General features: G+C 46.9%; 5 protein-coding genes and 2 long non-coding RNA genes across 25 annotated transcripts; 4 read left to right on the forward strand and 3 right to left on the reverse strand.

Annotated features, from left to right (window-relative positions):
* The first annotated feature begins 13,294 nt into the window (after positions 1 to 13,294).
* On the forward strand, positions 13,295 to 32,319 carry SELENBP1 (selenium binding protein 1). 3 transcript variants are annotated; one of them, XM_040461311.1, is made up of 13 exons: positions 13,295 to 13,522; positions 14,889 to 14,927; positions 26,975 to 27,031; positions 27,215 to 27,327; positions 27,585 to 27,770; positions 28,428 to 28,548; positions 29,703 to 29,885; positions 30,163 to 30,341; positions 30,767 to 30,845; positions 30,940 to 31,061; positions 31,329 to 31,421; positions 31,593 to 31,711; positions 31,917 to 32,319. In XM_040461311.1, the coding sequence occupies exons 2-13, from the start codon at positions 14,897 to 14,899 to the stop codon at positions 32,077 to 32,079; spliced, it is 1,446 nt and encodes a 481-aa protein (XP_040317245.1). In that variant the 5' UTR covers positions 13,295 to 13,522; positions 14,889 to 14,896; the 3' UTR covers positions 32,080 to 32,319. The 3 variants fall into 3 exon arrangements, with proteins under 3 accessions (XP_040317245.1, XP_040317246.1, XP_040317247.1); XM_040461312.1 differs by lacking the exons at positions 13,295 to 13,522; positions 14,889 to 14,927 and adding an exon at positions 24,454 to 24,579; XM_040461313.1 differs by lacking the exons at positions 13,295 to 13,522; positions 14,889 to 14,927 and adding an exon at positions 26,590 to 26,890.
* Positions 22,541 to 56,623, reverse strand: LOC121021094 (uncharacterized). Of its 4 annotated transcripts, none has more exons than XR_005786422.1 (6): positions 56,044 to 56,623; positions 44,102 to 44,158; positions 42,212 to 43,641; positions 41,217 to 41,296; positions 25,552 to 25,664; positions 22,541 to 23,226 (listed from the first exon to the last, which is right to left on the reverse strand). It is a non-coding gene; the product is annotated as an uncharacterized LOC121021094 (long non-coding RNA). The 4 variants fall into 4 exon arrangements; XR_005786421.1 differs by lacking the exons at positions 25,552 to 25,664; positions 56,044 to 56,623 and adding exons at positions 45,008 to 45,102; positions 45,222 to 45,332; XR_005786420.1 differs by lacking the exon at positions 25,552 to 25,664.
* Positions 42,084 to 47,961, forward strand: RFX5 (regulatory factor X5). 5 transcript variants are annotated; one of them, XM_040461306.1, is made up of 10 exons: positions 42,580 to 42,597; positions 43,062 to 43,190; positions 43,421 to 43,454; positions 43,888 to 43,970; positions 44,224 to 44,343; positions 44,551 to 44,670; positions 44,814 to 44,895; positions 45,154 to 45,355; positions 45,596 to 45,696; positions 45,842 to 47,961. In XM_040461306.1, the coding sequence occupies exons 2-10, from the start codon at positions 43,075 to 43,077 to the stop codon at positions 46,832 to 46,834; spliced, it is 1,851 nt and encodes a 616-aa protein (XP_040317240.1). In that variant the 5' UTR covers positions 42,580 to 42,597; positions 43,062 to 43,074; the 3' UTR covers positions 46,835 to 47,961. The 5 variants fall into 5 exon arrangements, with proteins under 5 accessions (XP_040317242.1, XP_040317241.1, XP_040317240.1 ...); XM_040461308.1 differs by lacking the exons at positions 42,580 to 42,597; positions 43,888 to 43,970 and adding an exon at positions 42,084 to 42,189; XM_040461307.1 differs by lacking the exon at positions 43,888 to 43,970 and having other exon boundaries at positions 42,540 to 42,597.
* LOC121021096 (uncharacterized) lies at positions 55,226 to 55,854 on the forward strand. The gene is made up of 2 exons (XR_005786425.1): positions 55,226 to 55,334; positions 55,573 to 55,854. It is a non-coding gene; the product is annotated as an uncharacterized LOC121021096 (long non-coding RNA).
* A 191-nt stretch (positions 56,624 to 56,814) lies between the features above and the next one.
* PI4KB (phosphatidylinositol 4-kinase beta) lies at positions 56,815 to 82,737 on the forward strand. Of its 4 annotated transcripts, XM_040461301.1 has the most exons (13): positions 56,815 to 57,127; positions 64,761 to 65,697; positions 70,247 to 70,291; positions 72,690 to 72,917; positions 73,932 to 74,159; positions 75,807 to 75,916; positions 76,467 to 76,571; positions 76,787 to 76,910; positions 77,571 to 77,836; positions 80,393 to 80,525; positions 80,779 to 80,899; positions 81,586 to 81,648; positions 81,953 to 82,737. In XM_040461301.1, exons 2-13 carry the CDS (start codon positions 64,789 to 64,791, stop codon positions 82,132 to 82,134), a joined length of 2,514 nt encoding a protein of 837 aa, XP_040317235.1. In that variant the 5' UTR covers positions 56,815 to 57,127; positions 64,761 to 64,788; the 3' UTR covers positions 82,135 to 82,737. The 4 variants fall into 4 exon arrangements, with proteins under 4 accessions (XP_040317235.1, XP_040317237.1, XP_040317236.1 ...); XM_040461303.1 differs by lacking the exon at positions 81,586 to 81,648; XM_040461302.1 differs by lacking the exon at positions 70,247 to 70,291.
* Positions 82,738 to 82,990: 253 nt separating this feature from the next.
* Positions 82,991 to 92,536, reverse strand: ZNF687 (zinc finger protein 687). Of its 6 annotated transcripts, none has more exons than XM_040461297.1 (9): positions 92,439 to 92,536; positions 86,470 to 88,592; positions 86,154 to 86,332; positions 85,603 to 85,779; positions 85,352 to 85,514; positions 84,845 to 85,180; positions 84,635 to 84,747; positions 84,230 to 84,371; positions 82,991 to 84,084 (listed from the first exon to the last, which is right to left on the reverse strand). In XM_040461297.1, exons 2-9 carry the CDS (start codon positions 88,573 to 88,575, stop codon positions 83,590 to 83,592), a joined length of 3,711 nt encoding a protein of 1,236 aa, XP_040317231.1. In that variant the 5' UTR covers positions 88,576 to 88,592; positions 92,439 to 92,536; the 3' UTR covers positions 82,991 to 83,589. The 6 variants fall into 6 exon arrangements, with proteins under 6 accessions (XP_040317231.1, XP_040317233.1, XP_040317229.1 ...); XM_040461299.1 differs by lacking the exon at positions 92,439 to 92,536 and adding an exon at positions 92,315 to 92,410; XM_040461295.1 differs by lacking the exon at positions 92,439 to 92,536 and adding an exon at positions 91,643 to 92,262.
* A 30,974-nt stretch (positions 92,537 to 123,510) lies between these two features.
* On the reverse strand, positions 123,511 to 132,756 carry PSMD4 (proteasome 26S subunit ubiquitin receptor, non-ATPase 4). Of its 2 annotated transcripts, none has more exons than XM_040461236.1 (10): positions 132,661 to 132,756; positions 127,586 to 127,726; positions 126,510 to 126,624; positions 126,018 to 126,104; positions 125,720 to 125,788; positions 125,334 to 125,549; positions 124,832 to 124,940; positions 124,532 to 124,663; positions 124,379 to 124,446; positions 123,511 to 123,801 (listed from the first exon to the last, which is right to left on the reverse strand). In XM_040461236.1, the coding sequence occupies exons 1-10, from the start codon at positions 132,684 to 132,686 to the stop codon at positions 123,631 to 123,633; spliced, it is 1,134 nt and encodes a 377-aa protein (XP_040317170.1). In that variant the 5' UTR covers positions 132,687 to 132,756; the 3' UTR covers positions 123,511 to 123,630. The 2 variants fall into 2 exon arrangements, with proteins under 2 accessions (XP_040317170.1, XP_040317169.1); XM_040461235.1 differs by lacking the exon at positions 132,661 to 132,756 and adding an exon at positions 130,704 to 130,744.
* Between the last annotated feature and the right edge of the window lie 4,342 nt (positions 132,757 to 137,098).

Genomic DNA, 137,098 nt, shown 5'->3' on the forward strand with positions numbered 1-137,098 from the left:
CATTCAGTTAAGCATCCAACTCTTAATCTCTGCTCAGGTCATGATCTCACAGTTCATAGGATTGAGCCCCTCATGGGGCTCCATGCTGACATCTTAGAGCCTGCTTGGGATTCTCTCTCTCCCTCTCTTTCTGCCTCTCCCCTATTCATGTGCATGCACTCTTTCTCTCTAAATAAATAAATTAAAAAAAATTTTATGTTTATTTATTTTTTTGAGAGAGATACAGAGAGCAAGTGGCGGAGGGGCAGAGAGAGAGGGAGACACAGAATGGGAAGCAGGGTTCCCGGCTCTGAGCTGTCAGCACAGAGCCTGATACAGGGCTCGAACCTACAAACCAAACCATGAGAGCATGACCTGAGTGGAAGTCAGACACTTAACTGACTGAGCCACCCAGGCTCCCCTAAGTAAAAAATAAAAATTAAAAATCTATCTATCTATCTATCTATATATATATATATTTGCTTTTTAAAAAATTTTTTAACTTTTTTTTTTTTTTTTGAGAGAAAGAAAGTGTGAGTGGGAGAGGGGCAGAGAGACAGGGAAACACAGAATTGGAAGCAGGCTCCAGGTTCTGAGCTGTCAGCATAGAGCCCGACGTGGGGCTTGAACACATGAGCAGTGAAATCATGACCTGAGCTGAAGTCAGATGCACAACTGACTGAGCCACCCAGACGCCCCTGCTTTTCTTTTTCTTTTCTTTTCTTTTCTTCTTTTTTCTTTTCTTTTCTTTTCTTTTCTTTTCTTTTCTCTTTCCTTCTCTTCTCTTTTCTTTTTTCTTTTCTCTTTTCTTTTCTTTTTTAAGTTTATTTACTTATTTTAAGAGAGAGAGCAGAGCCCAGCACAGGGTTCAATCTGACAAATCATGAATTCATGACCTGAGCCGGAATCAGGAGTCGGTCGCTTGACTGACTGAGCCACCCAGGTGCCCCTATTGTAGTGTTTTTATTCACACTCACACATTCACTGTGTTTTAGAGTTCTTAAGTTTCAAAGAGCACGTGGGATCCACAGCACATGCTCTCCCCTGAACCGCTTGGCCTGACCATCCTATTCTGAGTATCTCTCCTGCTCAAAGCCCAGCCAGGAGTGCAGAAGAAAAAAATCAATGATTTACACATCTAGTTCCCTTCCCTCTGTTTATCTGTGTTGAGGGGCTGTAGCTGGTGTATTAAATTAAGAATACGCAGATTATGGGGCATCTGGGTGGCTCAGTGGGTTAAGTGTCTGACTTTGGCTCAGGTCATGATCTTGCAGTTCATGAGTTCTAGCTGACAGCTCAAAGTCTGGAGCCTGACTCAGATTGTGTCTCCCTCTCTCTCTCTCTGCCCCTCCCCCACTCACACAGGCTCACTCTCCCTCCTTCTCCCTCCCTCTCCCTCAAAAAACATGAATAAACATTAAATTTTTTTTAAGATATAGAATATGCAGATTATGACTTGCTGAATGAGAGGGCCCAAGCCACCCACATGGGGTGGGAAGGCACTTCCTCAACATCCAAGCCCCTGATGAGGTTTTGGGGTGATGGTGGGGTGGTTCAGAGCCGACAGCCAGGAAAGAATTCTTGAAGATGTCCTTGGTGCAAAAAGGTAATTTTTATTAAGGCACAGGGACAGGACCCATGGGCAGGAAGAGCTGCGCTGGGGTCTTGTCGGGTAACTCATCATTCTATACCCTCAGGTTGGCAGGGGGTCAGGGATAGAGTAAGTCTCTAAGGAATTTTGGAAGCAAGGTTTCCAGGACCTTGAGGGACTAGCTGTTGCTAGGGAAACACCATTTATTACCATTTAATATAAGTTCAGTCATGAGACCCTTTAGATGTATATCAGGGGGCCATAAACTTGGAGTATGATGGCCAGCATATATCCTGGGGCAGTTGAGATAAAGGAAGTTGAGTTACAGGGTCCTTGATGTTGGGATAATGTTAAGCTAAAGTTCTCTTTTGCCCCCCACAAAGTGCCAGCATCCAGGCAGCTGAGCTCTTAGAGGGAGGTCACTCTGCCAGTTTCAAGGACTTGTCAATGCACTATAGGCAGTAAGGGAATTTAATTTTTCATTTGCCTGAGTTTCCCCCATGACCATGGCAAGCACTTAAACCCCCTTCCTTTGTTCTTGGGTAGCAGGAATGTCCGAGGAGTATCACACATATTCCGCGGTGGGGGGGGGAGGGGGTGCTAGCTTGTGCTTTGCCCCTCAGCCTGCCTCATGTTCCCTCAACACCCCCACTTTGGGGAAGTGAAAACTCCACGTCATTTTGATTGAAGCCGCAGTCTCAGTATAAGCACACAAAGGAAGTAAAGTCACAAGAATTATTGTAAGCGAGGGGAAGAGCAGTCCTCTGTCCCAGGTCATCAGTGAGCAGGAGACAGAAAAGCAGGATAAGAGGCACCTGTTACTTACAAGGTGGTTGGGACGGAGACCACTCACTTTTCGGGGGTTCAGCGCTAATTGGTTATTTTAAAAGGTGCCCCGGGAAAAGCACAGTGGGAACTGGGGTGGAATCTGAAACTCAGGTCCTTATCTAAGTATCCAGACTCTGGGTGTGAGCAGGGTTGTTACACTGTGAAACGCCAAGGCAGCAACTGAAAATGGATTTCCTCATTACACTTTTGTCTAACCTTGAAGCATTTGCTGAACTGCATACTTCCAAGTTCTAGAAAGGGTAGAGGAAATCTCATGCTCAACCCCCACACCCCTTTCAAGCAGATGAACCCTTTCTGGGTATGGGTATTCAGACTTTTCCCAATCCCTCCTAAATCAAACAAACAAAAACAGATTGGAGATGAGAAGGGTAATTCTAACATACTTCCTGCCAAAATTATACTTGAGAGCCATTGTCAATGTGAATAGAGCAGATTAGAGTCAAATTTTATCTCTAGGCAAAAGTCACTGAGGCTTGAGGCATGGAGATTATATTTTAAATTTTTTTTTCCAACGTTTTTTATTTTATTTTTGGGACAGAGAGAGAGCATGAACGGGGGAGGGGCAGAGAGAGAGGGAGACACAGAATCGGAAACAGGCTCCAGGCTCTGAGCCATCAGCCCAGAGCCTGACGCGGGGCTCGAACTCACGGACCGCGAGATCGTGACCTGGCTGAAGTCGGATGCTTAACCGACTGCGCCACCCAGGCGCCCCAGAGGCATGGAGATTATAAGGAAAGTTTAGGCTTTTTAAACATAATTGCAAAACCAATAAAATATTAGCAGATTAAATCTAATAGCATATTAAATAATACAGCATGACTAAGCAGGGTTTATCTCAGATTAAAGGTTAATTCACCATTAGGAAATTTATCAATGTAACTCACCAGATTAAAGAAGAGACACTATATAATTATTTCAATGGAAGCAGAAAGAGAATTTGATAATATTTAACAGCCATCCATGAAAAGAATATAAACAGCTTTTAATGAAGAAAGCAGAGAGGGGAGTTTCTTTAACCTGATTAAGGATATCCACCAAAAATCCTACAATAGACATTAGTTAGTGGTAAAACTTTAGATGTAGTCCCATAATCTCATTAAAGTAAAGAACAAGATAAAGAAGACCATTATCCCTGCATCTGATGGGCTGGCAATCCTCACCTCATAAATAACACAGATGGAAGGAAGGAAGGGAGGAAGAAAGGAAAAAATTGAGATACAGGTGTTGAGAAAGAGAATGGAAAAATTGTGGCTAGGCAATCAATATGATTGCCCATATAGAAAATCCAAGAGATTAAATAAACATGGTATTCAAATGTAATTGAAATATAGAATGCTGTTCAGATGCACATAAAAATAATGAGGAATAGAATTATTATGTGCATTCATGCATTGAGTCTGGATTAAAAGTAACATAAACCATAAATCTAGACGAAATAGTGTAATGAGAGGTGTAAAATATTTAGAGACAAAAGGTTTTTTTCAGTATATAAGTCAGTTAATTACCTTCTTTTATTTTTATTTTTTTAATGTTTATTCTTAGAGAGAGAGAGAAATCGAACATGAGTAGGGGAGGGGCAGAGAGAGAGGGAGACACATAATCCGAAGCAGCTCCAGGATCTGATCTGTTAGCACAGAGCTGGACATGGGGCTCAAATTCACAAGCTGTGAGATCATGACCTGAGCAGAAGTCAGATGCTTAACTGAGCCACTCAGGCACCCAGTTCATTACCTTTAAAAAAAAATGTTTATTTATTTTGAGAGAGAGAGAGAGCAGGGAAGGGGCAGAGAGAGGAGGAGAGAGAGAACGAATCCCAAGAGAGCCTGATACAGAACCCATGAACCATGAGATCATGATCTGAGTTAAAATTAAGCGTCAGATGCTCAATCAACTGAGCCACCCAGGGGCCCCCAGTTCATTACCTTTTCTCAAAAGTTAAAGGTGGGGGCCCCTGGGTGGCGCAGTCGGTTAAGCGTCCGACTTCAGCCAGGTCACGATCTCGCGGTCCGGGAGTTCGAGCCCCGCATCAGGCTCTGGGCTGATGGCTCAGAGCCTGGAGCCTGTTTCTGATTCTGTGTGTCTCCCTCTCTCTCTGCCCCTCCGCCGTTCATGCTCTGTCTCTCTCTGTCCCAAAAATAAATAAACGTTGAAAAAAAAAAAAAAGTTAAAGGTGAAAGTATTCTTTCCGCATATCCTTGCCAGCAGCAGCTGTTAATAGCTCTTTCCCATATTATGCCTGACAAAGTAGAGCATGGCTTCTGATCCTTAAGTTGCATTTCCTGGACTGTCTGTGACTTTAAGCATCTTTTCATATTTCTTTGTAGAGAATTTTCTCCTCTCTGCATTGTCTCTTCATATTGTCTGTCCACTTTTCTGTTAAATTGCATGTCTTTTCCTTAACAATTTAGAAGACCTTTTCATGTAATGTGGATATTAATCTGTTGTCTGTCTTCCTGGGTATTTATCTTCCTTTAGGATCATTTATCGATTTAAAAAATCAACCCAATTGTATTGGGATTCTAATTGAAATTACATTTTGCATATATAATATATGATACAAATGATATGATACCATTTGTAATAATTTAAACACACAAAATAGGGGATGCCTGGGTGGCTCAGTGGGTTGAGTGTCCAGCTTCAGCTCAGGTCATGATCTCACGGTTTGTGAGTTCGAGCCCCGTGTGGGGCTCTGTGCTGTCACCTCGGAGCTTGGAGCCTGCTTCAGATTCTGTGTCTCCTTCTCTCTCTGCCCCTCCCCCACTTGTGCTCTGTCTCTCTCTGTCTCTCAAAAATAAATAAATGTAAAAAAAAATTTTTTTTAACGCACAAAATAATACATAAACATAAGGCTAGTGGGCTTGTGACGGTGGTTGAAAGTGACTTTTATATAATTTTACTTAGGGAAATTTCAAAGAACCTCTGAAAATTTTCCTAACAATAAAAAATCAAGAAAATCTGCCAAATGAAGTGGAATTAAAACAGGAAGTATGTTTTGCTGGGATGAGGGGAATAACTTGGCCCCTGGAGAGGGAAATGGAGTTGGGAGAAGTTATAATGGGATTTTAGCTTTACTATAATTTTTTTTTAAAGAATGGATATAATTGCTTACATAGTTGATTTTTAAGGTATTTATGAGACTTTTGGTTTTAGGATGGTAAAGTAAAGGTGTATGCACACCCTGGCATCTTGAAAAATCTTAGGATTTGGAGGCATTGGGTACCTTGAAAAGCTGGGCTGAGGTGGGGGTGCTGAAAATTCAGACTTTGATGGAAACAGGATCACCAGGGATCACTAGATATTTGAGGAAAGCCTTCAACATAAAGGAGACAGAAACCCTCTTCTGCAAACAGAAAAAGTTCTCTCGCCACTCCTGAGTATACACCCATGAGAGATGAGAACATATATCACAGGAAACCTGATACACACATATTCATAGTACTCCAAAAATGGAAACAGCTATATGTCAACCAACTGATGAATGAGCACACAAAATGTGGTATATCCATACGATTGAATGTTATTTGGCCACGAAATGGAATGAAGTACTGATATGTGCTACAACATGGGTAGACTTTGAACCTATCATGCTAAGTGAAGTAAGCCAGGCACAAAAAGCCACATATTATATGACGCCATTTAAATGAAATGTCCAGAAAAGGCAAATCCATATTGCCTAGGGCTGGGGGTGGGGAATGGAAAGTGGCCTCTAATGAATCCTAGGTGGTTTTGGGTTTTTTTCTGACCTCATGGAGATATTCTAAAATGAGATTGTGTTGATGGTTGCATACCTGTGAATATACTAAAAATCACTGAACTACACCTTTTATATGGGTGAGTTTTTTGGTATGTGAATTATAGCCCAATAAAGCTTTTAAAAAAGTAATCTGAAAAGAAGCAAAGATATTGGAGGGCAAAGAAGAGGATGTCAGCCTTCCTCTCTTCATGTTTGGAACAAGCCCTTCGAAAATCCTACATCAGAGAATGTGTTTCTACACATTTGTCTTTTCTTTTCTTTTTTATATTTAATTATTTATTTTGAGAGAGAGAGAGAGAGAGACAGAATCAGACGCGGGCTCCAGGCTCTGAGCTGTCAGCACAGAGCCCGATGCAAGGCTCGAACTCATGAACCGCAAGATCATGACCTCAGCCAAAGTCAGACGCTCAACCAATTGAACCACCCAGGCGCACCTGGTTTTTTGTTTGTTTGTTTGTTTGTTTGTTTGCTTAAAGAGAACATGTTATACATACAGTTCGGCAGTTGGCACCCTGCTTTTTGCTCAAATATCTTGACTGTCCTTCTGTGCCAGTAATGTATGGTCTGCTTTCCTTGTGTTCTACAGCACAGATATAACCCAAATTATGTAATCATTCTCTTCATGAAATGTCTACTGTTGTCACTATTACAAATAATGCTGTACCGGACAGCTATTTTTGTATACTTATGCACTTGTTAAAGTATTTCCATAAAATTGTATTGGGGTCAAAAACTTGACATCTAACATTTTGAAAGATATTAACAGTGTTGCCCTCCCCAAAACATCATTTTGAGCACAGCATAATGTATAGGATTATCAAACCACAATGTTGTACACTTAAAACTAAGGTAACATTGTTATACTATACTCAAATAAAAATAGTTTAATTTGATTTTTTAAGGCATTTCATTAACGATGAGTGTCATTCTCTCACACCTCTCCATTATAGGATATTATCAGCCTTTCTAACTTTTGCCAAACTAATAGGGCAAAACAGTTTTGCTGGCCTGCACTAGCTTGTGAAATGGACTTGTGCCCCATCTCTTCCCAATTCTGTGTTTAATGATGACTCATTGGCAGCTGGAAATCAGTCGTATTTACACCACAAAATTGGCAAAGATTACAAATTAAAAGCATACACACACATATATACACAAAATAAGGAAGGGAATATGACTAGAGACTACAGTTCTCGTCTTTTTTGTTTTTTTACTGTTCTCTTGTTCTCATGTTTTTGTTTTGTTTTTTGTCTTTTCATTTTATTTAGAGAGAGAGAGAGAGGAATGAGCAGGGGAAGGGGCAGAGGGAGAGAGAGAGAGAGAGAGAGAGAGAGAGAGAGAGTCTTAGGCAGGCTCCACACCCAGCGCAAAGCCTGACTTGGGGCTCTGTCCCTCAACTCTGGGATCATGACCTGAGCCAAAATCAAGAGTCAGACGCTCAACCGACTGAGCCACCCAGGTGCCCCTCAGGTTCTTATTTTTAATTAAACTTCTTCTTTGGAGGTAATTATAGATTCCCATGCAGTCCTAAGAAAAAATACAGGAAGATACTACATACTCTTCCCAGTTTCTCTGGATAGTAACTTCTTGCAAATTATAGTGCAGTTTCGCAACCTGGAAATCATTGATACAGTCAAGGTACAGAGCATTTATTTTACTACAAATTTCCCTCATGTTGCCCTTTTATGGCCACACCCACTTTCTTCACACCTTAACTCCTGGTAAACATTAATCTGTTCTCAATTTCTGTAATTTTATAATTTCAAGAATGTTAATGTAGATTGAATCATACAGTATGTAACCCTTTGTGATTGGCTTTTTTCACTCCACATGATTCTCTGGAGATTCATCGAGGTTACTGTGTGTAAACAATAGTTCATTTTTTTTTAATTGAGATATAATTGACATATGACATTATATTAGCTTCAGGTATACAACATAATGATTTGATATTTGTATATATTGTAAATGATCACCACAATAAGTCTAGTTGACATCATCACCATAGTTACCAATTTTTTTTTAATGTTTATTTTTGAGACAGAGAAAGAGAGAGAGAGAGAGTGCGCATGAGCAGGGGAGGGGCTAGAGAGAGAGGGAGACACAGAATCTGAAGCAGGCTCCAGGCTCTGAGCTGTCAGCACAGAGCCCGATGAGGGGCTCGAACTCACAGACTGCGAGATCATGACCTGAGCTGAAGTCAGATGCTTAACTGACTGAGCTACCCAGGCACCCCACCAAATTTTTCTTTATTGTGATGAGAACTTCTAAGATCTACTGTCTTAGCAACTTTTACATTTGCAACATAATATTATTCTATGATCACCAAGCTGTATATTACATCCCTATGATTTATTTTATAACTGGAAGTTTATATCTTTTGACCCCCTTCACTGATTTTCCCCACCCCCCACACCCCTCTTCTCTGGCAACTATCAATCTGTTTTCCATATCTATATGTTGTTGTTGTTGTTGTTGTTGTTGTTTAATTCTGCATATATGTGAGATTTGTCTTTCTCTAACTTATTTAACGTAACGCCCTCAAGGTCCATCCGTGCTGTTGCAAATGGTAAGATCTTATTTTTATGGCTGAATAATGTTCCTGTGTGTGTGTATGTGTGTATTGTAAATAATACTGCAATAAACATAGGGGTGTGTATATCACTTCAGGTTAGCATTTTCATCTTCTTCGGATATATACACAGAAGTGGAATCGCGGATCATAGGGTGGTTCTTGTTTTAATTTTTTTACAAAACTCCATACTGTTTTCCACAGTGGCTGCACCAATTTACATCCCCACCAACAGAGTACAAGGGTTCCCTTTTCTCCACATCCTTGCCATCACTTAACTATTTCCTGTCTTTTTAATAATAGCCATTGTGACAGGCATGGGGTGATATCTTATTGTGGTTTTGATTCACATTTTCTTGGTGATGAGTGATGCTGAGCACCTTTTCATGTGCCTTTTGGCCTTCTGTGTGTCTTCTTTGGAAAAATGTCTACTTACGTCCTCTGCCCATTTAAAAAAAAAATTTTTTTTAACGTTTATTCATTTTTGAGACAGAGAGAGTTAGAGCACGAATGGGGGAAGGTCAGAGAGAAAGGGAGACACAGAATCTGAAACAGGCTCCAGGCTCTGAGCTGTCAGCACAGAGCCCGACGCGGGGCTCGAACTCACGGACCGCGAGATCATGACCTGAGCCGAAGTCGGACGCCCAACCGACTGAGCCACCCAGGCACCCCTTCTGCCCATTTTTTAAATGGATTGTTTGGAGTTTTTTTCTGTTGAGTTGTGTGTGTCTTTGTATATTTTAGATATCCACTCCTCATTGCATAGAGGATTTGCAAGTATTTTCTCTTATTCTGTAGGTTCCCTTGTCATTGTGTTGATGTTTTTCTTCCTGTGCAATGGTTCATTTCTTTTTGTTGCCAGGGAAACTTACTGTGGTGTGGATATACCTTCGTTTAATCATACCCACATTGAAAGACATCTGGACTGTTTTTATTTTTGGCTAATAATAATAAAACTAACATAAGCATGCCTGTACAAGTTTTTGTGTGTACTGTTCTCATTTTCCCAGCTGGTCCTGAAGCTGTTGCTGGTATATATGACTTCCCTCTGTTACTTCTCATTCCTTTGCCTTAATAATGGCTAACATTTATAGGGTGTTTACTGCATGCCAGACCCTGTCCTAAGTGCTTTAGAAGTATTACTCAATTCTCAAAATAACCACTTGAGGTATGAACTATTATTATCCCTAGTTTATAGGTGTGGAAACTGTGGTAGGGTCCCCTCCCTAAGGAAAGAAAAAAAAAAAAACCCTCAAGGCAACCTTGACAACATCCTTCCCAACGTTGTAACATGAGACCATTTAATCAGACTACGTGTGTGTGTTACCATATATGGGAGACGAAGAAGTAAAAAATATATAAAAAACTATGCCACATGGCATTCGGGACTCCATTCTTTGGGTACGAACCCAACTGAGCAGTGCTGAAACAAATAAAGTTGCTGCCTGAAAAAAAAAGCCTGGGTGTCACGACTCTGTGCGAGAATCCTGCTACAGAAACTAAAGCAGAGATAGACATGCAGCCAGCTTGTGTTAGTGCTTAGATCTGAATCCATGTAGACTGGTTCTAGAGCTCAGCCAGGACTTAAGACAACTGAGGTTCTTTCCTTGTGGAGTGACCTCGGCCTTCACTCCTGGAGGACCTGAACTCTCAGTTCTCTTCTGCTTAGTCTTCTGTTAACATTAACCATTGCACCTGGTGTATGAGGTACCCTGGGGGTGCCCGTGGGTTGCACCCATCTCTCTCCCTGACCCTGTGTGTAACAGCAACCTTATTTTCTCTCAATCATCAGGATCAATCGCCCCAGCTAACATCTTGCCCCCTTTTCTGCCTTTCACTCGATGGCATAAAAAACTAAAATACTCAGGTTACTGTCTCAAGGTCCAGTTCAACGGAACTACTGGTGTCTCCTCTTTGCAGAAGCAAATCTCCTTGGGATACCAAACCCCTAAACGGGCAAAGCTGATAGCCATGGATCTGCATGCAAAAAATGTTGTGAATGGGTTATAACTACCACCCTTCTCTCTGTTTCTGGACTCATCGTGTATTCTGGCTGGAAGAGAAATGGTGCCATAGAATGGTTGCTGGTTCAGAACATAAATTGCACTCTGTGGTCAGCACTCCAATCTTAAAAGGTTTTACCATAAATGAGTCTTCTGGGAGGTCAGCTGCTTCTGAGGGATGGGGTACATGATAAGATCCATGACTCCCATGAATCTTCGTGTGGTGGTTAAAGCATGGACTCTAGACCAAATTGTCTGGATTCAAATACAGGCCTCACCACTCACCTACTTCTGACTTTGAGCAATTTAAGAAACTTCCCTGTGACTCAGTTTCCTTATCTGTAAAATGGAGCTAATAATAATAGTATTTTGCTCAATATGATTGCTGTGAAGATTAGATGAGTTAATGTCTGCTGGACATTGCTAGCACTCCGTCACTGTACATTGAGAGCTTTGGTCAGAAGCCAGGTTATGTGGGCCACCAAGGGAGCCTACAAAGCATCCAGGATGCCCACAGGTGGTGGTGGTGGTGGCAGCAAACATATGGGAGCAGGGAAATAAGTCCAAATATGAAATTGACTTATAGAGAGAACACATTTCTGCCTCCTCTTTGTTGAAGAGACCTAACATAAGCATCCTTCACCAGGTGGTAGGCTGGTTTGGTAGCTTTTGTAGGCCAAGTAATAGCCCTGGTAGGTCAGCCATGGTAAGGGGGTAGTACATCCTGGGAAGGCCACATGCAGCCTGTGTTCTTGCCACCACAGCCACTTCTTTCATGGAATGTCTGGGGAGGAAACAGAATGACATCCACAAAGTAGGTTCCCTTGACCCACTTGGCCACCAGAAGCAACCCTAATTTCTGATGGTGAGGGACCACTGACACAAATATTCTTCACATTCTGGGACCCTCCTGTGTGGTCTATGCACAAGCCTTCTTCTTGAACCCGCTGTCCCCGATCCTCTGTTCTCATTCTGTTTGGATCTGTCCACCCAGCCAAAGCACTGGCCTTGCACGTGGATCAGTAAAGATCCTCAGACTGTGTCTTCCACCAACAGAGCCAGTAACAAATTCTACTTGAAATTTTACCCACTGGAGGATTCTCCTTCTCCACTAACTTCTAGGACTATCTCTCAGAAAGCATTATTATCTTTTTAAATAAAGAGGCATTTATTAATTATCTGCAAGTTAAGAAAAGAATCACTAATTCTCTAGCTTTGAAAGTATCTTGGTTATAAAATTCTATGTGTAAAAACTTCAATTTCACAAGTTTTATAACATTTTTTATTGTGCTGAAGAATCTATAACATTAAATTTACCATCTTAACCATTTATTTTATTTTTTTATCTTTTTTTAAATATTTATTTATTTTTGAGAGGGAGACAAAGCGTGAGTGGGGGAGGGGCACAGAGAGAGAGGGAGGCACAGAATCGGAAGCAGGCTCCAGGCTCTGAGCCATCAGCACAGAGCCCGAGCGGGGCTCGAACCCACAAACCGCGAGATCATGACCTGAGCAGAAGTCAGATGCTAAATCAACGGAGCCACCCAGGCGCCCCTATTTTATTTTTTTAAAATAAGTTTATTTATTTATTTTGAAAGAGAGCACGAGCAGGGGAGGGGCAGAGAGAGAGGGAAAGAGAAGATCCCAAGCAGGCTCCACACTGTCAGCACAGAGACCAATGTGGGACTTGATCCCACAAACTGAGAGATCATGACCTGAGCTGAAATCAAGAGTTGGGCGCTTAACTGATTAAGCCATCCAGGTGCCCCCATTTTTTTTTATTCTAGAAAGAAAGAGAGAGCACATGAGTGGGAGAGAGTGACAGGGGAGAGGGAGAGAGAATCTTAAGCAGGCTCCACACTCAGCATAGAACCTGATGTGGGGCTCAATCCCATGACCTTGGAATCACGACCTGAGCCAAAATCAAGTCGCTTAACTGACTAAGCCACTCAGGTGCCCCCATCTTAACCATTTCAAAAAAACTTTTTTTAATGTTTATTTACTTTTGAGAGAGAGAGAGACAGAGAGACAGAGGGCAAGCAGGGCAGGGGCAGAGAGAGAGGGAGACACAGAAACCAAAGCAGGCTCTGAGCTGCCAGCACAGAGCCTGATGTGGGGCTGGAACCCACGAACAATGAGATCATGGCCTGAGCCGAAGTCTGGCCCTTAACCGACTGAGCCACCCAGTCAACCCTTAACCATTTTTAAATGTACAGTTTGGTTTTGGGTTTGTGCAACAGATCTCTAGAACTTCAGATGGGCTTTATTACTGCGATCATAACATTAGCACTCCAGTGCATGCTCACTGCTACTAGAAGAACTTTACATTTATTAAGTCATTTAATTTTCAGTGCAGCCTATGAGAGTAGGTATTTTTATTATCTCTCTTTTAGAGATGAGGAAACTGAGGTACACAGAGGTTAAATAACTTGCCCAAATTCATTCAGCTAGGAACTTGTAGAACCAGAATTCAAACACAGGAAATCTGGTTCTAGAATTTTTGCTGTTAATCTCCTGATGGGCCACTCCTGCCTGGCAATGGTCTGTTGTGGACAGCCAGCCACCTGTAACCCAAGCTAGAATGTTTTTTCTTCTCAGTATCTTTCCTGATGCCAGCGGCTTTCCTGATGAGCAGGCTTTTGAAGCCAGTAGAGCATACTGAGAAAGATGAGTTTTGGCAAGACAGGGCAAATGAGAGGGCACAGCGGGGCATTTTGTGGTTTCTTTCTGCCTTCAGGATGTTCTCAGGATCCACCCAGCTATACTTGGAGGTAAGAAGCATGGAGCTACTGAAATCCTGGGCCAACTAGGCGAATCAGATAATCCTTAGTTTATGAAGGGGCTTGGGCCACAAAGTCACCCAGTGTCCCATGGTCCCACAGTTTGTTTCTCTTGGGACCCAGAAGCCCACAAGAGTCTATTTATCAAAAGACGAGCCTGCTGAAGGGGGCTAAGCCTCAACACCTCTTTTGGCCTCCGTGGGGACTCTCCTTCTGGGTCTTGCTTGCCACAGCCTCGTGGGTCACCCCAATTTGTCAAGCACTGTTGGATCCTTTGAGTCATACGGCCCCATTGGCAGATGTGTTGAATACAGTCAGGCGTGGCCAGAGAGCCCTTCTTGGTAGGAGACCCCGCAGTCACTGCAGGGGTGGGGGGGGGGTCACTGCCTCCACCCATCATGCTCCAAGTGCAGCCCTGGACCCTGCAGCATCGCTGGTCACCCGCACACTTGCCTGTGTCCACATCCACCAAAGCCCACTCACCACTGTCCTACCTCTTTGTGTCTGAGCCCTCCTGGGCACACCTACATGTCCAGGACTGTCATGTGCTTGATCCTAGCTGCAAAGGATCTGGGACAGTGAGCATGGGGCTTTTTTGGTTCCTAGAGTGGTTGGTGGTGGGTTCCATCTGCCAACAGACATAAAAAGAGCCATACGTGCTGGCCAGCCCCAAACAATGAAACACAAAACAACCCATCTCAAGGAGCTCTTGTGAAAGTTCTATGATTCACTACAGGAGAGTGTAGCCGTTATAGGCACAGAGTCTGAAGCCGACTGCCTAGATTCAAATCCTAGACTCTGCTACCCACTAGCTGTGTGAGTTGGAGCAAGTTACTTCCCTTTTGTATGCTGTCACTTCCTTTTCTGTAAAATGGGCGCAGTAAGAGTCTCCACTTCATAGGTTTGTTGTAAGGATTAATTAAACAAGGTAGAGGGGCACCTGGGTGGCTCAGTCGGTTAAGCATCTGACTTCGGCTCAGGTCATGATCTCGTGGTCCGTGAGTTCGAGCCCCGTGTCGGGCTCTGTGCTGACCGCTCAGAGCCTGGGGCCTGTTTCAGATTCTGTGTCTCCCTCTTTCTCTGACCCTTCCCTGTTCATGCTCTCTCTCTCTGTCTCAAAAATAAATAAACGTTAAAAAATTTTTAAATAAATAAATAAATAAATAAACAAGGTAGAGCATGTAAAGAGCTTACAGAAGTATCTGGCACATAGTAAGCTTTTATGTGGATTGAGGTTCATTTCTTTTTTGTCTTTAAAGTGCTTAGAGCGATACCAAGGGTATGTTAAACATTTAATAAGTGATGTCTGTTTTTGTTGTTGTTGTCATTATGACCTATTTATCGCCTACTTGTCCAGGTGCTTCTATGGACCGTATCCTAGAACTGGAACTCCCAGGTAAAAACGCTGTGCACAATTTAACTTTTGATAGGTATTGACGAATCGCATTTGTTAATAAGGCACCAGTTGGCACTGTCACCCGTCTCCAGTGATGACCTTTTCTTCATGTTCTCACCATGACTGGATTTTAACCTTTTAAATTTTGGCTCAAGACACAAGAGTGTTATCGTATTCTTTCACTATTTCAATTTTTAAATTATGTGTGTATTTCAAGCTTACTTAAAAAAATGTAAAAAATACATAATTGGTACATAATGTGAAAAAGAAATATTGTTCCCTATAATCCAAGTCCTCAGAAGTAACCAGTGTTGGTTACATTTGGTAAGTTTGGTATGAACTTATAAGAACTACAAGAAGTTTTGTCTCTTCAAATGCTTTTCTACAAACATGTAACCTTATTTGTTTGTTTGTTTGTTTGTTTATAGTATACATTTATAGTACATATTAAATTAGAAGTTATGTAATTATATACTACGCAATTATAAATTATAATTTAAATTAATTAGTTTAATATGTAAAGTAGTCAAACTAAATAAAACTATATGGTTTAATTAATTAATTTTATATATCGTTTAAATTGAATGGGTTCATACTATTTTCTGCCTCTTTCCCCCTCGTCCATATTTCTTGGATATCCTTCCACGTCCATGTGTATAAAATTATACATTATGGTATCTTGGTGTTCATGTTATGGATGTTCCATAATATATTGAACTATTCCCCTACTGGTTGTTTCCAACCTGTCACTATTATGAACAAGGTTGCAGTGGACATCTTATTAATAGATTTGAATACTTGTCCATTTCCACAGAGTGGATCATCCAAGGTAGATTCCCACTGAAAATGCTGCCAGGTGCTGCTAAACTGCCTTCTGAAAATGTTCCACCATTTTATACTCTTGCCAAAAAATACAAGAGTGTCCTTGTCCCCACACCTCTTCCAACACTAAATGTTAACAATCTCCTTATTTTTGAAAATCCTGTCATGTTGTTGTTTTAACAAGCATTTCTTTAGTTGCTAATGAGGTTGGGTATCTTTATTCATGTTTATTACCCATTTAACCTTCATTTTCGTATCCTTGGAATATTTTTCTATTGTACCGATTGTCTTTTTCTGATTGATTTGTTGGAGATCTTTGTATTCTTTTTTTCTTTTGTTTTCTAAGTTTATTTATTGTTGAGAGAGACAGTGTGAGTGGGGGAGGGGCAGAGAGAGAGGGAGAGAGAGAGTCCCAAGCAGGCTCCACACTGTCAGCACAGAGCCCAATACGGGGCTTGAACCCACAAACCGTGAGATCATGACCTGAGCCGACATTAAGAGTCAGAGACTTAACCGAATGAGCCACCCAGGTGCCCTGGAGATCTTTCTATATTAAGAGAGATCATCATTTTTCAGTTTAAGCCTTTTTAAACTCTGGTTTCTGAGCAGCCTTTTGATAAGGTGAGACAGGAAATCCCAAAATATCCCCTTTCCAAACAGCACTCTCCATCTTTCTACACTTGTGACCCTGGGGAAATTGCAGTGGAACAGCAGGTTAGATATGGTATATGGAAGACAGAGAGTCCAGGACATGCAGTGAGGCCCTTTCCCAGACCTTCCTCTGATTCCATGTAGAATGAAGACAGGTGTCCCAAAGCCTCAGGATTCCTGTCTCTTTGGGACACTGGAGGGAGTATCCAAGCTGTCTGCCCTTTTCCCAGGCAGCATCTTGGTGGTGAGGTGAGAAAGTGTAGGCCCTGAGAAGGAGGGCAATTTGTTCCTGCCTGTCCTGAGCTTAGTAGAGAAACTGTGACTCAGAGATACGACTCCAGGGGCCAAAGGTCCTTCCAACCTCAAATAGAAGGGCTTTCATTTTCCTTTGGATTTTTTTTATTTACAGTATTATAACATGTCCAAAATGGAAGCTTGATTAGAGGTTTTGATGGCTTAATTTGGGCCATTAACCGAAACTGATGTAATTCTTTCTTCCCAGGGCTCGTAACTGAGAAGGTGCAAGCCAAGTGAGCCTCTGTAAAGGTGGAGACGATTGCATAAAAGCCTTTTTATGGTTCTCGTCTCAGCTCTTCTGGAGCCAGGCTTGGCACAGGAGGAAGGCTGGCACAGGGGGGGCCGGGGAGGAAGTCACAGCAAACTTCCCTGTGTCCCTGGGACTGATGTCGCTGTTACCTCCTCTAGACTACAACACTGGGTTCACACCCACCTCACTTTTTCTTCTTGTAGGTTAGATATGTGACAAGATACATAATTTCTGTTGTAGTGAGATCCTCCTTCACTTAAACTTGAATCTATCTTCAAGGTAGATAGATACCCTTGCTTTCCTACAGATTAAACAGATTTAAGAACAATAGAGGGGCGCCTGGGAGGCTCGGTTAAGTGTCCAACTCTGTTTTGGCTCGGGTCATCATCACACGGTTCGTGAGTTGGAGCCTCACATGGGGCTTGTGCTGACAGTGCAGAGCCTGCTTGAGATTCTCTCTCTCCCCTCTCTCTTGGCCCCTCCCCCTCTCACTCTCTCTGTCTCTCTCTCAAAACTAAATAAATAAACTTTAAAAAATGCATAAGAAAAGGAACAATAGAAAGGTATGGACCCTCTTCAGATCTTGATTCAAATAACCTGTAAAACAAAAACGTGTAAGACAAAAGGGGAAATTTGAATATCTGATAATAGTGAAGACTTACTAATTTGCATAGGTGCGATTATGAGACAGTGGTTTAAAAAAAAAAAAGATGGGAATGCAAGCTGGTGCAGCCACTGTGGAACACAGTGTGAAGGTTCCTCAAAAAACTAAAAATAGAACTACCCTAAGACCCAGCAATTGCACTACTGGCTATATAACCAAGGGATACAGGTGTGCTGTTTCGAAGGGACACATGCACCCCAATATTCACAGCAGCACTATTAACAATAGCCAAAGTATGGAAAAAGCCCAAATTTCCATCGATGGATGAATGGATAAAGATGTGGTATATATATATATATATATATATATATGTGTGTGTGTGTGTGTATATATATATATATGTGTGTGTGTGTATATATATATATATACAATGGAGTATTACTCGGCAATCAAAAAGAATGAAATCTTGCCATTTGCAACTACGTGGATGGAACTGGAGGTATTATGCTAAGTGAAATTAGTCAGTCAGAGAAAGACAAATATTTTATGACTTCACTCACATGAAGACTTTAAGAGACAAAAGAGATGAACATAAGGGAAGGGAAACAAAAATAATATAAAAACAGAGAGGGGGACAAACATAAGAAACTCATAAATATGGAGAACAAACTGAGGGTTCCTGGAGGGGTTATGGGAGGGGGGATGGGCTAAATGGGTAAGGGGCATTAAGGAATCTACTCTTGAAATCATTGTTGCACTATATGCTAACTATGATGTAAATTTTAAAAAAATAAAATTAGGGGCGCCTGGGTGGCTCAGTCGGTTAAGCGACTGACTTTGGCTCAGGTCATGATCTCATGGTCTGTGAGTTCAAGCCCCGCGTCGGGCTCTGTGCCTGACAGCTCAGAGCCTGGAGGCTGCTTCGGATTCTGTGTCTCCCTTTCTCTCTGACCCTCCCCTGTTCATGCTCTGCCTCTCTCTGTCTCAAAAATAAATAAACATTAAAAAAAATTTTTTTTAATAAAAAATAAAATTAAAAAAAAGAATTCTAATCTTGAAAGGATGCTTATAGAAATATTAATGCAAGGAATAATACAGTGTCTCGTGTTGGCTTCAAGAAAATCTGAGGTAGAGGAGGGCTAGGAAGAAGAGTTGAAGCAGGTAGGGTTGTGAGCAGAGTTTTAGGGAAGATGGTGGTGTAACTGCAGGTTCATCATACTCTTCTATTTTTGTAAAAATTGACATTTTTTGCTGAGAGAGAGACCTAGAGAGAGAAAGAGATCTCCCTCTCTCATTTGCCTTTCTTTTCTTCTGTCCCAAGAGACGGCTTTTTAAACACTTCCCTCTCCTTCGCATCTCCCTTGCTCTTAAATTTTTTTTTTTAACATTTATTTGTTATTGAGAAACAGAGAGACAGAGCCCGAGCAGAGGCGGGGCAGAGAGAAGAGTAGACACAGAATCTGAAGTAGGCTCCGAGCTGTTAGCACAGAGCCAGACGTGGGCTCGAACTCACAAACCGCAAGATCATGACCTGAGCCGAAGTCTCAGCTCAACTGACTGAGCCACCCAGGTGCTCCAAGTCTTCCTTGCTCTTATTATCAGAGGCATGCCTCTGATAAAACCAAGCCATGCTTAGCACCTCAAGGGTAACCTCTGAGGCTGGAAGGTGAGAAGAGGACATCCCATTCCACAGAAATAAACTGTTAGTGGTGATCTTTCCAGCATCCGTGACAGGCCAGAAGGCGGCTATTTCTGAGTGCACTGAGGGTGGGCCGGAAGCCCTCCAAGTGCCTCTCAGATCACCCCCAGCCCTGGCAGAGGGCTTTTTTCCTCTCTCTGAGCTCTGTTATTCTGAGTGGCAGGCTTTGAACTCAGCATTGTTCAGAGATAGGGAGGTGCTGTGAAATTAGCGTGAGCAGCTGGTTGAATTTGTAAAACTCTGTTTCCTCTGATGTAATATGAAGAAAAAGCTGTTTACCTGTCCAGTTTGCTGTGGGCAGTCCCTGAACTAACTGCTAGTGTGCAGGGCCTGGCCTGGCACCAGCCACACCTGCTAACAGGTCCTCAGTAAATGCTACTCCCTCCTGCACAGGGCGTGTCGTTGGTCTGTTAAAACCAGGAGAAATGAGCAGGACGTGGCTCAGGAACTGCTTAGCTGCGAAAAACCTCCACCTGTCCAGCCAGTCCCACATGAGGCCTCCGCAGGCTGCTGCCTTGGGTGCCACAGGCACCTTGGGTTGTGTGTTGGGTGTGTTCGTTCTGTTCGCGCTGCTTGTTTGCACACAAACCTGCATGTGTATAGACCAGACCACCCTGTCCAATCCCCGTTTACTCTCGGCCACCCACATTACCCCATGTCCTTCATTGCACTTTATTGGTAATGATGCTATTGCCTTGATTAGTGGCCATTTCCCTCCGCAAATCATCTCTATGACGGCAGAAACTGCCTTGTTTCCCACTCTGCCTACCAAACCTGGTGGAGGCCAAGACGGAATGAATGAATGACCACGCACGCGTGTGTCTCCCAAAGGAGAGGGCAGGCAGGCAAAAAAATAAATAAAATAAATTAGTACCTTTATTTGGGGTTTTGATTACAAAAGTAATACACGCTTATTATTTTTTAAAATGTACAAGTGTCGGGGCGCCTGGGTGGCTCAGTCGGTTGAGAGTCTGACTTTGGCCCAGGTCATGATCTTGTGGTTTGTGAGTTCGAGCCCCACGTCAGGCTCTGTGCTTGGAGCCTGGAGCCTGCTTCTGATTCTGTGTCTCCCTATCTCTCTGCTCCTTCCCTGTTCATGCTCTCTCTCTCAAAAATAAACATTAAAAAAAAAAATTTTTTTTTTAAATGTACAAGTGTCTGGGGGTGCCTGGGTGGCTCAGTCAGTTAAGCATCTGACTTCAGCTCAGGTCATGATCTCACGGTTCATGAGTTCAAGCCCCGCGTCGGGCTCTGGGTTGACAGCTCAGAGCCTGGAGCCTGCTCTGGATTCTGTCTCCCTCTCTCTCTGCCCCTCCTCCGCCTACTCTTGTCTCTCTCTCTCTCTCTCTCAAAAATAAAAAAATAAGCATTAAAAAATAGATATATACAAGTGTCTGAAACAAAAGTAAAAAAATTATCCCCTTCCTTCCGTTGCCTCTCTCCAAAGGTAACCATGGTTACACATGGACGTAGTACCTTTCCTGTAGCAGGGGGCATCCCCCACTCCCTCCGCACCAGGAAGACCCCACTGTTCAGTTCAGGAGACACCTGCTTCTTCTCTCCCCATTCCCAAGAAAGTGTCCCTGAGAGTCCCCAGAAACAAAACAGCACAGCTTTCCACATTCCTTCTGGAGCTTCTTCCTCCCCACCACCCACACCCCTCCCAAGCCAAACAGAGCCAAACAAAACACCAAATGGCCTGGAGTGATTAGAAAAACTGTGAGCTCCAGAACCCAGGAACCTGAGAGGGGTTCCTGCTCGGCACCTACCTTGCTTGGCCTTGGCCCCTCTGAGCCTCAGCTTCTTCCTAAGTCAAAGGAGGATGATTTACCTACAAGTTTGGGGTGTGGCAAGGGTTAAGTGGGGGTGCTGTGGGCAAGGGCGAGTGTGACCAGGTGGTTCATTCAGTTTAGTTCTGCTTGATCCCTGATATCCTCCCCTCCACCCCCCCCACCCCTCACCGGCCGGACTGGGATTGCTTCCCCATTGCTTTTGTTTTGCGAGAGATGAAGAACAACACTTTTTTTCCTGTCTCTCTCTTTTTTTTAATTTTTTCAAATGTTTATTTACATTTTGAGAGAGACAGAGCATGAGTGGGGGAGGGGCAGAGAAGGAGACACAGAATCCAAAGCAGGCTCCAGGCTCCAAGCTGTCAGCACAGCTGTCGAAGCTCAAATCCATGAACTGAGAGATCATGACCTGAGCTGAAGTCGGACTCTTACCAGACTGAGCCCCCCAGGCGCCCCTCTTTTTGTCTCTTTTCTTTTTTAAATGTTAAATTATTCTTGGAGACTCTGACGTCACCTCCTGTCCTTTCCCTTCTCTGGGTTTAATCTTTCTTTCCTCACTTCGCCATCTTGCCAAACAGTGGTCTGTTTAAAGAGGCCCAAAGAAGTCTGGCAGAGACTGGAAGGAAAGGGGGGAACCAGCAGAGGGGCTCCATACCCCCTACACCACAAGAATCTGCTGTCTGTAGATGATGGAGCAAAGCCAAAGTTCGGGCAGCGGTTACATAACCGCCTGGCTGTTCAGCTGCTGGCCTGATAACCTACCTCCTCTAATATTTACTGTGCTTTTTTGGAGCTTGAACCAGCAGGAAGGAACATGGGCCGCACCCACCCTCCTTTGGGGTGGGGGTGCCCAGTGTCAGGCATATGGCCTCCTGGGATTAGCAGACCTGGGCTGGGGTCTCACCCTCCCTGGGACTGCCCAGGGCAGGAAGCTTGTGGCCCTCCTCATATGCCTTCATATCAATCTGGGAGTCAGCCAGCTCCAGTTGGACTCTGGTTGGCTAGGGAAGGGCAGATCAGAGAGAGGAGAGAATGCATAAGTTCCTGAGAAGCAACATTAGGGATGCCTGAGCCACAATGAGGCTGACTGGGGTGGCCCATCATGGAAGCAAAGACGCCATGGGCCGTGGACCCTTCTACGACCAGCCTGAGCCCTCTCCCTGGGCTGCTTCCACCTGTAGCCCTGATTTGAACGAATTTTCCCAACCACCTTGCAGGCTGTGGAGGAAGCAGTAGGTAGGGGCTAGGGGTGCCATTCAGGAGCCACAGAGAACACCAGGTCAGGGTTCAGAGCATGGAAGAACCTACAGTCTGTGACAGAATGGTGCTTTGCGGTTCTTGTCTAGAATAAGCAAAATCACAGTTTCTTTGGGGGTGATGACTCAAGAACCTTTTTTTTTAAATGTTTATTTATTTACTTTAAGAGCACATATGCAAAAGGGGGAGGGGCAGAGAGAGAGAGGGAGACAGAGGATCTGAGGTGGGCTCAGCACGGAGAGCAGAGGGCCCGACGCGGGGCTCAATCCCACGAACCACAAGATCGTGACCTGAGCCGAAGTCAGACGGTTAACCGACTGAGCCCCCCAGGTGCCCCAGAACTTTTGACAAGGGGGTGAGGATGGGCTTTCTTTCTCTTTCAGATCTTGGCTGTAAGGCTACTTCAAGCCCCAAAGCAGGAAAGTAGAGGAGGTATGAGATGGGGTCCGAGGAGGAGGAGGAGGAGGCCAGAGGCGCAGGCTGGAGGCAGGGTGAGGAGAGACAGCCAGCAGATGGGGAGGCCAGCCCAGGCGAAGAAGCAGCCCCCTGGGCCACCCCCTGGGGTACAGCTGCACCCACAGGGCTGACTGCGGCACATGCCTGGCTGATGGCGTGATGGTGAGGACCCAGATGTAGGAAAGAGTCAGGGGAGTTGAGTGATATTGAGGAGAAGGGGGTAAGGGCAGCCACAGAGCATCTCCCTCTGGGTGCTCCCTTACCCACGGGAACCAGGAGGACAGATGCCCATCATCTGTCATACTGCAGCCCAGCTTTGTTCTTCCTTTCACTCCAGTTTGGAAACACCATGGATCTTTCCGCCGGCAGTCTCGAGACCAAACTTCGTCCCTTTCACTATCCAATAAAAACTTCACCCCATAGCTTTCATCCAAGATGAAAGTGGCTTCTGTAGACGCCGAGTCAGCAGGTTCCTAGAAGAAGCACATGTTACCCCTGTCAGGCAGCCAGGTTTCAGGAAAGAGGGCCCCTTGACTTCACGATGAAAAACAAGTTCCCTTGCCCAGCCCTTCGAACACGGGCCTCTCTGGATTGGGGCAGCCCCAGAGAGAGTTAACAGATCAGGCCTCAACCTTGCCTTGGCTCTTCAGCAAGCACCTGTCATTTGCTTGACGGCTGTGTGGCATGTCCCTGGGACCCTGTACTAGCAGGCTAGGCAGCCCTGGTGGCATTGAATCCTCCAGCTGGGGGACTCCTTCCTTCCTGGATGAATGGAACCCTGAGAGTCTTCTGACTTGTCACAGGCCAGTTAGGGACAGTGACATCATGCTGGACTGCTCTGGGGCCCTGCTACCCACCTAGGGAGCTGTATGAGGTACCCAGCCCAGAGATGGGGGGGGGCACTACACTTCCACCTGCCGGGATTTATGAGAGTAATGAGCGTGATAATGAGTGCTGCCAATTTTCCTCCCACTTCAAAGTTCAACAGGAATACACAAGTCAGGAGAAAGTGAAACCTGGACATGGGTCCTAGTTAACCCTGGTTCCTGTCAGGGCGGCCATGGCAGGAGGACAGGGTGGGCAGTTTGGGGGTGGGTAGGACTGTGCCTTTTGGAGCCTGGACATCTGGAGTCAGAGGGCAATCTTAGGAGAGAGCTGACCCTGACTGTGAATAGGAGCAGATGGGCCCACGGCCCTGCGTGGAAACAGACCCAAGTACAGAGATGAGCACTGACACAGGAACATGTGCACTCATACGCCCGCGCAAACACACACACTCACGCACACAGGCACATATGCATAGGCCCACACAAGCAACACTCCGGCAGGCACAAACTCACTTAAGTACACACAGACATGCACAAGTCCAGACACACAGGAACACTCACACGAGCACGTATGCACACACAAAAACACACACACACACACATACACACGGGCACACAGGACTGTGCACATACACAGAGCCACAAAGTATTCCCAGGCACCCACAAGAGATACACAGGTACAGTGCATATCTGCAAATGCACAGGCTCCTAGCACACACGCACGCGCACACACAGATACACACACACCCTGCAACTCAAACAGCAGCCTCCCAGGCCATTTGAGAACGTCCTGGCCAGCTGCCCTTGTTGGTTCACCCTGGGCTGCAGCCGGGGCCTTCCCCCTGCCCCGCCCCGCCCCCCAATTGGTTGTATAAATTCCTTCCCTTTGCCCCTTCCCGGGCACAGCGGCACAGTGTGCCTCGGACACCAGCCCGACCTCTGTTTCTGCTCCCTCCTGACAGGCCAGTCAGGATCAAAGCATACCAGCAAGCAGCATGGGTAAGGAGGGGGCTTTCTGACAACCAAGTGCCACCCACCCTGCCACAGGAAGTGGCAGAAAAGCTAGGTCGGGAGAGCTGGGTGGGGGAGCAGGCGCTGGACTCTGCTCCACTGGCGCCACCCCACCCCCACCCCTGCATCTCCCAGCTCAGCCAAAGTTTCTAGAGGGTGCCAGAAGAGGAGGGTGGAGGGGCTGCGGAGATGGGTGGCCCTGGACCCCCACCTGGCTTCTCAGCTGCAGCCCAGGCGCCTTTCTGCAGCTGGGAATATCTGGCGGGGCGGGAATACACTGGGAGAACCTTTTGTCCCCGGCCTATCACCATAGGTGAATGACACTCCTGATTTCAGCCCTGGGCTAGCTTCTTACTCCAGGAAGTAGGGAGCCCAGGCCTTTGGGGACAGATGGCTCTCCAGCCACCTGGAACCTGATCACTCTGGGACGGAAAGCGGAGCCCACACTCGGTCGCTGGGCGCCTATTCCAGTGCCTCCCACCCCTCAACCCACCCCCTAGTCCCCAAGCCCTCCTGTTCCTCACTCTCAGGCTCCTAGAAGCTCCAGTGAGCTACCCTGTGTTCATCCTAAACCCACAGATGTTCAGAGATCTTGCTTAAGATGCTTAAGACAGGGCATTGTTTCCCAGAAAGAACACTGATGCTCCTGGGGGCCTGGTGGGTGCATGGGCCTGACTGATTCTAAGAACTGCTGGGAGGGGGTGGGGACAGGGACAGGAAGACAACACAGCCAGCAACACCTCCCTCACACCTTTATTTCTCTCTCCGTTCAGCTTTGCGGGTTTTGTGTCTCTGTCTTGAGGTCTTGGGAGTTTTGAATCTCCTTCTGTTCTGTGTTGGGCAACCTCCCTCCCCTCTCCCTCCCCTCCTGTGCCAAGCCCTGGCACAAGTCCCCTTAATTCCTTTGGACTGGACCTCTCACCCTGCCACACCCACCCAGCCCTCTCTATGAGCACCAACCACTGCCTGGGATTTCTGTCCCCAGCTTCTGGCACAGTCCTTCCCATATTTATACAACACTTCTCCTTTAAAGTACTTCTGAATACATTGGCTTATTTGACCTTCATGGGCACCTAGAAAAGAAGGTAAGATATTATTACCCGCTTTTAGCCAAAGCAGGGGAGAGAACAAGAGAGAACAGACATCAGACCTGGAGCTTGAAACCAGGTTTCCGCACTCAACAATGCTGTTGCTGCCACCTGGGCCTCCTAAGTCACTTGGCTGCCATGAGTAGGGGACCTGGCTTCTCGGCTGAGGCCCAGCTGAGGGCCTCCAGGTACCATGGAGGCTCAACTCTGGCTACTCCTGCCTCCCTACTGGTGGCCCCCCAGCTGTCAGGGCAGTGGCCAGACCGGCCATGGGCTGCAGCAAGGAGGCAATGCCCCATCCTGTGATCTCCACTCCGGGATTTCTTTCCTCCTACAGCTCCCTTTGTGCTAGTCCTCCTTCTCCTTCCTGGTCAGGCTCCAAACCCTGATGCCTGACACCTGGTCCTGGCAGCCCTCCTCAGAGACTGATGTTGGTCCGGTAGATCCATGTGGCTTCTCTTGCCAGACTTCAGGGACAAGGAGGGCCACACCCTATAGCTCTGGTAGGTGGGCCTCTGAGCCCTCCAGAGCAGGACCAAACACCTAACGTTACAGATGCAGGAAGTGGGTGACACCCGGGGGTAGAAACTGGTCTCTGCACATCCAGGTGGTAACAGCTCTGTGGCCCCAAACTTCAGCCTCCGATCCTTACCAGACCTTCGGAGAAGTAACCCAGGCTTTGGACAGCAGCCTGGGGTCAGGACGCAGAGGGGAGAAAGGCAGGAAGTGTCCCAGACCCTGGCAGAGACAGCTTTCTGGGAAGGGAGGTGAACAGGCACCACCCTCACTCGCTGAGGAACAGCCAGGCTTTGATGGGCTCCTGTCAGGCAAGCACGAGCTGCATACTTCACTCATGCACCTTCTTGTTTCCTTCTAATAAAAGCCAATCGTGGTACTCTTATTACTTTCTTTTTACAGATGGTGTGGATGTTGAGGCTGGGGAGGTTAAGTAACTTGTCCCAAAGCTCCCATGGCTTGGAGCAAGTCCCAGTGAGCAGCCGGGACTGGGATGCAAGTCAATGTCATAGCCATTGTACCGCACAGCCTCTCCTGCCCCTCTCCTGGGTCCTGCTTGAGTGTCTGTCCACCTTCAGGTCATACCTGTGAAGGCTCTTCCTGCCACATGCACACATGCATCAGGGCTCTGAGGGCCGGGGAGGATGGTGGTGGTGACAGGGCCAGAGTCAGGACAGGACCTGGGCCAGCACGTGGTGAGATATGTGTTGCCACAGGTAGGGAAGGAGCCTTGACCCTGCAGCGAGTGACAGAGCCAACCTGCCTCATTGTTTTCACAGCTACAAAGTGTGAGAAGTGTGGACCGGGCTACCCTACCCCTCTGGAGGCCATGAAAGGTAAGTGTGCAGCATCTGCCAGCCTGTGCCCCCAGAAGGGAATTGTGCAAAGCCATCACCCTCTACTGATCCCACTGCCGGTGAGGGCAGGAGACCTGAGGCCTCAGCCTCGGGCATGCCCAGCTCCGTGCCCGTCATTCCTCTCCACCCTGCCATCCCCACTAACTGCTTTCTACCCTTTAGGACCCAGGGAAGAGATTATCTACCTGCCCTGTATTTACCGAAACACAGGCATTGAGGCCCCGGATTATTTGGCCACCGTGGACGTTGACCCCAAGTCTCCCCACTATTGCCAGGTGAGGTGCAGCTTGGGCACTGGAGTACCCTGAGTCCCCTCTCTAGCCCTGGCCCCGGCAATGCCCTTCCCCAGCCGCATCCTTCTTCACCCTCCTTGGGTACGGTTGTACAATCTGTTCCCTGCACAAGGGCACCCCCAAGGTACAGGACAACGATGAACACCAGCCTGTGCTGTGCTGCCCAGCCCAAGTGGGTCCAGGGATCCCAGTGGCATGGTCTGGGTGAGCACCACCTCCTGCCCCCTCTCCCATCCTAGGTCATCCACCGGCTGCCCATGCCCAACCTGAAGGACGAACTGCATCACTCAGGATGGAACACCTGCAGCAGCTGCTTCGGGGACAGCACCAAGTCCCGCACCAAGCTGATGCTGCCCTGTCTCATGTCCTCCCGCATCTATGTGGTGGATGTGGGCTCCGAGCCCCGTGCCCCAAAGCTACACAAGGCATGTTGCCTGCCTTTGTTGCTCAAGGATCTAACGGACACGCCACTCTGGGCACCCTCCAGGCCACAGGCCACCCCCCAGCCAGCTGCCTTCAGCTCTTGCACAGTGTCAGGGCTCAGCAGCAGGGGGAGGGGGCGGGACTTCAGAGGAGGGTTACCAAGGCCTGCGGGTGGTCACCATATAGAATCATGGGGGTGGGCACCAGAGGGGTTGGGAGGAGCTTTTTGTTTTGACTCTGAGAGAGTGAAGGAGCCCTTTTTTCCCCCAGCCAATTATGAGCCCAGGACTTCCCTCAGGCAGGAGCCTCTAACCACCCCTCCCAACACGTGGTTGAGTGCCATCTTTGTGCCTTGATGCTGGCGATGGCCCAGCAGGGGAGGAGCTTCTGGTCTCACGGACTCATGGTGCCTTCAAGACAGACAATGGGAGAGAAGTCAGTGCTTTCTGCCTGCGGAGTTAGTCTCTCAGACTCTCCCTTGCTGCTCTGCAGAAGCTACCAGACTGAATCTCTGCCATATTCCCCCTGGGAAAATTGTGTTCATGTCTTAAAGGAAAAAATATGATGGTGTCAGCAGATAGGAATGGGGGGATGGGGGAGTCACAGGTGGGTCCCCCCAGCCCTATAACATTCCGATGCCATTCCTTACCCATATCCAGGTCATTGAGGCTGAAGACATCCATGCCAAGTGTGACCTGGGCTACGTCCATACCAGCCACTGCCTGGCTAGCGGGGAGGTGATGGTCAGCTCCCTGGGAGACCCCAAGGGCAATGGCAAAGGTACCTGTTGGCACTGTAGGCACATCTGTGGGGAGAACAGCTCCCAAGCTGAGACAGAGGGATAGAATGACCTTCCAGGGAGAACCAGAGGGCTGGGTCTTATCCAAAATTTAAACTATAGTCAAGGAACTTCAGTCGTTTCAATGATTTCTATAAAGATGAAACTTGAATGACAAATTCACTTAGAAATTACAGTCAGAACAGTGCACTATGTTCTGGGGGACTATGACATGACCCCGGAAAACACAGACATTTAATATCAGCCTTTACGAATTCATGGGCAAGTCTCACAGTCCGTGGGGTCCTTAACCTTCACATCGGCACTCTCATTTATGGTGCTGTCTTAGCTAATACTTACACAATGTCTCCCGTGCGCCAGGTACAACCTATGAGGTAGGTGTACCTAGCATCTCTGTTTTCCAGATGAGAAAGCCGGGGCACAGGCTGGGTAAATAACTTAGCCAAAGTCATACAGCTAATAAGCTGTAGAGGCAGAACTCAAACCCAGCAGTGTGGTTCCAGAATCTATGACCTAATCACCACACTGAGCTGTTTCTCTCTGAACCTTACCTATTCCATCTGAGGGCTTGGAGTGGGACACCAATTCCTTCTCAGAGGTAGGAGGAATGTGACCCTCCTAGGTTTAATACCACTGAGGAGTTGACATCTAGTTGTATTTGCAAAGGACTATCAAGGCGTCATAACACACTAAGCAAGGGAGGAGGACATGTTAGGCATTCACAGTGAATAACGAGTATATGCAATTTGTCTGCTCTAAAAAAAATACAACTTAGTGAGCAGAATGGAGCCTAGCCTCTGGAAGGGAGTCCACACTGAGAGAGAGGCTGGGCAAGAGAGCCACAGCCTTCTGAGTCCCAGACTCTCGGCTCAAGGGGACAGAAATGTCCCCTGTGGTCTAGGACCGGGATTAAGTTGACGGGAGGTAGGGGCACCAGAATGAGTCCCCACCTCCCACCTGGTCCCCTGGATGGAACCCTTTGGGCACCTGAATTGAAGGAGCTAGCAAATCCAGGGGGAGGAAGGGGCACCATGAAATGGACTTGCAGCCCCTTGGACGTGCCTGGGGGCAAGGGTTGGATAAGGCTGGCATCTCCACTGTCGCTACCTGCCACTTTACTTCCTTCACTGTTCAGGGGGTTTCGTGCTGCTGGATGGAGAGACATTCGAGGTGAAGGGAACATGGGAACGGCCTGGGGGCGCTGCACCCATGGGCTATGACTTCTGGTACCAGCCTCGACACAATGTCATGATCAGCAGTGAATGGGCGGCTCCCAATGTCTTTCGAGATGGCTTCAACCCCGCTGATGTAGAGGCAGGTGAGACTTGTTCCCCATAGGCCAGTAGGAGCCTGGGCACACACACCCCTACTTTCTGCTTGAAAACCCCTCTTCAGGTCTCCTACTTCTCTCCTGTGAACCCGACTCTTGGGGTAATTGATGGTATAGGACTCGCTGAGTACTCCGGCTTGCTCAAGCATCCTTCTTATCCCTCCAACCGGTTTTTCAACCTATGCCCTGGGTTGTGCCCCAGCCTTCACTCATGCTGCCCTGCCCTGATCCTGAGCCCATCCTCTGGCCCCATCCCTTCCCCCAGGGCTGTATGGAAGCCATTTACACGTGTGGGACTGGCAGCGCCATGAGATCGTGCAGACCCTGCCCCTGCAGGACGGGCTCATCCCCCTGGAGGTCCGCTTCCTGCACAACCCAGACGCGGCCCAGGGCTTCGTGGGCTGTGCCCTCAGCTCCACCATCCAGCGCTTCTACAAGAATCAGGTGCCTCTGTGTCCTCTGGCCCTCTCCTCCCAGCCGTCCATAGCCATGAGGCACCCCTCTCTCTAGGGCTGACCCAAGCCCCTCTGCCTGGCTCTGCTAGCCCTATTTCTCCAGGAACAAAAACCAAGGCCACTTGTCCCATCTCTCTTCTCCCCTGAATCCTAAATTCCTACTCATTCATTCAAAAAACGTCTGTGGGTTTCTATGTTAGGCACTGTGCTAAGTGCTAGGAATGTAGTGGTGAAGGAGACATCATCCCTACCTTAAGGGTCTTGCACAGGAGTTAGACCCAAGTGGCAAGAGGGCCCTCCATCTGCTGTCTCACTGCAGACAGCAGGTGCTGGGGAGACCCAGATGCAACCCCAAGTCCCCAATCTAACAGGCTCACCTCTCTGCCTAACCCCACCGTCCACCTCCCGACGCAGGGAGGTACTTGGTCAGTGGAGAAGGTCATCCAGGTGCCCCCCAAGAAAGTGAAGGGCTGGATGCTGCCCGAAATGCCCGGTGAGTGTCCAGGGGACGTTGGGAGTCAGAAGGCTGATTCCTGGCCCCGGGGAACAAAAGTCCTTACAGCCTCTGAATGGCACCCCTGCCCCAGGCCTGATCACCGACATCCTGCTGTCTCTGGATGACCGCTTCCTCTACTTCAGCAACTGGCTGCATGGGGACCTGCGGCAGTATGACATCTCTGACCCTCAGAGGCCCCGCCTCACAGGACAGGTGGGGTGCTAACACGATGGGGGAGAGAGAAGGGGGAGGAAGAAGAAGGCTGGGGATGAGGTGGACGGTAGGAAGTGGCTGGGGGATGATCAGGGAGGTTCAGGAATAGCAAAAATGCAGACTGAGGGGTGGCACAGGCCAGGACTGTGGGCAGCCGTGGCCACAAGTGAGGGAGTATGGGCACACTGACTGAGGCACCCTGCTCTTCCTGGGATGTCCTCACCTTCCACCACCGTCCTCCTTTCTGCTCTGTATCCCCCCACCCAGCTCTTCCTTGGGGGCAGCATTGTTAAGGGAGGGCCCGTGCAAGTGCTGGAGGACCAGGAGCTAAAATCCCAGCCAGAGCCCCTGGTGGTCAAGGTGAGGATCTACCCCCAACATCCACCCCTCACCCGCACACCCCCACCCTCCACTCCAGCTCATGGGTACCCTCATATCCATGCTGGAGAAGTATGGGGTGGGGGCATGCTCCATGATCCCTCTCCCAGGACCCATGTGTTATCACGGGCCCTGACCCCTGATTTTCCCAAGGGGAAACGGGTACCCGGAGGCCCTCAGATGATCCAGCTGAGCCTAGACGGGAAACGTCTGTACGTCACCACATCTCTGTACAGTGCCTGGGACAAGCAGTTTTACCCTGATCTCATCAGGTGAGAAGCAGACAGCCTGGGTTCCCCTCCCCAAGTCCTCCTTTCCCAGAAGAGTCTGGTTTCCTGAACACTCCTTGGGCACCCCACCCGCCTCCGCCATATAGGCCCTGCTCCTTTCTTAGGACCCACCCCTGTATCACAAACTCTTGGGGGAAAGGGATGGCCACCCCTGACCTCTTTCTTACCCCCTCCCTCTTTCTGCCAGGGAAGGCTCTGTGATGCTGCAGATCGATGTAGACACAGTAAAGGGAGGCCTGAAGTTGAACCCCAACTTCCTGGTGGACTTTGGGAAGGAGCCCCTAGGTCCGGCCCTGGCCCATGAGCTCCGCTACCCCGGGGGTGACTGCAGCTCTGACATTTGGGTCTGAAGTCCACCCCAGGTAGCCCCATCCCACATCTGAGCCCTCACTTCCTCAGACACCTGGCTTCATGCTGCTCCCTCTCGGCCCCCACGCCTTGGCAGATAGTCCCACCAAAGCCAAACAGAGGCTATTGGGACGTATTGAGTGGTGTCTCCATTTACTGACTACCTGTTGCAGGTTGCTCACTGGCTGTTTTTACACAAACTCTTGGAAATTGCTTTACCAAGAAATAAACTATTGAACCTATTTCTTAGATCACCTTGTCTTTGGGGGCACAGTCTGTGACCCCGCTTCTGCCGATCCTTTGTATCTTGTATGGGAAAGTCCTGACGAGGACTCTGGGGGACTGACTAGTTCACACCAGGGATTACAACATGATACTGAAGGTGCCCAAATCTCACTTCTATGGCCAGACAGAATGTGAAGACTTGAGGTGGTTGTCACAAGGAGACCTGAGGGGACAGAGTGTCTACTGGTGTTCCTAAACTTCACTATTTTTTTCAATCCATCCTCCACAGCCTGGAGGCTTTTAGGCCCCCTCTCCAGGATGGGGCCTCCTGCACTTAACCTCAGCATGAACATATGTCACATTACATTGAGACTACCTGCTTATTCCCAGCACCTGGCTTGTGCCTTAGCACAAAGAATGCTTTACTGAACAAATGAAAGTAAGGAGGCATGTGTGACGCGTGACTTATGGGGGCCTTGGGATCTAGTGTGTCTTACTAGACGTTTCTCTCCTAAGTTTCTCCCCTGTCCTTTTCAATGACCAAACTGCTTCAGAAAGAAAAAGGATCATATCGTTCTACATCGTATTTAAATATTTCTAAAGGTCTGGGGCACCTGGGTGACTCAGTCAGTTAAGCATCTGACTCTTGACTTCAGCTCAGGTCATGATCTCATAGTTTGTGAGTTTGAGGCCCACGTCGGGCTCTGTGCTGACTGCGGAGCCTGCTTGGGATTTTCTCTCTCCCTCTCTCTCTCTCTGCTCCTCCCCTGCTCTCTCTCTCAAAATAAATAAATAAACATTAAGAAAATTTCTAATACTTTTAAAGGCTTAAAATTCCATTCAACAAAATGAGCCTCAAACACTTACCATGCCAGAATCTATGAAGACTACAGGGGTTATATCTAAAGGACATGGGACACATCTGACCAAAGACTTGTATCTAGAATACAAAGCTCTCAAAATTCAACAGTTAAAAAAAAACCCCAAATTCCAGTTTGAAAATGGACAAAAGACGTGAACAGACATTTCACCAAAAAGGATATAAAGATGGCAAGAAAGCACATGAAAAGATAATCAACATTACCAGACATTAGGGAAATACAAATTAAAGCCATGTGATATCACTACACACCTATCATGATGGCTAAAATAGAAAATAGTGATAATACAAAAATGTTGGCCAGGATGGGGAAAACTGAATCATTCAGACATTGCTGGTGGAAGTGTAAAACTGTACAGCTACTCTGGAAAATACTTTGTCAATTCCTTATAAAGATCAAACATGGGGCACCTGGGTGGCACGGAACCTGCTTGGGATTCTCTTTCCCTCTCTCTCTGACCCTCCCCAGCTGGCACTGTCTCTCTTTTTCTGTCTCAAAAAACAAATAAATAAACTTAAAAAGGGGCGCCTGGGTGGTTCAGTCGGTTGAGCAGCCGACTTTGGCTCAGGTCATGATCTCCCGGTCTCTGAGTTCAAGCCCTGTGTCGGTCTCTGTGCTGACAGCTCAGAGCCTGGAGCCTGCTTTGGATCCTGTGTCTCCCTCTCTCTCTGCCCCTCCCCCACTCATGCTCTGTCTCTCTCTCTCTGTCAAAAATACATAAACATTTAAAAAAGAAATTAAAAATAAATAAATAAACTTAAAAAAAAAAAAAAAGACCAAACATGAGTGGGGGGAGCTAAGATGGAGGTATAGTAGGAAGACCCTAGGCTTGCTTCATTCCTTGAACACGGCTACGTAACTGCCAAATCATTCTGAATACCCAAGAAATCGACCTGAGGACTGAGAGAACAAACTGTACAACTAGAGGGAGAGAAAAGGCCACGTTGAGGAAGAAGGAAGCAAAGTCACCGTAAAAGACAAAATAATTCTCAGTCTGAAGCAAAACAACAACAACAACAAAACTGAACTTTTGGGCATATATACCAGAAAACTGAAAATGTATGTTCACACAAAAATCTGTACACAGTTGTTCATAGCAGCTTTACTCGTGACAGCCAAAAACTGGAAACTATCCAAATGTCTTTCAGTGGATTAATGGTTAAACTGCTATATCCATGCCATGGACTATAATACTCAGCAATAAAAAAGGAATAAACTATTAGTACACGCAACGGTCTGGATGGATCTCAAGAGAATTATACTGAGTAAAAAAAAAAAAAAAAAAAAATCTTAAAAGGTTATAGATATTATGATTCAATTTATATAACATTCATGAAATAACAAAAGTATAGAACTGGAGAAAAGATTAGTGGTTTCCAGGGGTTAGGGATGGGACTGGGTGTGTGTTGGGGGGGGATGGCTATCAAAGAGTAGCACAGAGGATTCTTTTAGTGATGGAACTGTTGTGTATCTTGACTGTTGTGATGGTTACACAAATCTACAATGTGATAAAATCGCAGAGAACTAAATATGCATATACGTACATATAAGTGAGTGTATGTAAAACTGGTGAAACCTGAGGAAATTTGGTGAGTTGTATCAATGTCAGTCAGTTTCCTGGTTATGATATGGCACTATGGTTATGCAAAGTGCATCATCAAGGAAACTGGGTGAAGGAAGGGTACATGAGATCTCTCTCTATCTGTATTATTTCTTACAATTATATGTGAATCTACAATTATCTCAAAAGAAAAAATAACACAGAAGTCAACATGAAGGAGCTTCCACTGGCCAAAGATGGGACAATTAGAGTTTCAAAGAGAACAATAATTGAAATAGATTGAAATACACTATGTTAAAATCCAGAAGTTCATGAAAACACACATAGGAAAACTCTAATTGGTCATGTTTGAAAGATACTAGAAAACCATCTTGTTATTCTGAAAACTGGAGAACAGAGGGAAAGAATCAAGTATTTATCTTGCTTTTCCTCAGGAATCCACCTTAGGACAACCAAATAGTTGATGAGGAAAAGATCTTTAAGGAATTTCAGCTAGTACATTAAGAAGGAATGATAGAATTTGGATAACACCAATTTGTAACTTCTAGTGACAAATGAGCCTAACCAGTGGTCAACAGTAGCTGCTAAAACCATTAAATGAAACACCAAAATGAAATTTTATAATGGATAGAGCTGACCGGCAAAACCAGAACTCACTAATCAATCTGCATCACAAAAAGAGTAATGACCAGGCATTATGTGCTACCTATGAAGTATTCTTGCCAAAACATCAAAATGAATCTGAACAAGTCTCTAGATCTCACAGTCGGTTTACAGGAAATATAGGAGACAGAAGAACTAGTTTCAAAAGCTTAAAAACATTACAAAGATGCAATTGTAAAAATGAAGAATGCGGGAAATTCTACAAAGCAAATGACTTGTTTCCTCAATGAATAAGTTGAAAGAGGGAGGATATAGTTTAGAAAGATTTAAGAAACACATCAACCAAAACTAAATGCAACGTTTGGATCTTATTGATACTGATTTGAACATAACAGGAAATACATTTTTGAGAAAATTAGAGAAATTTGGACACTGGCTGTTCAATGATAATAACTTATGTTTAAGTTTTTTAGGCATTATAATGGCATTGGGACTATGTTTAAAAAAAGTCCCTTTTTTTAAGTTATACTGAAGTATTTACGTGAATACTAAGTTACTTACAGATGTACTGATATAATGAGCACCTCTATTAAAATGACCGGGAGCAGGTAAGTTGGAGAGTGGAGGAGGTACAGATAAAACAAGATTGACCAGATGTTGTTAATAATTCTTTTTTTTAATTTTTTTCTAACATTTATTTACTTTTGAGAGAGAGCACAAGTGGGAGAGAGGCAGAGAGAGAGGGAGACACGGAATCCAAAGCAGACTCCAGGCTCACACAGGGCTCAAGCTCACAAACCATGAGATCATGACCTGAGCCAAAGTTGAACGCTTAACCAACTGAGCCGCCCAAGCGCCCCTCTTGTTAAAATTCTTAAAGTAGGGTGATAGGTATAGGTATGCAGGAGATTATATACTTCCTTCTTCTTTTGTATGTTTGAAAATTTTTCATAATAAAAACTTTTTAAAAATTCACCTGTATCCTAGATCTGTACTTCTGATCCTATATCACTAAAACAGAAACTCCAAAAAGAAGATAGTACTTCCTGTCACAGATGACCCAGTCACCAGCAGTATGTGACCCAAATCTTCCCTAATCCCTGCTGTACCCACCCTGACAGGACCTTTGTCTGTTGTACTCACAAAGATACCACCCCATGCCCCTACACCAGACTAAGGGAGCAAGAATACCAAAACTGAGCTTAGCATGTCTTGAGTCCAATGTATCATCTAGGGGCTCCTGCTAGCACCACGGTCAGCTCCACAAGTTGGTTTATGACACCATCTGGAAAGTTCTAGAGAGTTTGCTGAGCTCAAGGATATGCCCAAAAAAGCTGTAGTCCCAGGCCACCATGTCAAAGAGTATGACAGAGTTCTGGAAGGTGTCCACTCATCATTGGTCCCTTTAGACGGATTAGACCTCCTACCCATTGTAATTTGGGTAAGTCTTTCAGGACAACCTCAGGTAATTGAATTTATCTTAGTGAGGATCACCCTCCTTCTTGCATCTTCCAAAGTTGATTGCCTGGCTGCATGTTCTAAATATCTGCTCCTGGCCATTCTCTGGCACCCTACTGGGAGTCTCTTTCCTGACTTACTGATTTTTGAGGCCTAGCAAACTCTCCGCTCTAAACACTACCTGACTTAGAGGAATATGTACAACATTATGTTAAGTAAACAAATTAAGTCGCAGAGTTATATATATAAGAGAATAGTATAACCCCATTAAAAAAATTTTTTAATGTTTATTTATTTTTGAGAGAGAGAGAGAGAGAGGGTGAGCAGGGGCAGGGCAGGGGCAGAGAGAGAGGGAGACAAAGAACTCGAAGTGGGCTCTAGGCTCCATGCTGTCAGCACAGAGTCCGACGTGGGGCTCAAACTCATGAACTGTGAGATCACGACCTGAGCTGAAGCTGGATGCTTAACCGACTGAGCCACCCAGGCGTCCCTATATTCCCCATTTTTAGGAAAAAATTGAACAAAAACCTTGGATTGGGTGGACCTGGGTTTGTAAGAACATGAAATGGGTATGGAGCATACTTACCAGAATGTGTTGTCCTAGAGGGATGAGGGTTATGTACGAAATTTCTAAGCTGTTTCTAGAACTAAGCGGGAAATATAAAGGCATAGTGCTCCAGTCATCTATCGCTGGATAACAAACCACCCCAACACATAATGACTTAAACCAATGGCAACACTACTTTTTCTCACAAATTTGTAATTTGGACAGGTCTCTATGGGGACTCCATTCAGTGTCAGCTGGAGCAGTTTATTTTTTATTTTTTTTTTTTAATTTTTATTTTTATTTTTATTTTTTTTAATTTTTTTTTCAACGTTTATTTATTTTTGGGACAGAGAGAGACAGAGCATGAACGGGGGAGGGGCAGAGAGAGAGGGAGACACAGAATTGGAAACAGGCTCCAGGCTCCGAGCCATCAGCCCAGAGCCTGACACGGGGCTCGAACTCACGGACCGCGAGATCGTGACCTGGCTGAAGTCGGACGCTTAACCGACTGCGCCACCCAGACGCCCCATGGAGCAGTTTAAAGACTAGAGGCTAGAATCATCCAGTGGCTCACTCACTCCATGTCCAATGATTGACGCTGGCTGTCACCCAGGACATTGGCTGGGGTTATGAGCTACACATGGCCTTTCCATGTGGCTGCTTGGCTTCCTCACAACATGGTGTCTGGGTCCCAAGGGTGAGTGTCCCAAGAGACAGCAAAGAGGAAACTGTACCAGCTATTCTGACCTAGACTTGGAGGTCACACAGCATCACTTTCACTGCATTCCATTCACTGAGATAGTCACAAAGGCCTTCCCAGATTCAGGAGACAGGAAATAGATTCCATCTCTTGATGGGGAAGTGGCAAGGTCCTGGAATAGTCTGTGAAACCAGCAATACTGTTGTGGCTGCATTTGGAAAATATAATCTTCCATATGTAGACACAACTATTTTAATTAATGAAACTTAGGGTGGAAAATGTTCAGCATTAGATAGGAAAACATACTACATAATTACATTAAAACAGTGTATTATTTGGGGCACCTGGGGGCTCAGTCGGTTGAAGTGTCTGACTCTTGATCTCAGCTCAGGTCTTAATCTCAGGGTTGTGAGCTCAAGCCCTGCGTTGGGCTTCACGCTGGGTGTGAAGCCTACTTAAAAACAAACAAACAAAAACCCAGTGTGTTACGGGTGGAGGAATAGACAAACAGAGTCAATAGAAAAGAAGAAGGTCCAGAAACAGACCCAACTAAAAAAGGGAACTTAGCAGGCACCTGGTGGCCCAATTGGTTGAGTGTCCGACTCTTGATTTTAGCTCAGGTCATGATCCCAGTGGAGCCTGCTTGAAATTCTCTCTCTCTTCCTCTGCCCCTCTTCCCTGCTCATGCGCGCTCTCTCTCTCTCTCTCTCAAAGATAAAAATAAATAAATAAAATAAAAATAAACATAAAAAAAGGGAACTTAGTACCTGATAAGAGTATGAAAGGAAAGCTATAACAAGAAGGAAATGAGGGGCGCCTGGCTGGGTCAGTTGGTGGAGCACGCAACTCTTGATCTCTGGGTTGTGAGCTCTAATCCCACATTGGGTATAGAGATTGCTTAAAAAAATTAAGTCTTTAAAAAAAAGAAGAAGAAGAAGTAAATGATAAATATTTTGAAAAGACTGTCCGTCTATTTGGAAAACAAACAAATTAAATTAGATCCTATGGAAGACATTGTCGATTGGCTCTTGAAGAAACATTCCCAAAACTCTTTTCCGTTGCTCACTGAAGGTAAGTTATATCTTTACTTTTATGGTAATAATTCTATTACTCTTACTCTTTACCACATATGTATTTATCCATAAACAATATATTAATGCAGTTTTGCCTGCCATCAAATTTTGCAAATTGCATCGTACTGTATTGTTCTCTTCCGTGTTATAGTTCTTTCACGGTTTCTAAAGATTCGTCCTTGTAGATGCATGTGGCTGTGGCTCATTCATTCCCACTGCCCTATGACATTCCATCGTATGAATATACCACAACTTTTCACTCTACTGTTGATGGACATTGGGGTTCCCAGGTTTTGCTAATGCAAACAGTGAAACTATAAATCCTACTGCCTCTGTCTTCAAGGCATGTTTGTAGGAGTAGGATTGTTGAATTTAAAATATTTCCATATTCGACATTATCAAGTAATTCCAAACTCTTTCAAAATGATTACAGCAAACCACGTCCCCACCAGCAGTGGGTGAGGGCTCGTCTGGGCCCACAGCCGTGTCAGCTCTCAGCATTGGCAGACTTTGGAATTGTTGCCAATTTAGTGGGTATGAAATGGCATCTTATCGTGGTTTTAATTTGGAATTTCTTGATTACTATAGAGAGTGAACACCTTTTCATATGTCTATGAACCATTTCTGCTTCTTTCTTGAAATTCCTGTTGATCTTCTCTGCCCATTTTTTGATTTGGCTATTTATCTTTTTATTTGTAGAAGGCCTTTATAAATTCCAGATAATAATCCTTTGTCAGTTATATGTCTTGAAAGTATCTTCTCCCAACGTGTGGCTTGATTTTATATACTTTTCATAGTGGTTTTAAAAATAAATTTAAGTTTTTAATATTAATGTATCTAAATTTATCCATCTTTTCTTTTATGGTTTGCTTTCTAATGTTCAACAAATTCACTCCCAATATTAGTAGGCATTGTACAATAGTGTTTAGAGCAAATTCTGAATCCAGATAGCCTAGGTTCAGATCTTGGCTCTCTCACTTACTGTGTGACATTGGGCAAATTATTAACCTCTCAATGCCTCAGTCTTCTCATCTGTAAAATAGGGATAATCACAGTACCTATCGGCTAGAGTTGCTATGAGATAAAGTGGCAACATCTGGGAGGCCCTTAAAGGAATCCTCGGCACATATTAAACTCTATATAAGTTCTTGCTATTACTGTGGTGATGCTTACCAGATAATTTTTATTGTTACTTCTCAGGGCAAGGTACATCATACCTCATTCAGCTTTATATCCCTAGCCCTTAGCACAATGCCTGGCATAAATGAATACCTGCCTTTTTTCCCCATCTCAAGTCTCTCCCCCTACACAACCTCACCTTCTACAGTGCTGTCAAAATAATCTCCTTTACAGAGCTATGATACTTTTTCTCTCTTTCCTGAAATTTCCATTTATTCCCCACCACCTGCGAATTCCTAAGCTGGCATAATTTATCCCAAACTCTTTTTCCAATCAAGTGCTCTATATTTCCCTTCATACCAAACCGTGGTGTTTGGGGGTACCTTTCCATCAGTCTATATCCATATTTGTATATGAATATCTACGAATATGTATCTACACGGCCTAGGACAGTGTTCAAGAGAATGCGCTCTGAAGGCAGACTGCTTGCCTTTGGATTCTGATTCCAGCACTTAACTACATATGTAACTGTGGACAAGTCCCTTCACTTCTCCAAATCCCAGTTTCTTTGCCTGGAAAACGGAGGCGGTAAGTACCTTCCTCAAAGAGCTGCCAGGAGCATTAAATGAGGTGTTTAGCATTTGGTATGGTGTCTAGCACACAGTAAACATCAGACACATTTTTGCTGTTACTAGAAAACCGTCTTGCCACTATATCTTTATTCCCCCAAACTCTGCAATTCCCTGGGTTCTCCCAGTACCCACAGAAGCTAGTAGTAGATAAATGGAGGCTAAAAAGGGCAAAGGTGACAAGATCAGGCATCATTGCTGTCCTCCTTACAAAAGTACACTGATGATGAGACTAGAGAATGTATTAGAAGTCAGGACTCCAAATACAGTTTTAGGTGTAACGTATCTGTTGTGCCAAACAAAATACATCCATTCAAAAAATCGTTAACCTGCAGTCCCTTACCTTTGAAATTAGATGCAAAACTTAGTCCTCACGTGCATTTTTCATAGCAGAGGGTCCACTGCTTTCATTTGACTCGCGATCTAAACAAAGCCGTAACCGAAAGGTTAACAACCCATGGCCTATTCAGCACAATGTTCTCTTCAAGAGTTCATGTGGGCATCCAGCACCCCCTGGGGGTGTCAGTCAAAATTCCAGTGTTCACCGAGTGCAGAACTACAGGTATGCAAATACATTAGCAACTCTTCGGAAGGAAATAAAATACCCACGGGAAACCAAGAAACGCTTGGCATTTTAACTTAATGTGGTACAGCTGCTGAGATTTTGAGGCCTCCATCAGAGAGCAACATGAGCCCGTGTTTGCAGATTTGCTGTGAATGCCTGTAGGCTGTGTTGAGGGCGGGGGTCGGAGGGTGGGGTGTTCAACTTATTTTTCATCAAAAGGAGGTGGTGTGAACTTTCAGCGAACCTCCATCACTACTACCCATAATTTTCCAGTTATTTTATCAGCCACTGATTCTTTTCTTCCAGTTGCTCTGACAACCGAAGGCAAAACTGAAACCCTGAAGACGAGGGCAAAGGAAAAGAAAGCTCCAAAGGGAGCCCAGCGCCCGGCCTTTCGTCCTGCGGTCCCTTTAAGAGAAGAACCTCTCGGGACCGGCAGTCCCAACCGACCCCAGTTTTAACCGAAACCTAACCCGGACTTCCCCCTCTTCACTCAAATAAGACCAACTTTGGATTTTCCCTCCCCTATTGACCAATCAGAATCTGTTACCAGGCAGACTTTAGCAGCCGCCGGTGCGAGCCCGGCGCCTTCTGTCTCCGGGTGGCCGCAACGACCAATGAGAGAACAGGCCGCGCGAGTCTCTAGGCAGATCGGGACTGCTCCAGCCACTCAGAAAAAAGAAAATAAAGCAACGCACGAGCCCGCTGGGCCAGGACCGTGGGGCTGGGCTGGAGTGAAGGTGGCTACGAGGTAGTTTCTCTTTCTCCCTTACCTTTATTGTTGCTTGTGTTGGAAGGCGACTGTTCAAAGGTAGGGAGGGGACAGTATGAGTTGGGAGGAGAGCAGAAAAAGATTGTGGCCGTATTTTCAACAGCTCCTTCGCCCATGTGCACGTGCCCCGAATCCGGGACCCCGTTCCCCCAACCGGGTTTCCTACGCCCAGCCCAGGAGTTCGCCCCTCTGAAGCCTCCCACCTTGCAGCAACGCGGGATTGAATGCAGGGGGAAGGGAGGGAGGTGGGGGTGCGCCTCAGGATGGGAGGTTGAGGGAGATGACGTAGGGACCGGCGACGTGGGGAGGGGGAGCCGCGGGGGAAGCCGTGGCGAGATTAAGTAATGAGAACTTGGGCCCAGTTTTTTCCAAGCCTGCAAGGGCAGAGTATGTTCGTATCCTTTCTGACCTCCCAGGAAAATTCAGGCGTGAGGAGAATCGGAGAACTTTGTTTTGTGGTGGTTCTTGTTTTTGGTTTTTTAAGGGGGTGAGGGCGGGACGGGGCCAGAGGCAGAAATGGACATTTCTAACGTGGATTCCCAACCCGCCTATCTCTTCCTGTACAGTTTTCCACACTCAGGAGACTGCAGGAAGCGGGGGGGGGGGGGGGGGCAGATAGAATGGGGGTGGCAGAGATCTCTTTGGGTATATATGGGCCTGGAGAAGTAATGGGATCATTTCTAATTTGGGGAGAAGGCAAGTGGTGAGAAAAAAAGACCACTGAGGACATTCAGAGGCTTTCTGTTTCTCTGTGTTTCTGGGTAGGGAGACGAGGAGCGCCTGGGGAGCGGCGGGGTGGCTCCAGGGGAAGGGAGGTTGAATCTTCCTGTCGTGTCTCCTCTCAACTCTAGCCCTCATGCCGGGATGGCAGAAGATGAACCCGACGCTAAGAGCCCCAAGACTGGGGGACGGCCCCCCTCAGGTAGTGCTGAGGCGGGAGAACCCACCACCCTTCTTCAGAGGCTCCGAGGTACCATTTCGTAAGTACTCCTCACCACCTCCAAGTCTTGCTCCAGAACCGTAGCACTTCACTTCCTCTGTAGATGAACTGGCTCTCCCTGAGCAAGTGCCTGTGAGCACTGGGAGATTCTCCATCATGGTAGCCGTTGCTGAGCACCTGTCAGGCCTCTCAGCCCTCTTCCTCTCCCTAACAGTTAGACACCAGGGAAAATCTTGTGTGTGACCTCCAGCTTTCTCCTCTCCTCCACAGCAAGGCCGTGCAGAACAAAGTCGAGGGGATCCTGGTGAGTGTTTTCGGGAAGAGGGCAGTAGAGAGATGGAGTTGGTGCAGCGGGGAGGAGGAGGAAGAGGGTATGCCTAAGTGAAAGGTTTCTGTGGGACAAGCAGTGTTGTCTTCCCCGTCAGAAGATAATTGGCTTTGCAACTTGCTGCCAGTTTGACCTTGAGCATCTTAGTTCATCTCTCTGTGACCTGTGGTATAGACACTCAGTAGGAATAAAATCAAAGCCATTCCCCTCCACTCCCCTCTCACCATGGTAGCTCACCTAGGTGCCTCTCAGATAGAGTGAGAACCCAGCGCCAGATCATTTCTAAGGTCCTTTTTCACTCTGACAGTCTCTAAGGCAGCCCAATTTGGGGGGAAGGATCAGAAGATCCTACCTTGGGTCCTTCTTGGCCTTATTTTTTTTCCCTTGCCTCTGTTCCTCCCAACCTCAGCAAGATGTACAGAAATTCTCAGACAACGACAAGCTGTATCTCTACCTTCAGCTCCCCTCAGGACCCAGTACTGGAGACAAAAGGTAGGTTTGGTGCTACAGTTGAAGGCGTCAGAGGTTCTGGTTCTTAAAGGAAGGCTCACTGAGATGGGGCTGGGTGACTAGGAATACTCATAACCGCTTGATAAAGAAGGAAATGTGCTGTCCTGGTTTACCTGGAAAAGGTGGATTCCGGGCCGAGTGATTTGGTCCAGCACTGCTGAAGTGGTAGTCTGTTGAGAACCACAGCCAACTATTAGGATCTTAGTAAGGTGTGTCCCTTTTACTTCTCTTGCAGCTCAGAGCCAAGTACACTTAGCAATGAGGAGTACATGTATGCCTATCGATGGATCCGCAACCATCTAGAAGAGCATACTGACACCTGTTTGCCAAAGCAAAGTGTTTATGATGCCTATCGGTGGGTGAATGGGGGGCTGGGGTGTGGGTTGGTGGGCTAGGACTACTCCCTCACTCCTGGAGAGCTCCCTGCCTTGATAGAGCCCCACTGACTTGTTAAGGGGTTTCCCATACTTGATGCCAGGGACCCTCCGAATCTACCCATGATTCAGATACTCACTGGTGTCTAAGTATCTTCCCTCTTTGCCCCCTCCCCCCACTTACTCAGGAAGTACTGTGAGAGTCTTGCCTGTTGCCGCCCACTCAGCACCGCCAACTTTGGCAAAATCATCAGAGAGATCTTCCCTGACATCAAGGCCCGAAGGCTTGGTGGCCGAGGCCAGTCCAAGTATCCTTGAGTGGAGAGGTTGGGGCTGGAGGATGGACCTGGGGAGGAAAACTTAGGGTGTGGAGGGCCAGGAGTAGAAACAGCCTAACCTTCCCACGGGGCTTGGAGATCCCCATTGTTGGCTGCTCTTTAACTTGTCTCAGATATTGCTACAGTGGCATACGAAGGAAGACCTTGGTGTCTATGCCACCCTTACCTGGACTTGACCTGAAGGGCTCTGAGAGTGTAAGTAACAAACAACCCTCCGATTGCATTCTTCTCTCCGAAGTGGAGGGTGACACAGCCTAGGTCATTCTGCATATAGCTTCTGGGTGTATAGGATATTCCCTTTACCTACCCGATGGCTCAGGCAGACGGTGAAGAGAATTTGTGGGTTCCTGGGGCGAGTTACTCCCATTTGCAGTCTGGTCTTGCTGTGGTTGACACTGGTGTCTGAGAGGGGCCAAGGTGGGGTGTGACTGGGCATGTCCTTCCCCACTACAGCCAGAAATGGGCCCAGAAGTAACCCCAGCACCCCGGGACGAATTGGTTGAGGCAGCCTGTGCTCTGACCTGTGACTGGGCAGAACGAATCCTGAAACGATCCTTCAGTTCCATCGTTGAAGTCGCCCGCTTCCTCCTGCAGCAGCACCTCATCTCTGCCCGGTCTGCCCCTGCCCACGTACTCAAGGCAGTGGGGCTCGCTGGTGGGTGGACCATCATCTCTCAAGTCCTGAGAAACTCTCTGCCACTTTCAACTTCATAGGCCCTCCCAGCTGCTAGGGTAGAGACACCTTGCATTTGCTTTCTATTTCTAGTGGCCCTTATAGGACATTAGGTCATGCCTTAGACCGCCTTCTTCCTCCTTCTCCACCAGTCAGAGTTGCCTCACTTGTCCATTGTTTCCTCCTCACCCTCGCCTTACTACCTTTCCTGCACCTCCACAGATGACGATGAACATGCCCCTCGGGAGCGGTCCTCTAAATCCAAGAATGGTGTTGAGAGCCTAGAGGGTGGAGCCCATAAGAAACCAGAGAGACCAGCCCAGGTAAGGAAGTTGATGCCCCTGACCTTGCTGCCCTGGGCTGGGGGCTTTTGGTATCCCTTTCCCCATATTTTCTCACCCTTCTATGCCTGTGTTGACTCCAGTGTCCAGTCTTCCCACTTAACTGTGTCCTCTCTTTACCTTTTAGCCACCTAAGGAGCCGGAACCCCGTGCTGGGGCTGGCCCTCCTGCACGTGGAGAGCGGAAGAAGAGTGTAGTGGAGAGCCCAGCCCCAGCAGCCAGTAACCCACAGGTTAATGCCCTGGTGGCCCGGCTGCCTCTGCTCCTTCCCCGGGCCCCTCGCTCACTTATTCCACCACTCCAAGTCTCTCCACCCATCCTGGCCCCCAAGCTTTCTTCAGGCCCTCTGAAAGTGGCTCTGCCCAGTAGGGCTGGGGGACCCCAGGCAGCTGTGCCCATCATTAACATGATCTTACCAGCTGTTCCTGCTTTGCCTGGACCCGGGCCTGGGCCTGGGCCTGGGCCTGGGCCTGGGCAAGCCCTACCTGGGGTGCTCGCTCAGCCACGGGGCACAGAGAACAGGGAGGTAGGCATAGGTGGTGACCCAGGACCCCATGACAAAGGTGTCAAGAGATCAGCAGAAGTACCTGTGAGTGAGGCCATTGGGCAGGATCCACCAGCTAAAGCAGCAAAGCAGGATATAGAGGATACAGGAAGTGATGCCAAAAGAAAACGGGGGCGCCCTCGAAAAAAATCAGGTGGAAGTAGGGAAAGGAACTCTACCCCTGACAAGTCAGCAGCTGCCGTGGACTCTGCCCAGCCCTGCCGGTTACCACGGGAGACATGGGCCTCTGCAGGGGAGAGCAACTCTGCCAGAGGGTCAGGGAGACCAGGGCCAGTGGGAGGGGCTGAGAAGGGGATGGTGCTTGCCCGGGATCAGGAAGATGGTGTTTCCAGAGGAGGAAAGGGCCCCAGTTCCCGGCATGCCAAAGAAGCAGAAGATAAAATTCCTCTGGTCACCTCAAAAGTGAGTGTCATCAAGGGCAGTAGAAGCCAAAAGGAGGCTCTTCCAAAGGGAGAGGTAGACACCGCAGCACAGGGTAATAAAGACTTAAAAGGGCACGTGCTTCAGAATTCCTTATCCCATGAAGGGAAAGACCCCCAAGCAACACCCCCTTGATAGGTACGTGGGGAAAAGTGTTTATATTCACATTAACTCTACCTGCCTAGTAGAGGCCCTTCTCTGCACTTGCTTCTCATTTGGCTCTTCTTTTCCTAAGGCAGTTCATTCTCCTGTAGAGACTGCTGAGGCCCCCTTGTCTTACACAGTGTCTGGCTCCTGCCTCTGATGTTTCCAGCTCAATACCCTTGGCTTTAGAGTCCTTGATAAATGTAGTGACTGTCTTACCTGGATCTCTGCTATCCTGTGGGAGGATAGGGATGGAGTAAGTATGATGAATGTATCGGCTAGGAATCTTTCGGTTTTAAATCAAAGAAAACCTTACAAACTGGCTTAAAAATTAAGACTTCCTGGCTCACGTAACCGTGAAGTCCAGAGGTAGTACTGGCTCCAGGGAGAGCTGATGTGGTGGCTCAACCCGTTTCTAAATACCTGATCTCCCCCCCTGCTGCTGCCTTCTATAGGATCGTTTTAAACCTGGGCCACCTCATGGCTGCCAGCACTCCTGGGATTACACGTTTTCTCATTTATATCCAACCTGAAAAGGGAACATCTTTGTGCCAGGAATCTTAGCAGAAGCATCAAGATTGACTCTGATTAAGCCATCCTGGGTCACATGCCCACCCCTAACCAATCACTGTGGCCAGAAGGATGGTATATGCTAATTTGTTCATTCTACATCGGGGAAAGCCTGGGATCAGCCTCCTTAGAATCACAAAGGTCTCCAAACGGGCAGTTCCTGGGGAGGCAGCTGACGCGGGCCACACTATAAAGTACATGTGGTTTTAGCTTGCTAGGTTAGGATCGGCTACACCTGTTTCCTTTTTCCCCTCCCTGTCTTGCATTTTCCTTACTGCAGCTATAATAATAGTCTCTTTCCTCTGGTAGGCTCAGAAGGAATGAGAGGGAAGTCCCTCTCCTTTAAGGACTCTCTTTGGTCTCGTTTAGATGATACTTCCTACATTTCAGAGATGGAGATCCTTCCCTTTCCTGTTTCTGAATGTTTGTTTTTTCCTCATTCTGCTTCCCTACTCATTCTGCTTTCCCGACCCTACTGCCAGCTTTCACCAAGTGGAGTGAAAGATGAACTTCTTAGCCATTTTATTAAATCCATTCTGTATCCACCAGGTGTCAGTCTCTTGTCATACATGTGTCAGGACTTAGCCAGGATTGTGGGGTTTAGGCTAGGTGTGTGGAAGGAGGTAGCTCTGCAGATCAGCACCAATAGGAAGGGAACCCAGACCTTATGTTCTCCTTTGGAAAAGCAGTAAACCAATATTTACTGAGGACCTACTTTGTCTTCTGCGTAGGGTAGCTTCTGTCAGGGAATCTGGTTCTGCCCAGGAAATAAATTTTCTTTCAGGGAGACTTCATTTCCACCACAGCATATTTTTTAAAATTATAATATGTAATATTTGATATATATAAAGAATATATTTAACATGAATAAATTATGAAACATAATTAAGTGAATACCTTTGACCCATCACTCAAATTATGCATTAAAACATTAGAAATACCGTTGAGTTTCTTGTGTTCCTACCCTGGCCTATTCTGCTGCCTCTCCCCAGACAATAACCACTGTCCTTAACTTTGTGTTTATTAGTTACCTACATACACACACACACACACACACACACACACACACACACACACAAATATATGTGTATATGTGTATCTCTATATTTAACCATATACATACAATATTCTTTTAAAATATTCAGTTTTGCCTTTTTAGCTTTACAAAAATTTTGTACTCTAATAGTCCCCTGCAGTTTTTCACCTAACACTATTTTTAAGATTCATCTATGTTGTAAGTAGCTATAATGCTCATTTTTCACCTGTAGAGTATTCTACACATTCACCTATTACTGGACATTTGGGTTGTTTCCATTTTTTTGCTATTACAAACAGTGTTGCTATGAACATTCTTGTACCTGTTAGTGCCTTTTTTTTTTAAGATTTCGAAAAAAAGGTTTCTAAGATGGTTCATTTGATCTGTGCATCCTCTGAGTTGGGAACTGTTCCCTCTCATTCTCTGGAAGAGTTGACATCAGATCAGTAAAACTCAACTGTTGAACCATTTTTGCCTGGCATTCCTTTTTGGGAAAAATTTTAACCATTGATTGGACTTTCTATTTTTTGTTGAGTCAATTTAGGTTAAGTGTTTTTTTTAGGATTTTGTAATTTCATGTCTTTTTTTTTAATTAAAATTTTTTCCTTTTTTTTTTCCCCTCTGTGCTCTCTGGGTAGTCATGTACTTTGTTTTTCATTTCTACTATTTACTTTTACCTTCTTTTGCACCAGAAATTTGTTATTTTACTTATTCAGCTACTACTTTTGGTTTTGTTGATCCTCTCCCTTATGTATTGTTTTCCATTTCATTAATTATGGATATTATCTATAGTATTTCCTTTTTTCTGCTTTCTTTAGATTTAATTTTATGTTCTTCCATAACATCTTAATTTTGACACCTAACCTAATTTTCAAGCTGTTATTTTTTTCTACTGTAAGTTTTTGAGGACCTGTTTCCCTACATCCCCCCAATTTTTCTGTTGTAAATTAATTATAACTTAGTCCTAAGATATTTAAATTACCTTTATGATTTGTGATTTATGAATTATTTAGAACAATTTTTTGAACTTCCAAACATCTGAATATTTAAAGTTTTACCATTTTGATACCCACTTTCAACTTTAATCATTTGTACTCAGAGATGTGGTACCCTATGATGCTAAATTTTTGAAACTCGTTGGGTTTGTTATTTTGTATTTCTGTAACTTTCCTGGATATCTAAATCTGTTTTGTTTTCTGCTCACTCTTGCCTGTGGTAGCTTGTTTCTTTGTATATTTTCAATCTTGGGGTTTTGAGCTCAAATTTTGTTAAACTTAATCTATGGGAATCCAGAGAGCCTAAATTGGGGGCACTTTCCTGCAGAGAAGATTTGCATTTGCTTCTGCCAGGAGCCAAATGATGCTCCTGACCTGGGACTGTGTTAGCCCCTTCATGGGGCTCAGTTTCTTTCAGGAGTCCCAGGTTTTCTCCCCTTCCTTGGCTAGGCCCGGGGTTTAGCCTCTGTTCACAATACTGTTCACTCCTTCATACAGGTTTCAGCTTAATGTTATTTTTTTCTTCCTTTAGTGATTTCTCTTACTTTCTAGTGAGCCCAGCAATATGCTGACCATTATGTTTGTTGTAATGTATCCAGGATCTACTTGTATTTTAATGGGAGAGCCCTTTCTTTTATCCAGGCTGTCAGAAATCGGCCTTACTGTGGTTTTGGCAATTTCCTTTTTGTTTTTTAGGTGCCAGGCACTTTTTAGAAGCCAACTGACTTAAGCTGTCTTCAAGTCAATAATGATCATAGCGTAGTGGCAACATAACAGTTATGTTAGCAGTAAGCATAGAGCTATGGGGGCCCAGAGGAATAGCATATAGATCAGACAGGGATCCGGATGACTTCCCAGTTGAGGTAAGTAGGAGTCACCTGGGCAAGTCTAACTCCTAAAACAAGGACAGAACAACATAAGACCTATAGAAAAAAAGCTAAATCATGGTACTCATTCTGCATAAGAGCTATAAATTTAGAGAGATCACTTGGGCTGAATAATTTTGGAAGACTTCATGGAAAAGATAGGGTAAGTAGAGCGTAGATAGGTGGAAAAGAGAGGACATTCCAGGGAAAGCAGAGGTTTGGGGATGTGAGATGTGACTAAAGACCTAGGAGAACCATCCCCTGATAGAGACCTGTCAGGTAGAAGGGGGGTGTACGAACAATAGTGAGAAGTCAACTAGAAGGACATGCAACCATCATAGTTCTCTGTTGACTGAATGAGTGGATAAAGGTATGAAGTTTGCATTAAAGGATGGAGGAACTGGAGTCATAAGGAAACAGCCAAGCAACTGGTTCCATGTGGAAGGAGAAGAGGGACTGGACTGGGCTGCTGATACATTAAAAGTGACAGGCAGGGGCACCTGGGTAGCTCAGTTGGTTGAGCATCAGACTTCGGCTCAGGTCATGATCTCACAGTTCGTGAGTTCGAGCCCCGTGTCAGGCTGTGTGCTGATAGCTTGGAGCCTGGAGCCTGCTTCGGATTCTGTGTCTCCCTCTCTCTGCAACCTCCCACTCTTGTGCTCGGTCTCTCTCAAAAATAAATAAACATTAAAAAATTAAAAAAAAAAAGTGACAGGCATATGGGAAAATAAACCACTTATGTTAGAATAGATGAAAGCATCCAAGAAAACCTTGTCCTCACCATGGTTGGCTTTGGGGATGTATCCATTCACTCTGGGAGACCAGCCCACCTGAGGATTTTGAGATTTATGGTTTTTTTTTTCCAAGTTTGTTTGTTTATTTATTAGTAAACTTTACACCTAATGTGGGGCTCAAACTCACAACTCCAAGATCAAGAGTTGCATGCTTTTCTAACCAAGCTAACCAGGCATGCGCCACTCCCTCCCCAACCCCTAATCCCTGCCATAGGATTTTTAAGTAGCCTATTTTATTTATTTGTTTATGTTTTATGGTTGTTGTTGTTTTTTAAGTAGGCTCCACATTCAACTAATGACCCTGAGATCCAAGATCTGAGCTGAGATCAAGAGTCAGACGCTCAACAAACTGAGCCACCCAGGCGCCCCAGTAGCCTATTTTTAAAACTTACCTATTAAAAAAATTTAACGTAAGGGGTGCCTGGCTGGCCCAGTTTGAAGAGTGCAACTCTTGATCTTGGGGTCTAGAGTTCAAGGCCCACGTTGGGTGTAGAGATTACTTAAATCACTTAAATAAGTAAAACTTTTTTTAAAATGTAACATGGGGGGGGTGGGGACCTGGGTGGCTCAGTTGTTTAAGTGTCCAACTTTGGCTTGGGTCATGATCTCAGTTTGTTGAGTTCAAGCCTCACATCAGGCTCTCTGCTGTCAGCACAGAGCTGGCTTCAGATCCTCTGCCCCCACCCCAAATAAATAAATATTAAAAATAATAATAATAATAATCTAACATGGGGTACCTGGGTGGCTCAGTAGATTAAGCATCTGAGTCTTGATTTTGGCTCAGGTCATGATCTCACAGTTTGTGGGTTTGAGCCCTGTGTTGGGCTCTGCACTGTTGGTGCTTGGGATTCTCTGTCTCCCTTTCTGCCCCCTTCAAAAATAAATAAACATTTAAAAATAAAAATAATCTGGGGCACCTGGGTGGCTCAGTCGGTTGAGCGTCCGACTTCAGCTCAGGTCATGATCTCGTGGTCCGTGAGTTCAAGCCCCGCATCAGGCTCTGTGCTGACAGCTCAGAGTCTGGAGCCTACTTTGGATTCTGTGTCTCCCTCTCTCTGCCCCTCCCCCACTCATTCTCTCTCTCTCTCTCTCTCTCTCTCTCTCTCTCTCTCTTTCAAAAATAAACTTTTAAAAAAATTAAAAATAATCTAACATGAAACAAATTATTCTATAGTTTAGGCAATCTTCAGTTTACTAGATGAAGGGTTAAACTAAGATTTTGGGGATTGCCTACTGCTTCCTCTACCATTTTTATTCTTTCCCCAACACCCTACTCTGTACTCACATGACCTCACCCCCCAAGTGTCATGTTTTTTCATTTTAACCCTATCATAAATTAAGTTAAAGATAATTTATAATTTACTAAGATTTGAAATAACTGTTTACTATGAAGCCAAGATAAACTCTACATGTCTAGTCGATGGCCCCAAATAAGTGTACTTATTATTTTTGTGGACAATTAACTTTCTTTAGAAATCAAAGCAAATGCCACATTTACTCACATACTAAATGAAAGGACTAATGTCATCACATGTTTGTCTAAGTATTTCATCTTATGGTATGGTTCCTCAGTAGGTCTATCCCTTCTTTGCCTAGGATTGTCCAGGTAGCTCTGTCCTATGAGATAAAACTAAGCACAACATATAGGTAATGCATTATTTAAGAGATGTTCATGAGAAGGTATCTGTTTGCTGAAAAGAGCATGAATTCAGTTCATATCTTAGCCCATTCATGGGTTGTAAAACTGATTTAGCAGGGTGCAAAACAGTGTTTTCAAAAGTGAAGTAAAACAGAAACTATCAGAGTTATTTGCATATAGTAAGGGTAAGTATTAGTTCCTGAAACCTTTATTTCAGCGAAGGTACGTCTGTGTATTCTTGATCATGATATAAAATGTACTTCTTATTGTGGGTTGAAGTAAAACAACCTTGAAAAAGTGACTTAACCGTTCTGAAGTTTAGCTTCCATAAAATGGGATAAAATCTCTTTCACAGGGTTGTAATGAGGAACAAAGGAGGTAATATTTGTATTCATACACAGTAGGGGCTTGGCCAACAACTGCTGGCTTCTTTATCTTTTCTCTGGAGGAAAAAAAAAAACCCCTAATTTCTGTGGCTCAGGGAGAAAAAGTTGTTCTTTATAATTTCTTTAACCACAGGGGTATTTAAAATATAACAGGAGTTACATTATGAACTGGGTCCGCTAGTTATACCAACTTTTGATGACTAAGCCAACTTCTTTACCTGATTTGGTTAAACTTAAATAAATAAACGACATGGGGTGGATCAGTCAGTTGAGCATCCAACTCTTGATTTTAGCTCAGGTCACAATCTCAGGGTGATGGGATCGAGCCCCACATTGGGCTCCATGCAATCAGTACTGAGCCTGCTTGGGATTCTCTTTCTCTCTCTCTCTCTCTCTCTCTCTCTCTCTCTCTGCCTCTGCCCCTCTCGCCTGCTCACACTCTGTCTCTAAAAAACAAAATAAAATAAATGACATTACCTGACCTTGGTACTTTCCTGCCCTCCCTATACTCCAAGGTGCCACACACACATATACTTTTCCATCAAAACAAGAGGTGTCCCACACACATAGGACAGTACAGTTTCCCATAGGGTCACATCATCCATGTGCAACCATCTACACCTGCAGTGGCTCCCTGGGACCTAGGAAGGAGGCAAATGGTACTTTTTCTAGCAAAAGAAAATTTTCAAAAATAGGTTCAATGTGGTGGGGAATTTTAGAATTCCTAAGTGTTATGCTTTTAATTTAATATGGGAAACAGAATAGCATTCAGCTTTATAATTTGACAACTGAAAGCAAATAGGATGAGAGAAGAAAACTAGTCAATATTTACTTGTTAACATTTTTAATTTATTCATTTATGAAAAATAACTTTTTCCAAACCAAAAAGAAAAAAAATCGGTAAGACAGTTGGTATTGTTTTACATTTTTGGAAATCCCTTTATTTTTTTTTTTCAACGTTTATTTATTTTTGGGACAGAGAGAGACAGAGCATGAACGGGGGAGGGGCAGAGAGAGAGGGAGACACAGAATCGGAAACAGGCTCCAGGCTCTGAGCCATCAGCCCAGAGCCTGACGCGGGGCTCGAACTCACGGACCGCGAGATCGTGACCTGGCTGAAGTCGGACACTTAACCGACTGTGCCACCCAGGCGCCCCTGGAAATCCCTTTAATGCCTAACTAGATTCTTGTATCTGCTTCTGCATTCCATCTGTTGCTGTATCAACAAATATAATTTCTGCCCCTGTGGTAGAAACTAAAGATACAGCTAGAATACAAAGGTGAATCCCTTCCTGCCTTGGGTTCGGACTAGAGGGGTTTGGAGACTCACAGAAACAGGAGAGTAACAACAACAACCACCCCAGAGAAAGAAAGACCAAGTCATACAGAGATGCAAAGAAGTTCACATGTGAGCCCTTAGAGTCATAAACACAGAAAATCAACATACTTCTGCTTAATATTGTTTGTAGGGGAGGAAAAAAGTGGGGATCTCACTTGGTTAATAAAGGACTTAATAACTGCCTATGGCTATAAAAAGTTCCACTTAAAGTTTGAACAGAGATGTTCCTGAAATCTTGTTTTGTTGTTGTTATTGGAAAATAAAAAACTTCCTACTATAAAAAGTAGGGCTTTCACATCTGTTTTCACACTGTTTCAAAAGCTGGTCTGAGGCCCTTTGGAATCCTATCCACTGGAAGGGAGGGATGTATGACATTTTAAACTCTAGGCTAAAGCAGGATCATCACCTCTGACCCTTGCATGACAGCTGATTGGGAGCTGGCCAAGAGTTGCAGGACCTAACAGGTGGGTTGGTGATTCTCTCCTCCAGACCAGTGGTGACAAATTTAAACTATCTATGGCTCTATGGCACTCTTGTCCTCTTTCTCCGCTCATCTTTCATAACTGTACTCCTGCTTTAACCAAGTTTATCAGCTTGCCCTCAAGCAAATTCCCATCTCTATTCTTCATACAATTTTTTAGTCTTCAGAATGCTCTCTCCTTTTTTGTTCTGCTGGATCATGTCCAATATCTCTTCTAAGACCTGACTTATAGTATTTTTTGAGAAGTCTTCCATTCATTTGTTCACCATAATACTGAGTGGCTAGGCCTTCCATATTAATTCATCAGACTCCTCTATGTTCCTTCAGCAATTGGATAGCCCATTTGTTCTACTTTTGTACATACTGCATTGCATGTTTTACATAGGTATTTTATTTTTTTTTTTTAATTTTTTTTTAACGTTTATTTTTGAGACAGAGAGAGACAGAGCATGAACAGGGGAGGGGCAGAGAGAGAGGGAGACACAGAATCAGAAGCAGGCTCCAGGCTCCAAGCCATCAGCCCAGAGCCCGACGTGGGGCTCGAACTCACGGACTGCGAGATCGTGACCTGAGTCGAAGTCGGACACTTAACCGACTGAGCCACCCAGGCGCCCCTTACATAGGTATTTTAAAGCGACTACTCTTTATTCTGCTTCCCTATTAAACACAGAAGCAATGCCCCTCTTTTCTTTCATTATCCTATATAGTTGTCCAAATAACAGTAATATATAGTACCATGGTAGTAATCTATACCTCTTTTAATCCTCACAAAGCCTGTGAAGTGTTAAAATTCCTGTATCCACTTTACAGACCTAGAAACAGGTTCAAAGCGGTTACTTCAGTCCCCCCAAATCAAACAGCCTTTAAGTGGCAGGGAAGGTGGCATCCAAGATCAGGGCTAGCTTCAGAAATCTAGCCTCAACGTCGAATGTCCCAGCGAGACTGGGACTGAGGTTCTGAGAGAAAGGGCTCCCAGTCAAATCAATCAATATTGACAATATACAAAACCAACACCAGAGGTCCATTGCAGGGCGCGTTTTTATTTGTTTAGCTGCATATGGTTTGGTTTGGAAAGAGGGGTTATGATCACTCACCTCTCCCAATTTAGGCCCGTCCAGCCCCTCCCTGGAGAGATCAACGTCCGGAGGCTGGAGGCCAAAGGACCCAGGCAGGTGGTGACCTCGGAGGCAGAATCGCGGCCTCGAGTCGCGCCGGTAACGGCGAAAAGATTGACGCGGTTGGACCGCGCCATTTCCGAAGCGACAAGGGGCGTAACCTTGGAAGCTTCCTTAAAGATGAATTGGAAAAGGGTGTTGAGGGTGACTATCTTCCCCGCCCGCCCTTTCTCTTTCTCCTCTCCCGGCTGGGTCCCCTGCGTGTATCCCACGGTCTGATTTACTAAGAGAGTCATGTGGAACAGGGGAGGGGGAAAAGCCACTGAGAGCAATTACGGTAACTCGGTGGCTAACGCAAAAGGACTTATTTACATATAATTTGCATGCTCAGATACTTATGGAAATACCCGATATGTCTGTACTTCCTTTCTAACAGGTCATCCGCACCCGCCTGCTTGCCTGCTCTTCTCTCCTCTAGGGCGGGAGCCCGGTCCCTTATCCAGTAACTTTTACGACCTTTTCGGTTACCCAGCCTGGCACACGCTACCTCCTAGCCTTCGGAAGATTGACCCCTCCTCCCACCCGTAGGCTCCTCCCTTCGTCTTCTCCCTCTCCTGCTTTCAAAGGCCTCTTCCCCGCCCCCTTTTCTATTTCTGAACAGGCATGTTGCAGGCAGCTCAGCCGACTCCTTAGATTGCTATGGGATTGGTAGGGTCCTGAGCATCGAAGAAGCAGGAAGGCACATCCCACGAAGAGCTGCTGGGACTCACGAGAAGACTCGAGCCCTTCTGGGATTTTATTATCTGTCTGTTATTTTTGGTCTTGCTTTTGTGGAGGGAGGGAGAGGAGGCTGTGCGGCTCGGTCGAACTTGAGGCAGCGCGAAGGCCCCCTCAGGCGGCGCCGAGGGCAGCCCCGAAGCCGGGGCCTGGCTCAGCCGCCGCGGCCGCTGTCAGGGAAGCGCAGGCGGCCAATGGAACCCGGGAGCGGCCGCTGCTGCTGAGGCGGCGGTGTCGGCAGCCCGACCCCGACCGCCCGCACCCCCTCTGCGGGGTTCTCCCGGAGGTAAGCGACTCCTACCCCGAGAGTCCCCCTGGCCCTTGTGAGTGGGGGTGGGGGGGCCCTCTCCCACCCTGTCCCGCACAGCCTCTCCCCGCCCCCACACCTGGGTTCAACTACAAAACTGACGTCCTGGTGGCAGCTGCACCCCGAGTATCTTCTCCACTCTTTTCCCTCAAGCCTAGGGTCCTCTTATGCTTTTTTGGCTTCCTCTTCTGTTTAGCTCCTCCCTCTGCCCCGGGGACCCCCCCCCCCCCGGTCCCTGTTGCCTCTGTCCCGAATTATTTTCTATTAAATCATGAACCCTTTCCACATCAGGACACCTCTTGTAATGCCCACCCTTGTTTGCCCTTCCTCGTCATCTGTGTTCCCGCCCCAAACCTTTCCCACAGCCACCGCCTTCATCCCCTTTCCTATTTTGCCCCTTTTCTCCGATGTGTTCGTGCAGCCCCAGCACTGGGTTCCACTTCCCCGTGGCCCTCTTCCTCTGTTTCTGATTCCATTACCTCACTGCCACCCACCCAGCTCCTGGCTTTCAAGAATTGTCTCTTCCTCTCTCCTTAAGGAATCTCAGGCCCTCATCGGCATTCCCAAAGTACCATTTGCATTGTACTTTGACCTTAATTCTTACCCTTCTTCTCTAGAGTGCTTTATGAGCCCTGTAACTTTCTTTAGCTTCCCTTTCATCCCTCCTCAAACCCCCCAACCTCTGGAGGTTTGTTCCTATAGAAGAGAAAAGATCTGACAGTGCCCCTTTCCATTCGGGATTTCCAACTTTGACACCTTCTGCCTCGAATTTCAAGGATTTTTCTGATCCTTGTGACACTTGATTTTGTTTTCCATGTGGTCTTCATGTGCTCTCTGTCACATTCTTCATCTTTACATACCACTTATTTCAGGATCAGCTAAACCTTGAACTGAGATAAAATGTGTTGGGAGGAGGGGGAGCCTCAGCTGTCTCACTCAGGCTTTTCTGGACAGAAGGGTGTTTCTGAAGGATGGAGCAAGTTTTGAAGAAGTCCCTATCAGATTACACTTTGTTGACTACTCAGGATCAGCCACTAGGAGGGATGAACAGGCCTGCATGGAGACTGAATGAGGTTGTGAGAAATTTTGTTTTGGATTACTTAATTTTAGGCTTGTCTTTTTTTTTTTTTTTTTTTTTTAAAATTTTTTTTTTTAACGTTTATTTATTTTTGGGACAGAGAGAGACAGAGCATGAACGGGGGAGGGGCAGAGAGAGAGGGAGACACAGAATCGGAAACAGGCTCCAGGCTCTGAGCCATCAGCCCAGAGCCCGACGCGGGGCTCGAACTCACGGACTGCGAGATCGTGACCTGGCTGAAGTCGGACGCTTAACCGACTGCGCCACCCAGGCGCCCCTAGGCTTGTCTTTAAGGCATCACAGAGTAGAGTGTCTTCCCACCCCTGTCCAGATCCAGGAATCAGTTTACTGTCTGTGGCTTACTGGAATAGTTTTGGTTGATTCTATAAGAGCTTAGGCCTGGGGTGGGGTTGGGAGGTAACTGGGAAAAGGAACATGAGACATTAGAAAAAGGTTGTACATTCGGAATCAGGATTCCTGGGTTCAGCATATGACTTCCTCACTTGACCTCTAGAGTGATCTTTTGGGGAGAATGGCCCACTCTGTGGGCATTGGTGTGTAATAGGCTATTTGTAGGATGTGGGTTAGGGGAAAATTAGACTTTGTTTGTTTACAGAACATTATGGGTTTCTCAGACAAAAGGCACTTATTAGTAGTGGCTTAGCTGACCTGAGACTTTTCCTTCATTGTGGTCTCTCTGTTGGGTCTTTCTAGTTGCCAGCTGTGGTGATAAGTCCGTTTGAAAGACAAGCTCCAGGCCTGCCTCCTCTGTTTGCCTTGCTTTTTTGCCCCACTGCATGAAATTACTGACCACCTCTGCTGTTCCTCATGGACTTGGTCCATAATCCAAATTTTATAGGTGGGAAGTATGTTTGTGGGAAAGCCCTTGGAGGGAGATGGCTGGAGAAGAACTTGGAAACGTGCTCCCTGTGTCCATGTCTCCCGGCCTATGACAGTGAAAGGGCTGGTGAAGTTCCATTCATCTTCCGACTCTAGGCTGTCTGAAAGTAATCATGCTTCCTCCTCCCCCTTCTTCCTGGTCTCCCTCCTTGCTCCTGAGCCAGAGCACAGCCTCCTCATCTCCCCTTTTAGGAGGACTGTCACTCTTTTCAAATACTCCCAAAGAGAAATCCTGTTTCCCCTAGCTTCCCTGCTTCATTCTCAGAGCTGGGTCCACGCCTCATGAGAACATGTTTGCCAAACGCCATCCAAAGCAGCAGATTGAAATTCTTTGATTTGGGGAAGAAGTTTGGGTAGAACCTTTCAGCAATTGGCAGGAGACAAGACAGGGCCTAGTCCAAGCACATTTGGGGCTTGCAACAGGGAGTAACAGTTCAGAGAGAGGTGAGTGCACAGGTTACTTTCTTTGCCATCTGTCTCTTTCAGCAGGGGCTCCCAGAGCTGGCTTGGACTGTCTGGCTGGAATCTGCCTACACCAGCTCCCATGGCCCTGCACAGAGACTTCTCAGCCTGATTCAATATTGACTTAACTACCCTGCCCTCCCTACCCTCCTGCTGCCCACTGCCCTCCCTACCCTCCTGCTGGTAGCTTGAGAATGCCCTCTTCCCTGATACCAACTCCCCACTGGGGCCTTGGGGAAGCACTTACCTGGTTCCTGCTAGGGCCTGAGCCTGCTTGACTGTTCAGCCCGGAGTTTCTAGAGGGGAAAAATAGTACTCAGTCTCTACCTTATCCATTGAGGTCAAGGGGGAAAGATGAGCAGAGACCTTCTTCAAGGAAGGTTTGAGTTAGACTTTAAGATATAAGAAGAAACTTCTCAACAGCACAACAGGCAGCCTAGGGTGATGTGGAGTCTCTTTGGAAGAGCAACCTCTTTTTAAAAATTACTATCAAAGGTGGGGCGCCTGGCTGGCTCAGCTGGTGGAACACACCTCTTGACCTCGTGCTTGTAAGTTCAAGCCCCACGTTGGGTATAGAGATTACTTAAAATTATAAAATCTTAGGGGCGCCTGAGTGGCTCAGTTGATTAAGCGTCTGACTCTTAATTTTGGCTCAGCTCATGATCTCATGGTTTGTGGGATCAAGGCCTGCACTAACAGTGTGGAGCCTGCTTGGGATTCTTTCTCTCTGCCCCTCCCCCCACACTCATGAGCTCCCTCTCTAAATAAACATTTAAATAAATATGTAAATAAATAAATGTTTGAAAAATTATTATCAAAGGCAAACATATACTGGGTAACAAATCCAGTGGCACTTTTATGATGAGATCAACAGTTCCTTTCCATTCATCCCTACTCCTATTCCTTTAATGTCTTCATTATCACAATATTTGTTTCTGAAGGTTAGCACTGTAGCATTGGATAAAATGCTTGTGCCTCTATTTCTTGATTTATTAATTGTAACAAAAGAGGATTGAACTTTAGAGGATTTGCACTTCTCGTTTATATAATTGTCACTTTTATTTATTAGAAGCCTGTGTAACTATAAATAACATATGTGACCCTCCCTTTCTTTTCCATGAACTTGTAAAGGTCTCTACTTTTTTAATGTTTTATTTATTTTTGAGAGAGAGTACGGGCAAGGGAGGGACAGAGAGGTGGGGGGGGGGGGACACAATACGAAGCAGGCTTCAGGCTCTGAGCTGTTAGCACAGAGCCTGACGCAGGGTTCAAGCCCACGAACCGCGAGATCATGACCTGAGCTGAAGTTGGATGCTTAACCGACTGAGCCCCCCAGGCGCCCCTGTAACAGTCCCTTTCAGCTACTCACCTTGTAGGATTAAGATAGTGGCTTCACTACCTTTTTTTCTAACTCACATGATCCATCTCAAAGGGAGGGAAATTGAGCTTGCCAACCTGCTTGGAAATTCAGATGTTCTCTTAAGACTATTCTTTGAAAATACAGGAACGTGTAAAAACATGAGGTTTGGTTTGAACCAATCCATATTTATCTATTCCCCCAAGAAGGGAATGGTGGTTAAGTGGGTGAGAGGATTGATTTGGGGCTTTTTACCTCCTATCCTAGCAGAGGCCAATCCAGGAAGGCCTTTAATGGAGACCAGTACAGGGGTGGAAGGTTGTTGCTTGGAATCTTTTGAGAAGTGGGAAACCAGGTTAAACATCCCCTCCCCCTAGAGGTTTTGCAGACATTTACTTAAATCCTAGGTCACATAGAACACATGCATGTATAGCTTTTCTGTCTGCCCCTGCTGCGCTCTGCCCTGAACGGTCGCCTGATGCTCAGATGAGGATTCCCTACATTGCCCAGACAGTAAGCTGTGGAGCCCAGTCAGTTTTTAACACCCCCCACTCCCATCGCAGTGCCTAGAAGCCAGCTGCTAGACTGCGGCAGGGGAGGCATTTTCAGTCCCCTTTATCTAATTGGAAGGACAGTTTAGATTCCCAGTGTGAAATGTGGGGCTCAGTTGTTTGAACATCTTTGAGAGCATAGGGGCCATTTGATACTAAAGATTTGGATTTTGTTCTCTTTTTGCTTATTCTCTCTCTCTCTTTTGAGAGAGAGAGAGCATGCAAGTGAGAGGGGAAGAGGGAGAGAGAACCTTAAGAGGCCATTCTCAGCATGGAGTCTGACTCAGCGCTCGATCCCATGACCCTGGGATCGTGACCTGAGCTGAAATCAAGTCAGATGCTCAGCAGACTGAATCACCCAGGCACCCCTCTTTTTTCTAATTCTCTTACAAGGGGAAGGGTGATGAATACAGGACCTGTTTCTTCGTTTCTTCTTTAGCTTTCTAGTCCTTTCCCTTTCTTTAGAATAGTTACTTACCAAAGCTATATTGTCTTTGCTTTTGAAAAGGAATGAATTGATGTTGAAGACCATATCAAGATTTAGGTTTTAGAAAATCCTTTTCCTGTTTCTTATTGTCTAAATTGGCAACTCAACACCTCCTTCCCCCCATGACTTGCTTCAGATGCAGGCAATCCCTGAGGCTCAAAGAGGCCAGGGAGGTCCACCTCCAGTTTGGTAGTTTCTAGTGGCAAAGCCTCCTACATAGGAGAAGAATCCAGTTTTCCTGCACCTCATGACACTGTCTGGTTCCCTAGGGAATAAAGACTGCTAGATGGGGGATCTGTTCAGTGAGGAGTCCCCTGAGTACTGTGATGTGGGATTCCTGGCTAAGCCCTGGGATTAAAAAAAATAATAATGGCAGGCTTACCTCCCTTGCTGGTGCCAGTAACAATCCCAATTGTGATCAATGTGGGCAGGCATCTGCTGCAGATCCTGGTGAGGTCTGTGGTGCTAAATGTGGGAGATTGTCTGAACTTCACATCTCTCAGAAGTTTTGAAAAGTGGATTTTAGGAGCTTTTGGTGACTTGGAAGTCTCTGGAATACAGGGAAGGGGAAAGATGTGCCACGCATAGACAGATTGAGGAAACAAAGTTAGTTGCATAAAACAGTTGAAGCTGTCACGTGAGTTTTTCAGCAGACCTAAAAGGTAGTGGTCTCAGTTGAGTTAGAATGACCCTCTGCTCAGAGAACCCTGCAAAGGTGTGGCAAGGGGAGATGAAACTTCCTTATGACTCCTGTGTCACCTAAAGTTGTGAGTAGGGACAGATACACCTAGGCAGCCATGCTGGTTCTGCTGTTCAGAGGATGCTGCCCAATTTTAGGAGAGATAATGAACAAGTTGCCAAATTTTTACTGATTCCGAGCTCAAGCTGCATCGGAGAAATTAAATTCAGGGATGGGAACTTCTTGTTTGACAGAGTTGGGAGAAAGATAAACCGAAGAAGCCTTTTTTGGTGATCTCTGAGAACAGAAGAGTTCCTCATCTGTCTTCCAGCAAAACTTCAGTGGGGACTGCTGGGAGGCAGGGAGCTGGGCTATAATAGTATTGGCAGAGCAGAATAGCTTTGACTTTTAATGTTTTAGAGGTTCAAGAAGAGGCCCTGGGAGGGTGGCAGTGGAAAATGGGGCTTCTCAGTGTGATCAGAGAATTTGTATCTTGAGCCTCTTTTCACCTACCCAAAGTCCTATGTCCCCAGATTCACAAGCATCCAAGGTGATGTCACTAATAGTTGGAAATTACCTGCATTCCAGCTCTACAGTAGATTCTGCCTTCCTCTTGCTCATGCTCTTGAGTTTATCTTAGATTCACTCTGTGTTTTCATGAAGAGGCCTCTGAGCCCATTGCTTACTACCGTCAGACTCTGGAGCTGGGTTGAGCTGACATTAACAATGTGCCTCTCCCAGTCCCCGTTTTGAAATTTCCTTCAGTTGTGTACTAACTCTTCTGATGTGGATTTGGTGAGGCTCTGAAGAACCGTTCTAGGAGAGCAGTGGCTTTTGTCACTCCAGAGAGGGCTTCTTGGTGATGTGATTCCTGTTCCTCCCTGTAGTTTGCATGTTATAGACCCATGAGCTCTGGCCCGAGTTCTTTTTTTTCTCTCAGCCCTTCCAGTTCTTGAAGTGTGTGTGTGATAATGGGGAAAGTAGTGTCGGGGTAGGAGAGAGTTGTCATAAATGTTTTGGAGGATTCTCAGACAACGAGTGTAACTCAAGTTCACTTTCCTTACAAACAGTATATGCGTGCGCACACACACACTTGCATGCGTGTACACTGTTTACTAGCCTGTTAGGTGATTGGGAGTCACCTAATATTTATTGACTGCTAATGTGTGCCAGGGACTGTGCTAGATCCTTCTACACACTTGAAGTTATTCCACACAGTAACAATGAGAAATAGATGTTTTTCCCATTTTCCAGTTGAGGAAACTGAAACTCAGAAAATAGATGGTTTGCATAAGATTACACATTTCATAATGGCAGAGCCAGGATCTTGAATCCCATCCCAGCCTATTTGACTCCAAGTTCAGGAGTCTTTCCACTTTACTTCAGCTACCACAGCACTAGAGAAAGAGAGAATGGTGTCATGAAATCAGACAAGCAGAGAAATGACACACTTCTGCAGAGTTGATGATGGTTGTTTTAGAGCTGTTTTCTTCTAAGTGAAGCCTGGATATTATTTGCTGGCCCTATTCCTTGGAACTTTGAGTCTAAAGAGAAGGTAAAGTATCTGTGATTAGAAAAATATATGAAGACTTTGATACTAAATAAAGATGAGATGCTTAGGACCTGTGTATGGAGTGTTATATGAGTAAGGAAATAACAGATTAAAGAAGAAAAGAAAAAGGTTATGGGCAGGCATGTCAGGGAAGACCCAGAAAGAGCACAAAGATAGAAAAACATTTGAAGAGTTAGAGACAAGGGAGTAAGACGAGAATTGCTTCCCAGTCTATCTGCAGAATGTATACACCTATACAAACATAACATGTAAAGCAACATTTTGCAAATACAAGGTAGGAACAGAGGCTAAGCCAAGTAGCTAAGTGTAGAAGGAAGGAAGAGTAATGTGATCAGCCATAGAGGTAGGAAGGGGAGGCTCCATGGGAGATGGCTTGTCGTCTGATTTTGAAGAAGTCCAGGAAGACAAAAAGAGGAGGGGCCTGGGTAGGTTTCATGGTGGGCAAAGGAAGACCCAAGGATGCCACCACTAACTGGTGTGTATGTGTCTCCCTTTCTGTTCCTTTCTCTCTCCTTCCTCCTCCAGCTTGGAAGCTCTAAGTCTGGCTGTGGCCATGGGAGACATGGTGGTGGAACCTGCCCCTCTGAAGCCAATTTCTGAGCCCACTCCTGGCCCACCAGGGAATAACGGGGGCTCCTTGCTAGGCGTCATCACGGAGGGGGTTGGGGAACTATCGGTGATTGACCGCGAGGTGGCTCAGAAGGCCTGCCAGGAGGTGCTGGAGCAAGTCAAGCTTTTGCGTGGAGGCGTGGCCGTCTCTAGCACAGGCACCCCACTGGAGCTGGTCAATGGAGATATTTTGGACAGTGCGATCCGTTGCCTGGATGATCCACCTTCCCAGATAAGGGAGGAAGAAGATGAAATGGGGGCCACTGTGGCCTCAGGCACAGCCAAGGGAGCAAGGAAGCGGCGGCAGAACAACTCAGCCAGACAATCCTGGCTCCTGAGGCTGTTTGAGTCCAAACTGTTCGACATCTCCATGGCCATTTCCTACCTGTACAACTCCAAGGAGCCTGGAGTACAAGCCTACATTGGCAACCGGCTCTTCTGCTTTCGCAATGAGGATGTGGATTTCTATCTGCCTCAGTTGCTTAACATGTACATCCACATGGATGAGGATGTGGGTGATGCCATCAAGCCCTACATCGTCCACCGTTGCCGCCAGAGCATTAACTTTTCCCTCCAGTGCGCCCTGCTGCTTGGTGCCTACTCTTCAGACATGCACATTTCCACTCAGCGACACTCCCGTGGGACCAAGCTCCGGAAGCTGATCCTCTCAGATGAGCTGAAGCCAGCTCACCGGAAGAGGGAGCTGCCCTCTCTGAGCCCAGCACCTGACATGGGGCTATCTCCCTCTAAAAGGACTCACCAGCGCTCTAAGTCTGATGCCACCGCCAGCATAAGCCTCAGCAGCAACCTGAAACGAACAGCCAGCAACCCCAAAGTGGAGAATGAGGATGAGGTAAAATGCCTGGAAGGGGCAGTGGGGCAAGGTGGCATGGAGACAGGATGTCTGACATACAGTTCCTCTGTCCTTTTCTCTCCTTCCCTCTGTTTCATTTCACTGATAAAAGCATGGGATGTCAGAGTGGAAAAAGACCTTAGGATTCATGTATTCCAACTGCCTCATTTTACAAAGGAAGAACTCAGAGACCCAGAGAGATAAAGTGACCTCCCTCAGGTCATATAGCTAATAGCAAGACTGACACTCCTGACTCTGCCCGGGTGTTTTTACTCAACTTCCCTGCCTTTCCATTAACTGTTTACTGAGAACTGTGGCAGAGACCCCTCCCACCCTGACTTGATAGATACCTGGGGATCTACCAGAACCTCTCAGAGCAGCAGCCATAGGGGAGGAAAAGGGATGGTGTGTGTGCTGGAGGGAAGGCGTGTTAAATACAGCCTTAGCTTCATTCTCCTGGTCCCTCCTCCTCATAATCCCTCTGCCCCACTCCCAGTGATCCTGCTTTTTGTCGACTTAAGAGTAAGGTTTATTCCCTGTCACTGAGGCATCTGCAGAATGCCCTTGTGCCTGCCTTTCCTCCAGAGAAGGGATGTCTTGCTGGGATCTTTCACTTTGCATTTGGGAGAAGCACAAAGGGAAGAGGGAAGCAGTCTTGGTGTGAAGTAAATCTTGGGCATGCCCAGAGGCTTGTCAGAGACTTGAAGGCTGGAAAGAGGAGAAGGCTGCAGGAACAGCTGGGGGTGTCCAGTTTAGGACCCAGAGCAGGGAGGAGATAAGCACATCAGTAGGTTATGCCCAACTGCCATCCCATGTCTGGACAGATAGCTTGGGAAGTTGCCAGGGGACAACCAAGTGTCAGTGACCTGGTGTCCCAGCCAGACAATGGTGCTCCAGTACCCCCTTCTGACTCACCACCATCCCGGCTCTCATCCTGGCTGCCAGCCCAGCCTACGAAAGAAGGGAGAAAAGAACAAGGAATTTGCACTTGTTGGAAAATGCATATAGCCATGGTGCTGGCATGTGCCCCTGTGGGGCACATAACCCACCCACGGTTTTGATACAATGAGACTTCTTTCAGCTTCTTTGAATCAGAGTGACTAAGGAAGGGAGAAAGCAGGAGGGACAGAGACTACAGAGCCTGCTTTCTGGAATTTTGGGATTTTGTTACGATAGTTTAATAATCGTGAAGCCAACAGAGCTAACATTTATTGAGCATCTATTATGTGCCAAGCATCGTGCCAGGTACTTTACGTTTCATCCTCACAAAGTCCCAAGAGATGGGGATTATTTTACCATTGGGGAGACAGGTTTAGAGAGGCGAGGTGATTTGCCCAGGGCTGCTCAGCCAGGCCTCAGTTCACAGCTGGTACTCCTCCATCATTCAGCCAGGCCATCTTGCTTACTTCTCAGCATCCGTTTTCCTAGGCCCTCAGCTGTCAGAGTCCACCTGGGGAAGAATGGCCTAGGCCTTAGCCATCTAGGTTTCCACAGTTCCGTGCACAGGCAGAAGAGCTCAACTGTTCTCAGAACCAAAATGGACCATTTCCTTTTCTGGTTGAGCTTGGCAGGGAAGTTCAGAATCATGAAGGGAGGTTGTTACAGAACAAGAAGAATCATTTCGATCTGGTGGGACTACGGTCATGAAGGGTTTGGGAGCTCCTCCTCTTGGGCTCAGGCCCGTAGCAATGTGTGTGTGAGCAGCTAGAAGTGAGCCCCTTGGTGCCTCCTGTCAGGCGTGGCTTTTCTCTGTGTGCATTTGATGGTCCTCATCTTAGGGTCAGAAAAGCTGAGGCCTCAGGGCTACTCTGTGCTGGTCCTTGATCTCTCTTCCTTGGTTCTAACTCCTTCCCAAGATGCAATCACGAATGACTCTGAGACCTAGGTATTCTGTTAAATCCTCTGGGATGGCTTCTCTGGCTGCCATTCTTTCCAACCTGGCACCTTATCGTGGGTCACTAGATCCAGGAAAGGAAGGAGATACCCCATCCCTAGGCATTCCTGGGTTATCTGATGCTGGCAGAATGAGATACCTGAACCCACTGTGCGTTCTTAGGAAACGTGAGAGCAGGAGTGAGAGAATAAACATGAATATCTCTACGGGTCCAAGCACTGGCGTCTGGCACAGAGGTCTCTCCAAACCCCCTTTGTCAATTTGAGGATACATCTGTCAAGGCCCAATACCAAGGGAATGGGTTTGCCTCCTCCTCCTCCTCCCCTGTTATGCAGCATTCATTCACTCAACAAATGAGGTTGTACAGTGTGCAGAGTGTCCAGTGCCAGGAGGCAGTGGGGGCTGGAGGATAAAGTACGGCCTGTCCCTCCAGGAACTTGGAATGTTGAGACCCCATTATCCGAGAGACCATTTAGTGTGGGACTCCCGATTTTGTTTCATGAAACTTCACTGAATTCATCAGTTCTAACAGTTTTTTGGTGGAGGTCGTGACTCTCTTGAAAAGCTGTCTCCTGCGTATAAGGAGGAAGTCACCAGCTTACTAAACAAAGCACAAAATTACCTAAAGAGAAGCTCTGGAGAGTAAAGTGAGGCCGCACAAGAGGCGGCCCTGGGGCTGCTGGTCTAGCTGTCCCCCTGCCCAGAGTCTCCCTGCAGTCTTCCCCTCCCCAGATGTCCCACAGGGTTCTGTTTTCCTCTAATGATGGGTCTTTTCCACTCTGGACCACAGCAGCCAAGGGCTCTAGCGCGGATTTCTCCCACCCCTCACCATTTCAGCCCCTAGGACGCACCGCTTCAAAGCAGTTTTTGTCAGCCTAACCAGAGGACTCTGCTCAGGTGGTTTTCCTTCCCGTTTGTAACCAAAATGCTGGACATTCTGACCTAGAGTAGGGGCCCAGGGAGCAGAGATGATTTAGGTACCACCCCCACTCCACACCCCGTCCCCACACAATGACAGTCCTAGTAGATGAGCTTTGTCTTTTCAGGACTGCAACCTTTGTACAGAGAAATCTGCTGCGTGTCACACTGGAAACCCCGGTGGGCCTTCCAGCCTGATGCGGTGTGATGTCAGCTTCTTGGCCTCAGCTTTTGTCCTGGAGCTGACTCAGTATGAGTGACTCAAGCCTACAGAGTAGGACAGATATACCTCCCTTCCCCCAGGGCTGTTAATGAGTCAGACAGGGCCTGTCTGTGGAAGACTCAGCTGGAGCGTTGCTCACTGAGCCAATATCCTGCCTGCTGTTTCTTCCCCAGCCAGCTCATAGGTAGAAATTGAGCCACTAAGTCAGAACAGACTCTGGCATCCTCCTCACTGCCTCAGCTCTCCCTCCCACCTCTGCCTACCTACCCAAGGCAGAGGAGTTGTTGCCTTGGGAGAGTGTTTGGCTTGCCTTTTCCCTCAAAGTGCCCTTCTCCCCAGATCCTTCAAGGAATGATCTGCCTGTAGGACCTCCAGCTAGAAGAGAATGTAAACCATGGAATGGAATTAAGTAGATGCTTGACATCCTGATTGCAAAGTAGAAGCTCAGTGACCACTGCCCTCCTGCCCTGGGACCTCCCAGGGCTTTGTCTCCTAAGGCCAGGCCCCTGCCCTCCTGCAGGTTGGTGCACAGGTATTGCCCCTTTGTCCCTGCCCTGGGAGACCTTGGCGGACAGAACTCAGGATGGGTCTGTGCGTGAGCTGCAACAGAGCCGCTGGAGGAGAGTTTGACCACTAGCCCTTTCCCCTGATTTGCTCTAGACACCAGTAAGACACAGGGTGAGATTTAGACAAATCCCCTCACCTGGGACCTGGATGGCTGCTACCCAGCTGCTCAGCTTTCTCAGGTGGATGCAGCTAGGGCCAGCTCCCCAACTTGGGTCCAAGAATTGTAATTTATTGAGTGGGGCATGAAATAACCTGATAGGAAGCCTGCGGAGGTTTGGTAGATAGAGTCATCCCCTCCTTTATGCCCAGCAGCATCTAGCCCTGAGGTGTCATGCTCATGGCTCTGGAGTGTCCCTTGTCACCTGCTTCAGTGTTGGGACTGGTCTTCCCAGGGTGATAATGAGGCTGATTGGAGAGGAGACACCCTTGACACTGAAAATTTAGCTTTTCTCCTTCCTCCTTGCTGTTTCCAAGAAGCTGGAGGAATGCGGGCTTTCCAGTATGGGGGCCACACAGCTTGTTACATTCAGTCCCTTTGTGGTGGTTTCCACAGAGAAGACTCTGGGTGGGAGCGCATGAGTGGACTGAGTGGACTAAGAGAAAGCAGGCAGCTTGCCAGGGCAGTTACCGCCCTGAGGCACCCAGATGTTAGAGGGAGAGCTGGGTTCAGGCAAGGAGAGAAGGGCAGAAAGTGAAAAGCACAGGCCCTCTGTCTCTTCAACCCTTCTTTTACGAAGGTCTGAGCTAGCAGCCTTCCAGTGTCTCCCACAAGTGTCAAGAATTGGGGCAAGTGGTGTTTCTGGGTTGACTTTCTCCTGTTAAAGCAGCAAGGTAGAGATCACAAGAGAAGCTGTTATGATCCAGGTTGGAGCTAAATTCTTTGCCTTTGTCTCTCTCCCCTCCCTCCCTGCCCCTCCTCCTCCCTTTGCCCTCTGGCCCTTTCCCAGGAGCTCTCCTCCAGCACCGAGAGTATTGATAATTCATTCAGTTCCGTAAGTGGGGCCAGGCTGGGACTGGGTGGCAGGCTCCCCCTGTGGCCGCATTTCCTCTCCGTCCCCAGGTCTTCTGAGTCCCCAGGCCAAGGCTGGAGTTAAAAGGTGCCTTTTTTTCCTGGGAGAACCGCCCCTCCCACCCGGCCTCCCCAGCCTGGAGGAATCCCCCGTCCTTTGCCTCTAGTACCCTGAGTCCAGGTGGGGCCTTCTCCCAGATGCACCTGGGATGCAACATGACTCAGCCCCTGTTCCTGGGTCTCTAGAGAAAACAGCTGGGAGAGAGGTAGAATTTACCCCTGGATTCACGCCAAGAACTGTTTGGCAGAAACCCCCAGAATCCTGTTTCCCCCACCCAGAACCCTTTCCCTATGGCTTCTGCCATCAGACCATCAAATATTTATTCAGCCCTTCTAAATGCTAGCCCCTGTGCTGGGGGAGCAGACTCCAAAAGCAAACAGGATTTGGCCTGAAGGAAAGTTTTACCTCCCCACAGCTGGTTTTCTTTTTTAGCTTCAACCACCTTTCTTCCAGGTCTGAGTTCTTCCCTTTCCCAGCTCACTGCCAGGAGGTTCCTTAATCTGCATTCTCCTTTCTTGTTCCCTCTGGACTAACCCCGTGACCCTCTGATCCCACAGGGTCTTGGACCTTGTTGTTGGGCAGAGACGTGAGAGGAAATGCTGGACCCTCTGGGAGTTTGGATGATTTTTTTACATTTTCTTTTTGATTTATCTACCCAGTCAATTTTCTCCGTTCTGTGCTGATTTCCTTTCAATCATGATTCCTATCTCCTCCCATGTGGCAGAGCCTCTTTCGAGGCCTGGGGTCACATCTCCAACATACTCAAGGAATGTAGGGGCCCCCGACCCAAATGCTGATTGGAGGATGGGAAGGAATTCTGCCTTTTCTAATCTAAGATGACTCTGAATTGGTTGGGGTGGAGAGTCCTTGGAACAGTGACCATTTGCCACCTGAGTGGATGGATTAGGGGATCAGGATGAATGAAGGAGTGAGTCTCCAAATTTCCTCGTCCTTTCTTTTGCTTTCTCCATGGGCCCCTGTGATATTTCCAGGGGCCACAGAAGCCCAGTTCTGCTCTCTTCCTGTCTTTATCTCTTTTCAACCCTGTTTCCCAGAGCAACCCTGATTGATTCTCATACCCTGTTTCATTATTGTGTGGAGCCCTGAGCCAGCCCCTCTGTGGGGCAGAGGCTGAGAGATGAGCTGTTCCTTTGAACCCTGGCCCTTTGCACATGCAGAGATGGGCCTGGTACTGCCCAGCTTTCAAAAGAAGCTCTTCTTTGCAGTGTAAGGGAGTGAGGGTAGAAATTCTCAATTCTCAGGAAACTAAACAGGACCCACAGAGAGGGAGAAAAAGGCCTGGTGAGTGAAATACTGTTTCTACCAGAAGAGGAGATACTGTTCTTACATAGCTGAGGGGAGCTGGGATGGGGCTGCTGGTTGGCTACCTTGATAAAGTGCCCTTATGATAGAAGGACTTGGACTGGGAAAAGAGCCCTTCTTTGTGTCCATCTTTCCTCCTACTCCCACCTCCCTCCCCAGGCAGACTTTGCCCTTTCTGAGAATGACGAAGTACCCAGCCTGCAGAGCCAGGCCCACAGCAGGGAGCAATAAGGGGACGCTAGTCCCTGAGAAGGGGGAAGAGGACCTAAGGAAGAACCACTGAAAGAGACAGGCCTTCAGGGCCCTTGGCAAGGGCTGAAAGGAGCTATTGCTTTCTTCACCCACCTCCCTGCACCTCCCTCCCTCCATCTCCTTTTTCTGTCCCCATAGATTGTTCCTTCATTAATGCAAAGTCTACTCCCATCTCCTCCTCATCCCCTGCATGTGCAATGACCCCTTGTAAGAGACCGTGGGGTGGACCAGGGGGATGCCATGGAAGGTAACAGAAATCATTTGAATGGTGTAAGTCCTCCTTCTTTGCAAGGGGACATAGTGACTCAGAGCTCCCCTCCCCAGCCGTGTGGGCTCTGGCAGAGCCCTGCAGCAGAGACTCAGCCCAAGAACCTTGAGCCGAGGGAAGCATGTCAGGTGTAATCAGCTCTTCTCTCCGTCCGCTCCACCCATCTTGAAACCTTGGGACAGTTCCTAAGGAACTCAGGGCCAAGAGAAGAGGGGTGCCTCCCAGTGACCCACATTCATGCCCTCCTCCCACCCAAGAATCAGCCTGTGGAGGAGTGGGCTGGCTTTTCTACATACTCCCAGCTCAGGTTGTCTGGGGTGGAGTGGTGGGATCTGCTACCAGTGCTGAAAGGTAGCTCTTTCCCTAGGGTTCAGACATGGGGATCCCTGGCCTGCACGGCCAGGAGTGACTGAGTGGGTGGCCCACTTTTTTCTATGGTCTCTTCACTGTCTTTTACTTCACCCCAACCCCCTGTAGCCCGTCAGACTGGCTCCTGAGCGAGAATTTATCAAGTCCCTGATGGCAATTGGCAAGCGGCTGGCCACACTCCCCACCAAAGAGCAGAAAACACAGCGGCTGATCTCAGAGCTCTCCCTGCTCAACCATAAGCTCCCTGCTCGAGTCTGGCTGCCCACTGCTGGCTTTGACCACCACGTGGTCCGAGTGCCCCACACCCAGGCTGTTGTCCTCAACTCCAAGGACAAGGTAGGTGGACTCTGGCCCAAACCCATCCCTACATTTGACTCGTCTCCCATGGTTGTCCAGGTTTGTGTATATGCCCAGATATGCTGCACCAACATCCTGGACTCCTTCACGGTTCATGTGCGCCTGTCAATCTTGACTTCACCTCAGTGCTGTTGTGATCCTGGGGCCATCTTGTCCCCCTTCTTGGGCCTTTTTTCTGGTCCCAGAGAGGCCTAATCTTTCTAGTCCTCCTCTTCCCATGGTCAGGAGAGAGTTGCTCTCCAACCTCCTTCCAGCCCATCTTTAACTCTTAGGCTTTCCAGGCACAGTGACAGTGGGAGTAGAGAAATCTCTTGTTTCTAAGACCTTCTCTCATCAGAGTGGGCAGGGAGGAGAGAGAAGGATGCCAGACACACGTTGGAGAGAATTAGCTGAACTTGTGTGCTGATTGGAGCGAGTACTAAGGTTCGGCTTTTTCGGAAGAAGTATTGAGGATTAGAACCCTGCTTGGAACAGCACCCAGCTTTTCCCCAGTCTCTTTGTCTATCTTTAGGACAAACCCCCAGAGGCTTCCAGGCCTCTTTGATGGTGATAATCAATAGTTTTGCCTAAGTGCATCATCTGTACAAGTGGGAGCTCAGCTGAAACATTCATTCATTCATTCATTTATTTATTTTTAAAAATTTTATTTTGAAGTAATCTCTACACCCAACATGGAGCTCAAACCCCCAACCCTAAGATCCAAGAGTCACATGCTCTTCCAACTGAGCCAGCAGGCGCCCCTCAGCTAAAACATTAAAAAAAAAAAAAACCAAAACCTGTGCATGCTCTCACGCAAATTCTTGAAATGCGTGTTCGCAGGACAAGTTCCTGCCCTGAATGTCGTGTTCACAGTGTCAAGGGACTGACAGGCAAGGGTTGGAGCTAGGAGAGGGCAGCTAGAAGCACAGTGTTAGCAGAAGGGAGATTTGGCAGACGACGGTGGAGCTAAGTGGCAAATACTGGTCTCACACCCACTGCACCCCACCCTGCCAGGCTCCCTACCTGATCTATGTGGAAGTCCTCGAATGTGAAAACTTTGACACCACCAACGTCCCCGCCCGGATACCTGAGAACCGAATTCGGAGCACACGGTCCGTGGAGAACCTGCCCGAATGCGGTATCACCCATGAGCAGCGGGCAGGCAGCTTCAGCACTGTGCCCAACTATGACAACGATGACGAGGCCTGGTCGGTGGATGACATCGGCGAGCTGCAGGTGGAGGTGAGGGAGCTCCCAGGAGGTGGTACTGGGGCCCAGCACCCGTTCTCCAGGAGCTTTCGTTATATTTGAGACAGGACCACACACCCTGAGAGGCAGGCTGAGGCAAGTGCCCATACGAATGAGCTAGGTAGTAACGGGGATGAGGGGAAAGGCTCTGGACAGAGCTAGTCTGGAATATTCAGGTGGAGCTCGTTTTCCTGCTGAAGGAATTTAGGTTAAATATAAGGACGAATTCCTAAGCCCAAGGGAGTGAGGGAAACTTAGAGTATTTATTGAACATTTGCTATATAAAGCTGTCTTATGGAAGCAGAGAATGATAAGTCATACATTCATTCATTCAAGAAATATTTATGGGCCTTCTTTGTGCCAACCTTGAGTGCTGTGTGCTAGTGAGCACAATGGCCCCTGCCTGCAAGGAGTTATGACCTGAAAAGACAGATGACAAGACCAGTCAGCAGGTAGCTGTAGTCCGGCGAGACTCCAGTTGTGCTGTAGAGGGCAGGGCGTTAACGGGAGCACCTGAGGGTAGAGGTAGGACTTACTACAGACTTGGGCCTGGGCACACCTCAGATGATTTCCTAAGGAAGTAATAGGTCAATGGGGGCCTGAAGATGGGTAGGAATTTACTGGACGGAGCACTCCTGGCAGAGGGAGTAGCAAATGTGCAAAGGCTGGAGGACAAGAGAGCTCGGCCCGGTTGAGGAACTGAAGGACATTGTGTGTGACTGTGATGTGTGGTGTGGGTGAGAAGTGGTGAAGAAGGAGGCTGGAGAGGTTGGCATGGGCCCGGTTGTAGGAAGGATCCTATCAACCATGGAAAGAAACTTGGACTCTCGTGCGGAGCCAGAGCCACATTTTATGGAGGACTGTGACACAACCACATTTCATTTTGTGAAGACAGACTCTCTGTCCTTGAGCTTACAGTCCAATTAGGGAGACTGGACACAGACATCTAAGGGGAAAATTTTTGTTTAGGATATACAACAGGGCAGTGTGCAGTAAGTGCCGAGTGGAGTTGAGGAGAAGGGATCCACTGCGAAGGAAGGAGAAGGGAAGGACCTTGCTGTGGACCCTGGGGTCTGGTAGAATAATTTGTATTTGAGAGAGATGGGGAAATAAGACTGAATGGCTGAGACTGAAGAAATGGTCAGAGGCGACTAGTCGGGAGAGGCTCTGTTCTCTCCTAAGGGAGAATGAGGCCGAAGCTGTGGACAACACCTAGTAGAAGGCCCGAAGTCCAGCTTTCTGTGGCCGTTGTGGTGGGGCTGTGCAAACTTGAGCACACTTGGGGTCTTCTGAGAACTTGTTAAAAGTTCAGACTTCCAGATCCCATTCCCAGTAATTCTACTTCAGACTGATGGCAGGAAATAGGAGTCTGTGTTTTAGCAGCGTTCCAGGCAATTCTGATGCAGGTAGAGTCCACGCCTGGAGAAACGCTGCTGTAAGGCCTGTGTGAGTGCCTAGGCATTTGGGGTCCAGGTGGCGAGGATGGCATGGAACCAGGGCAGTCTTTTTGGAACAGCATCCATAAGGTGGTGGGGTGATTGTGACACAGAGGCAGCAAGCAGGCAGAGTGGCTGGAGGAGTAGATGACAGAAGCGAGGCCTGTGCTTGGCACTTCTGACTTGTGGTCCCCTCCTCTCTCAGCTCCCTGAAGTGCACACCAACAGCTGTGATAACATCTCCCAGTTCTCTGTGGACAGCATCACCAGCCAGGAGAGCAAGGAGCCTGTGTTTATAGCAGCAGGGGACATCCGGTATGGCCAGGCCACCACCCTGCCCCTTGTTCTTCCTCCCTCTCAGGCACTGCCTGTCTCTGTCCCCTTCCTGTGTGTCAGCCTGTCTTTCCCTCTTCTCTCTCCTTACTCTATCCTTGTCCTGAGACCACAAAACTTGAGGCAGTGAAGGTGCAGGTTGAGAAATTATTGGGCTACCGCAGAAGGACGTTACATTTTAAGAGGACTCCAAAGGGGTGAAAGCACCAGAGGAAGGAATTAGAACAGCGTTTCTCGGACCCAGTCTGAGGACTACACGTGTCAGAATCAAGGGAGAGGGGAGGAGAGCTTGCTGGAAACACAGATGCCAGAGCCACACCTGATCTGACTCAGAGTCTCGGTGGAGGAATGGGGCCTGGTAACCTGCATTGCAACGTGATTAGAAACCACCAGGTTAGCAACACTCTCAGCCCAGGTTTCTAGCTCTGTGTGCCCGGAGTCAAGGAAAGAGTACAGGAAATTCCGGCATTGACAGGGACGTGAGGCTCTGGGGTGTCTCCTCCAAGCAAATGATATAGTTTCTTCCTGCTAGACGGCGGCTCTCGGAGCAGCTGGCTCATACCCCCACAGCCTTCAGACGAGACCCAGAAGACCCTTCTGCAGTTGCTCTCAAAGAGCCCTGGCAGGAGAAAGTAAGGTGAGTCAGGTGGGAGTGATCTCTAGGCCCTCCCAGAGCTTGCAGGTGACCCGGGACTCACCGTACCCCCTGTCTTGTCCATCAGCCTCTCCCAAACCATCAGGCTCCCAGGCTTCTGAGTCCTTGCCTTGTGGGGAGTTTGATCTGGACTTCGGGCAGAAGCAATGTCTGTCCTCTCCTGGCATCACCTTTTGCTTTTGCCTCTTTCTTCACAGGCGGATCAGAGAAGGCTCCCCCTATGGCCACCTCCCCAATTGGCGGCTCCTGTCAGTCATTGTCAAGTGTGGGGATGATCTTCGGCAGGAGCTCCTGGCCTTCCAGGTGTTGAAGCAATTGCAGGTAAGAAGGGGCAGGGGGGACAAAGGTGAAGAGCCAGCTGAGGTGAGCGTGCAGGTTGTCCCACGGGGCGCTTGCTGGGGCCCAGCTTTCTGCCCCGGGGCTAACTTGGATGCAGACACAACTTGAGCCGGTGCTCCTTCCCCAGTGCACTTCCCCAGGAAGTACAACCATGGGAACAGCTCCACAATGACCCCTCGTGGCCTTTTCGTGGCCCGTGTCTCCTGTGATCCCTGAACTTTGGGGGCTGGGTTTGTCCTTTAGTCTCCGAACTGGCCTGTGGCAGGTGGTTTGCAGTGTGCTGTCGATCCCCTGAACCTTTGAATTGGTCGCCTGCAAGCAGCTTCGCCTATTTCATCCAGTTCTTTCTGAAAATATTGTCATTTTCTAGGGAGGGCTTTTCTGCACCTAAATCCTTTCTTTGCCTTTTTGGGGCTTTCTATCTATCCGATGCTTTTCTCACATACCTCCCTGTGTATTGTCGGGCCCTGGACTTCTTTCAAACCTCCCTGGTCCTCAGTGGGATCAGTGGGTTTTTTACTCACTTGATGATCCAGAATCCAAAACCATGGGGACTGTCTAAGGTTGAGGTCAGAGGGGGATTTTAACCTCCTCCCCCAGTTTGGAAAGATGATAGTCGCATGCCTCTGTGTCTCCTCACAGTCCATTTGGGAACAGGAGCGAGTGCCCCTGTGGATCAAGCCATACAAGATCCTTGTGATTTCGGCCGACAGCGGCATGATTGAACCAGTGGTCAACGCTGTGTCCATTCACCAGGTGAAGAAGCAGTCACAGCTCTCCTTGCTCGATTACTTCCTGCAGGAGCATGGCAGTTATACCACTGAGGCATTCCTCAGTGCCCAGCGCAATTTTGTGCAAAGTTGTGCTGGCTACTGCTTGGTCTGCTACCTGCTACAAGTGAAGGACAGGTGGGTGAACTCCTCATCCTAACCTCGGCCCTTCATGCGTGTTCTCACTCTTCCCCGCCTCCTGTTGCCTAGATGTCAAAGTGGAACGAACAGCACAGTTGAAGCAGCGACATGTTTGCGGGCGGGTTCAGCAGGGAGGCAGACTGACAAGTACTAGGATACAGAGGCGGAGACCTGAAGGACCTAGGGGAGGAGCAAGGGATTGAGCAGGCAGTGTCTTGAAGGATGAGGAGGACGAGGCTAGAGGGCACTGTGGGGCAGGGACTCTCCAGGAGAGGGACCAGCCCAGTGTGCTGAAAGCCGGGGCCACGCTGCCTGGCAGAGGGAGCAGGAGGCACCGCAGGTAAGCCGAGGCCAGGTCGGAGGGCCTCCCTTGTGAGGCCCAGGAACCTCAGTCTGCAGGCGCAGGAGTGACAGGGTCCAGTCTGTGTTCAGTGACCGTTTGGTGATCGCCCCTGTGGCTCTGAGGGTGAGGCTGGACTCATCCGGGTCTTCAGCAACAAAGCAAGAGGTACTGAGGCCCGGCCTGAGGGTGGTGGCGACGGTGACCGAGAGCAGGAGACAAGATGCATGTGAGGGACATGGTGGACACAAAGTTTTACCTCCCAGCCCCATACTCCCTTTCTTGTTCCAACACATGACTTCCAAAGCTTTTAAGTGTCTGTTGTTTCCCCCAGAGTGGTCATTTCTTTCAATATCACATTGAACTTTGTGAGGTCCGACTTCACGTATAGGTGAACAACGTGTTGTACAGAGATAGTTACCCCTAAGAAAGTCTGTCTTAGAGAGTCTGTCTCCGGACAGTGAGTGACTCAAGGTCAGCACCCTGAATGTTCCTGTGAATTGCACCTCTCACTAGATAGAGGGCAGCCTCCTGGAAAGACAGGTGTGCAGTGGCCTGAGCTCCTAGGGCTCCCGGTAACATGGCAGTGTGTGAAGATCTGACTAACGGGATGTTTAACAGAAATCTCACATCCGTTAAGTACCTGTCATGGCCTGGCATTCTCGTATTAAAAGCCAACGAAAACCTTGTGAGGCAGGCGCTTCCCCCAAGGGAAATGAGGGTCCAGGAGCTTTCAGGACCTCTGCCTATTCTACCCAGCCAGCCCTACAAAGGAACCCAGCAGAGACTCTGCATGCACAGGCCAACGGGAAATGTGATTATTTGTAAGGATTTTGGTTGCAAGCTTTAGACTATCCCTGAAGAAGTAGGATTTTGAACCCAAGGCCCAGAGAGCCTGGAGCTGAGCCCCGGATTAAGTGGGGGTGGCAGCGGGCAGGTGCTAGTCAGGCCTTTGAGCTTTCCTGTAGGAAACTAGTGTGTTTGGAAGAGTAGAGATCATCCTTTAAAGAGGGTGAGGGGTCAGGCAGCTGATAAGCCTTGTAAAATAAAGAGCAGATGTCATCAATCTGTGAATGGATCAGCCACTAGAGAGAAGTGGTGACAGTGAACCATGTAGAATCAGGTGTAAGATCTCAACTGCTGCGGAGAGCCCCGGACCACCTTGCAGCGGAGTGGATTCCAGCATTTGAGAGAAGCCTCCCCTCCATAGCCATGGGGCCGTGGGCATGAAAGTCCCTTCTCTTGGAGCCTCTGTTTCCTCACCTGTACAATGAAAGTTTGGACTAGGACATCTAAAACCCTTCTCACTCCCAAGACTGCCTTTATTGCTAAATTTGTAATGCTTTCCCCAAGGGGGAAGGACTGAGGTGGGACTGGCTCCCCCTCTCTCCCCTTTTTTAGCCAGTCACACCAGACCTAGAGAAGGGGGCTCCAGACTAGGAGCTCTTAGCCTGCCAAAGCCTCTGTTGACACTGAGAGAGAGGGTCAGTTAGGTTGAATGGGCCGGGCTCACATGCTTGGCATGCTAACTGTTCCTCCTTCTGCTGGCCATTTTGGGGGGATCACGGAGATCTGGGATTTCTCTCCCTCTAACTCTTCTTCCTGCAGCTAGCTTGTAATAATTGTCTCCGGAGATTTTTTTCTTTTAACGTTAGTGATCTTACCATGTAGTTAGAATCTCCTGCTCAGAGCCCCACGCTATTTTACTCGTACACTCTGCTCAGCCTGTGCTCTTATAGTGGGGCTCTGCTCTGCAAGGGGCTGACAGGAATTACCATGAAAATACAGGTAAAGTATGTTCTGACTAGAGGCCTCCCACTGAGCAGAGGGCTTGGCCTCTGAGACAGCTGGCTGGAGCTAGAGACCTTTCCTTGCCTCCAGGTGCTCTATTTGGGATCAGTTTGGGTGCCAGAAGCATGATTTTTGGAAAATGGGGATATTCTTAAACTGTTTTCAGTTGTTAATGCAATTTCAAAAATAATCATAATACAATTTCAGATTCCACGGCCTTTGATAGCAGTTTACTTTTCTGATTTCCCTTCTTTCCGCTGTTAGCTTTAGGTCCTAGGAGGTTGGGCCCAGAGTTCTAAGCAGCAACAAACGTGGCAGGAGGTGCCCCTGCCTGGTATCACGTGGCCAGTGTGTTGCATCTTGAGGCTCCCACCTCAGTCAGACTTACTACTGCCTCTTTCTCTCCTCTGCCCCCTCCTCAGACACAATGGAAACATCCTTTTGGATGCAGAAGGCCACATCATCCACATCGACTTTGGCTTCATCCTGTCCAGCTCACCCCGAAACCTGGGCTTTGAGACGTCAGCCTTTAAGCTGACCACAGAGTTTGTGGACGTGAGTCAGGAAGGAGAGGTGCCTCACTGTGTCCTTTCTCTGTCTTGGGAGAGGGAGCTATGGGCTCCCCCCAAATTAGGGACAAATAACAGAAATGGCAGCAAGTCAGGGTGAGGCTGGATGTCCTGGGAGGCTTCCTGCCTGATAAGAGAGCGGGGAAGTCATGGAGTTTGGCGTGTCTGCCCCGACGGAGGGGGTCCTGGCTGGCTTATAGGACACTGAGCCCTGTGCACACACAAGTGTCCCTTCACAGGTGATGGGGGGCCTGGATGGCGACATGTTCAACTACTACAAGATGCTGATGCTGCAGGGGCTGATTGCTGCTCGAAAGCACATGGACAAAGTGGTACAGATCGTCGAGATCATGCAGCAAGGTGGGCTGGGAAGAGGCCATGTGTTTGGGGACAGGGCAGTGCCCATAGTGCCTCAGGGTTCCCACTCATATTGGGGCCCTGGAGCATGGAACTTCCAAAAAGTGGATTCCACCTCAAGACGGGGGCGGGGGGGGGGGGTGGGGCGCGGTACTCCCAGAGGGTTTCCAGCTCCCATTATCTAGTGCCATTCTTCCTTTGGGACATTCCTCCTGATTCCTGATAGAGCTGGAGGGGAGGTGGGAGGGTATGCGGGGGGGTGGTGCACAGGCCACAGAAACCACCCTCTAGGCACACTCAGGGAAAGAACAGTGTCCCTCCCTGTCTCCTGTCCCTTGTCTGCCTGAGCTTGTTTCCTTCCATGTCTCTGGCTCTTCTCTTTGCCACCCCATGTGTTTCTGGTCACCACTTCCCCCCCCTGCTGGCCCTTGACCACACACTGCCCTGTCCCTAGGCCCCTTCCCTGTCCCAACACTGCCCTCTCCTGCTGAGCTGGAAGTATTCCCTTGGCTCTCCTCTTGATCCGCTCCCACGGAGCCATCTCCTGGCCACCTCACCCTCCTGTCCCAGATCCCTCCTCTCCCAGCTCTTCTGGGCCCTGTCTCCCATCTCCCTTCTCAAGGCTGCAGTGCACACTGGGCTAAGCTGCCAGTGTCCTCCTCCTCCCCGCCCCTGCCCCCACCCCACAGGTTGTCGCCGTTGCTCAGGAGCGTCCCCGTCTGGCCCCGTGATGACGGTGGCCCAGATCATCTGTGAGTGTCAGACGTAGCATAGGCATTGGCCTGCGACCAGATAAGTGCCCAGCTCAGGGCCCGTTCCCCAGACCCTCTCCCCAGCCTTCCCTCTGGGTCCCGCCCTTGGCGAGATGGTGCTGGTCCTCTCCCCTTCTGCCCTCATGCAGCACCTGGAGGGCCTGAGGAGTGTGGGGTGCAGATGGGCTCAAGACGGAACTCCCCTTCCCAGGCAGAACTGTGTCTGCAGCCAGGGAAGGTGCTGAAGTGGGAGGGGAGGGCCTCGGCAGACAGCCCATGACCCGCGCCCTCGCCACTCCCCCAGGCTCTCAGCTGCCTTGCTTCCACGGCTCCAGCACCATCCGCAACCTGAAAGAGCGCTTCCACATGAGCATGACCGAGGAGCAGCTTCAGCTGCTGGTGGAGCAGATGGTGGATGGCAGCATGCGGTCCATCACCACCAAGCTCTACGATGGCTTCCAGTACCTCACCAATGGCATCATGTGAACCGGGCCGGCAGGGGTGGGGGACCCTCGTGGGAGGAAGCCCCGCCTGCCCATGGGAAATGGAAGGCAAGAAATACAGAGGATCATGTGGTAACTGTAGAGCTTGCTGGGAGTGGGAGTGCCAGCAGCGGCAGGGCCCAGACCTGCCAGGACCTCCCCTCCCGACAAACTGCAGGAAACTGCAGGACTCGATGCCCTCCCCCTCTGGAGGAGAGGCGACCGATGGGAGGGACACTGGGGCCTTTCTGCTCCTCACCAGGGTCCACAAGGTTCTTCCCTTAGGCCATCCTTGCTGTGTTCTGGGCCCCAGGAAGGGGGGAGGGTGGGGACAGTAGGTTCTTGGTACTTAGGACTCCTGTGGTTGCCCTTTGGCTGTGCTGCTGCCTGCCTCTGTCCCCTCCTAGCGGCTGGCTCTGACGTAGGGTCCTGCACGTGTGGTGGTTCCCAGTCCCGGGGTCAAGGGCGGGAAGGACTGGGACCCCTCCTGTGGATGAGGGGATCAGCCTAGCCACAGGGGATTCCTTGGCCTGATCCCTCCCCCACATCCGGGGAAAGAACTCTCAACTTTTTAATTTTTGTTTGAAATAAAGTCCTTAGTTAGCCATCTGTGTCATTACTGGGTTGTGTTTTTTTCAGGGGTTGGGGGGGAGGGGGATAGGTGAGGAAGTGTTGAGCAGATGCCTCAGTGTCCCTGATGCAGAAGGCACCACACAGAGCCAGGTGGAAGAGGACTGCTCCTTCCCTGCCTTGGCTCAATCAGTGCCTCCTTGTCCCTGGAAGGGCCTCCCCGGTTTTGACTCTCACCAGCTCCCTGTCAAGTCCCCAGTGTCTAGGTCACATAAAAAGAGGAGCCTGAATGGGGATTAAACCATGAGCAGTTTTAATGGTCTGGTTTTCTCCCTCCCGTTTCCCCACTGTTAGTATTATTACTACAAGAATAAAGGATTCCTGAGAGCCTGTCCACTCCTCTCCCTTGGGCCCTCCCTTGACAACACTCGTCCCCACCAACCCCCTCTGGATTTCTGGATTAAAAAAAAAAAAAAAGTGAAAGGCACTGCAGGGGTGGGGGGCTCAAGTGCCAGGGAGTCTGAGGGGTGGTACAGGGGCAGGGCCAGGCCCTTGAGGGTGGGAAGCATCCTGAGGGCCCCAGTGGCCTAGGAAAGTCCCTCCTCCCACCCCCAGGCCCACCTCGGGGGTCTGCAGCAGGAGAGTAATTAGTGTTGGGCTCAGAAAGGAGGAATGGAGGGCCCATTCTACTAGGACCCACGGGCCAAACCCAAAGGGGACTGCAAACCACTATAATCCTCAAAAGCCTGTTGTGTTCGGGGGATGGGGGTGAGGAGCTGAACAAAATGTGTATTAGGATGAAATCCCTAGTCCAGGGACCACACAGCAGCAGTGACCCAGGCTCCCGGCAAAAAGGGAGGGGAGAGGGCTGGTCAACTCAGGCCCAGGCCTAGTTGTCCCCACTGCCCCCTTGCCGAGCCCTGATGAACGCCATGCCGTGTGTGCGAAAATGGGTCTTGAGGTTGAGGGGGCTGTCGCAGCTCTTGCCACAGACCTTACAGGTCAGCGGGCCCCCAGAGGCAGGCAAGGGGGACTCTCCACCCTCTGGATCAGACCTCAGTGGAGGAGGGACCTCTTCCCCATCACCCAGGCCCAGGGCACTGGCACCACCCACACCCCGTTTCTTTTTGTGGCTGATGAAACGGTGCCGGCTCAGCGAGCCCGGGGAGGCGAAGCACAAGCCACAGTCGAGGCACTGCTGGGCACCGCCGTCCACCCTCAACCCCACCATAAGGCTCTGCTCCACTGAGCCACCACTCCGGTAACGCAGGGGCCCATGGCCTCCTGAGCTGGGCCCACCCCTGGGGGACTTGGCCGGGGGTGTTGTGCTGTCAGGCTCCTCACTACAAGAGTCAGAGGACTGGCGGCGTTTCCGTCCTGGCCCCTGGAGGAGAGAGTACAGAAACTAGGCCTCCCCATCACCCTGCATGGTCCCGGGCACACCCACCTAGCTTCCCGAGGCCAAGGCCTAGAATCCTGCGGCGTTCCAGCCCCAGGGCCCCGACACAGTGGGCCGGGCCTCTGCCTACCTGGGCTCTGGCACCGGGGCCCCGAGCCAGGGTGCTACCCCGGCCAGGGGACTGGGACCCAAGTGGCAAGCCATGCCGAACCTGGACGTGTTTCTCCAGGATCAGGCGGCTGCTGAAGGTGCGTTTTCCCTCTGTGCAATACCTAGAGGGGGAGAGTGCGGAGCGTGGGCACCAGGGGAACAGCCCAGAAACCAAGGCCTAGGACTCAAGGTTGGGTGGGGTGGGGTGGGGCGGGGCGGGGCGGGGCGGGGGGGGGTCTCCCAGAGAGGAGACCCTCAACCTTCAGTCCACTCAAGACAAGACTCGGGTTGGCAGGTACTTAGTGGGGGTGGGGGCATGGGGTGGGCGGGTCACTTGCTGGGCAGAACGAGGAGGGGGACGAGGCGGCAAGCAGCCAAGGGTTACCTGCATGGGTAAACTCGCTTGATCCCCTCATGATTGACCCTGACGTGGCGCCTCAGGCTGGGGGCGGAACAGAAGGAGCGCTCACACAGGCGACAGGGAAACTTTTTCACAGACTGAGAGAGCAGAGGGCGGGGCAGCTCAGAGCCAGGCTCCAGGCCACTGCCCCTCCAAGGCCACACAGACCAATGCCCGAGGGGGAGCCCCACTCACCTTGCCATGCTCCTTCTTCATGTGAGCCACATACTCATCTCGCTCGGGGAACCAGGAGTGACAAAGGCCACAGGTCCAGCCTCCAGGGCCCCCGCCCCCACCACCCTTGATGCCTTTGCTCCCTAGCTCCCGCCGGGGCCGTTTGGTTGGGCGAGGGGGTGAGGGGGAGCTGGGTAGTTCTTCCTCTTCTGAGGATGAAGACGACTCCTCAGTAGGGACGGTTGTTCCTCCCCGAGACACGGCCAGCTCCTCGGGCTCAGCCTTGGGGGTCGTTAGGGCACCCGCGGCCCCTTTCCCAGCAGTGTCCTCCCCCTGGCGCCCGGACTGATGGGTGTTCTGAGAGAGGGAGACAAGGGTGCAGCCGTTGCAGGGGAGGGCCTGGCTCAGCCAGTGGCATTTGCTCCCACACCCCCACTTCCTGAAGGTCATGTGACCCCAGCCCCAGGTCACCACAGCTGAGCACACCACCCCACCTCCACCCCCACCTCTGTCCCTTAACTTCTATACCTTGAGATGATCCAGCATGGTCCTTTTTTGGGCAAAAAGCAGAGGACAAGACGGGCACTTGAAGACGCTGACACGCTGGGGCAGCAGGTGCTGGTCGAAGTGTGAGGAGAGGAGGGGTTTGTGAGTGAAGACCGTGTCACACATGGCGCACTTGTAGATCATCCTGTGTGGGCGGAGAGGACAGTGCAGACACCCTGGCCAGCAGGGCCCCAAGCCCACTCCGGCCCGCCCCACCCCCTCCCAGGTCTCACTTGGCCTGCTGCGCATGGAAGCTGGGGTGCTGGGTGTACAGGTGGGCGTGGGCGCTGGGTGCAGACTTGAAGGCCATGGGGCAGATGGGGCACTTGTGGAAAACCTCACAGTGCGACGTCTGGATGTGGGACTTGATGGAGTTCACACCCCCAAACACCACTGCGCAGCTAGGGCACCTGGGGGGCACGGAGCGTGGAGGTAAGGTGGGGCAGCTCCAGCCTGTCCCCCAGCCCTCTCATCCCCGGAGCCGCTGGACTTAGAAGCTCATCAGCGATGGAGCATGAGCAAGGTGGGGACGGGAGGGGTGAACAGACCCTGCTCCTTGAGGGAGGCGTGTGGAGAGTGATCTGGGGCTTTCTCTGCTCTCCATGGGGGCAGGGCAAAGGCAGACAGATCCCAGGAGGAGGAGTTCAGCAGGGGAGATGGGGCGCTCCCTCAAAGACCGGCTAAAAGGCTGGTACTGGGCCACAAAGTGCCGAGCTGCACAACGGTGGGCTTGGGGGCAGGGATAGATGGTCTCAAGACAACGGGGCAGGAAGGCAGGAGGCACCTGTATCCCACACGGCGAGACAAATGCAAACAGGCCTCCCGGAGATGGGTCTGGAAATTGGCTTGCAGGAAGTTGCCCCCACACTCAGGGCAGACGTGGGGAGGCCGGTTCTTATGCATACGCTGGTGGGCGCTGAAGCTGCAGCGATTGGGGAGCATCATGGGACAGGTGGGGCACACCTTTCGAGGGGGTGGAAACAAGACAGTGAGCAGTGGCCTGTCCCCTGTGACCTCCCCTAAGCTCCCAACCCCCTCCCAGGTCCTACTCCCCGGGCATCGGGCTCTACCCCGGGGAAGGGCAGTGAAAGGCAACTCACAGTGCTGTTGGCCCCAGGGGCGGGGGGCCCAAGCTGCTGGAAGTGGGCAGCCATGCCCGCCTTGTCCCGGCACTGTTCCTTACACTCCAGGCAGCGAAAACACGTGTAAGCCGAGGTGGCAGGGGCAGCAGGGGGCTCGGAGGAGAGCGGCAGCACAGGGGCCTCGGCAGGAACTGCGGTAATGGCAGCAGTGATGGCCCCGTCCCCCTTGCCCAGGGCAGGCAAGGCTGGAGGTCCGAGGGCAGGAGGGACAGCCAGCAGGGGCGTGATATCCGGCTGCCCCACCATCTGGTCCAGAGCAACGGGCCTCATGACCAGGTGTGAGCACTGCATGACGAGTCCTTTGTCCTTGTGCTCTCGGGCATGCAGCAGCAGGCTGCACTTGTTGAAGAAGACCAGGCGGCGGGCGCAGTGGTTGCAGGTGACCTCGATGCGCATGCTCCGGCGGTCATAGTGCCTTGCCAGGCTCTTTTCCAGTGAGAAGGCATCCCCACACTCAAGGCAGCGGTAGCCGGTTGGAGGCAGGGCCAGCCCGGCCTCGGCCGGAGGACTCAGGTTGGGCCGGTAGGCAGGCAGCAGGTTCTTGCTATTGAGGACCTTGTTGAAGGCCTCCACCAGGCTAGACTGAGTCCGCGAGATCACCGTGCCACCGCCCACCCCGGGCCCGGGGGCCGGCTTGGAGGGCTGCACCATCACCACCGAGGCACCGTTCACCTTCTGCCCCCCAGCCCCCAGCCCCACCCGCCCCTCGGCCTTGGGCAAGGTTTGGGGCACCAGACCTAGCACATTCTTAGCCATCGTCTTAGGGCTGGTGGCAGCACCTCCAGGCAGAACCACGGCCTTGCGGGCCACGCTGGCCGCCATCAGCATGGCCGTACTTGCGTTCTGGATGGTGGCCACAGGAAGCACGGTGCCTTTTAGCCGTGTACCGTCACCCAGCTGGACGCTCACCACCTTTGGACCCTCAGGGGTCGGGGGCGCGGGGGATAGCTTCAGGAGGCCAGCCTCAGCTAGGAGGGTCCCTTCGGCCAAGGGGGCAGGGGGTTCGGGATCTGACGGGACCCGGGTTACCGTCCTTGTGATATTCCCGCAGGACGTTTTAATGGTCTTGATCCGCACCTTGAGAGGCCTTGAGGAGCTGGAAGAGGCAGGGGAGTCGTTGCTGTCCTCATCTGCAGCCTCGGCTCCACTAGAGGGACTCTGGGGACTTCTGGGGGAAGACTTGGCCACCGGCCCCTCCTCCTCCTCTTCCTTCAGGGGCTGACAGCGGGGCACTCTGGGGGAGGCAGGAGGGCTCTGATGCCCTGGAGACTGCTTGAAGAAGGGCACCCCTGCAACCTGGGGAGGTGAGGCGCCGGCAGGAATGTCCATGGCCTCAGGGCTAGAGCCAGAGCCTAGCCTGGCTAGGCCCGGAGGATGAATGGGGCTGCAGCTGTCTTGCTTCAAGGTCCCCAGCGGTGGGGGAGAACCAGACGACAGCAAGGCTGGGCCATTCTCCCGGGAAAGCTCAAAGGGAGAAGAGAAAGGAGGTGGGGTCATGGCCCCTTCCTGAGGCGGGGAGGGTGCAGCGGGAGGGAGGGGATCAGGGTGCTCCCCTGGCTCAGGCCCAAAATGAGCAAAAAGGTCCAAAGGAGCTTTGCCTTCCATGGCTTTTTCTTTCCAGGTACCCCCACTGGGAGGAGCTGGAGAGTGGGGTGTACCTGGAAGGGATGACTCAGGGCCCCCAAAACCATTCTGCATCAGACGATGTCCCACAGGCCCTTCCTTAGTCACCCCCACAGCCCGGGTCCCGTCCCCTCCTGAACTTCCAGCCGGGGACTCAGGCTGCTCGGGACACACAGTGTTCTTGACAATGACGCTGACTGCTGAGATGTCTGGGGGTGGCAGGCCATGATCAGAGGCCTGGGCTGGAATCTCGGGGCCATCCCGGGCAGCTGCTGCTGTTGCCTCTCCAGATTCACCCCCTACGCTGGGTTCTGGCTTCCCTGAGTCTCCGGGCCCCTCATTTTCTTCTGGCCCAGAGTGGATGGCTTCATTCGCATCAATGTCAGGGATGTCAAAGGCAGCAAGGAGGTCGTCGAAATCAGGGGTCTTCATGTCCCCCATGGCAGCGGGTCCCCAACCTGATGAAAACAGAAGAAAGGAGGAGAAACTGAGGCCTCTGGAGGCAGGGACCCCGGCCCTCCTCCCTGGAGAGTTCCAGCTTCACCTGCTCAGGACCTGCGCACAACGTGACCTGGGCACACCTTTACCGCTGCGCAAATCCTAGGGAGCTGGTGCAGCTCTGCCAAACCCTAAAACTGAAAGAGAGGTAGTGTGCACATTCCAGGGAAGACACCAAGATCCAGAAAAAGCCGAGGAAAAGGCACTTCTCAGAAACACAGCTGAGAGACAAGGGCAACAGAGACAGACGAGTTCAGTGAACATCTTGGTTAAAACTGCCTCAGCCCCTCCTGGGCCCTGCACAGAACCAATCAATTAATCAATAAAGGAGCAAAATGTACACAATGCTCTGGGGCTAAGGGCTCATTCAAGGCAGCACGGGACCCATTCACAATTTCTTCAGGGATCTTCTGGGGGTCCACAGAGATCTGAAAGGTCAGTGTACAAAGAGACAGTGACTTAGACCAAGATGTAAGAAATGATTCTAGTTCCAGCTTTATCAATGGCCTGCTGTCCACTGCCTTACTTTTGAAAAGGAGGGCCAAGAAATCCATACATTACAGGGTGAGTCTGAGCATGATAGGAATCGTAACCCTGAGAGTCAGAACCCAGAAGATTTGTTATTACAGCTGGGACAAACAAGGACTAGTCAGGTCAAGGAGGAACCAGGAAGGAATAAGCACTGAAAATCCAGGACTGGGGTCAGAGAGAAGAATCAGGGGTTAAGTCTGGAGACTTGGGGTCATCACTGGCACCTGGAGATCTAGCTTGGTTACCAAGGAGAAGTGGACTGAGGGAAACCACCCAAGAGACCAAGATGGAAAGAATAAGACACAGGAACAGAAAGAGACAAAGAGACAGAGGGGAAAACCGTGACGGCACCCTGGTCACAAGGGCCCCAGCCTAGGCCTCTCCTGTCACAAACACCTGCTGCTAGCTCACCTACCTTCCCCAGAGTGCCTCTGCCCTCCCGTGGCCCTCCCTGGGCCAGCCCCTCCTCCCTTCCACTCTCCCTGGATCCTGCTCTCTCAGGGCCAAAACTCCAGGGTAACTTACCCAGCACAGCCGCCACAAAGGGGAAAAGCCAATCCCCCTCACTCCTGTCACTTCTGCTCCGAACTCATACTCCTCCCCTTTTCATTTTCCCTTGGCAACACCAGTCCAGGAAGTCTCGCCCAACCCCAACCTGGCCCAGTGTACGCGCCCGCACGTGCACGCGTGCACACACACGCACGCGCACGCACACGCGCGCGCGCGCTCACACACACACACACACACACACACACACACACACACATCCCACAAGACTCATGTGGCACTAAACCAACAAGAAGGATAGCCTAGGGCTTGTGGGGAACCCGGGTCTGTTCCTCACCAGTTTCTCCCCAAAAGTGTTTCCATATCTAAGAGGAAGAAACTGAAGAAGTCTCTGTCCTTACACATTCTCTGCTCAGGATGCAAGCCACTTCCCAGGGCCAATTCTCTCACCTCCTGCCAGCCTTTAGACCGAAACTGGAGAGAGTCCCAGCAGGTGGCAGCTGGCAATGCTGGGAGGAAGGTAGGGTAGAGGAAGAGGGTACCAACTAGAGAAAGAAAGGGAAGTTTCCCCTCATCACCCCCTACTTAATTCTGCAGTTTCTGGGTTTAAACACAGCCCTCCATCCTTTTCCTCTGCCCTGATGGAGAGCCAGGGCCCTCCTCTGCCTGGCTGTCTCCCCAACAGGAGAAACCCGAGCTACCTTCCACCCTGGCCACCAGAAAAGCGGGTTGGTGAAGCACAGATCACTGGGGACTACAAGGAAACATATGCCCACTCACCCTCCCCAAGCAACTCCCCCTTTGGCGTCCAAGTGACTTAGAGGTCATGCGATAGCCAGGAGCGGACAGTCCAGCAAGCAGCGGGAGCTCAAGGCCAAAGAGGCTCCCCCCCACCCCACGGCTGAGGCCTTTTCTGCGGCCGTTGTGCCCGAACTCTTGGGCTCCGGCCCTCCCCCCACCCCTTTCCTTCTGTTCTTCCCCAAACACCAAAGGAAGGGGCTGAACAGGAAGAGGGTGAACTGGCCTGGGTCGGGAGGGGGCTCCACTGCCCTTTCCCCTGGCCCGGGGCCTGCAGCGCAGAGGAGGGCGAGGGGCCGGCGGCCGGGGGCGATTAGGCTGCCGCCAAGCTGGGCAGCGGGTGGAATTAAGTCCCTGCCATCTGCCGAGGGCCGGCGCGGGGAGATGTCCGGGGTTTCGAGGAGGGGGCGGGGTGTACAGAGGAAAAGCCGCTGGGGAAACTGAGGCGCACCGCGCTTCTCTCGCTCCCACCGGCGTGCGGAGGGAAGGACGGGCGCCGGCCAGGCCAGGCCCCACGGGATCTGCCGCGCAGCACCTCCCGGCCCAGGACTTCACAGGAGTAGGGAAGGCGCGTGGAAAGAGAGGAGTGGGGAGGGGACGGTCTTTGCGTGACTCGCAGCTCTCCGACCGGGGTCCGTCCCAACTCCGACCTCCTCCCCTCGTCCCGGCGCAGCACAGCCTCCTCCTCCCGCAGACTCCCGAGGATCCCTCGAGACGCGAGTGAGCCGAAGGCGCGCAGCGGACCGAGGCGCGAGCCTGAGTCCCGCCCGGGCCCGGACGCTGACCCGCACCCAGTCGGGGTGCAGGCTCCGTTCCGGCCAGGCCCAGCTCCCCCGCCCCCGCCCCCGGACACGGACACCATTTTAGGTCGCGACATCCCGCAGCCTCCAGTCACCGGGCCGCGCTTCGGACGCCTCTTGGGCTCGGGGCGCCTAGACTTGGGGACCCTGACCCTCCCTCCACGTTTACCCGGCAGGGGGCTGTGCTTTCAACAGGCTGGGAGTTTCGCCCATCCGCCTCAAGGGATGGAGGCGCCGGCGGGGCCTTCCTAGAAGCCGCCCCAGGGGGGCGGCGCGGAGAAGGGGGTAGTTGACCAAGTGGGGGAGGGGCGGGGGTATTTACCCGCCCCCCCGGGGGCGGGGCCAAGGGCGGGTATTACCCCAGGTATGCTTACTTGTTCCGCTCCAAGTGCGGGCCGAGACCCGGCGGTCTCTCGCCTGCTCCCACCGCCACCGCCACCGCCGCCGCCCTCCCCGCGGCCGCCGCTACTTCCTGCTTCTCTCCCGTTCAGCCTCCCCCTCCTTCAGCTCCCTCCGCGTTCCAGGTCTGGGCTGCCCGCTTCCGCACTCGCCATTGGCCCACGCTCCCGTCGTTCAGCACTGCGCCCCTCCCGGCCCCGCACTGGGTTGGCCTTAAGTACTGCCGCTCGGAACTAGCCCCTCACAGTCCTCCCAGCCTCATTGGGCAAGGAACCTAGTCCTTCTGAAGATGCCTCTCCCCATTGGCTGCACCGGGCCCACCTGCCCCATCTGGGCATCTCAAAAATGACTGGCTTCCGCTACAGTCGCTTAGAAAGAAGCCAATCTGATCCCCTGCTTTCCCTCTAGAGGCGGTGACTATCCCAGGTGCGTCTCCGCCCCCTCACTCCCTATTGGCCACAATCCTTGAAGCCTGCAGTTCACTTATGCAAATTAAAAGAACTCTCAGCTTCTATTTGGTGGGCACTTTGAGGAGCGCCTCGTTGACTCCTAACGAAGCCCGGATGCGTAGATCCGCTTGCATTGTCTTCTCAAGCTAAACCCCAATGTCAGTCATGCCGTGCAGAAGTCACAAAATGGGACGTTACCCAAAACATTACGTCATCTGGTTGACCAGTTCCTTGCAGTCTTCCTACTGTCTAAATCGTCATATAACCTGCACGGATGGGGTTCTCGCGCGGGCCAGCTCCTGGGAGATGGCGTTACCCCTACCTTCTCCCTCTGCAGGAGCGCTTGCAGTGGGGGCGGGATTAGTTATGAGTGTGGAAGGAACCGGCACCAGGAGCTCGGGACGGCTTTGCAGACCGGAAGTGGAGGAGAGGTGACGTTAGAGTGCTGGCGTGGCCTGAGCCATGTCGAAAGGGATCTTAAAGCGGCATGCTGGTAGGCTTCCTGAGCACGGGAACTGGATGGGACCGACCCTCGCTTCCATTTCCCATTTTAGGGCTCTCCTTTCCCCGCCCCCAGCACGGGGTGGGGGTGGAGTCGAAGCCGGTTTTCCCGCGCTTTGTTGCCACGCCCCCTGGAGGCGGGAGAAGGGGTGGGGATCCTCCGTAAATGAGTTGCTTTGATATTCATAATACAGATGCTAGCACTGGCTGCCCCCTCGCGCGCGGGCTGCCCTGTCCGCGAACCTCCACAGCCGGTCGCGTACGCAGCAGCTCAGCACCGGGACGCGATTACTAAAAGCGGTTCTGTTATCCTGCACAGGAGTCACTGGACCTCTGGACCTAGGACTCTCCTACGCGCCCCGAGACTTCACACGGGTAATAGCGACTGTATTGAGATGTCAATCAGAGTCTCTGAGTGGAAATCTTCGGGCCACCACCATGGAAATCTATGGTTCCATCGGGCAAGGCGCTCGACCTCCCTGCACCGATTTTTCTCATGGATAAAATAGGGACTATAATACCCACCGACATGATTGTTTTTGTGAGGATTACACCCGTTCAGAACCTAAAAGTGCTTTGTAAAGTGATGGGCAAATGGAATCAGTGCTCCCCAGTCGGCCGCCTTCTTTGTGGAGGTTTGCCTGCAGTTAGTTACCCCGGCTCACAGTGTTCTTCCATGTCTGAACCACTAGCTAGAGTAGCTTCCTGGATGTGGCCAGACTGCATTCCATTCCCACCTCCTTCCCTGCGTCTTCCTGCATGGAATAATAATTACCACTGATGCACACGTACTATGTGTGGGACCTATTATAAGCACTTTATATGTATTAACTTATATAATCCTTGCCACAACAGCGTGAGGGAAGTACTATTATTATCTCCATTTTACAGGGGAAGAAATTGCGGCACAGACAGGTTAGATTAGGTACCTTAACCAAGGTCAAAGGCAGTGGAGTTGAAAGTCCTAAAGGTCTGGAAAGCTGAACACTTTCGCAGATTCCTTTGTCAGGAGGACTGTGAATAGAAGTTTGTTCTTCAATTAGATGCACTATTCACTCAATTAAGAAATACTCGGGGCGCCTGGGTGGCTCAGTCGGTTAAGCGTCCGACTTTCAGCTCAGGTCATGATCTCGCGGTCTGTGAGTTCGAGCCCCGCGTCGGGCTCTGGGCTGATGGCTCAGAGCCTAGAGCCTGCTTCTGACTCTGTGTCTCCCTCTCTCTCTGCCCCTCCCCCGTTCATGCTCTGTCTGTCTCTGTGTCTCAAAAATAAATAAATGTTAAAAAAAAAAAAAAAGAAAGAAATACTCTAATTCAGGGGCACCTGGGTGGCTCAGTCAGTTGAGTGTCAGACTTTGGCTCAGGTCATGATCTCCTGGTGGGTTGGGTTTGAGCCCTTCGCTGTGGAAGACAGGCTCTGACAGCTCAGAGCCTGTGAGCCCAGAGCCTGGTTCGGATTCTGTCTCCTTCTCTCTCTGCCCCACCCCTGCTTGCTCTCTGTCTCTCTCTCAAAAATGAATAGATTAAAAAAAATTTTTTTATAAAAAAATATGTTATTGTTATTATTTTTTTTAATTAATGTTTATTTTTGAGAGAGAGTGCCCAGCTGGGGAGGGGCAGAGAGAGAGAGAGAGAAGGAGACACAAAATCCAAAACAGGCTCCAGGCTCCGAGCTGTCAGCACAGAGCCGGATGTGGGGCTCAAATCCATGAACCGTGAGATCATGACCTGAGCTGATGTTGCACCTAACCAACTGAGCTATCCAGGCGCCCCAGAAATATTTTAATTCAACCAATACCTGAGCACCATCTAGGAGTAAAATAATGTAGACACTGAGGATACAGCAGTGAACAAAGCAGACAAGAATTGCTGGCCTTATGAAACATACTGAGAAGACAAACAATAAATATGGTAAATAAGTAAGATAAATAGAAGCATGTTAGAATCTAACTGCCGGGAGAAAAATTAAGCAAGGCTATTAAGCCATAAAAAGAAATGCGAGGAGCTTAACTGCATATTGCTAAGTGAAAGAAGCCAACTGGAAAGTCTATATACTGTATGATTCCAACTATATGGCATTCTGGAAAAGGCAAAACTGTGGAAGCAGTAAAAAGATCAGTGGTTGCCAAGTGTTCAGATAGAGGGAGGAATGAACTGGTGGAACACAGTGGATTTTTAGGCAGTGAAACTATTCTCTGTGATACTGTCATAGTAGATACATGACATCATACATTTGTCAGAAACCCTATTGTAAACTATGGACTTTAGTTAATAATAATGTATCAATATTAGTTCATTAGTTGTCACAAATGTACCACACTAACACAAGATGTTAATTAGAGGAAAAACTAGGGGGAAGGAAGTATATGGTAACTCTAATTTCTGCTCAATTTTTCTATAAACCTAAAACTGCTCTAAGAAATACTCTATTAATCTTTTTTTAATGTAAAAAATAAAGCAGGAGGGGGGTACCTGGGTGGCTCAGTCGGCTAAGCATCTGACTCTTGATCTCAGCTCATCTTGATTTCAGGGTCGTGAGTTCAAGCCCCACACTGGACTCTGCACTGTGTGTGAAGCCTACTTAAAAACAAACAAATAAATAAATAAATAAATAAAGCATGGAAGGAGTACAGGAAGTGTGGGAGGATTGTGATGGCCTTTCTGAGAAGGTGGCATTCAAGTAAAGGCAGAAAATTGGTGACTGAGCCATGCAGCTATCTGCATTGCTATCTGTGAGAACATTCCAGAAAGAGGGAACAAATACAAGGTCTTGAGATGGGAGCATGTTTCAGAGGGATAAGGGGTGAGATGAGTGGGTCAGGCCACCAGATGCTTTCGGAAGGACTTTGGTGTTTTCTCAGAATGGGATGGGAAGGAAACATGATGTAGTGGCCTGACTTAACTTTTAAAAGGGTTGAATGTGCAGGGAAGTGCAAATCAAAACCACAATAAGATATCACCTTATGCTTGTCAGAATGACTAAAATAAAAAACAAGAAATGGCAAGTGTTCGCACAGATGTGGAGAAATGGGAACCTTCATGCACTGTTGGTGGGAATGCAAACTGGTGCAGCCGCTGTGGAAGACAGTATGCAGGTTCCTCAAAAAATTAGAACTACCCTATGGTCCAGTAATTGCACTACTGGGTATTTACTCAAAGAATACAAAAACACTAATTCAAAGGAATACACATGCCCCAATGTTTATTGCAACATTATTTACAATAACCAAACAGGAAGCAACCTAAATATCCATTGATACATGAATGGGTAAAGATGTGTGTGTGTGTGTGTGTGTGTGTGTGTGTGTGTGTGTGTATACACACAATGGAATATTACTCAGCCATAAAAAAGAATGAAATCTTGCCATTTACCACAACATGGATGGAACTAGAAAGTATGCTAACTGGGATAAGTCAGTCAGAGAAAGACAAATACCATATGATTTTACTCGTGTAGAATTTAGGAAACAAAACAAGAAAAGAAGAGAGAGAAGCCAAAAAACAGACTCTTAACTATAGAGAACAAACTGATGGTTACCAGGGGTGTCTGGGGGTCTCAGTCAGTTAAGCGTCCAACTCTTGGTCTCGGCTCAGGTCATGATCACACTGTTCATAAGATTGAACCCCACATGGCTGGCTCAGTCAGTGGAGGCCACAACTCTTAATCTTGGGGCTGTAAATTCAAGCCCCACAATGGGTGTACAGATTACTTAAAAATAAATCTGGGGGGGGGAAGGCGGGGGGAGAACCAGGAGAATATCGTATCCTTAAAGTCACCAAAAAAAAAAAAAAGCGTTTCAAGGAGGAGGAGAAAAGAATGATCAACTGTCAGATGCCACTGAGAGATCAAATAAAATGAAGCCTGAGAACTGACCAATGGAATGGGTTAAGCAAAATTGAGGTTATGGGTGAGCACGATAAGGACAGATTAGATGGATTAGTGGCAACAAGAGCTTGCACATAGTGGTTTCAAAAGAATGATAAGGGGGTAGGGGAGACAGTGACTGTGGACAGTCCTTTCCAAGGAGGGAGGGAGAGGAAGGGGATGATAACTGGAGGGGAAACAGAGGTGAGGAAAGGACTACTTCAAGATGAAGGAATTTCACTATGTTAGTACACTGAGGGGAAAGATCCTGGAGAGAGGAAAATCTGAGGTTGCAGCAGAGATAGAAAAAAGTTCTGGAGCCAAATGGTTAAAAAGATGAGGGGCGCAGTCTAGTTCCCGAGTGGAGGGACATGTAGAGTTCACCCATAAGGACAGGAGGGAAGGCAGAGCGAGTCGGCTTGGCAAGGAAGCTGTAAAAATCTCTCCAGTTGCTTTTGTTGCTGCTTCAGTGTAAGAAGCAAAATCGTCCCTGAAAGTGAGAATGGTGGAGGAGCTGGAGGTTTGAGGAGAGGGTGGGTAAGCTATAGGCATTCAGGAGCCAATCAAGGGGCTGAGAGGCCAGAGGGTTGGAAAGCTCATTGACAAGAATACTGAAATTAAGAATTAAGATAGCTGTAGTGTGGGAAAGAGGGAAGGGAGCGGGGGCGCAGATGGCTGCAACCGAGAGAGGTGGTGGTAGTTTAATCACAAGGTACTACTACGTGTGTGTGTGTGTGTGTGTGTGTGTGTGTGTGTACGTTACTAGTTCCCTCTTAGCCCTTCCCAGGGAATAATTATTACTATCTGCTTCTATCACCATCGATTCATTCCATGTGTTCTTGAACTTCATATAAAATGAAATTATAGAGGGGCGCCTGGGTGGCTCAGTCGGTTAAGCGACTGACTTTGGTTCAGGTCATGCTCTCATAGTTTGTGAGTTGAAGCCCCTGCATCAGATTCTGGGCTGACAGCTCAGAGCCTGAAGCCTGCTTCAGATTCTGTGTCTCTGTCTCTCTCTGCCCCTCCCCTGCTCACAATCTCTCTGTATCTGTCTCTGTATGTTTAAATAAACATTAAAAATTGCTTAAAAAAATAAATAAACTGAACAATTGACTGGCATTAGTATAACCATGATGTTATATAACCACCACATCTAACTCCAGCCATTTTCATCTCCCCAGAAGAGAACCCTGTATGCATTAATTGTTCCATTCCCCATCCCCCAAGCAATCTGTGTTGTTTCTGTGAATTTACCTATCTGGTTATTTAATATAAAGGGAATCATACAAGATATGACCTTTTATACCTGGCTTCTTTCACTTAGAATGTTTTCAAAATTCATCCAAGAAGTTCTTAATTTTAATAAAGTCTAATTGATCAACCTTTTATTTACAGTGAGTGTTTTTGTGTCCTGGTTAAGGTCAAGAAGTTTTTGTGTTTTTTCTTCTAGAAGCTTTATTTGTTTTACTTTTCACATTTAGGTTCAATGATCTATTGTGAATGGATGTATATGGTGTAGGTTAGGGATCATAGTTCCCCCCGCCCCATATGGATATTCACCATTTATTGAAAAGACCATCCATGGGGCACCTGGGTGGTTCAGTGGATTAAGCGTCCATCTTTTGATTTCTGCTCAGGTCATGATTCCTGGGTCATGGGTTAGAGCCCCATGTTGGTCTCTGTGCTGAGTGTGGAACCTGCTTAAGATTCTCTCTCTCCCTGGGGCGCCTGGGTGGCGCAGTCGGTTAAGCGTACGACTTCAGCCAGGTCACGATCTCGCGGTCCGTGGGTTTGAGCCCCGCATCAGGCTCTGGGCTGATGGCTCAGAGCCTGGAGCCTGTTTCCGATTCTGTGTCTCCCTCTCTCTCTGCCCCTCCCCCGTTCATGCTCTGTCTCTCTCTGCCCCCAAAATAAATAAACGTTGGAAAAAAAAAAAAAAAAGATTCTCTCTCTCCCTTCCCTCTCTTGCCTTCTCCCCTTCTCCCAAGCATGTGTGTACATGTGCGTGGGTGCTGTCTCTCTCTTTAAAAAAAATAAAAAGAAGAAAGAAAAGAAGAAAAGACCATCCTCTCCTCCCACCAAATTGCAGTGTAGTAGCATTGTGTTCTTGAAATGAATAGTTCCAGTAGTAACCAGTAACTTCCTGATATCCTCCCAACTTCCTAATCATGACAAAGATAGCAGTTTCCCTGGCAGACTGGTTCCGCCATTTTCTGAGAATCATTCCTGGAAACCCGGACTAGAGCCTGCCCCTGTAACCTTTCCAAGTACTTTGCAAACACCTGATTCAATACATTGAATTTCTTTCTTAAGATTGGATTTTTATTTTTGCACTGAACACTGACCAATCAAGCCCTCACACTTACGTGTGCTACTCATCAGGCTTGTCCCCAGTGTTGTTGGTGCATATATTGTTGCCTGGAGCTTAAATTTGTCTAATTTTCCCAGCAGCTGCCTTGTTACCAGGTAGGTGGAACTATGGTGACAAAGAAGGGAAAAGCCTTCTTGTGGTTTATTTTAGACTGTTGCTCCCAAGGGAAAAGTGAGCCACTGAAGTGGCCATAAGTGAGTGTGCAGAGTGTAGCCCAAGTCTGCTCAGTCTCATCCTACACACCACAGTACTCACCCAGGTAGACTCAGCCTTCAGACACTAGAAGTCCTCACACTCCCTGACGCCAACACACCCTCTTCAATCCACATCCTCCCCCTACGTACCTCATCCACAAGCATCAGCACCTTGGCCCCATGGCTCTGTGTGTGTGTCACTCATTCCAATCTCCCACCTGAGTTCCGGAGTGCCGCCCAGAAATGCCACAGACCCCACTCCCGAGACCCCACGATAAAAACCAAATTCACCTCTTTCTACCAAACGTCTCATCCCTGGTTTTACATTTTAGGGAAAGTTAACACTACTAACCCACACACGGAAATCTGGGAGGCATCTTTTACTCATCCCTCTTCCTTATCTATCACCCATGATGACCAAGCCCTGCCAATTCTACCTCCTTAATATTCTCATACCCACCTCTCAGGCCCATAATCACAACCCTTGTTCCAGCCAGCATCATGCTCAACCTGGTTGTTTGCAACAGATTCCTTATCCTTGCCCTACCCTAACTGAGGATTTTCTTCTATAAAACAAAGCTAATCATATTCAGAAGCTTAAAACCCTTCATCCTCTCCACATGCCTGCACATTGGAGGGTGCACATGTGAGGGTGAAGTAAAGACATTTTTACACCAACAGAAACAGAGAATTGAAAACCAGCATATCGCCACCACAAGAACTCTCATGGGATTGGCAGCTCTTTTTTGCTCATGGGTCTTGTCCCTCTGCTTTAATAAAATCACCTGAAGAAGAAGAAGAAGAAGAAGAAGAAGAAGAAGAAAGACATTACAGGATTGCCTTCTGGGAGAATACAAACTATCTCAGAAAGAAGGTCTATGAAGCAAAAATCAGCGAGAAAAAATAAACTTGTGGGTTAAGCTAATGACTATATCTGACTTATGTGGTTTAAAAGCAGGACAGACTTCTGGGTGTAGAGGATATGTTATATATACTCATTTGTTTTTGCTCCTTCCTGAAATCTACTGCAATGATAATAAAGGAATTTAAAAAAAATTTTTAATGTTATTTATTTTTGAGAGAGAGAGAGAGCAGGGGAAGGGCAGAGAGCGAGGGAGACACAGAATCTGAAGCAGGATCCAGGCTCCGAGCTGTCACACAAAGCCCGACGCGGGGCTCGAATCCACAAGCCACGAGATCATGACCCGAGCCAAAGTCAGCCGCCCAACTGACTGAGCCACCCAGGCCCCCCAATAATAAAAGAATATTTAAGAACACATAAGCTCACAAAGACAAAGAGAATGGAAAGTGAAATTCTGGGAGCTAGAAAGCAGACTGATATACATAACTGACTGCACAGACCAAAGAAAACTGAATTCTACGTCAGAGGCCAAAGCTGCAAGAAAAGTTGGTTAGATTGCAGGTACCGAATCCCATGATTATCAGGAATCAGCAACACCAGGTATTTCTGAAGGGGATGCTAAAGGCGGGGTGGAAAATAGGAAAACTATTTGAAACTCTAAGGAGGGTTGTATCCGAGGTCCCCTGCTCCATTCCATGCCCTTCTGTGACTGTCCCTCCTCCACCATGGCAGAAAGGTGGAGTTTAATGCTCCAGAGAGGGCAGGAATATCATCATTAAAAAAAAAAAAAAAAAAAAGGAGGACCAAAAGAACATTTACATCCTGAATTCTGAGAACCCCAGCCCTTTCCCCAAACTCAGTACCCAGAATGCTAGCAATCAGAACCATACTTTTCAAGTAGGAGACTGGAATATGCTTGCTTGGAAGGATCTGATCTAAAGATCCTGACATCAGGGATTCCCCCAGGAAAAGGCCTGGCCAGATCATGCTAGAAAGAACCTTACAGCTAACAGCTCCCCACCAAGGCTCAAAAATATCATCTCCCACACACCCCGAGACAGTAAAACTTAGAGGAGGTAAAACCTGCCCTGCCATTCATGAGGCTGAGATAAGAGACACAGAGAGCCCCTGAGGTGAACAAGAAACACTATTTCTCCCAAGGTACATAGCGATGAAGTTCGTAAAACTCCCTTTCTGTGACTATTGCTTTCTCACACACTGAGAAACTCTGTTCTCTAAACTCAGAGGCTAAAGAAACACTGCTGCTTGAAAGCATATCAGTGAGGGGCGCCTGGGTGGCGCAGTCGGTTAAGCGTCTGACTTCAGCCAGGTCACGATCTCGCGGTCTGTGAGTTCGAGCCCCGTGTCAGGCTCTGGGCTGATGGCTCGGAGCCTGGAGCCTGTTTCCAATTCTGTGTCTCCTTCTCTCTCTGCCCCTCCCCCGTTCATGCTCTGTCTCTCTCTGTCCCAAAAATAAATAAACGTTGAAAAAAAAATTAAAAAAAAAAAAAAAGAAAGCATATCAGTGAGAGTGAATCATTCTTTCTTTGCCTGAAGGATTCAAGTCACCTTGAGACAGAGAAGCAGTTTTGATTTACAGCCCAGGTGCAGAGCCTCAGATAAGGGGTTTCTGGACACAGTATTCCACATCAATGTTTACTTCACAGTCCAGCCCTGATATTGACCTCTTTACACGGATCCCTATTTACCTTGAGCCTATTAGAACACTGTTTCTTTCAAATTTCACCCAAGCCTGGGGTGCCTGGGTGGCTCAGTCAGTTAAGTGTCCGACTTCAGCTCAGGTCATGATCTCCAGGTTTGTGGGTTCGAGCCCCGCATTGAGCTCTGTGCTGACAGCTCAGAGCCTGGAACCTGCTTCGGATTCTGTGTCTCCCTATATCTGCTCCTCCCTTGCTCACGCTCTGTCTCTGTCTCTGTCTCTCTCTCAAAAATAAATAAATGTTTAAAAAAATTAATTTCACCTAAGCCTTATCCTTGCCATAAGTCCTGTCGTACATGGATCTCTTCCTCTGGGGAGGTACCTGACAGTTCCTCTGGTCTGTGTTCTCCCTCACTGCACCACAGGCCAATCCGCCCATGTTGGCTGTTGGGTTGGTTGGGCTAGGACAACTCTTTCAAAGAAAACTAGAGGCTTTGGCTCAAAGCAAGAAGTAAACCAAAAATGAAGTCCAGTGGCATATGAGAAATGGGATCCGACACAGGCAAGAAGTAAGGAGAATCTCAGGATGAGAGTGAAGGGAAGTCACGGGGGGGAGAGAGCAAAGAAGTCAGAGAGGATCAGGTCAGGAGCCTCCAGGAAAGACTTCAGGGGGAAGGTGAGATTGATTGGGTGCTTTCAGAGGAAATGAAGACAGTTGGAGAAGAGTTTGGGGTCAGTCAGCAACAACAAGAAGAAAGGCACTTCAAGGAAGGAAAAGTATCATAGGGACACATCTATGAATAGCGTTTACATAGTCAAAATAATGTAAATTCTGAATAGTCCTTTAACCAAAGTTGTTATATAATTATATGGAGGAAGTGGGGAGGGAGGGTGAGAAAATGGAACAGGTGAGTCTTCCTCTTCCAGTTTAGAAATCCATGCATAATATTATAAAGTAAAAAATCAAGTATTCACAATGTAAGATGCTATTCAGAGATGCGGAGATAATTGATAAACTTTGAGGTACAATATTTGAAAGTGGTTGCTTCTAGGTAGGGGAAAATGGGGAGAGTGGGCTGGGATGTGTTGTTTATGACAAGTATTGTAACTGTTTAACTCCAAATTATGCACGTGTATAACTTAAAAGAAAATGAAAACAAGAAAAGGTAGAACTGGGCGCCTCAGTGGCTCACTCAGTTAAGCCTCCAGCTCAGGTCATGATCTCACGGTTTGTGGGTTGGAGCCCTGTGTTGGGCTCTGTGCTGACAGTATGGAGCCTGCTTGGGATTCTCTCTCTCCCTCTCTCTCTGCCCCTCCCCTGCTCATGCGCATGCTCTCTCTCCCTCTCAATAAATAAATTTAAAAAAAGAAAAGACAGAACTAAAATCTTGAGCATAACTGCATATTAGTTGGGATGGATTGATTAAGGTTATTCTAGGGTTTTAATATTGATTGTTAATGGAGTGCCTGGGTGGCTCAGTCGGTTAACCATCCGACTTTGGCTCAGGTCATGATCTCGCAGTTTGTGAGTTGGAGCCCCTAGTCAGACTGTGCTGACAGCTCAGAGCCTGGAGCCTGCTTCGGATTCTGTGTCTCCTTCTCCCTCTGCCCCTCCCCTGCTCACGCTCTGACTCTCTCTCTTTCAATAATAAACGTTAAAAAAAATTTTTTTTTAATTTTTTTGATTGTTAAATTAAATGTTCAAGTTAAATTTTTTCATTTTAATATTAGTAAAATAGAAGCAGAGTACATCATTTCCAAGAAGGTAGGTAGGGAGAAAAAAAGGAATGGAAGAGAACTCAAATAGTCCGAAAGAAGACAAGAAAAGAGAAAAATAAGTAAAAGACTTAAAACATTCTGGACAGATTAAAACCACAAAAAACAGGAGCACCTGGGCGGCTCAGTTGGGTAAGCATCTGAGTCTTGATTTTGGCTCAGGTCATGATCCCAGGGTCATAGAATCGAGCCTTGAGTTGGGCTCAACATGGAGCATGGAGCCTGCTTAAGATTCTCTCTCTCTCCCTCTGCCCCTCCCTTGCTCTCTGTCTCAAAAAATAAAAATAAATTTAAAAGAATAAATAAATAAAACCACCAAAAAACATTTGCTAGAATGAATGCAATGATATCGTAATCATAACCAACTTAAATAAATTCTTCAATTAAAGGCAATTTTTAATTATTAGGCTAAATCATAAAAAGTAATATCCAGCTATATATTGATTACAAGAGACATACCTAAAACATAAAAAATATAAAGGTTAAAAGTAGAAGAATAGAAAATATATTATTTTCTATTATAATATTATTCTATTTTCTATTATATATTATACTATTTAGGCAAATACTAACCAAAAGAAAGTTAGTGTAGATGTATTAATATCAGATAAAATAAAATAAAATTTGTAACAAAAATTACTTACAGATAAAGAGCTACTATATTGATTTGTTTCAATTCACCACAGACATGATAATTATAAATCTATATGTTCTTTTTTATTTTTTTTTTAATTTTTTAATGTTTTATTTATTTTTGAGAGAGACAGAGACAGAGTGTGAGAGAGGGAGGGGTAGAGAGGGAGACTCAGAATCCAAAGCAGGCTCCAACACGGGGCTCAAACTCATGAACTCTGAGATCATGACCTGCGCCGAAGTCGGATGCTTAACTGACTGAGCCACCCAGGCACCCTTATATGTTCTTTTGTAATAAAAAAAAAAAAAATTAGGTTTACGTATTTATTTTGAGAGAAAGAGAGAGTGAGAGAGCAGGAAAGGGGCAGAGAAAGAAAGGGAGAGACAGAATCCGAACCAGGCTCCATGCTGTCAGCACAGAGCCCGATGCGGGGTTCAAACCCACAAACTGTGAGACCATGACCTGAGCCGTAACCAAGAGTCAGATGCTTGACCGACTGAGACACCCAGGCGCCCCGTATTCTTAATAATATAGTGTCAACTTTATCAAGAAAAAATTGACAGAACCTTCCAGGAGAAATTGATAAACCCACCACACTTGTGGGAAATCTTAACATACATCCCTCAGTTAATGGATGGATCAAGAAAACAGAACAAGTATATATAAATATATGTTTTTCATTAAGAATATGGAAGATTCAGGGGCGCCTGGGTGGCGCAGTCGGTTAAGCGTCCGACTTCAGCCAGGTCACGATCTCGCGGTCCGTGAGTTCGAGCCCCGCGTCGGGCTCTGGGCTGATGGCTCAGAGCCTGGAGCCTGTTTCCGATTCTGTGTCTCCCTCTCTCTCTGCCCCTCCCCCGTTCATGCTCTGTCTCTCTCTGTCCCAAAAATAAATAAACGTTGAAAAAAAATTTTTTAAAAAGAATATGGAAGATTCAAACAACACAATTAAAGTTTTGACCTAATGAACTTATATAAAACCCTGCAGTCAATCACTAGAGAATACATTTTCTTTTCTCATATGCATACAACACTTTAAAAGATTTACTGAGGGGCTCCTGGGTGTCTCAGTTGGTTAAATGTCCAACTTCAGGTCATGATCTTGTGGTTCGTGGGTTTGAGCCCCGCATCAGGCTCTGTGCTGACAGCTCAGAGCCTGGAGCCTTCTTCGGATTCTGTGTCTCCCTCTCTCTCTACCCCTCCCCTGCTCTCTCGCTCTCTCTCTCGAAAATGAATAAACATTTAAAAAAATTTATTAAAAAAATTAAAAAAAAAGATTTACTGAGACATAACTGACATACAATGAGCTGCACATATTTAAAATGTACAATTTGATAAGTTTCTTTTTTTTAATTTAAGTATTAGATAAGTTTCAACAGCATACATCCATAGGACCATCACCATCATCAAGATAATGAACATATATTCATCAATCCCAGAAGTTTACCCGTGCATCTGTTACCTTGGGTGGCAATGGAACTGGTTTAAAGATGCCATTTTCCACCTCTTACAGCCGCTTGTGACTATGTGACTACAGTCCATGCATATAAGCGTGAAAAAGAGTGCTGTTTACTGGATGGATCCTCCCAGAACGCTCCTTCAAGAAGGAACAGACAGCTGGCATATACCCTTTTTAGTCCTTTTGATCTTTTTCCCCTTTCCCCACTTTCTGTTTCCTGTTTGGAGCACAGACCTGACGATGGAAGGATCTTGTGATCTGGAGCCACACTGAGGATGGAAGACATGGAGAACTGCAAGGAACCTGGAAAGCTGAGGAAGCCCTGACACTATGTTGGCCCCGGGCTGTCTACGTCCAGACTTCATTCCCTTGAGAGAAAAGTTAACTTCCATCTTGTTTAAGTCTCTATTTCCAGTCTCAGTTACAGACATAGACGTAGTTCCAATTTGATGCAAGTTGGAGTAGTGTCAGTGACAGTACCTGAAATGTGGCGTTTGCTTAGGGGAAGTATGTTGGGCAATTGTTTAGGGGAGGATTGGTTCTACTGCCATATGGAAAGCTGGAAACGCCTGGTATTTGCAAACCACTTGATCAAATGGCCGCTCATTGTACCTTAGAAATCTACTAAGCAAGGGTTTTGTGTTCCGGTTTGTTGGTGCTGCTGCAAAATTCTGCATGAGACACAAAATTATGCTTGAACCAGTCTGTAAGCAGAAAAGAACAGAAAGAGAAGAGAAAAGAAAAGAAAGGAAAGAAAGGAAAGGAAAGGAAAGGAAAGGAAAAGAAAACAGAAATAACACCACTAAGGAAAGCACTCTCTCTCCCTACACACACACACACACACACACACACACACACACACACATACAGGAATATAAAAGTTGACAGAGAGTCTCATTATATGGATGCTTTTGGATTGAAAAAGCCAATTGCGAGGCGCCTGGGTGGCTCAGTCGGTTGAGCGTCCGACTTCAGCTCAGGTCATGATCTCATAGCTCGTGAGTTAGAGCCCCGCGTCGGGCTCTGTGCTGACAGCTCAGAGCCTGGAGCCTGCTTCTGCTTCTGTGTCTCCCTCTCTCTCTGCCCCTAACCCACTCACATTCTGTCTCTGTCTCTGTCAAAAATAAACATTAAAAAAAAAATTTTTTTTTAAAAAGAAAGAAAAAGCCAATTGCTTCTCTACCCCAAACTGAAGCAGTTGAGAATGGCAAGTGCTAAACAGTCACTCACTAGGAGATAACACTGTGGCCCCCAAGCCTTTTTCAAGCACCTTTCGTTAAGAGTTCTGTGCTTGCCAACAGTGCAAGACCTGCAAAGATCAGCTTAGCCGGGTTACCTTCCCCTTCAAGCCTTAACGAATTCGGGGAATGGTCAGGGCACAGAGGACAATATGCAAATCATGAGTTTCTAGCCTCAGTATGATATCTTTGGCCACAGTAACTCATGTTTAAGAATGGACTGGAAGCTATAATTATTTCATGAAACTATGTTAACAAAACAAAAACAAACAAACAAAAATCCATACCTGGCAACAGTTTGGCAAAACATCCTGGACCCACTACACATTAGTGGCTCCCTCTAGAGGCAGCTGCCAGAGATGTATAGCACTCAAGAAGAGAGAGCATCACTAGGGGGTACCTAGGTGGCTCAGTGGGTTGAGCGTCCCACTTCGGCTCAGGTCATGATCTCACTGTTCATGAGTTTGAACCCTGCATCGGGCTCTGTGCTGACAGCTCAGAGCCTGGAGCCTGCTTCGGATTCTGTGTCTCCCTCTCTCTCTCTCTGTCCCTTACCTGCTCTCTCTCTTTCTTATCTCAAAGATGAATAAATATTTAAAAATTTAAAAAAAAGAAGATATCTATCACCCACACAGGACTCTGCAGATGGTCAAGAGTGGGGATTTTCCCAGGAGCAGAACGAAAGTGAGCCAGACAGACCAACTAAGGCATGTACTCTCCTGTCAGGGCAGGTTGTCCTTGCCCCCTCCCAGACTTGATATACACTGTTGTTCTGGTTGTGTATTTCCATGTAACACAGCCCTCCAAAACTTCAAAATAGCAGTCATTTATTATCCCCACAGCGTCTGTGGCTCCCAAGGGTTTGGCTGGGTCCTCTGGCACAGGGCGTTTCGCGTGGCCGGAGTCACACCGCTGGCACTGGAGCAGCGGAGGGCTGACTAGGCATCATACCCTCTCCGTACATTCTCAGGGCTTCTCAGTGGCTCTCTGTAGAGGCTACTTTGGGCTTCCTCACAAGATGCTTAGCTTCAAGAAGGAAAACCATAGGCTGAGGACGGTGACACAGAGAGAAGGAGCCTGGGCCCTGATGAGGATGGGGCTTCTGTGAACGACCTACCTATGGACTTTTTACACGATAGAAAAATAAAACTTCAATCTAATTTAAGTCACTGTTATTTCTGGCTTCCATTATTGGCAGCCAAGTGGAGTTTCCACCTTAAAGAGTAAGCCTTTGGTACTTGACTATCCATAGGGGCAGGGATCCCTTTGGTTTTGGTCATTTTTATTCCCTGAAACTCATATACAATCTGGCACAGAAGAGGCATTCAGTAAATACTTGTTGAATGAATGCATGGCACTTTATGTTATAACTGGTTTACTGAACTGTCTGGATTCAATAAGTTGCGAAGCATCACCACCCCACCGCATGCCATCAGCCACTATTCTCATCCCTGCCCTGTCAGCAACCTTCCCTATCCCTGGGACACATTTCTCAAATATACTCCATGGCTTTCTGGTCATTGTCATGGATTTCAAGTCTCGAACCACCCATTTTTAAAACTCATGAGGTGTGGAGTGGGAACCCTTAGAACTTGTAAAGACTTAAAAAATTAGAAATTCTTAGTCCTTTGAAAGCGGGGTCAGGAGGTTTGAAAATTCCTTTTGGGGGACAATGACCAAGGAGAAAAAGCTTACGGGAACTCAAAGACTGGCTCCTCCCTCATCCACCACACAGCAAGACCCACCAGCTGACTTTTTCTGGACCCTCTATGAGCTTTCAATTGCTCTTTGGACCTCACACTTAAGTCAGAACAGATAGCCAAGGATCAACTGAGAGTTGAAGGCAGCCTCAGACATGAAAGACAAGAAAAGGAACCAAGAGAGCAATTGAAAATGAAGGGATCAGAAGAAAATTCCAGGGGCACCTAAGTTGGCTCAGTTGGTTGAGCATCCAACTCTTGATTTCGGCTCAGGTCATAATCCCAGAATTGTCGGATTGGGCCTTGAATTGGGCTCTTTGCTGTCAGCATAGAACCTACTTTGGATCCCCCTCACTCTCTGCCTCTCCCCTGCTCATTCTCTCTCTCGCTCTCTTTCTCAAAAATTAATAAACATTAAAAAAAATCTCTCTCACTGGGGTGCTCGGTAGCTCAGTTAAGCATCCGACTTTGGTTTGGTCACGATCTCATGGCTCGTGAGTTCGAGCCCTACATCAGGCTCTGTGCTGACAGCTCAGAGCCTGGAGCCTGCCTTGGATTCTGTGTCTTTCTCTCCCTCTGCCCCTCCCCCACTTGTGCTCTGTCTCTTTCTCTCTCTCTCTCAAAAATAAACAAACATTAAAAAATTTCTCTCTCTCTTCCTCTGCCCTTCTCCTCCACCCATGCATCCTCTCTCTCTAAAATAAATAAATAAATAAATAAATAAGTTCCAAAAAACTGAATATCCTCAGAAAGATAAGAGAAGATAATGCACCCATCATATAAGAAGAGGATACTATTTTTCAAAGGAACATTCAGACAATAAAAGACTTCTCAGACATTAAAAGTATGAAAATGGAAGTAAATAAATTAGTAACAGGATTCTAAGATAAGTTTAGGAAATACCCTGGAATATAGAGTAAAAATACAAATAATGGAAAATAAGAGATAAATACAAGAAAATTAGAGGTTCAATCTAGGGGAAAGAATATTTGATTAAGAGGAGTTTTGGAAAGAGAGAACAAATAGAGTGGTTGGTAGGAAATTATTAAATAAATATCTGGGTAACATTTTCCTGAACTGAACTTTCCAGATTGAAAGGGCCTAACACAATAAATTTTAAAAAATAAAGAAACGGGGGGCACCTGGGTGGCTCAGTCGGTTAAACATCCAACTTCAGCTCAGGTCATGATGTCATGATGTCATGGTTCATGAGTTTGAGTCCTGCACTGGGCTCTTCGTTGGTGGTACAGAGCCTTGGGATTCTCTCCCCCCACCCCTGCCCTTGCTCTCTCTCTCTCTCTCTCAAAATTAAAAAACAAAGAAAGAAAAGAAAAGAAAAGAAAAGAAAAGAAAAGATTTTTGAAAATCAAAAACCCAAGGGTTTTTCACTATGAAATTTCAAAGTAAATATTAAGAGAAACTTCTAAAGGCTTCCAGAGAGAAACTTAGGTTGAATACACGGAATAGTCAGTTGCATACACAGAATGGTACTGGATTTAGTAATACCCCAAAAACTAGAAAACAATAGGGGCAATGCCTTCAAAATTCTAAACAAATATTATTTTTAATCTGGAATTCTATACTCCTCTAAGCTGTTTCCAGGCATGCAAAGACAGGAAATTTACTTTCTGTGCTCCCTTCATCACAAAGCTGTTAAGATGGTAAAGTATTAAAACAGAGCAGTGGGGTGCCTGGGTGGCTCAGTCAGTTAAGCATCTGACTCTTCATTTCGGCTCAGGTCATGATCTCACAGTTCATGATCTCAAGCCCCAAAATCAGGCTCTGCACTGACAGCAGGGAGCTTGCTTGGGATTCTCTATCCCTCTCTCTCTGACCCTCCCCCACTTGCAAGCACTCTCTTTCAGTCAAAATAAATAAGTAAACTTAAAAACAAAAACAAAAACAAAAAAAAAAAAAACAGGAGGCACCTTGGTGGCTCAGGTGGTTGAGCATCTAACTCTTGATCTCAGCTCAGGTCATGAACTCATGGTTGATGAGTTCCAGCCCCACATGGGGCTCTGCATTGGCAGTGCGGAACCTGCTTGGGATTTTGTCTCTCCCTCTCTCTGCCCTTCTCTTTCGCATACTCTCTCGTTCTCTCTCTCAAAATAAATAAATAAACTTAAAAAAAAAAAGCATGAAATGAGGGAAAATCAAAACATGGTATCCAGGAAATAAAGGATTGACCCACACAGAAGAGAAACAAAGAAATTCCCTGGATGAAGATATAGGAAAGCCAAGACAGCTTTGCAGCAGGCCTCCTGCCACCAGATCAGCTAGACATCACATGAGGTCAATAGGCTACCTACTGTGTTTGACCAACTTGAGAGGTTTACACTTCTAAAAGAGGGAATGAAAAGGAAACCAACAACAAAAAACCCAACGCAATTGTAAATTCCAGGAAAAACAAAAATGTGCGTAAGAGGCAAATTAATCTTAATATTCATGTGGCTTCATTGTAAACCAAATTTACATAGTCATAACTATATAAAAATAAATACTTATTTATCCTAAAACGCACCAAAACAAACAAACGAAACCAAAAACCCAATAACTATGATCTACTATTGGAAAAGGTGATGAGTGCTGCATGTGGAGTATTTAAAGAATGAAATCCTAATCTTCTATCACAGAAAGTGTACTAAGTAAACTAAAGATTTTATTGATTTTTTTACCAAAATCTGTGATAAAGTCTTTTTATTTTATTTTTTTAATGTTTATTTATTCTTAAAAGAGAGAGACAGAGAGAGATCATGAATGGGGGAGGGGCAGAGCAGGACACAGAATCTGAAGTAGGCTTCCGGCTCTAAGCTGTCAGCATAGAGCCTGACGTGGGGCTCACAAGCTGAAGATCATGACCTCAGCCAAAGTCAGATGTTTAACCAACTGAGCCACCCAGGCACCCCTGTGATAAAATTTTAAAGTGACATTTATTCAAAGCAGTAAGGCAAAATTTTATTTTGTTTCTGATGAGCTATGGGTCTAGTTTTTGTTTTTTTAAAGAATGTTTAAAGAATGCAGCAATTATAAGAACAGGGATGGGCCTATAAGGTATAACGTTAAGCAAGATAAACCAGTAAGAGAAAGGCAAATATCATATGATTTCACTAATATGTGGAATTTAAGAAACAAAACAAAGAAAAAAAGAGAAAAACAAAAACTAGACTTTTTTGTTTGTTTGTTTGTTATATTGGTGGGAGGGGGTAGGCAGAGACAGAGGGAGAGAGCCCAAGGAGGCTCCACAGCATCAGTGCAGAGCCCAACGCAGGGCTCAACCCACATTTGTGAGATCATGACCTAAGCGGCAATCAAGAGTCAGACGCTTAACCAACTGAGCCACCCAGGCACCCCAAAACCAGACTCTTAAATACAGAGAACTGATAGTTGTTAGAGGAGCAGTAGGTGAAGAGATGGGTGAAATAGATAAAGGGGATTAAGAGTACACTTATTGTGATGAGCACTGAAAAATGTATAGAATTGTTGAATCTGAGATTTTGTGTCTCCCTCTCTCTCTGCCCCTCTCCTGCTCATCCTCTGTCTATCTCTAAATAAATAAATAAATAAATAAATAAATAAACTTTAGGGGTGCCTGGGTCGCTCAGTCGGTTAAGCATCCGACTTAGTCTCAGGTCATGACATCACAGTACATGGGTTCGAGCCCTGAGTCAGGATCTGTGCTGACAGCTCAGAGCCTGGAGCCTGCTTTGGATTCTGTGTCTCCCTCTCACTCTGCCCCTCCCCCCTGCTTGCGCTCTCTCTCTCTCTCTCTCTCTCAAAACTAAATTGCTTATTAAACAATTGTTAATTGTTAATTTAAAAATAAATTTAAAAGTGTATATATATTGTCCATTCCTCTCTCATATAATATGAAAATAGTGTAATCTTTGAATCATCTTATGTCAGTTTTACCAGAGATGCTGATTTAAAATGCAGATTCATTACCCTGCCCAAGATGTACTGAACCAGTATGTCTCTGAGATCTGGCAGTGACATTTAGCTGCATGACCCAGTGATTTTTATAATGGAATCTATTAGGAAAACACATCTTGAATTATCCTAAGGTATTTTCAATTACAATAATTTATTTTTTATTAAATGTATCCTCTCAGGATAGGAAGTTAATTTTCTCTCACAGCTCTGAGATATAGTGTTGATTCTATCAGTCTTTAACCACAAGATCTCATTCTGTTGTTTCATCATTATAGTCTTAATTTATTTGTCATATTGCTCTGATTTCTCTATCCTTACTCATCAGATAATGGTCTTGTATTTTATACATATATTAATTCCATTGCATTCTCAGGAAGTCCAGTACAAGAATACCTCACAAGTATTGTTCAAAAGGGGTGCCTGGGTGGCTCAGTCAGTTAAGCATCCGACTCTTAATTTCGCCTCAGGTCATGATCTCACAGTTCATCAGATGGAGCCCCACGTCAGACTCTGACCTGACAGTGTGAAGCCTGCTTGGGATTCTCTCTCTCCCTCTCTCTCTATCCCTATTCTACCGGCCTTCTCCCTCAGAATAAATAAATAAACTTAAAAAATGTGCCTTTCAAAAGAACCAAATAAGTATTGGTCAAAATATGACAGTGGAGTATAAAATGAAATCTGAGGAAAAAATATACTTTAAAAAGCTGTGAAGATTGACCCAAAAAAGGAAACAATAAACAGTAAAAAGTGAAGAGCTATGTGTTGTTCAATTCAAGAAATTAAAAACAAAATAGAATAAATCCAAAGAAAATGGAAGCACATAATAGAATTCCAGGCTGACATTTATTTTCCCTCAAGACTTTAGATATAATTCCAACATGTTTTTATATCTATTGTTGCTGATTAGAAGCTTGATGTCAGTCTGATTTTCTTTTCTTTTTTTCTTTCTTTGGTAGATACTCCACTGATATTTTCTTGCACACTAATATGTGTGATAGGAGAGGATAAATTCGGGGTATTTTAAGGAGGTAAGAGAAGCAGAACTTGACCACTCCTTGATAAGGAGGATGGAAGAAAAGAGAAAAACCAAAGATGATTCATTCCATTGGGAAAAACAAAAATACAAGCAGATACGGGGCAAAGATGAGATGGGTTAAGTCATTCCAAGAGAAGATTCTTGTGTCTGGAAGCCTCTCTGGGTTTGAAACTCTGGAAGGGGTTTCCATTTATAGGTTGAAGCTACAGATGCAGGAGTTAGCATATAAAAATGTGATAGATGTTGGAGCACCCCACAAATGACATGTTGAGGATGTGGAGGGCAAGAGGGTACAGAGTGAGAAGAAAACCCAGGACGGGATCCTGAGGAATACTAACGCTTTAGGAAAGAGCAGTGAAAGAGAAGCCTGGGAAGTGTGTTGAAATGGGGGAGCCAGAAAGATGGGGGTGGAAATAGTGGAGAGTGCCATCAGAGAAGCCAGCAGAAACAAGTTCAAGGAAGCGATGTTTAACCAGGTCAAGTGCAGCCGAGAGGGCAAGCAAGAGAAGGGATCAGTTTTGTAAGGAGGATGTCACTGGCCACCTCGGCCAGAGAGACATCTTCAGAAATGCGGAGCCAAGGAAGGTTTGGAAGGAAAGCAGGGAGAGAAGACTCTGGAACAGCTGAAGTGTGGCAAAGAAAGAGACGGGGTGGTGGCTAAAAGAGGAAGAGGCATTTTATTTTGGTTTAGAAACATTTGAGTTTTTCTGAGAACAAAACTAGTTACATATTCTTGTCATAAAACCTGTGGAAAGCAAAACAAAGTGTAAAGAATAGAGAATTCTATAAACTCAGCTGACAGGGGTAGGTGACAACTATCCATCCCTAGGTGATGGTCCTTTCACCCACGTATGTTTAAATAAAAAATGGCTACTTTGAAGGATGCTTGTTTCATTTCATACATCATGAGCATTTTCCATTTCAATAAATAACCCATGGTTTTTATGATGAAGGAAATGATGTTCATTGTAAGATAAAATGTCAAACAGTAAGGTCTCAGATAAGGTTATTGGTGATGTGGGCTTGATGTGTGTCCACTGAGAGGAAAGCAGGGGCAGAGCAGGTGTTGAGGACAAAAGAGACTCTGCAGTGAGGTGGTGGCTGATGCCAGGAGGTGGAGGAGGAGGCTGGAGAGAAGGGACTCAGAAGCAAAAAGGTGGTATCTTCTGCTGAGGATGGGGGCGTACACCAAAGTATGACATGATTGATGCAGGGAAATGGTGACAGGGCTGACCACGAGGGCTGCTGAGAAGGGGAAAGAGCTGTTTCCTGGTGACGCACCTTCCAGGGAGAGAGACCTGGGTTTTGATCCTGGTTCTGCCCCTTCATCAGCTAAATCCTTGGCCAAATTACCTAATCTCTCCGAACCTCAGAAGTTGAGATAAAAAGGTTGAAAAATAGATGGTTCGAGGATCAGTTCAGGCTTGGGGTTCAGCTCAGCTTGGGTGGAGTGAAAAGGAACTTGGGAGATGAAGTTACTGCCAAGACAGTGGTTTAAATGATAGATTACGAGATCTTTGCTCTTGACAGATGGGAGCAAAGCAAGGAAGAAACTAACAGTAAAAGAAAGGAAAAGGAAATTCTTTTCTTTTCTTTTCCTTTTTTCTTTTCTTTTCCTTTCCTTTCCTTTCCTTTCCTTTCCTTTCCTTTCCTTTCCTTTCCTTTTTTTTGCGAAGGGGCATGAACAGGGGAGAGAGACAGGAGGAGAGAAAGAGAGAGAGAGAATGTCTTAAGCAGCCTCCACATTCAGAATGGAGCACAACACAGGGTTTGATCCCATGACCCGAGACAAAATCAAGAGTCAGACATTCAATCAACTGAGCCACTCAGGTGCCCCAAGGAAGTTATTTTCAATCTAGTGAAGTTATTTTTACATGTTTTACTGCACTGCAAATTTCTATCCCCCAGAAATAAATACTATGACATTTTCACTTATGTTTTGCCAGTGCTTATAGAAAGAAGGAAATGATTGATACAATGAAACATGTAAGAGTATGGACCCTTCAGGGGCACTTGTCTGGCTCAGTCAGTAGAGCACGCAGCTTCTGATCTAGAGGTCATGAGTTTCAGCCCCACACTGGGCCTAGAGCCTACCTTAAAAAAAAAAAAAAAAAAAAAAAAAAAAAAAAAGCAGGGACTCTACAACCAAATTTCCTGGGGTCTGTCCTCTGTTCCATCACTTCTGAGCTGTAGAACAGTGGTTCTCAGGATCTCTTTCCACTCTTAAAAATGGAAGCTTCCCAAAAGGCTTCTGTGTATGTAGATTACACAGAGAGATATTTATTATATTAGGAATTAAAAAACTGAGAAAGATTTTAAATACTAATTTATTTAAAATCACAACAAACCCATTATATGTTAATATTCCTTAGTTTTTATGAAAAAATAACTGTATTTTCCAAAACAAACATTTAACAAGATGGGTATGCTATTTTACATTTTTGCAAATCTCTTTAATGTCTCATTAATGGAAGAAGACAACTGGGTTCTCAACTTGTTGCAATATGTTGTTTTGGTTTAAGGATATAAAGAAAATCTGATCTCACAAATATGTTGTTGGAAAAAATGGAAACATCTTTCCCTTCCTTCCTTCCTTCCTTCCTTCCTTCCTTCCTTCCTTCCTTTCCTTCCTCCCTCCTTTTCTTTCTTTCTTTCTTTCTTTCTTTCTTTCTTTCTTTCTTCTTTCTTTCTTTCTTTCTTTCTTTCTTTCTTTCTTTCTTTCTTTTCTCTTCCTTTCTTTCTCTTTTGTTTTAGTTTTTAATTCCAGTTAGTTCATATATAGTGTTGTATTAGTTGCACGTGTAGAATATAGTGATTCAAAGTAGGCATATTTCAATAGCTTTTTCAGATAGCAGTGGGTATTTTTTTATAGTATACCAAAACTTGACAAATAGTAGTTTCTTAAACGTTAGTTGCAACATAGAATCTGAAACCATATCAATGAACTTTTTGTAACCTGTTACATTTGAATCCATTTCTTTTCTTGTATTTGGAACAGATCATTTGGAGGCTATTGGTTCGATGTGTAATGCAGATCTTCCAAATGCTGGCACATTACCATATACAATATGATACAGATGAAAAAAATAATATCATCATCCATCTCATTTATCCAAAGGATGCTGATTCAAAAGGGCACATGCACCCCAATGTTTACAGCACTATCGACAATAGCCAAATTATGGAAAGAGCCCAAATGTCCATCCACTGATGAATGGATTAAGAAGATGTGGTTTATGTATGCAATGGAATTCTACTCAGTGATGAAAAAGAATGAAATCTTGCCATTTGCAATGATGTGGATGGAACTGGAGGGCATTATGCTAAGCGAAATTTGTCAGTCAGTGAAAGGCATATATGATACAATTTCACTCATGTGGAATTTGAGAAATTCAACAGATGAACATAGAGGAAGGGAAGGAAAAATCAAAACAGAGAGGAGGCAAACAAGACTCTTAAATACAGAGAACAGAGGGTTGTTGGATGTGGCTGCGGGGTTGGTGGGGGGTTAAGTGGGTGACGGGCGTTAAGGAGGGCACTTTTAGGGATGAGCACAGGGTATCATATTTAAGAGATGAATCACTGGGTTGTACTCCTGAAGCCAAGACTTGTGGCACTTGGAAGAGCATGCGGCTCTTGATCTTGGAGTTGTAAGTTCGAGCCCCACGTTGGGTGTAGAGATTACTTAAAAATAAAATATTGGGTTGCTCAGTCAGTTAAGCATCCGACTCTCGATTTTGGCTCAGGTCATGATCTCACGGTTAGCAGGTTCGAGCCCCGCATTGGGCTCCACACTGACAGTGCAGAGCCTGCTTGGGGTATTTTCTCTCTCCCTCTCTCTCTCTCTCAAAATAAATGAACTTTAAAAAAAAAGAAAATATGAAAGATGTGCACTCAAGGGTTGAGATGTAATAAAATTAATATGTTTTACTGCTTCATCAAGAACAGTATTTTTGTCTGTTTTTTAAATTATTTTTTTTAATGTTTATTTATTTTTGAGAGAGGGAGAGAGACAGAGTGTGAGCAAGGGAGGAGCAGAGAGAGACGGAGACACAGAATCCAAAGCAGGCTCCAGGCTCTGAGCTGTCAGCACACAGCCCGATGTGGGGCTCGAACCCACAAAGCGTGAGATCATGCCCTGAGCCGAAGTCAGATGCTCAACCGACTGAGCCACTCAGGCGCCCCTTGTCTGTTTTTTTAAGCCATGAGGATGTGGGGGTGAAGAATACCATGACTAGCGGTATAATTTGGTGCTGGTGTCTTGGATTTGTACTAAGGCACCAGCAGTTTCCCCTCACTGCCTTTGCATTGATGTAAATCCCAGCACAGCGGAGAGTCAAATGACACCTTCGTGTCATTATGAAAATAGTTTTGACCTCACAACCCCCTTGAAAGTGTCTTGGGGATGCCCAGGGGTTTGTGGATCCCACTGTGAGAATCATCGTTTGCAGAGGAAGTTACCTGGCTTCACAGGGTTTCGATTTCCTCATTTATCAAACAGGATTAATAATGCTACACCTACCTCATAGGATTGTCATGAAAACTAAATAATTTAAAACACGTAAAACATTTAAAAATAGTCTCTGGCACATTATGTTATGCAAGCATTTACTAATATTATAGTCATATATCCAATGTCATCAAATGGTCTTCCAAAATAAGTTTATTGATAACTTTGGTCCATACTAATGTAACATAATTGTTGGATATCAGGTTGTTTCCAATTTTTCAATACCTTTATGCATAAATCTTTGGTACTTCTCTGATGACTTAAATTCCTACAGCAGAACTGCCCAAGGAGTATACCCATTTCTTCACAGTACTATTGAAAAGTGTACAGAGGGGCACCTGAGTGGCTCAGTCGGTTAAGCGTCCGACTTCAGCTCAGGTCACGATCTCGCGGTCTGTGAGTTCGAGCCCCGCGTCGGGCTCTGGGCTGATGGCTCAGAGCCTGGAGCCTGCTTCCAATTCTGTGTCGCCCTCTCTCTCTGCCCCTCCCCCGTTCATGCTCTGTCTCTCTCTGTCTCAAAAATAAATAAAAACGTTAAAAAAAAAAAGTGTACAGAGATTATCAAAGTAGGACAGCTAAAAAAAAATAGGGGCGTATGGGCCGAGTGAATATTTGACTTCAACAGGGAGCATTACTTAAGGTGGACATGATCTAGGGTGTAGCCGTGAGTGTGGAAGATTGAACTGTGATGATGATCACAGAATGAATGTGTGGTGACGAATTGGAAGAGGCCATGGTGTCGACTGAGTCATCCTCATGAACACTGAAGCCACCCAGTTGACCTACAGAGGGCCAGAAGACTGGCACACAGTTCTTCCTGTCATTACTTGATGGACGGGCTCTCTCAGAACAGGATTTTGCTTGGGGAACCACACACAGGCCCAGGAAAGTAACCAATACCTTTATAACCAAAACCAATAAGATTCCCAAGATTTGATGATGGGCCATTTCTTTCAAGTTATATTTGATTTAAAAAATACCAGTCTCCCCCAAAACTTAGAGACAAGTATCTACAAACTCATTATTCAGAAATGGAACTCATCCAGCATGAATATAATGGGAACACAGGTAGGTTTTCTAGCTTCTCTTTGTGGAGCCTTGTTTACATTCAGGGTTTAAGGTCTGACTTCAGGATATTGGAAACAAAACTCATGGAATGTTGGCCCAGGCAGAAGTAATAGTGCAGATCACTGGAGAAAGGTGGAATTTCTCAATAAATAATGCTGTAAAAAATAATTGTCCATAATAAAAAAATTAAAACTGTTCCCCTATCCCAATGTACGTAACAATCAATTCTAGATGGAATACAGAATTTCTACATGAAAGACAAAACCATATAAACCTTTAAGAAAGAAAACAATATCTTTCTGACCCCTGGAAGGGTTTGCTGGACACAAAAAACAGTAACCTTGAAAGAAAAGATTGAGAAATTTGACATTAAGAATTTTGTTCACTCAAAAACACTTTAAAGTGAGAGTCCCTTGGGGGGTGGGAGGGAGGGGACGGTGGGTGATGGGTATTGAGGAGGGCACCTTTTGGGATGAGCACTGGGTGTTGTATGGAAACCAATTTGACAATAAACTTCATATATTGAAAAATAAATAAAGTGAGAGCCCCAAATCAAACATATTATATATATATATATATATATATATCATATATATATCTCAAACATATATATATGTTTAATATATATATACCTCATATATATCATATATATATATCTCAAACGTATTTGATATATATATATGTATTTAATTGGTATATATTTAATCAATAATTTAGTATCAAAAAGTTAAAGAACTCTTACAAAACATCAATAAAAAGACAATCCAATAGAAATATGGACAAAAGTCATGAAGAGACATTTCACAAAAATGTGAAATACAAAGACCTATTGTTAAAAAATGTAAAAAGGAGCACCTGAGTGGCTCAGTCAGTTGAGCATCTGACTTCAGCTCAGGTCATGATCTCATGGTTTGTGGGTTCGAGCCCCACATCGGGCTCTGTGCTGACAGCTCAGAGCCTGGAGCTTACTTCGGATTCTGTGCCTCCCTCTCTCTGCCCCTCTCCCACTCACACTGTGTCTCTCTCTGTCTCTCAAAAATGAACAAACGTTTAAAAAAATGTAAAAAGATCAACCTCATTAGTAATCAGGGAAATGCAAATCAAGACCACGGTCAATTATCATTTATCCTGATTGGATTGGCAGAAATTAAGAAGTCTTAACGATACCAAGGGCTGGAAAGGATGTTGGTCAACAGGAATTCTTACACCACAGGAGGAAGTGCAAATCCACACAGCCACAGTGAAAAACAACTCAGCATTATTCTATAAAGCAGCCTAAAGAAACTCTTGGACATGTGCATCAGCAGGGATGTACAAAACATTCCACTGTAACCCCATTGCCAATTGAAAAATAACGGTGCAGTGCAAATGTCCACCAACAGGAAAATGGGTAGATTGTGGTATATTCACAGCAAGTAGTACTATACAACCAGAAAAAAAGAACGACTACATGCAAAACTTTGAAGAACCCCAGAAATGAAACATTTGTTTAAAAAGTTCCAGAAGTCTCTGGGTGTGTGAGCGGCTCAGTTGGTCAAGTGTGTGACTCTTGATTTTGGCTCAGGTCATGATCTCGGGGTCGTGAGACTGAGCCCCATGTCAGGATCCTCGCTTGGCTTGGAGCCTGCTTAAGATTCTCTCTCTCTTTCTCTCCCTCTCCTACTCATGCTCTCTTTCCCTCTTAAAAACAAAAGAAAGAAAAAGAAAAGAAAGTTCCAGAAGTGTCACAGTATAAAATTATTAAAAAATTTTTTTTAATATTTATTTTTGAGAGAGAGAGAGACAGAGACAGAGACAGTGAGTGGGGGAGGGTCAGAGTGACAGGGAGACACAGAATCCGAAGCAGGCTCCAGGCTCTGGGCTGTCAGCACACAGCCCAATGCAGAGCTGGAACTCACAAACTATAAGATCATGACCTGAACTGAAGTCAGCTGCCCAACTAACTGAGCCACCCAAGGGCCCCAAAACTTTTTTTTTTATAAAACTCAGAAACAAGCAATACTGAAAAAACTATGAAAAGGAAAAATGATAAAATGTAAAATTCTGGATAATAGTTATCTCTGGGGAGGCTGTAGAGCTGGGTTCAAGAAGATACACCAGAGGAATGTGGCATTAGTAATATTCTAGCTCTTAAGTTGAATGCAGATATGTTCATTTTGTTGTTATGATTCATATGTAGGTTATTTTATAGGTCAAATATCAATTACCTCTTTCTTTTTTTAATTTTTTTTTTTCAAACGTTTATTTATTTTTGGGACAGAGAGAGACAGAGCATGAACGGGGGAGGGGCAGAGAGAGAGGGAGACACAGAATCGGAAACAGGCTCCAGGCTCTGAGCCATCAGCCCAGAGCCTGACGCGGGGCTCGAACTCACGGACCGCGAGATCGTGACCTGGCTGAAGTCGGACGCTTAACCGACTGCGCCACCCAGGCGCCCCATCAATTACCTCTTTAAATATAATAAACAAGAGGATTACGTGATTTAGAAACTGAAGTAGAGCTGACAGTTACATTAGTTTCAGGTGTACAACATGGTGATTTGCCAGGTCTATATGCTGTACTCACAAGCGTAGCTGCTGTCACCATACAACACTAATACAACACCATTGACTATATTCCGTTTGCTGTCCCTTTCTTCTGTATGCTGCAACTTAATCATTCCGTAACTGTTAGCCTGCACCTCCCAGTTCCCTTCACCTGCTCTGCCCATCCTGCAACCTCCACCCCTCTGGCAAACCACCAGTGTTTTCTGTATTTACAGGTCTGTTTCTGCTTTTTTTGGTGTTTGTTCCTTTTAAAAAAAAATTTAAGGTTTTTATTTATTTTTGAGACAGAGAGAGACAGAGCATGAGCAGGGGAGGGGCAGAGAGAGAGGAAGACACAGAATCTGAAGCAGGCTCCAGGCCCTGAGCTGGCAGCACAGAGCCTGACGGGGGGCTTGAACTCAAGGACTGTAAGATCATGACCTGAGCCAAAGTCAGACACTTAACCGACTGAGCCACCCAGGTGCCCGTTTGTTCCTTTTTTTTAGATCCACATCTAAGCGAAATCATATTTGTCTTGCTCTGTCTTACTTAGCATTATACCTTCTAGGTCTGTCCCTGTTGTAAATGGCACGGCCTTTTTTATGGCTGATATTCCAGTGTGTGTGTGTGTGCGCGCGCGCGCGCGTGTGTATCTCACATACATATCTCACATCCTTATCCATTCATCCACTGATTGCGTTGCTTCTGTATCTTGGCTATTATAAATAATATTGCAATAAACAGAGAGGTGCATGTGTCTTTTCAAGTATTTCTGTGTTCTTTGGATAAATACCCAGAAGTTGAATTAGTGTATTATATGGTATTTCTGATTTTTTGAGGAACCTCCAAACTGTTTTCACCAATTTCCACTCCCACCAGAGTGTACTAGGGTTCCCTTTTCTTCACATCCTTGTCAACACTATTCTTATCTTCTTGATACAAGCCATTCTGACTTGTAAATTGAGATCTCATTGTGGTTTTGATTTGCATTTCCCTGACGATTGGTGAGGTTGAGCATCTTTTCAGGTATCGGCCATTTATAGATCTCCTTTGGAAAAAGGTCTATTCACGTCGTCTTCCCATCTTTTAGTCGGATTGTTGGTATTTTGTTTTTTGGTTTTTTTGGATGTTGAGCTGTAGAAGTTCTTTTTATTTACTTTAATTTTTTAAAGTTTGGGAGAGAGAGAGAATGCAAGTGGGGGGGAGGGCAGAGAGAGAGAGAGAGAGAGAGAGAGAGAGAGAGAGACAAAGAATTCCAAGTAGATTCCACACTGTCAGCACAGAGCCGATGTGGGCTTGAACTCATGAACCACAAGATCATGACCTACGCCAAAGTCAGGAGCTTAGCAGACTGAACCACCCGGGTGCCCCGAACTGTAGTTCTTTATATATTTTGAATAGTAACCCCTTTTCAGATATATATTTGCAAATATCCTTCCATTTAGTAAGCTGCTTTGGGATTATGTGAATTTTGCATTCTATTCCATACCCTATGAGAAAACCATCCTCTAAATGTGGTGCACCAAGAAGATGAACAGGTTTATCTTGTGGCTTCACAGGCCTCACCTTGTCAAAGTCAGGTCTCAAGGATCCCTGGTCTTCAGTGTTTTCACTGCTGACCACTTTCCCATCTCCTCCACTCACCCAGCCAGTCTCTGAGCTACTCAGTCCTTCCCAAGTGCCTCTGTGTCATCAGCACATACGGTTCCTGCTGACTGGAAACATCCCCATCTCTCCCCTGTTGGCTGATGGACATTTCGCCCTGATGAACACGGAGGACTCAGGTGTTACCTCCAGGAGCCTTCCCAGAGACTGTGAGGGTTTGGCCCTTTCTCCCATTCTCACAGCGCGTTCGTAGCCCTCTTTGGGCACTTTCCGAAGTGTGTAAACACACATTTCCAGGCCGGCCCTGCTCCAGACTCGAGTCTCCAAAGGCCAATACTGTTTTATTTTTAATTAATTAATTAATTAGAGACCAGGTACTGAGGACTCAGTAGGGGACACTCCCCTTCGTACCAGGCACTCCTCCCCTCTCTCACACTTACAGCTACTATTACTGGAGGCAAAAGGAAACAAAAGTTGCCAAGCTTTATTGAGGCGGCAGTGGTTACAGGTAACATATCTAAGCCTACACCCCGTCCCACCCTGTGCGGCCCCTGAGGAGGCTCAGCCACCCTTGCCCCCAGTCTCATTTCTTGTCCTCCTCCTTCTTGTCTTTCTTGCCATCCTTGTTGGCCTGGGAGGCGAGGGACCCCATGGCATTTCGAATAGCTTCATTGTTGGGATCCACTCCTGGCAGGTTCTCCAGGACACTCTGAAGGAACTCGGGGTCCTGCATCACATCATAATCCTCCTCCTCCTGAAAAAGGGCAGGGTGGGCTTGGGGCAGGGGCAGGGGCTGGGCCATCTGGGGAGCACACGGCTGCCTGAGCCTCTCTCTCCACCTGACTGGGCGCGGGGACACCTCTGGCCAAGAGTAGGAAGGACAATTGAGGAAAATATCCAGTGCCTATATGCGGTACAAACTCACACATTGAGTACTGGCCAGAGAAACTGGAACTCAGCTTCCTGAGCATACAGCATAAAATTACATGCCATCACGTTCAGATTTCTTGCTCTCAGATACCCATTCTTTTTTTCCGCCTTTCACCCTGGTGGGAAGACAATATCCTACACACCCGTCCAGACTGCTCCCACCAAAAAGGACGGACAATTACAGAACATGAGGACACTTACTCAACCTTGACTGTGAGCGTCCTATTGCCTTAGCAAAGTTTACCAACAAGAAACGTATATACTTCTGTTTCTTTCCCTGTGCTCCTCAAAAAGCTCAGCTGTGAAACCCGAAGAGTGGTTTCAGGCCTGGAGGGTTTGAGGACATGAACACCAGGGGACTTTAAGCATGATGGAGATGGGGAGTCACTGCTGGCCCTCACCTTGGCAGGCTCAGATGTGTCCATGGCTGAACTGGCATCAATGTCGGCTGATTCTGCCTGGCCAAACTCTGAAGAAAAGAGGTCAGTGTGTTGAGCTCCATTTCTGGACCCAACCTCTCCGCCTGAGCACTGAGCCCCGGGGCCCTGACTCACCTGCACCCTGTAGGGACATCTGCATGGCGTAGGCAATCTGCTCTTCCTCGGTCATACTGCTCAGGTCGGGGAGCCCGGTGCGGCCAAACTCCTGCTGGCTGATGGTCATCTTCAGCAGGGCATCATCCGAGTCTGGAAAAAGAAAGAGAGTGGTAGAGTAGAACCGGTGCCAGGGTCCACACAGACCCACCCCCAAAGCGTTCCCCCAGCCCATATACTCCCGGGGCTGCTGGGCCTCCCCACTCCTTCTCCTGCACCTCCATCCCGGGCCACTGGGCACCCTTCAGCCCTATCCCTCACCTTCGGCCCCGGCTGTAGCAATCCCGGCCTCAGCAGCAGAGGCTGCAGCTGCCCGCCGGGCCTCCTCCTCCTGCCGCTGCCGCTGCTCTTCCATAGAGACACGGAGGGCCTGGCAAAGGGCAGGGCAAGGTCAGTCATTCTGCCCGCCCTCCCCGCGGGCACTGGGCGAGTCCCCTGAGGGGTGGGAAAGGAACACAAAGGGGCAGCTTCTGGTTTATGTACATGGTGAAGAAGCTGGGAGGTAAGAGATGATATAGGGGAAAAGGGAGGACTTGGAAGAAGCCTGGGCTTTAATTACAAGTGAACAAGAGCACTGACACTGGTGCCCCCGGAGATCACACAGATTTAAGGGGAAGAGGGATCCGAAGGGAGTATGGGAAAATGAGCAAGGGTGCTAGGGACTGCCTAGCCCTAGAGAAGCTAGCTATGTGGCGTGTGGGTGTGTGAGTAAGGAGGACAAAGAAGGACCCCTGGGCTCTACGTGAGGTCAATGTTTGCTCACCAGGGCCAGCTCAGGATCAGCACTGGGATCCACTCCAAATTCAAAGTCACTGGCACCAAGTCCCAGCATGGCACCACCTTCACCAGCCAGAATCGGAGAACTGATGAGGGCATCGGCCAAGCTGGGCCCGGGGGGCACTGTCACCAGATGAGAACCGGTACCATCTTTGCCATTCAGTGTGTTTACAAACGCTGTCAGCTTTTCTGTGTTCACTTCCTGAGGGAGGGAAGGACACAGCAGGCTCTCCTTCCCGCCCTACTCCCCGTCTTCTGCCACTTCAGCTTTTGTTTGTAGCTACTCTCTCACAGTGCAGGCACTCCTCTGGGGAAGGACTGTTCTGTTTACAGCCAAATCAAGTCCACGCCCCCCAACCTGGCCTTACTCACCTCTTCCCCAAAGTTGATAATGTCAACATTCACTTTTTCCTTCTTGAGACGTTTAGCCAGCTTCACCAGCTAGGAAGAGGGAAGAGAAATGAGGAAATCTGTTCCATACCATGAGGGGAAATGACACACCTCACAAAAGCATACGGAAACTGGTTAACCTCCCCAAGGCCCCCCAACAGAAACACTGAATTCTGTAGATCCACCTTTCCCCGAAGTGATGAACCCAATGACTCTGCCAGGCTCCCTTAAGGCCTGAGAGACCCCATTCCCAAATGTCCCAGCTGTCACCTGGACTCACATCCTTCTCATTGTCCTCCACGGGACTTCCCACAAAGGCAATGATGCGCATCTTGTGATTCTTGCCCTGTCGGTGCTTCAGAGCCAGCTTGTAAAGAGAGAGGAAGTTCTCACAGTCAGCCAGAGGCATCACCTAGCTCACTCCCTGTCACTCTGCATTTTTTATGGTTCTTATGGTTTCTACATTCCTCAAGTCCACCATCCTGCTCACACACATTAGACACAGAAGGGTCTAATCCCTCCTTCACCCTTCCTCCTTGCTGTGCCTCTGTGTGGACAAGGAAGAGGGGTGAGTCTTAATTCCAGGGGTCTTTTCCCTCACTGTCATCACTGGTCCTGGAATTCTTCCCACCATATCTTTTCTACTCATTTCTGAGTCCTTTCTATTCCCCTGCTCTGGTTCTGGCTCAAGACTCCAGGGGAGAAATGAATAACGTTGGGGGCAGAACTTCAGAACACGGAGAAACAATCAAAGGGATCCAGTAGGACTCACGTGGGCCACGCGGATGCCAGTGCAGAAGGTGATCTTGCCCTTGGGTTGGACAGTGTGAAGCTTGGAAAGGATGCGGCCGGTGTCAGGGGTGAGTGTGGTCAGCACTTCACAGTCACTGGGATGTAGGGAAACGGTTTCTGTGACTTCAGGTCAGGACAAGTGCCTCAAAAACTGTATTTGACTCTTCTTTTCTTTTTTTAAGTAAGTTCTACGCCCAATGTGGATCAAGAGTCACATGCTCTACCGACTGAGCCAGCCAGGTGAACCTGACTTGTCTTCTCTTTAAAGACCTTTATAATAACTGTAATCTCTACTTTTCTTAATCGAACGCCCAGTGTTTAGAGAGTAGACCTTAAAAGTTCTCATCACAAGCAAAGAAAAATTTGTGAGATATGGGTGTTAACTAAACTTAGCGTGGTGATCATTTTCACAATATATACATATATCAAATCATTATGTTGTATACCTTAAACTTATGCCATGTTATACGTCAATCGTATCTCCATAAAACTGGAAATAGTATTCAGTAGATATGAGCGCAGGAAATAAGTAGTTGATTTTGCAAACTTGCCCTCTTCCTCCCAATTTCCCTTGAATTCCTGTTATGCTGCCTTCTGGGGGTAACATGACAATCCCTCTACCATAGCTCGATGCTATTGACTATGTCTCCCACCTGCTCCATCTCTAGACCCACTGGCCAGCTGACAACACGCATACTGGGATGGGAGGCTACTCATCCGAGGGTTATCAGTCCTTAGACCACTTCTAGGGTAAGAGGACATGTGATAAATGCCCTGGGGACCCTTATCCCAAATCACTTTTCATTGAATTTAAAATATATTGTGAACTCTCACCCCAGAAGATCTAGTTTCATAATTGTATTAAATTCAGATTAATATTAAACTCAAGTTACGATCTATATTTCCACCAAATAGTGAAGAAACTAGTCTAGAAGGTGGATAGGCAAACATAACTTCACAGAACCTACGAAAGGGTGGCAACCTGAATACCACAGTGGGTCACATGTGGGAAGCCACCCACCCACCTACCAAGCCCCCCTCCTCTGCCCCATGTACTTGGCCAGTGTGATGAGGCCCACGTTGTTCTCAGGGTTGCTGCGGGTCTTGGAGTGACACACTATGTTGACAGCGTCCTGCTGGGCCTGCAGCCGGGTGGGTAAGAAGTCCCCATTCCGCATATATTCACTGTTGTCCACGCTGTCAGATTAGGAGAGAAGGAAGGGAAAGAAGACATATTGTAGGATCTCTCTAGTTCTAGGGACCCCTACCTCCCTGCAACACTTTTCCTTTGAGGGACATTGTAATGTACAGCAGTGCATTTATATGTGTGTGTGTGTATGTATATATATATATATATACACATATATATATATACATATATATATATACATATATATATATATACACACACATATATATATACATACACACACACACACACACACACACACACACACACACACACACACACAGACTTCCAAGCATTACACCAGACTTAGAGACTCAAAATGAGAGAAGGGGGAAACAAAATTTAAATCTTCACTCCACAAGTGACTCTGATAAGCACCAAACATTGAGATCCACTCATGTACCACAACCACCTTCTCATAAGACTCATGTAAGTGTTATTAAACACTGTCATGGATGTATATTCTAAATTTGCCTTTAAAATGTGAGCATTCCAGGGGCGCCTGGGTGGCTCAGTCGGTTAAGCGTCCGACTTCAGCTCAGGTCACGATCTCGCGGTCCGTGAGTTCGAGCCCCGCGTCAGGCTCTGGGCTGATGGCTCAGAGCCTGGAGCCTGCTTCCGATTCTGTGTCTCCCTCTCTCTCTGCCCCTCCCCCGTTCATGCTCTGTCTCTCTCTGTCTCAAAAATAAATAAACGTTAAAATGTGAGCATTCCAAAAGTAGAAAATATTTATAAAATAATACATGATTGGCAGCACTGAGTGCAGGAAAACACAACGCAATCATTTGGTTAAATGTTCAACAGCTTTGACAGCTGGACTAAACTGCAAAAATGAGATTTCATGGATTTGGAGTCTCACTTCTTTTATCCTTGCAGTTTTTCCCAATCTAAGGGACCCAGATAATATGAAATATAAGCTCCAGCTTCCCAGAGACCATAAGAAGGCAAGTAAATGAAGCCGTTACACAAGCCCTGAGCGGGATCAATTCCTGATGACTCGAGATCCTCTAGAACTCTGTCAATGATTCCATCTGTGCTGAAGGGAGGAAGGAGTGGCCTCTTAGATGAGACACTTCATTTCCCCTGGCTAACAAAATATGGTCCGGGCGGCAATCTTTTTCTTTAGTATCCTCTGGCAATAAATATAAACCAAACATGATGAAGAGAGGTAATTAAGAAACTACCCTAAGAAACACAAATGGGAGTAAAGAACAGTGTTCAGGTTCAGGTTCAAATCCCCAATCTGTTATTTATTAATACTATGATCCTGAGGAAGTTACTTAATTTCTCTAAGGTCTAGTTACTTCACCTGTAAAATGAATTTTTACCTGTACAGGATTGCTATGATGATGAAATTCATAGAAAGTACTTAGCACAGGGCCTAACAATAAGCATGAAACACAGACTAGTTTTCATAGTGGAAACTCCATCTATGTAAAGGAGATCAAGGGCTGACTCGACTGACCATGCATTATATTCTTTTTTCCCTGATACACTGTTTCTGATTATTCTCCCAGCAGGGAAGTAACAGTCTCTCTAGCTTCAAATACAGCAGTGAGTCCAAATATAAAAAACAATGGAGGCATTGAGGACCATCCAACTGGACAGCTACTAAGTATAAGGACTCTGGGCAACAGGGCAAGAGCAGATGGCTAAGGGCTGGAAGAAAGGCCTCATGCAAGCAAGGGGACTTGAGCAGTAGGGAGAACAGACAGTGGAGAATGCGGCAGCAGGGCTCCCACTTTGACAGGCATCAGAACACAGGGAGGGTGATGGTAGTATGGTGGGATTAAAAACACAGATGCCTTGGGGGTGGGGGAAACACAGATGCCTGAACACCTACGTATGCATCCCTAGAAAAGTGTATGCATACTGTTTAGTTTTTCTAGTTTTAATCTCTATATGAATCGAATAATGTATCTATTTCTTGACTACTTTTGCTCAAAGGTATGTAATTTTTCCCAACAAAAACCCAACTCAAAATAAGGGCTTAGGGGCACCTGGGTGGCTCAGTTGGTTGAGCATCCAACTTCAGCTCAGGTCATGATCTCTCCACTTCTGAGTTCGAGCCCCACGTCAGGCTCTGTGCTGACAGCTCAGAGCCTGGAGCCTGCTTCTGATTCTGTGTCTCCCTCTCTCTCTGCCCCTCCCCCGCACATGCTCTGTCTCTCTCAAAAATAAAAACATTAAAAAAAAATTTTTAAATAAGGACTTATGATATTATCCACTTATTCCATAAAGTCTTCATTTAAAAAAGAATACAGATCCCTGGACTTCCCTGGCTGGGAGTCTGACTCAGCACATGGAGAGCGGAGTCAAATACTTGCAATTTTTAATAAATTCCTCCAAAGAATTTTCATGCACAGCAGACTATAAGGCTCTACAGAAAAAGAGGAGTGGCTCTCATCATTATTCTATGACTGGACTGCTACAATTGGCCACCAATATGTCTCTCTGGACCTAATCTTTCCTCCTATACATCAAGCCAGGCCAATATCTTTTTAATGTTTATTTACTTTTGAGAGAGAGAGAGTGTGAGCACGCACAGGGGAGGGGCAGAGACAGAGGGAGACACAGAATCTAAAGCAGGCTCCAGGCTCTGGGCTGTCAGAAAAGAGCCCGATGCAGGGCTTAAACCCACAAACTGCAAGATCATGAGCCAGGCCAATATTCTTTTTTTTTTTTTTTTTTTTTTTTTTTTTAATGTTTACTTATTATTTTGAGAGACAGAGTGCAAACAGGGGAGGGGCAGAAAGAGAGGGAGACACAGACTCCAAAGCAGGCTCCAGAATCTGAGCTGTTAACACAGAGCCCAACATGGGGCTCAAACTCACAGACCGCAAGATCATGACCTGAGCCGAAGTTGGACACTTAACTGACTGAGCCACCCAGGCATATCCCATGCAATATTCTTAAACGCCGTTTTGTATACGGCTTGGCCTCCCCATGGCGTGAACTCTTTCAGAAGTCCTCTGTGGAAGGTACCAGACAGAGGTTGACCTCCTGAGCCTGACATCCATCTACCTCTGAAAAAAGAAAGAAAGAAACTACCTTACACCAACAACCTTATAATCAAGTCACACTAGCCTATTTCCTAATTCCTAACCACACCTTGGGCATTTACACTTCAGCAGCTTGGTTTCTGCCCTTCCCCCTGTCTGTCTGTCTTTCCTCAACATTTGTCAAAATCCCTTCAAGGCCCCTCTTAAATTCCCTCTTGAGGACTCCTCAAGTACATTGAACCCAACAGATGTACAGCGCTGTACAGTTTACAGAGCACCGTCACAAACATTTTACCCACCTGTGCTATAAGGCAAGTGGAGGTCACTACTCTCCCCAGTGAGAGATTTACTACATTCTCAAGAACATAGAGCTGTTAAGTACCAAAACCACAGGATTTCGTATTCCAAATCCTGTCTTTTTTCTACTCTAACATGCTCTCTCCCAGAAGTTGCCAGATTTAGCAAATAAATAAATAGGACTCCACTCCCAGTTAAATTTGAACTATACATAATTAACAAATAACTTCCGGGGTACCTGGGTGGCTCGGTTAAGCTTCCGACTTTGGCTCGGGTCATGATCTCACGGTCCATGAGTTCGAGCCCCACTTTGGGCTCTGTGTTGACAGCTCAGAGCCTGGGACATGCTTGGGATTCTGTGTCTCCCTCTCTCTCTTCCCCTCCCCACCCCATCTCTAAAAAATGTTAAAAATTTTTTTAATTTTTATTTTATTTTTAATTTTTAAAAATGTTTATTTGTTTCTGAGACAGAGAGAGACAAAGCGTGAGTGGGGGAGGGGCAGAGAGAGAGGGAGACGCAGAATCCAAAGCTGGATCCAGGCTCTGAGCAGTCAGCACAGAGCCCAACACGAGGCTCAGGCTCAAAATCACAGACCGCGAGATCATGACTTGAGCCGAAGTCAGACGCTCAACCGACTGAGCCACCCAGGCAACCCCCCAGCAAAAAAAATTTTTAAGTAACTTTTTAGTATAAATGTGTCCCATGCAATATTTCGGACATTCCTATGGCCATTTTTTATATTAAAAACTATTGTTTATATGAACTATTCAAATTTAGCTGTGTATCCTATATTTTATCTGGCAATGCTATTCCCCGCCCACCAAAAGAAAACTCAGGTGGTTCTTCCATCCAACTGGCGATTTGTGTTTGTGTACTATTTTGTATTATATTTTACTCTCATACTTCGAAGAAATTGTTGAAACCTCGCAAAAGTTTGTGTCCTCATCTTCTACTCCAACTTATAATAAAATACTCAGCCCAAGTCTGAGACTGATTAAGAGATCTAGCTCACCAGATAAGGGCTTTAATGTCAGAAAGCCTGGGGTTTAAATCTTGGCTCAGGCGTCATTTAAAATTGCTGAGACTCGGTATCTCCATCTGTAAAATGGACAGATATTTACCTAGGAGTGTTGTGAGGTGTAAGTGAGACAACGTTAATTCACGCCTGACACAGAGAAAGCAATTTATAAATAATACCTTTCGAGATGATACAGGGAAAGGTAATGGAGACAGAGATGAGCACCCGGGGCTGGGAAAGAATTTACAATTTCCCTTCCTAATACCCATTATTTTGAGAAGCGGAGGGCAAACTACACGATGAATCTGAGAAGCAGGACTCTGGCTACAGACAGCAGAGTTGGGGATAGTCTAGAGAAGATGACGCTAGACTAGAGCAAGGCAGCAGGGATCGGCTGGTCAATGACAGTCCGACAGCTGAGGGATACTGGGGGTGCTCCGGGCCCATCCACCTCTCCCGGGCCCTGGGATGACTCAGGAAGTCGATGGAGCTCCTTCCTTCCTGGCCCTGGGCCGCATCTCGCCGACTGGTCCCCCACCCCCAGCCCAGCCCACCCGGCCTCCGCGCGACATGCGTCCCCCACCCCATCCCGCCCCATCACGGGGCCCCGAGGCAGCTCCTCACCAGACCATAGTGCTTTCCAACACCATCTTGCCACCTTCCTCCCTCCCGGACGGGTTCTCCTAGACTGACAAACAACAACTTCTCCGATTGGTCCAATGCTCACCACCAATCATAAGGCCCCGCTCGGCGAGGGGCATTCGCCTCCAGCCTCCGCGTTGCATTTTGGGAATTGTAGGCGCAGCCAAAATGGAATGCATGAGGGACGTAGGACGTAGGTAACACGCAAGAGAGCCCTTCTTTGCTTTCCGTGTCTTGCAGGTTCTGTGGTTGAGTTCTCTGCTGGCTGATCTACGAGAAGCGGGGAAGGATCCTTTGAAATTACTGCGGCTGTGTCTGCCAGCATCGTTTTTAAGAAAGTGGCCAATGACGTTCTAGCTCCGTCAGTTCCCCATAGCGCTTTGTGCACTCAACCACCAAGCCCTTAGCCTCCTGAATTGAATGTGTATCTCTTTCTCCCATTTAATTAAGGGCAGGAAAAGTGTCTTAATCTTTGCAGTCCCTAAGCCCAGTACAGAGCCTGACACATGGTAGGAGCCAAGAAAAGGTTTGACAAATCAATCCTTTTAACTAATCTCCCAAAGAATGGGAGACAAACTAGTAAACCATTTTGGTTTGTTAATCAAGAACAATATTCATGGGAATGCAAGCTGGTGCAGCCACTCTGGAAAACAGTATGGAGGTTCCTCAAAAAACTAAAAATAGAACTACCCTACAACCCAGCAATTGCACTAGTAGGCATTTATCCACAGGATACAGGTGTGCTGTTTCGAAGGGACACATGCACCCCCATGTTTATAGCAGCACTATCAACAATAGCCAAAGTATGGAAAGAGCCCAAATGTCCATCGATAGATGAATGGATAAAGATGTGGTATATATACACAATGGAGTATTACTTGGCAATCAAAAGGAATGAAATCTTGCCATTTGCAACTACGTGGATGGAACTGGAGGGTATTATGCTAAGTGAAATTAGTCAGCCAGAGAAAGACAAATATCATATGATTTCACTCATATGAGGACCTTAAGAGACAAAACAGATGAAATAAGGGAAGGGAAACAAAAAATAATATAAAAACAGAGATGGGGACAAAACATAAGAGACTCTTAAATATGGAGAACAAGCAGAGGGTTACTGGAGGGGTTGTGGGAGGGGGCATGGGCTAAATGGGTAAGGGGCACTAAGGAATCTACTCCTGAAATCGTTGTTGCACTATATGCTAACTAATTTGGATGTAAATTTTAAAAAATAAGAAAGAAAATTTAAAAAAGGAAAAAAAGAATAATATTCAAAAATGCTTTGGATTACCTTTCCCTACACACACATGTAAAACTGGAAATTCCAGGCCTCTCCATTGGAGGCAAAGCGTAGCAAGGGACCAGGCATGGCTACAGAACACCATATTTAGAGATGGGAGAGTGGAGTGCTGTGGATATTACCTAAATGTTGGTTTAATAGATATGCTCAAAAGTTATTGGTAGGCATCAGAGCTTGTATAGGAGTAAAATCTCCCTATTACTAGAGAAAAAAACTGTCAATATAACCATAGACAGGAATGGGGAAATAAGCACAGAAAAATAATTACAAGTTCAAACATAACCAAAATATTTTGCAAACAAGACAAGAAATACATTTAAAAACTAGCTACACATTGTAAATAGAGACACACAAAACTAGTGATAAAAAGTAAAAATTGGGGCGCCTGGGTGGCTCAATCAGTTAAGCGTCTGACTTTGCCTCAGGTCATGATCTCACAGTTCTTGAGTTCGAGGCCTGAGTTGTGCTTGCTGCTGTCAGAGTGGAACCCTCTTTGGATCCCCTTTCCCCACCCCACCCCCGCCCCTCCCCTGCTCACGCGCTCTCTCTCAAAAATAAACATTTAAAAAAGTTAAAAATAAAGGGAGAGAGTTAAAAAAACTATATATATGTATACATATACATGTATATACATAAAATATATATGTATACTATATATGTATATATATATATATACACATATATATCAGGCAACAGTAATGAAAGAAACCATGTATACCTATATTAATATTATACAAAATAGAAATCAACACAAATAGCTGAAGTAAGATCAGGAGAAGGGTATTTCATAAAATATAAAATCCATCAACAAAAAAATATTCTGAGTTAATTACAATAATACAACTCCAAAGACAAATTGAATATCAAGGATAACTATAAGTATTCTTCTAAATGTATAAGTAAACAAAGACAAACATTCAACACAAACAAACTAGGAAATGAATGTTCTGGAATGTCATCACTGTTCTGGGAAAACATGATCCATGATACCTGTGCAGGGAAGTGTCACCATCTCAGCATTAGTCAGACATTTAATAGGTTGTGACCAGTTTTTAGTCACTACACTTTTTTGTTTAATTTTTAATGTTTATTTATTTTTGAGAGAGAGAGAGAGAGAGACAGAGGGCAAGTGGGGGGGAGGGGCAGAGAGAGAGGGAGACACAGAATCTGAAGGAGGCTCCAGGCTCTAAGCTGTCAGTAAGTACAGAGCCAGACGCAGGGATTGAACTCACGAGTCCTGAGACCATAACCTGAGCCAAAGTCAGATGCCCAACCGACTGAGCCACCCAGGCGCCCCTAGTTACTACACTTTTAAAAGTCTATGGAGATATTGCAAAGAATACAAAATATAATGACCATCAAAAAATGAGATAGTGAGGGGCGCCTGGGTAGCTCAGTTGGTTAAACGTCTGACTCTTGATTTCAGCTCAGGTCATGATCTGATGGTTGGTGAGATGAGCCCCAAGTTGGGCCCCACGCTGACAGCTCGGAGTCCCCTTGGGATCCTCTCTCTCACTCCTTCTCTCTCTGTGTCCCCCCCCCACTCCCCCTCTTGCTCTCTCTCTCAAAATAAATAAACAAACTAAAAAAAAATGAGAGTGAGAAATAGATTGACTTAATTCAACCTAGAGAATCAAGAACCAATACTCTCTTTGAACAGAGATGTCCTGTTAGCATTATGTCAGAAGCTGTTAAGAGAAATGAGAGTTGCAACAATGTGCACAAAAGACAAAATCTGATAGCATCACATTTTGGTAAAACGAGAGCTCTATAATGAAAAAAAGAACAAAACAATCCACTCATTTATCTGTGGCTCAGGCACTATTCTGGGCTCTTGGAGGGGAACAAAACAAAATCCTGCCCTCACAGAGCTTACATTCTATGGGGGAAGGCAGACAGTAAGCCAGTGAGGAAGCAAGCAAATAAATGAATAAATAAAATATAAATATTATGTATTTATATAATTTAATATATATACTTTTATATTTATATATTATTTTATATATTAAAATTATATATTTCTATGTGAAATATATTGCATTACATTAAAAATATAAATAAATATATAAATTTGTTTTCAAGTAATGGTGATCACTTCAGAGAAAATTAAACCCGGGTGGATGTGGTTTCTATTTTATATAAATAGGATATTAGGGAAGCCTTATATTATAGACACCTAAAGGATACCTGGGGAAAAGAACAAGTGAAAATGACCTGAGGCAAGAATGTACTTAAGAACTTGGAGTCTACTAGGGTGGGAGTAGAGGGACAGAGGGAGGAAGAAGACCAGAGAAGCAAATGTAGTAAAGTATAGAGGTTGGTGTACAGTCTCATAGATCATTTTAAGGATTCTGAGTGAGTTAAGGAGCCGTTGCAGTTTTCAACAGATTGACAGGATTTGACTTGTGTTTTAACAGTATCACTTTGGCTGCTACAGAGAAATGACCTTGGGGAAAAGAGCAGGAGATAAACCGGTTTAGGAGACCACTTCAGTGATCAGATAATATGACGATGGCTTATTCTAGGGTGGTAACAAGGGTGAAATGGTGATACATGGTTGGGTTTCAAGTATTTCATAAAATACAAAACTGACAGAATTTGCCAATGGATCTGATGGAGGTTTTAAGGGAAGGGAGTGTTAAGGAAGACACCGGTTGATTCTAGACAACTAGAAGCATGGAGTCATTATTTCTTTTAATCAATTTTTTTTTTCTTAAGGTAGTCTCCATGTGCAACGTGGGGCTTGATCTCACAACCCTGTGATCAAGAGTGGCAGGCTCTACCGAGCCAGTCAGATGCCCCATCACTATTTCTGAAGATGGGTTAGGAGGGACAAGAACCAGAAATTCAGCTTTGGTCACGGTTAGGTTTAAGATGCCTATTAGACACCTGGATCTAGATGTCAAGTAAACGGGTGGATATAGGAATTTGCAGTTCAAAGGAAAGGTCTAGGCTGGAGACAGAAATTTGGGAGCTTTTAGCCGACATTGAGATAGTCTTTAGATCATGAGGTGATATGGGGTTTGAACAAATTATACAGGTCTTTAGGCTACTGTGAGGACTTAAAAAATTACTTAGGGAATGAATGTAGACTGAAAGAAGGGGTCCTATTATTGAGTT

The sequence above is a fragment of the Herpailurus yagouaroundi genome, unplaced genomic scaffold (assembly GCF_014898765.1).
Source record: "Herpailurus yagouaroundi ecotype Mexico unplaced genomic scaffold, PumYag 254, whole genome shotgun sequence".
Lineage (NCBI taxonomy): Eukaryota > Metazoa > Chordata > Mammalia > Carnivora > Felidae > Herpailurus > Herpailurus yagouaroundi.

What these genes read in the sequence shown, in the direction of transcription:
- SELENBP1 (XM_040461313.1), top strand. Translation starts at nt 26,689, where the DNA reads ATGCAAGTCAATGTCATAGCCATTGTACCGCACAGCCTCTCCTGCCCC. An exon ending in AGCGCTTCTACAAGAATCAG is followed by an intron (nt 30,342 to 30,766) that starts GTGCCTCTGTGT and finishes CTCCCGACGCAG; the next exon opens with GGAGGTACTTGGTCAGTGGA. An exon ending in TTTTACCCTGATCTCATCAG is followed by an intron (nt 31,712 to 31,916) that starts GTGAGAAGCAGA and finishes TCTTTCTGCCAG; the next exon opens with GGAAGGCTCTGTGATGCTGC.
- RFX5 (XM_040461306.1), top strand. Translation starts at nt 43,075, where the DNA reads ATGGCAGAAGATGAACCCGACGCTAAGAGCCCCAAGACTGGGGGACGG. An exon ending in ACCTGAAGGGCTCTGAGAGT is followed by an intron (nt 44,896 to 45,153) that starts GTAAGTAACAAA and finishes TCCCCACTACAG; the next exon opens with CCAGAAATGGGCCCAGAAGT. An exon ending in AACCAGAGAGACCAGCCCAG is followed by an intron (nt 45,697 to 45,841) that starts GTAAGGAAGTTG and finishes TTTACCTTTTAG; the next exon opens with CCACCTAAGGAGCCGGAACC.
- PI4KB (XM_040461301.1), top strand. Translation starts at nt 64,789, where the DNA reads ATGGGAGACATGGTGGTGGAACCTGCCCCTCTGAAGCCAATTTCTGAG. An exon ending in TCGGCGAGCTGCAGGTGGAG is followed by an intron (nt 74,160 to 75,806) that starts GTGAGGGAGCTC and finishes CTCCTCTCTCAG; the next exon opens with CTCCCTGAAGTGCACACCAA. An exon ending in CGTCGAGATCATGCAGCAAG is followed by an intron (nt 80,900 to 81,585) that starts GTGGGCTGGGAA and finishes CCCACCCCACAG; the next exon opens with GTTGTCGCCGTTGCTCAGGA.
- ZNF687 (XM_040461297.1), bottom strand. Translation starts at nt 88,575, where the DNA reads ATGGGGGACATGAAGACCCCTGATTTCGACGACCTCCTTGCTGCCTTT. An exon ending in TCTCGCCGTGTGGGATACAG is followed by an intron (nt 85,780 to 86,153) that starts GTGCCTCCTGCC and finishes CGTGCCCCCCAG; the next exon opens with GTGCCCTAGCTGCGCAGTGG. An exon ending in TGAAGAAGGAGCATGGCAAG is followed by an intron (nt 84,748 to 84,844) that starts GTGAGTGGGGCT and finishes CTGCTCTCTCAG; the next exon opens with TCTGTGAAAAAGTTTCCCTG.
- PSMD4 (XM_040461235.1), bottom strand. Translation starts at nt 130,738, where the DNA reads ATGGATGTCAGGCTCAGGAGGTCAACCTCTGTCTG. An exon ending in GGCCTCATCACACTGGCCAA is followed by an intron (nt 126,625 to 127,585) that starts GTACATGGGGCA and finishes CCTACATCCCAG; the next exon opens with TGACTGTGAAGTGCTGACCA. An exon ending in TGCTACAGCCGGGGCCGAAG is followed by an intron (nt 124,664 to 124,831) that starts GTGAGGGATAGG and finishes TTCTTTTTCCAG; the next exon opens with ACTCGGATGATGCCCTGCTG.